Here is a 144,179-nt window from a genome sequence, read left to right as displayed (position 1 = left end):
TCCTTCAATGGAGATGAAACCGCCCAACGCTATCTCAAACGTTGAATCCGAAGAAGAAGAGGAAGAAGAGAATACCACTGAAGGGCAGACTGATGACGAAGAAGTTGTGGAACTACAAGGAATGTGGGATTTCATCCTCCCACAAGAAGAAGATTAAGAAGTATTTCCGGTTAGCACACGAAGCAAAATTCAACTTGATCCTCCCCAAACTACCCCTAAGCAGAAGGGCGCAAGCCCTGCAGCAAAAGATAAAGTCGCAACAAAGAAAACAACCGCTAAAGCGACTCAATCTAGCCCAGTCCAATCAGATCAAACACCTCCATCAAGAACACTGATTGTGTCGGATGAAATGGAGTACAACATTATCGATGACATGAAAAAGACTAGGGCTCATATCACTCTTTATGAGTTGAGCAAATTAAAACATCAACAGAAAATAATGATGAAAGAATTACATGCCGTGCCTACTACATCTTTGCCTACAGCTGTAGCTTCGCACAACACAGGAAGACCTCCAACCAACACGATCAATAAGGTTGACCCAAATGACATCGCCTTGATTGGAGGAAGATCAAGGTCTCACACTCCCCCTTTTCTTCTCACTTATGAAATTTTCAACAAAAACGTGCACAATTGTTTGGTAGATTCTGGTGCTTCAACGAATATTTTACCTAGATCAATATGTGCCAAGTTGAATGTTCAACCGCAAAAATCCGCAGTGTGCATAGTTCAGCTTGATCGATCCCAGGTCGAAGTGATTGGTGAACTTAATCAAGTGACCATAAGATTGTCGTCTAACCCGAAGGTATGTCAGGTTATTGACATTCTAGTAGCTGATATCCCTGAATTCTATGGTTTAATTCTTAGCAGGGATTGGTCCGAAAAACTCCATGGATACTTCTCAACTGACTGGTAGCACATGTGGTTACCCTACAATGGTAAACCGAATCAAATAAAGGTTGAACGAGAGTTACACCAGAAGTACATAGTGACGTAATTGGAGGGAGAAAATGAAGCAATAGCATACAACAGCAGTATCATAGGAAATTACTCGGTAGATTCTTTCCTCGGCAATTTCAATGCTCATACCTCACCTTACTTAGAAAATTCAGTTTTGTCCCAAGTCGAAAATTTTTCCCAAACTGATAATTCGAAGTGTGTTAATTTTTTAGATAACCCTGTAAATACGTCTTTGTTTTGGAAATTATATTTTGATGGCTCTAAATCTAACGAGGGAGTAGGAGCAGGATGCGTTCTGATTAGCCCAAACGGAAATAAGACCATGCTTACGTGCAGACTTGAATTCGATTGCACAAACAATACAGCGGAATACGAGGCCTTGGTGCAAGGCCTATACAAAGCAATCGGGTTGAACGTTAAGTACCTTCAAGTCTTCGGAGACTCTAAGATTGTCGTCAAACAGGTACGTAACACCATAAATTGCCTATCAGGTCATTTGAAGCACTACCAATCTTTAGTACAAGATCTGACTGCACATTTCATAACATTCAATATTTCGTCAATCCCAAGACTCCAAAATGCGAGCGCAGACCTGTTAGCTAACGTAGCCTCTAGACTTATTCCCTCCGAAGATTTTAGTCCAGATAGATTCTCAATAGAATTAATTTTTAGACCTTCCATCCCTGACAACATTACAAACTGGAGAGTATTCAATGACGATCCAGACATTGTAAATTTCCTCACTTCTAAAGGATCCTACTCAAATCAAATAATTGACGAAGACCATCATGATCACCAAATACAACAAAATAGCACTGATAATGCTATACCTAAGTCGGTGGTTAAGTTAGAAGACTTATATGATTTGAAAAGTCGGTTTAAAAGGTCTACCAATTCTAAACTTTACAGTTCGACTCTGAACTACGATTTAGTAAACCTAGGAACCGATGAGAAACCACAAAACGTTAATCTAGGCCACGACCTAGCCCCTGAAGAAAAATTAGCATATATCCGTCTTTTGAGACAATACAGACATGTTTTTGCCTGGAACTACGATGAGCTGAAGACATACGACACTTCTATCATTCAACACACTATCCCTATGATTGACAATGAAAAACCTGTCCAACAGAAGCTCAGAAAAATCCACCCCAATTTAGAAAATCAGATAAAAACTGATCTAAATAAGTTATTGAGAGCCAGAATAATTGTCCCCGTTAGGCATTCCAAATGGGTCTCCAATATGGTACCCGTTAGAAAGAAAAATGGGGATATTAGAATTTGTATCGATTTCCGGAATCTCAACAAAGCCTGTCAAAAAGACAATTTTCCCCTCCCACCTATGGAGCAGATATTACAGGCAGTAGCAGGCTCAGAATTAATGTCTTTTTTGGATGGATTTTCAGGATACAATCAACTGCTGGTACATCCCGATGATCAGTTAAAAACCACATTCCGAGCTAAATGGGGCACATACGCATATCGGAAGATGCCATTTGGTTTGATCAATGCTGGCGCTACATTTCAGAGAGCCATGGACATCGCATTCAAAGGTTTAGTCAATAAATTTGTAGTGATTTACCTGGATGATATAACAGTGTACTCTAAGAAGCGAAGCGACCATCTCAAAGACTTGAAACAAATCTTTCAACGATGTTTAAGGTATGGGATTTCTCTTAACCCAAAGAAATCTTTTTTCGCATTAAGTGAAGGAAAACTTCTAGGATTCATAGTGTCAAGATCTGGTATTCACATTGAACCTGACAGAATCAAAGAAATTTCTGAAATATCCATGCCTCATAACAAAAAAGCCATGCAATCTTTCCTTGGTCAAATCAATTTTGTGAAGAGATTTGTCCCAGATTTCTCACACATTGTTTCTCCTTTGCAAAATATGATAAAAAAGAATTCAAATTTTAAATGGAGTCAAGATGAGCATGAAGCATTTAACTTGATCAAACAAGCCATCATTAACGCTCCATCTTTAGCGACCCCGAATTTTTCAGAATCTTTTATCTTATACACGTTTGCCTCAGAAAAGTCTTATGTCGCGATTCTAACTCAAGCAAATCAAGAGAAAGCGGAAGCTCCAATCGCATTTTTTAGCTCGAATTTACAAGGTGCTGAACTCAACTATTCAGACATGGAGAAACAGGCATATGCTGTTTTCAAAGTGATCAAATATTTCAGACCTTTCTTACTTAAAGCCCATACTAAGGTCATAGTACCGTTTCCAGCGGTAAGAAACCTTCTGATACAGAAGGATGTGGGCGAAAAAAGAGCAAATTGGATCACCGCTTTACAAGAATACGATCTTGAGATCAAACCAGCAAACATTGTAAGAGGTCAAGGATTTTGCAAAATGTTGGCTGGAGCATCGCAAATTCCTGAGAATTCATCTGAAGAGGTACATACGTATGAGGTAACCCTAAATGATGCAGAATCATTATATGCTGACACCATTTATTATCTTAAGAACGGGTATGCTCCATCACACCTGGATCACACCAAGAAAAGAGCTCTGAGATTGAAAGCTAAACAATACCAGCTCATAAATGATGTTCTGTTTAAAAGGAATTACGATTCTGTGCTTCTTAGGTGTCTTGAGAAAACTGAAGCCGAAAAGGTTTTGCAGGAACTCCACGATGGACCAGCAAGCGGACACTATGCTGGAGATGCTACTACACATAAAATCTTACGTGCAGGATATTATTGGCCCACGCTATTCAAAGACTCACACAGTTACATGAGGAAATGCCAAGTCTGCCAGACTGCTGCAGGGAAACAAAAGAAACCGTCCATGCCACTACAGTCGGTCAACATCGAGCAACCATTCAGTCAGTGGGGCTTGGACATAATAGGTGAGATCGTTCCTCACTCTTCTAAGCAGCATAGGTACATCCTCACGGCAACAGATTATTTTACTAAATGGGTAGAAGCAGTTCCTCTCAAGACAGCTAATTCTGAAAACATTATTGAATTCATAGATCAATTTATAATCACTAGGTTTGGATTGCCAACGGCCTTAATGTTTGATAATGCTTCATACTTTTCTGGAAATACAATGACTGAGTTTGCACTTAAAAGAGGGTTCAAACTAAAATATTCGGCCAATTACTATCTGCAAGGTAATGGATTGGCTGAATCAACAAACAAAAACCTGATTAGGATTATTAAAAGAACAGTCGACCAAAACCAAAAGAATTGGCACAAAGCATTGGTAAATGCTTTATGGGCAGATATAATAACGAAGAAAGCTTCAATCGGAACTTCTCCCTTTAATTTAGTTTATGGGAAAGAAGTGGTTCTTCCAACTCACCTAGTCATCCCCTCTTTATCTTTGGTACAACATATCGACGAGGTATCTACCTCCTCCATACAACTAAGACAAATGGAAATAATTAAATTAGAAGAACGACGAGAACAAGCTAAGAAAACCCATGCCCATCACCAAGCGCTGATAAAATCCTCTTTAGACTCAAGCATAATGACCAGAAAAAATTTTCAGATGGGAGATTTAGTTTTGAAATGGGATAAGGCTCATGAAGAAAAGGGCAAACATACGAAATTTCAGAAACTGTGGCTTGGTCCTTTTCAGATTGTAGAAGTCATAGGCCCATCGACGTTTATGTTGCAGGATTTAGCATGTAGAAGAGATTCTTTGCCTGTGAATGGACAAATTCTTAAAATGTATTTTCCATAGAAGATCACTCTTCTATTTTTGTAGGATAGTTTTAGTTTTTATTTGTTTTTCTCTTTCTTATAAATAAATCCGATTGTAGATGGTCACTAAAAGTGTTCATGAAAAAGACACCAATTCTCCATCAGATTTTGAGCTTTTCGCTTGTACAAGTAGAAATTTTTTTCGAAAAATCTGATTTTTATTATTGACAGGTAGAGTTAACTTTAGCCTAGACATGATACTAGTTTCAACTTCAAAAATTTGATGAAAGCAACCTTTGGTAAAAAAAAAATTTATATCAGCACAATGAAAGGTATCAATAATAAAATAAATATTCTCTGTAAAGCTGCTGTTTTCAAACTCTGTTATTGTCGTCCAGAGCTTTCTTAAGGAAAAACAATGACTTCCTCCCTGCTAAAGGAAATCGCAGCGTTCAGAGGAACAATCCGAGAAAACACTATATCTCAAAGAATAAGGGGTCTCATCACGAGCTGGCTTATCATGATCACATATATTATAACTTGCTGACTTTGCCAATACTGTCTACCAAAACAGGGCAACGACTCAAGATTGTTGCAATCAAAAGACAAGGGGTCTTATCACGAGCCAGCTTGTTCAGCAAAAGTGTAAATCAAGTGAATGACTGTGTCATAATTTGGCCACCAAACCAAGACATTGTTCTTTAGAGAATAAAAAAGGAAAAAGTGTCAAAAAGGGTTTTTCCTCTGAAAAGTTGTAAATAACCTCAAGCAGGATAAAGGATCATTGTTGGGTAACAGGTAACCCTGTCGAGGCTATGGATGCTTGCGGGCAGCAGAGGCTCTACCTACGACAAATGAGCATATTTTAAAAGCCGGCACACAGAGAAGACCTTATTTTATCTTTAAAAGACCAAGTAATGTCTGGTGTGAATACAAGAACTAAGCCTGAGGAAAAAAACGATTGGAATATGAAAAGGTTGAGACGAAGTATCAGTGCTAGGATAAGGCATAATATACTCTATCTGTCCATAACAAAATTTAGACATATGAAAATTTTTCTACTTCGAAAGTTGAAATTCAATAGAAAAGCAGAGATAACTAGTTCTTCACAGTGAATCGCCATTGTTGTGGTCACCAACACCCCCCCTCTTTGTTTGGTATTAGCAATAACACCAAGCAAATTGGGACCCTTAACAAAAAATCCAAAAAACATTTTATCAAAATTTTTGTATTTTAACTCCCTAAAGCTGTATCGCATCGCAAGAAGAGAGTGAAACGTTTTCCTATGCGCATAATAAGCTGCGAAGAAGCGACGCGAAATTCATCGCATCGCATATATTGTGAAACGCTCTTAAATGAAAATCTTAAGGAATCTTTGACGGCCGATATGCGACGTCACATATCGCAACATCGCATAAGCAGCACACAATGATTGGAGGATTAAGTGCGATCTGCGATATTGCGATCTGCGATATTGTGATCTGCGATATTGCGATCTGCGATTTGCGATCTACGATGAATGCGATCATCAATTCCTGCGATGACACATCTTAAATGACACAATCCTTGACACTGCGATGCGAGTCGCAGAAATCACTCATCGCAAAATTTCCTCGACACAACGTTCAAGGAAAGCTATCTGCAGACCAAAATTGGGCGCGCGCCTTAAAAAGAAATTAATGATTGTACGCCAAAGTATCCGAGAAGGATTGTGTTGTGTTTTTCGAAGAGTCAGTTCATTATGAGTGTCATGATTATGCATTCATTAGAGCTTAAAGCTTTCATGTCAATCTTTTCGTCATTTCTCTTTTCCTTTGCGTAAACTATAAGACAGCAACTAATATAAATCAATGTGCAGGAAACATCTAAGGAAAAGGGGAAAGCGTCAATACTCGAAGAACAGAGAAGAGATGCCTTTGCAAACGGATGTCGCATGCAGCAGGACCGCGGATTCCAGAGTATCACTCAACAGATACTGATGGAAATAGACTATCCAAGACTCAGAGTCAAAGGCGCACAAAAGCAGCATGTTTACAAAAGATCCTGAAGCTTAGACTGGGTAAAGCAAAAAGAAAAACGCTAAAGAGGGAAAATGCACCAGAAAAGCCTGGAACAAAGAACGGAAGCAGTTTTCAATACAGAAAATTGTTCAGAGAGCAAAGTCCCTAACTTGTTCAGTCATTCGCAAGGCCGGAAACCGAAATAGCAACAGCACAATCAGTTTGAGAGAAATTTGGGTTATTACCAAGTATACACACAGCGAATACACCAAGCCAGAGGAAAATATCTTCCCGTTTGTCAGAAAGCAGTGCCAGCGCTTGTTATTTCTATTTTCATAACTCAAACGAAAGGAGAAAACAAACAGCTGACTCTTCCCAGGTGAATGTTACATTTCTTACAGCACTAAGGAGCAAATACAGAAACGGTTAGAAATTAGATTCAATTTTTAGAAATAAATTTGCTTTAGTAGAAGGGTGGTCATTTGAAACCGTGTCCTAAATTTATGTAATTAAGATTAATTAGTTAGCAGTATTTAAACCCTTCTCAGGCATTTGGAGAAGGGTCCGGAAATTTGTCAAAAAACTTGTCCTCAGAACGTGCACTTTTGCACCCTCGGAGGGGGTTTTTGATGAATGGATGGATCGAGATTTATCAATGTTTGCATTTAATGTATGCTACTGATGTTGCACTTTTGTACTCTTAGTAGATGTTAGAACAAGTAGAGATAAATCGTTATTACTTGAAGCTTATGAGTGGAACCAGTCATAAATGGTACTTTTATCTCTTGACCAGTTTCTGCTTATATTCTTAAAGTGATATGCAGTTTTCAGTTGTTTATATGTTAATGCATGAATGTGTGGGTTACCGTTTGGCACTTCTGTACGGTGGAGTCATTTATTTGTGTTTAATATATGAATAACTTATTATGCGATATGCTGTTCACAACTGTTTTGCTTAAATATTTATGCATAATGGTTTATCTTAATTGATTTCTATTCTTATGATAGTTGAATGATATTTATTACCAGTTATTGTTCGAAATCTCTTTAGATCGCATAATAGAAGAAATACACCCCGGGTTAGCGTAGATTAGATGTGTTGTTTTTTATTAGATTACAATAGCATAGAGTTAGTTTAGAAGTTTGAATTAAATTAGATTAAAACACTCCTAGATCAACATCATCCAACTCTACACACACACACACACCCCTTAGATTGGGAAACTGGTCCCATTATCCCCAGTCGAACCCGCTATACGAAATGGATAAGGAGCTTCCAACCAAGGTCCGGACCGGGTGGGTATCCCCCTTGTTGTCGACCCGATTTTCGGGGCTTCAACAGGTATAAAGCCAGAAAAATAGTGAAGAAGTAGAGGAATGAGGCTTCAACGCACAATTCATGGTGGGACTAAAGAGGACTCCCGAGCCTAAGAACAAAAAATCAACATGGGTGCCAAGTGATAATAAGGTACTATCTAGGGCACCCATGGTAAGGTAGGCTCTACCACACAAGTCATGATACTTCTAAGCAATGAGAAGGTTCTTCACCATAACTTGGTGGGGTCGATCCTAAGGCCAAAATGTGAAAGGAAACTGATAAGTGCACAATGCAGGTGAAAAACATAACCTATATGCCAGTTTCAAGAACCTAAACCTGTCAGAACGAATCAACCATAAAAATGTCCCAAGGAGAAATATTCCAAGTTCTGTAGACATAAATAGGAACACTAGACAAGAAGTTAATACAGCTCACATATAAACTTCAGATAAAATCTTATGTTATAGAATACAAAACTTAAAAATGTGTACGTTATATATACAATATGGTACAAGGAACCATGCAGCCTTGCGGCTTATGCATAATAGTTCTTCTGGACAAACGCCTTGCAAGGCTCAGGCCAAGGACTCCTTTGGTAGTCAAAACTCATGGCTTCAAAGAGTTCCTCCTATGAAGGCAAATCAAATTCTGAGAAATCACGATAACTACAAGGATCAAAAGAGGGAATTAATGGGTCCCATGTCCTATAAGAAGAATCTCTCAATCAACTGTCAGGACCAAGTCCCAAGAAGGAGAATAATAGGTGAAAGGATCCTTCTCTGAAGCAATTGAACATTGAGGATTCAATGCCACATAATTCACTCGTGGCGAGATAGAGTCTACTTGAACACTTGGAATAAACCAAGGGATATTCTACAGTAAATTTGAATTAGGGTGGTGATTATCAGATGTAAGCTAATCAATAGTGACAATATTCCCTTTATGAGGAAAAAACAACACTTGAAAGAGTGAAGACACCACAACATTCATAGCATAGACATAATCACGCCCAAGTAGCATATTAAAATCTAAAGGGCAATCAACCACCATCATATTGATTAAAACAATCTTCCCACCTAAAGTAATAGGAAATTGAGGAAGAACACCCATAGATTCACCAGGTCTTCTATCATAGGCTAACAACTGATTATCAGTTGTCAACAACTTTGGAGAACCCAAAGCTTTCCAAGTCAAGGAGGATATAATACTTGCAGAGGATCCTTCATCCACCATACATCGATAGACATTTGTGGAATTAACTCTAACCTTTATTTGGAAGGTGTGGCGGAAGGAAGACGAGGCTTGACAAGACTATCCCAATCAAAGGAGACACTCCTAGAACTTGGAGGGGGAACATTCGAAGAAACCAAAATGCCCCCTATACCAGAAGACTCTGTACTAGAAATCAAATAGACTCTGTTGTTAGGCACTTTACCCCCAAAAGAGGAGTGTAATCAACTAGAGATTGCACTGGCGCAACCATGTTATCAACCAATGGTTGATGAGACTATTGAGAAACCATATTAGATTCAGGAGTAGAATAATTTTCAGACTCGAACCATATCCTTTGTACCTCTGGAATAGCAGGGCACAAATGATTAAGATGGTCTCCCTTCCATATCTTACAAGGGAACTTAGGTTTAAGACTTCTACGCTTAGGTTTCTAATCAACATCCATTCTACCAAAATGACTAGCAATGGTTGGTGGAAATTCCATAACATCACTTGCAAAGGTTAATGACTCTTTGCTAGTATGAATTGCAGTGACTAGACTTATGCCCCCAACATGATTGACAGCGGTTGAAGGCTCATCTCCAACATTACTAGCAGAGGTTTAGGATGAATTGATAGTATGACTTGCAGTGACTAGACTTATGCCCTCGGCATGACTTGCAGTGGCTAAAGGTTCATCTCCAACATGACTAGTAGAGGTTGATGATGAATTGCTAGTATGACTTTCAGTGACTAGACTTGTGCCTCTAGCATGACTTGCAGCGACTGAAAGCTCATCTTCAACATGACTAGTAGAGGTTGATGATGAATGGATAGAATTATTCTTCTCCTTCATCTTCCTCTTTCTCCTCCTTTTAGATCTCTTATTACAAGAGGGAGGAGGAAGAGGAATCCCAGATTTCTCTTCGAAAGAAGATGAACAATCCATTTGATGCCCTTGAAATAAAGCATTCATTTGAGAAGATTCAAGAACATCTGGAATATTCAGAGTGGACCACAACCAAATTGGTAGTCGAACATTCAATCCAGGAATATTCAAAGTGGCCATCAAGGGGGTACCAATGTTTCCAAAGAAAGGAAAAGCACAAGGGTCCCCTTTTGGGAGGGTACCTTGGTTGGTTTCCATAGGAATATTGCCCATATCTAACTTATTCGCAGATCCTTCCCTTACGGGAATGTACAAATTATTTTTACAAGGAAGATAGATGTAGAAACAAACCTTTTCCCTTGAGGAGGCAACTCCACAACTTTCAAAAGAAATATCAAAAGCCTTTCAAGATTGACGGAGTGGTAGGTCAGTCACTCAGAATCTAAAGTCCAAAAGTGACAAGACAAAAATACCTAAATCCAACTATATACAAATGATGAGCCCTAGAAATGGGTAATTATATGGGCTCATTCTACCTCTTATTTCAACTTAATTCACCATTCTCATTATTTTATTGCATTTTTTTGAATATATTTATGCTAATAGAGTGAACTGGGTTAGTCACTTTGCCATGTAGTCTAATGTATGTTTTATGCAGTTTTTTTGGCCAATTTTGGACAAAGTCAAGGGATTTATGAGCAAATGGCAGCAAAAACTCAAGGAAAATAGGGAAAAGGATTTGTAGGGGGTGTCTCCTACATTTATGACCCCTTTCCTTAAATCCTCCATCGGCAACTCGAAGCACAAAGGTCCACATTGATGATTCCAAGGGGTAGCTGAGCAAGTAAAGTAGGACTGTTGTTTATCCCCTGTTCTAGGAAGTTGAGTTCCTTGATTTTAGGAGGAATATTGGAGGACTCCATTTGTATAAATAAGGAGGCTTAGAGCCTAGCCAACTATTAGTATATTTTCGCACTTTTGTGCATCACATTGTTCAGCTTATTTTCGAGTTCCTTTTTTAGAACAGTTTATGTAATGTAACTGCTATTTTTGATAATGAAGATGAAATAGTTTTTGAGCCAGCACTAATCTCTTTCAGAGGGTTGAATCTCTTGGGTTAGGGCTCAACCCAAGCTGCCCAACACCTCCTTCTGTGTACTTATATGTCTTTGCTTCAATTCATGAGTTAATTTATGTTGCATAGATTCATTTTACTTTGTTAGATTAGGTTTCTTTTGATGGTTAGTATAGTTGTTTTGTTTTAGTTGCTCAAGTAGGTCACTGTAGTGACAAAATAAGATTTAGAAAGGCCAACAACAAGCCTTTATCTCCTTTCTCCCTTCCTGGGACTATGATCTGAGGTCAAGGCACTACTGCCGCCACCAAAAACACAGTTTTTGCTCTTCCATGCAACTGCTAGTGTGATAACTTGGTTTGGAAAGATTGATATTGGTTCAGATTCAGTTGCTTAGATCATTTCCTATTCTTTTACCATAGGTTTCTCTACATGCTTTTATGTTCACAGGTTACTGTTCAACATTTTCTATTTTTAGGTCAGAAATTAGGTCAAGCTAGAGAAATTTCAGTTTTTAGTCCTTTCTTTGAACAGTTTTTGTAAGTAGATGTGCAGATCTCTTGCAAGACACCTCAGCTCACCATACACCCATAAACTAGCCAGAACCAACTCACTTCTCATAGATTTCTTAAGTCATTTGCAACATTTCGCCAAACTGCCCTAATTTCTGTGTTTTTCTCCATAAAGCTGCTTTCTTTCCATTTGAACAAATCCAACCATCACGTTCCTTCCTGATCTTCCTTGAAAAGTTCTATACACCTCAACACCTTCATTTAGCCTTCAGTTCCCCTTTTCCATCATTTTTCCACCTTCAAAACTCCAAAAATAGCTCTCAGCCTCCTGTAGATCCTCCTGTAGATCCCCTGCAGCCTCCTATAGAATTTCCTGTGAGTGATTTTTTGAAGTCTGATCGCTATGGAAGTCTTCAGAAGGGTACTAGGGGCTTCTTAGGACCTCTCCACACCTCCCTCACCCTCTGCCAAAGCCAACTCCATCTTCCTTTGCCACCAAACCTCTACACAGTCACAACCAAATAAATCACAATCATAATAATTTCACATAAAAACACTCAAAAGAAAAAGGAGATGTTTTCTTCTCATTTATTTTCAGAAGTAGCTTGAATAAATGCAATTTACCTTTTCAGTAGCCAATGGCACTCATTTCATCAGTTTTCATCTCTTTTCTTGCAAAAGTAGGGTTAATAGTTAAGTTAGGGTTTGCTAGGGTTTGTGTTACATTTCAGTTTCGTTCTCTTTATGCAAATAGAATAGCCTGTGTCAAGTTAGCTTTCTTTCATCACAATTAAAAGCTTCTTCTGAGAATTCACAGAAGCTGGCTTAAGCTCCTAGCGAACTTGCGCCAGCTGACCAAGTGACAGCCTGCAGTAAGAGCTAGTACTTGTGGATATAGCACCGTCGCTTCCAAGTTTGTTACGAACTACCGGGTTGATAAAAGTAAGGAAGGAAGCCCCAGGAGTTGCAACATTATTGCTACAATACTGGAGCTTACCAACAAAGAGAAAAGTGCACTCGACTATAAAGTCCCTAAAGATACAACCAATCAAGAAACTTCCAAGTATTTCTGCTCTAGGTGATGAGGACTCGACACCAATACAAGAAAGTGAAGTAAGGGGCCTTCCGAAGATAGTCTGGGATACTGACAGGCCAGGCCTACTAGCGAAGGTATCAGAAGCAGTTACACTAACCTCCAAACAACATCCTTTGCCAGTACAAGCACCCAAGCTTCGCAAGGGTACCCTCCAGAAGTATTGTTGAATGTGATGCGACGTCAGCCTTAGGTGCCATGGGATTTCCATCCGTAGCCACCTATGTGATCCTTAGGAAAGGCCACTATGGATACCAACTCATATCAAAAGTCGGGCAAAACAGTTGTGAGGCAGGCTCCAACAACTAGGAGAGGGGGTATCTCTCTTCCTTGTCTTCACTCTCCCTCGTGCTTAACTCCCAGTCATGGAGCTTTCTCGGTCTTTCTAACGATATTGGGTTTCGCTCTTTATTGAACTTCTAAGTTTTGTAATTTGAGCGGCCTTGGAGAGTTAAATCTCGACTCACCTAATCTAAGGCCCTAATGAACCTAAACTTGTTGTTGTTTGCTAATAACAACAATAAAAGTTCTGTTCATTTTATTAATCGCTTGATTTTATATAGTTGTTCTTTCAGTTAGGGGAATTACGAGAGTGAAACTGACGATGTTTTGACGCAACAGAAACCAATAGAAAATTAGCTACATGCCAATGCAGTTATTTTCTTCAATGAAAAGGTATTTCTATAGAGTTCTGCAAATAAACTTGTATAAGCAACTTTTTCTTTTTCCATAAAACACACTCCACATACCCAAAAGCTAACAAAAAGAATAAAATGTTAGTAATGCAAACTATAATGATAGTGCATGGATGCTCATACAAGAAGCAAAAATTTGTTTCTTTATAGAGACAATAAGCCAACTTGAAAAATGAAGAGGGCCAAGAAATTAAAAACAAATCTCTCCAAAGCAAGCAAAACAAATTGAAAAAAGATCACAATTCGCTTCTCAACGATAAAAAGAAACCGTAAACCAAAAGCTTGGAAAAAGGAAAACAAAAAACAATGTTTTTGTGATTTTTTTTCTTTTAAGGAAACAAAAGAAACTTTTTGAGGTCACAAAAGTACTATTAAAACTCGAAAAATCAATAAATAAGCGCAAGGAGTCTTTCAATCTCGCAAGTTATAAACTTGAAAATGAATGAAACTTGACCAAGAAAGACTACAAACTTGCACAAACTGATCCAAATAGCAGCAAAAGATTTTGACAAACTGAAAAAAATGTCAAGAAAGAAATACTTTCAAACTTGTCAAAAAGACTCTCAAAAAAGCAAGAAAAGAAACAAGGCCACCAAACAAGGGAAATCAAAGCAAGGGAACTCGAAATCTAGGTTGAAAACGAAATTGAAAACAATTTCCTGTTTTGGAAGACCAGAACAACCAAGAACTTCAAAACAAAGCCTTGAACCCAAGATACAAACTACAAACTTGCTTAAGAAGCAATCCTAGGCCAAATATTTTCAGTGAGAAGGAGATTTTGAAAAAGAAAGCTTGCAGGAAAACTGAGTTCTCCAAACAACAGATGACCATACAACAGCATAAATCACCAGACAGAAGACCTAACTGGGCAGAAATATTTGAAAAAATAATCCAAAAAATTGCATACGCAACTGTGTAAAGACACGGGAGCATGCACATGCGTTTCTGATATAGGAAAATCCTGTATACATGAGTCTGACTTAAAGAAACCTGCATGTATACACTACTGTAGTCAAAGAAAATAGCGTATACAAAGCTTTATTAGGAAAAACAAAAATCAAGGTCTGATCAAGAAGATCAAACTTGATGCTTGGGATACTAATGGACCAAACAATACTGTAAAAGAATGCAATCAAGAAAGTGAACCCTGATTGAGAACAAACAACCCAAACCAGGAATAACAATATTGTTATCCCCAGTGGAGTCGCCAATTCTGTTACGGGTGAAACCACCCTAGGGCTTTGGGTTGAGAACACCAAAAGTGCAGAGGGCAAACCTCAACAAGAAATTCTCAAACAATCATCAAAAATCCTTATTCTACTAAATCATGTAGGTGTGTCCTTGGATGTCCTTCGTTTGGGTAGATCCCACAGGGTGCAAACCCTCATCTTCTCCCGATGTTCTTGAAACCTAAAAATTATTCAAATGGAACATACATGACAGTAGAAACATAAAGCATATACATGATGTTAACTTTAAATCATATAAATGAATGACTAATTATACATCAATATAAGATTCATAAATGAATTACAACATAATTTTGATGCATAAACACATTTCATATTGGAAACAGAAGAGCATTCCTTTTATTGAAGTAAGCTATAAATAAGGTGGAGAAATATGACCTGAGTCCTTCTCCAGCTCCAAGTGGAACCATCCTTCAGATCCGTCCTTTCCCGACCTTCAACAATCTTCCTCCATCACCAATACAACGATATCTCAAGCAAGATGGGGGATATCTATAATCAAGGAAACAAAGGTTTCCTAAAGCTTTGGGGAGTGAAGGAGGCACAGGGATTCTTCAAACTCGATCAGGAATAATCTCACTATAGTATCAATATCTCATCCTCTCTCCTTTAAGGCCATCTCATGGAGGTTTATTTATACCTCTCCAAATTAGTTTTTTTAGTTGGGAAACAGTTGGTCCACGGGCAATAGGAGGTGAGTAACAGGTAAAACCTATGAACTCCACCCAAAATTAAGGAAATTTAATTTTTTTTTTAAGTGTTTTAACATATGTACGTAGGTTGGATATATGTTGACCCACATGTACATACTTTTATCACAGGGAAAAGTAGCGTATAGGGAATAAAACATTGTTTTTTAGCTTTTGGACCAAGTCTAGAAGGAAGGGTTGCCCTAGGCCATAATCAGACCATCAGATCTACCAAGAGTGGTAAATGGTGCTATAACAGGGGCAATGCCCCCAATCCCCCGCTAGGGGGGGATCCCAAAGATCACAGCTGCCCCCTGGACCCCTTTTGCAGTGTACATTTTTACGAGCGGCGTTGCCATCACATTACAAACTAGGGTCCAATGCGGTGATACCTCTTAATAAAGAAGATAATCAGGCTCCACACCCAACAATCTCTCACTTGGAGACTGATTATAGCAACTCCACCATTTCTTCATTTGCTGGACAATGACTCCACTCTGGACTTGGTTGTTTCTCATCTTCTTCATCATACTTGAAGACCAATTGAAATTGAGAAAAATTTCAGTTTCTCCCTGGTTACAACTTTTGTTAACATATCTGTAGGATTTTCGCTAGTGTGTATCTTTTCCAGCTTCAACTGTCCATCTTCCAACACTGACCATATGAAATGGTACTTGAGTTGTATATTTTTAGTCTTTGAATGAAATGTAGAGTTCTTTGCAAGATGTATGGCACTCTGGTTGTCACTGTATAACCTGCCCAACTCCTGCTTCTTACCCAATTTATCCAGAAACCTTTGTAACCAAATCATTTCCTTACTAGCTTCTATAGTAGCAACATACTCTGCTTCCATTGTTGAGAGTGCAACAACACTTTGCAGTTTTGAAACACCACTGACAATTGTTCCACCTACAATAAACACATACCCTATTGTGCTCCTCTTGTTATCTCTATCACCCACCATATCTGCATCAACATATCCATGTAGAGCAATGTTTGAACCACCAAAGCATAATGCCTGATTTGTGGTACCTCTCAAATACCTGAGAATCCACTTCACCACCATCCAATGTTATTTTCCTGGATTGTTCATGTACATGCTTACAACTCCCACTACAAGTGCAATATCAAGCCTTGTGTAGACCATTGCATACATTAAGCTTCCAACTGCAGATGCATATGGAACTTTAGACATATAGGCCATTTCTTCCTGAGTCTTGGGACACACCTCCTCACTTAGTTTGAAATGGCTAGCCAAAGGTACACTATCTGGTCTTGCATTCTGCATATTAAATATTTTTGACACCTTTTCTATGTACTCACTCTGAGACAATGTTAATTTTTTATTCTTCCTGTCTCTAGTTATTCTCATACCAAGGATTTGTTTTGCAGCACCCAAATACTTCATTGAAAATGCATTTGCCAATTTTCCTTTGAGCACATTTATTTCATGTATGTTAGAACCTGCAACAAGCATGTCATCTACATACGATAACAATATAATATAGCTGCCATCATTTTTCCTTTTGAGATAAACACAATGATCAGAGTGGCATCTAGTATAACCTTGTTCATACATAAACCTGTCAAATTTTAGATACCACTGCCTTGGAGCTTGTTTTAAGCCATACAATCTCTTCTTCAACCTACAGACAAGTTTCTCCTTCCCTTTGACCTCATATCCTTGTGGTTGATGCATATATATCTCTTTCTCCAAATCCCTGTGGAGAAAGGCTATCTTTACATCTAACTGCTCAAAATGCAAACCTTCAGCTGCTACTAGACTTAAAATAGTTCTAATTGAAGTCATTTTAACAACAGGAGAAGATATCTCATCAAAGTCTATACCCTTTTCTGTGCAAACCCCTTCACCACAAGTCTAGCTTTATACCTTTTTCTACCTCCATATTCTTCCTTCAACCTGTAAACCCATTTATTCTGCAATGTTGTTTTACCTGCAAGAAACCTGACTAAGTCCCAAGTCTAGTTATGTGCTAAAGAGTCCATCTCTTCTTTCATTGCTTGCTCCCACTTCTTCCTAGTGTCTACCTGCACTGATTCTTCATAAAATTCTGGTTCACCATAATCAGTCAACAATACATAATATAATGAACGAGAGTATCGTTCAGGGGGTCTACTTATCCTGGTAGATCTTCTAACACCACTTTCACTCATTTGAGGTGCTTGTTGTTGTTGTGATTGTTGTTGTTGTTCTAGCTATTGATCATTATGATTTTCAAGAACCTTCACTTTTTCTATGATCTCATCAAGCACTGTGTATTCTTTGTTTTCTTTTTCCCATTTATTTTCTTGCATCTGATCCTTATACAAAACCTTTTCATTGAATATGACATCTTTGCTCCTAATGATTTTGTGTTTTTCATAATCATAAAAGTGATAACCAAAATCATTAACACCATATCCAATAAAGGTACATTTCTTTTATTTTTCCTCAAGCTTTGTTCTATTTTCTTTATTAATGTGGACAAAGGCTTCACAACCAAAAGTCTTTTAAAATGAGTAGTTTACCTTTTTACCTATCCATGCCTCCTCTGGAATACCACCATCCAAGGTACTTGAAAGCCCTTTGTTTATTAGATAAACAATAGTATCTACAGCATCTGCCCAAAATTGTAAAGGAAATCCTGCATGCAATCTCATGCACCTTGCACGCAACATGATTGTCCTGTTCATCCTTTCTAACACACCATTTTCTTATGGTGTTCCTAGAACTATCTTCTCTCTGCGAATTCCATTTTCTGAATAATACCTATCAAACTCTTTGCTGCAATATTCACCTCCATTGTCTGATCTGAGACACTTCAACCTTTTTCCTGTCTCATTTTCAACCAAAGCTTTCCATCTCTTGAAAGTATCAAATACATCAGATTTATTTCGAATACAATAAATCCAAGTTTTTATGGTTGCATCATCAATAAAAGTAACATAGTAACGAGAGCCATCGAGAGATGATACTTGAGCAGGTCCCCATACATCTGTATGCACAATCTCTAATTTTTCGCTCTTCTTTTCTTTCCCAACTCTAAGGAATCTGACTCTCTTCTGTTTTCCACAAACACAATTCTCACAAAATTTTAAATCAATATGCTTCAAACCTGGCAACAAATTTCTTGAGGGAAGAATCTACATCCCCTTCTCACTCATGTGCCCGAGCCTATGATGCCACAATGTCGTATCTTCTCCTATAGAGGTTAAAGCATTAACAGAATTAGAAATACCATTGCATAAATACAATGTACCAACCTTTTCTCCTTTTGCTATTACCAGGGCTCCTTTAGTGACCTTCTAGGTTTTATTTGTAAAAGTAGTTACACATCCTTCACCTCCCAACTGCCTTGTGGAAATCAAATTTTTCTTCAGATCTAGAACATGCCTTACCGCCTTCAAAACCCATTGATTTCCATTCTATCGTTTTATGAAAATTGTAACCATTCCAATGATTTGACAGGGTTTATCATCACCCAATCGAACCTGTCCAAAATCTCCTTGAAAATAATCATGAAAATGTTTCCTATTAGGTGTGGCATGGAATGAGGCCCCTGAATCTACCACCCAAGCATCAATAATATTTTCTAATGAAAGAATCAAAGCATCTTGCAACACATCACCTGTCACATTCGCTTCATGATTGTTTTCTTGTTGTGCATCTCCTTCTTTTCCCTTCCAAGACTTGTAGTCTTTCTTCAGGTGTCCTTTCTTCCCGCATTTCCAGCACACTATCCCCGATCTAGACTTGGATCTGCCTTTCCTTGACTTACTATGATATCCTGGGCTCTTTCCTCTTTCCATTTTTCTTCCCCTAGTCTCTGTAGTCAAAGCATTACCTGATGTCTCACCGAAGCTTTTCTGTCGCATTTCCTCGCTAAGGATTGCACCGACAACATCATAAAAATTTAAAGTCCTAGATCCAGAGACAAAGTTACTAATGGCCATAACTAAACCATTCCAACTTTCTGGCAATGAGCATAGAAATAACAAAGCCTTAACTTCATCATTAAAAGTAACTCCTACATAACTTAATTGACTGTTAACTGTATTAAATTCATTTAAATGATCAACAATAGATCCACCATCTAACATCTTCATATTAAATAAACTCTTCATAAGAAATACCTTATTTGAGGATGAGGGTTTTTCATATAGTTTGGCCAATGCCGACATTAAACCCTTTGTTGTCATTTCCTTTGAAATATTAAAGGCTACCGACGCCGCTAGGCATAGCCGTATTGTTCCAAGTGCCTTTCAGTTGAGAATATCCCTTTCTTTGTCTATCATACTCGTCAGCTTCCTTTTCTTTCCGCTCAATGGTAGGTACAGATATTTCTGATACAGATAATCTTCCATCTGCATCTTCCATAGTTGGTAGTTTTAGTCAGTAAATTTTTTGACCCTGAACCTACCATCTTCCGCCATTTCTCCCACTTGAACCAGGAACCCTTCTCTCCTGCGATTTTATCAGCCAAATACACCTTCGGCTCTGATACCAGTTGTTAGAAAATTATATATTACAGAGAAATGGAACACATAAAATATATTGCAGAAATATAAACACATAAAACAAGAGAGACACAAATATATGTGGTTCACCCAATTTGGGCTATGTCCACAGAGAAATAGCCAGTCCTTCCTTTTATATTATCCAACAAAATGAAGACATACAACCTACAACAGATCCACTGTAATTCCCTCTTCTCTCTCACACAATCTCCTCTCTCTTTCTTGCTTAGAATACAGATATACATAGACGTAATACAATTCCGTCATATACAGTGAGGGGTTTCCTTCTAGGGAAAAAAACCTAAATTAAACATAATTTCTACCATCAGATCTCCACCTAATGAAAGGCCCATATTAACTACAAAATTACAACATTTTACATGGCAATTTTACATCTATTTTTAGCTTCGGGGGCACTGCCCTCGATCCCCCACCGGGGGGGTACCAAAGATTGCAGCTGCCCCCCCTGGACCCCCCTTGTAGTGTACATTTTTACGGGTGGCGTTTCTGCCACATTACGAACTAGGGTCCAATGCAGTGATACCTCTAAATAAAGAAGATAATCAGGCTCCACACCCACCAATATCCCACTTGGAGACTGATTACAACAACTCCATCGTTGCTTCATTTGCTAGACAATGACTCTGTTACGGGGAAAAGTGTCTACTCAGAACTGCTTATCCCACTAAGGTGTGATAGCTGCCTTAGAAACAAACAAAGTAAAGCTACTTTCATTTTTCCTTTCTGAAGTATAGATAGAGAAGAACAAAGAAGACCAACCTCTGTCTTGCGCTAATCTCCTGGTTCGATTCCACTCTTTCTTGATAGTCTTTCGCTACTTGTTCCCTTGCACGCCTAGCTTCACAAAGTACCTGTAAGATCACAGTAGCATAGCACTATACAAGAACATGGATCTGTAATCATAAACAATCTAGGATCAGATGTAAATTGACCATACAAATGCAACAAACATAAATTACACAAGAGAATGGAGGAAAACTTGAATAGCTTTTATTGATAAACAAGAAAGAGCCAAGGGGAGTTACAACCGGTTGTTCTGACCTAGCATCATCCTCTCAGCAAGGAAGCCCCTCTTCACCTCATACAAAGCTTATATCACCCAACAATCTGATGTTTTTCTCAAGAAACCAACAACAATTCCTTACAATATGCAAAATTCCAGCCTCTGGGTCTCTGGGATGAGGGATCCATATATAGATATCTGTAAGGGAGATGAGTCAGCTTGTGATTTGATTAGTGTCTTCCCTCTGATAGTTCTTGCTTCCACTTGGAGATTGATGATCTCTTACTCATCCTTGGTCGAATTCAAAGAGGCAAGTGTCACAGGAGAAGTTTCTGGAAGCTTCCATTGCCTCTCCACCTCGCGGAATGACACTGTCATTTGTCATTTCTCGCCCATCGCACCCCATAGAAGGGATTTTTGAAATGAAACACACCCACACAGTTTGTTTAGGTGAGATGCAATGCACTTTGCCTATGGAGCAGCTGAAATGATCCTGTTTTGACTAATTCTGAGCAGTTTTTCATGGAGAACTTCTGGGAGAAGCTGTAATCAGTTGACCTTGTTCCTTTAGCGGTTAGAACACCACTTTTAGGGACTTAGGAGCCCTTGGTTTATGGACATTTCATGCTTGGGGTTGTAGTGCCCAAAAATGTCTATAACATTTGCCCCCTAAAGCATGAGGTCGTTAATCTTTTTGATGTTGGGTGAAATGCTTTATCATGAGGATCCGAAGTTCTTTCAAGCTGGGAGGAGACCTGTAATAAGATACAATACAATACATTATCTTTATAATATTTTCATGATCTAGCTGAGGCGGGCATTCCCATGCTCAGCTTTATAAATTCATTTTCATGTACATAGGACAGACAATCGTCTGAGTGTAGACTGATGATTCTGGTAGAGCCATCATCCCTTTGATTGGATGATTATCTGTGCAGCAATGATGTACATTTAATGTCTTTATTTCCCTGAATATATATCGCAGCCCGGATGGATGAAACTAGATCTGGGGTCTTCAATCTCGTTCGATCTTCACTCGAAGTACAATTCTATCCATGTGAGAGATGTTCTGGAGTCGAACATGGAAAGACATCGCCTGATTACCAGCCAATGATGTAAGCTGTTAATAGGCGCGAGAGGAATCACCGATAATGATAATGACCCTCAAGGTATTGCAGTACAATTCACGTGGTGTGAATAAAGGACTTGGCGTCGAACACCACGTAAAATCTTTCGGTCGAAGGCCATTGATGTAAACCTGTCGCCGAAAGTGAGAAACTTGCCATTGAGGCATGCAAGCTTCAAAGTACTGAACGGGGTGTTCCTAAATCGACTTCTTGGATAATGAGCTGATGTCGACAAGAAGTGATCTGTCACAGGAGGGCCTTAATGAATCCCACATCAATGACACGGAACGGAGCAAATGATTTTAATGGAGGTGAAAACGATCTGGTGATATAAGGTTCAGGGTGGCGGTCATGAAAGAATGGAGTATAAATGTATTGTAGCGGGTGAGACACAGGTGAATTCTTTGAATGACTTCTCTTGAACATACAGGCGACACTGACGTGATGGATTGGTAGCATTAACCCCAAATGTGGATGGTGTGATGGGACCATGGTGGTGTGACCGGTGAATGAAACAACCCAACCCGACTTGGATGCGGAGTGAAAGTGTCATGTTCAAGAGCGACTTGCTACGAACAAAGTTTCTTCAAGTTTTCTTCCCAATTTTTCCCCAGTCATTGCTAACCAGTACCTCTTTATTTTTGTCAAGCTTGAGGAGGATAACATATGCTTGTTCTATAATTTTCCCTTCGGGCAAACCCATCGCTATGTTTTAGCAAGCCTAGCAATAGTGAAACTCGTTCTCGTCTATAGACAAGTTTGTCGCTATTAAAATTTTAACGAGTTTAACGACAAGTATAACTCGGTCCTTTTCAATTTTAGAGAGTCTGAAAAGGAATGTAAAGGAAACTCCAAAATTCCTTTTTCGTCATCTAATCCCTTAAGTCCGAAAAAGTATAAAACAATACAGAAGGGATGAATTTTCGATCCTTTTAACGAGCCGAACAAAACAAGCACTCGATCTTTTTGTGTAATAATCCCTCAGGTCCAAAAAGATTAAAATTTAGAGGAGGGATAGCACTTATGGTCCCTTTAACGAGCTGGAGAGGCCAATGGCTCGGCAATCTTTTCATATTTTACGAGTCAATTGAAAAGAGCTTAAAGGAGACTCGTCTTTTGAGGAACGAGTGATAAAATTGGGTAGCAACTGATTCCAGGTAAGGTTTGGAATTTTCCAATCACGGCAGTGTTACAAGGATGGCTAACATGATCACTCTTCGTAGCTGTTCCTCAAAATGGGTAAACAATCAAATGGAGGTGAATGATCGGCCAATGTAAAAGTGGAGGTGACGGTGCAAACACGACCAAGGCTTTAAAGGCTGAAGTGTTACATTCACGATGGTTATTTATCGGAAATTGCTTCATTTTTTAATGAGCTTAAACTCTGGAGGAACATGTGCTCATTGTTTATGTTTATTTTTTAACGAGCATGAATTCCGCGCTAAAACTGCTCGATTAATCTAGTCATATATTAAGAATGTCTCATATATAAAAACGACAATTTTTAGAGTTTTTCCCCACATCCTTCCTTTATGCAAGTTAGGAAACGACCAATCCTACGAGTTTAAAGGGTTAGAGGACCTACAAATTTAAAAAATAAATAGTTTCTCTTCGCTTGCACGCCAAAAGGTTTGCATGCCCCCAAGTATAAAACAGAGTTTCAATGTCACCCTTCAAATCACCAACAAAACATTTGTTTTATCAGGAAAGGTATACCTCTTACAGGTTACCAAAGATTGTTCTATTTACGGTGTAAACAAAACACTTCTTTGGCGATGTTTATCGAAATAAACAAAGGTGAGTGGTGATGCTTGCCAACCCACATAACTTTGACAAGAGAATCTTATTCCAGAATAACCCCCTCTTCCAATCACAGATGGGAGTACAGACTAGTCACATTCTCTCGCGGAAACCTACCCTATACCCGAAGTTTTCCTGCCGAAGCAGACCAGGGTGCATGCCCCCTGGGTTTTAGTCATGTCCCTCGAATCGCTCGCGCTCATCAGGCGGACGGACTGGAGATTGATGAGACATTCCTTCTGTGAAAAGACCATTCAGGGATGGTATATGACTATTTGCTCTGTGTGATCCAGGAAATGAAAGCTGGTCCACGAGCTTGACCACTCTTCCTTCGTGCGGAAAACACATTACTCTAAAGAGTGAGGAGACAATCACTCCCATGCAATAAATATAGTCTCGTCCAAGGAGTAGATTATAATCCAAGGGTCCTTGAACTACCATTACATATATTTGAATGGTTTTCCCTCTCAATGTTATGGGTACATTGGGAAGGATCCCTAACAGTCGACTGGTTCATTTGTCAAAGCCTGTTAGATTTCTTATCTCAGGAAAAAGCGATGGCGAACCAAGCGCTTTCCAAGCAGTCGAGGAAAGGATACTCACAGAAGCCCCTTCATCTATGATGGTACTGGCCATAACCATTCTATATATTTGAACAATGATTCGGAATGGTACACTAGCTGGTAAACGGGGTCTGCCTAGTTGATTCCAATCAAAGGAGACAACTAGGTTGCTTGGAGGTGGGACCGAATAGACAGCCGGGTATGACTCTGACGAACTTCCTTCCTGCGGTAAAGGAACAGGTAAATTTCCCCCATGTTCATCAGAGTCTGTGCTTACAAAAATAATTTGGACGGTGTCATCCTTGTTCTCTTCGGTGACTGTATCATCTGAAGATGGAACCTCTGAAGGCAAGACCGGGTCAACTGTCGCCTCGACCTTTTGACTTTCGTCTGGTATGGGTTTAGATGGTTTTTCTTCCATGATAGACGCTTCGGCCGACCATCTGAGCGGGTCAGACGGCTTTTCAACTAGTGACAGTCTCGGCAAGAGTTTTTTATATCCAGGAGGAAGTCGTAACAATGAAACCGGACGATCGTCCAAAACTCTTTTAGCCTCGTCTAAGAAGGGACAACGGTGGACGGCATGATCGCCTTCGCACAGTTTACAAGGAAATCTATATTTTCCTTTTTGTCCTGGGGCTTCACTTTCACTAGTCGACGGTGTGTTTTCAACATGATCATCAGAGGTTGACGACACCGGGTTGTGCAAACGAGGAGACCAGTCCTTTAAGATCCGAGGGATGCAAGGACAATATCTATGATAGTGGTCTCCTTTGAAAATGACACATGGCGATTTAGGCCTGGTCAGTGCAGTGTGTGGATTTTCACTAGACGACGCTTGGTTGCCCCCTTTCGTTTTTGGCTCCTTCTTCTTCTTCTATTTCTTCTTCTTTTCCTTCTTCTTCTCAGGTACTTGACTTTTGGCTTTACCAGCCCCATCAAGCGAAGAGGAAGAAGGAGAGGAAGAATTGGAGGAAGTAGAAGGTCGGTGGGTAACTCTGGACTCGTCTAGTTGCTGACTCAATTGTTCAGGAATTACGGTGTTCTGAACGACAGAGGTTGAGAAGAGCCATACAGGTAAGCCAATTGTCAGTCCTGGAAGCGACAATGTGGCCATATGGGGTGAATCAACATCTCCCCAAGATGAGAAGGGACTAGGATTTCCTCCAAGGGGAATTCCTTGGTTGGTGGATTCCATTTTCTCAACCCAAGAACAACGTAGGAAAGGGTGATGAATATTCTGTTTAAAATAAATTTTAGACACTTTGACACAACTTGTTTTTTCAATTTTTAAGAGTCAAGAAAAAACAAAATATGACTCTAGTCGCCTTCGATTTTTAATGAGCCTGAAGTGACAAGTGCTCAGATGGACCTTTTCCGTTAAAGAGTCTAAAAAGGAACGAAAGGGACTGCTTTGGAAATCTAGGTAGAGGGATTACCAAACCAATCGCAAAACTGCAGAATACTTTTTACGGTACGGTAGTCAATCTTCCCGAATGCTGTGTTCAGTGCATTGCGATTGATAGGGCGGCAGACACGGCTTCCTATGGATAAAGGATTAAGCCTATTGTGGTCTCCCAAAATATACTCGACGGTACATGGGAGCACAATTCCGTACTGGCACTTATCGTCTCAAAGTGAAGGAATCACCCAACCATCAGTGAGAACAACAATTACCAGGCTTTACGACGCTGGAATACGTCTCTAGCCTAGACTTCTAAATGTTGTGTGTTAGGTTCCAAAGCGTTGTTAGATTCATTAAATTTATTTTATAGTTGATCTTGTTTATGAAGTTTGCCTTTCAGGTTCACCACGAGATGTAGTATAATTCCTAAAATGCAATCTAAGATGATAAACAATCTTTTTATCTTCTTTGTGCAATGAAAATCCTAGCTACTAAGGAAAGAAAGACAGAATCCTTTCACAAAGAGCAAAGAGCACACTCTAAATGCACTTTCCTAAATCAAACCAATCAGACTGTCTAAATGCAAATGAACATGAATGTATTTGTTTTCAACTTTCTTAGTATGTAAATGATAAAAATAAAGTTGATGCACAAATCTGAATTACTTTTAAAGCGATAGTTATCAAGAAGTTTCTTTTCGAAATCGAAAATGGAGACAATCAAAACACCTTACGATTCGGAAATGAATACTTGTTTTCGACACTAGGAAAATTACAAATTCAAACCAAAAACAATAGTAACAGGATAATCGACTATCTACAGTAATCAAACTCTTTCCTATGATTGAAAACGACGCTTGCGACACTTTCAAATCAAAGGACGACAGTGCGATTATGTTACTTTTTGCAAAGGAGAATTGAAAATGACTCAACAAACACACAAAAACATTTACAGTTCTTTTGTACAAAGGAGGCGGAATAACAGCAAGGAAAAGGGGTTTCAAACAGAGATATACTGATCACAGGTAGCAAAATTCATGAATAGAACTCAAAATAATGAATCACAGAAACCAAAACTACACAATGCCTAGTCTGATCAGCGCACCTGTAACACAGGTAATTTGAAATGCAGCGCACCTACTACACTCGGGAAGTGCACTGAATTTCAGATTCTCAGAACAGTACCTGCCTGGGCCAAAGACGAGACTTTGCTTGGGTTTTGGGTTACAGTTTTCAGTTCAGTTCATGGGTTTTGGCCGAGCAAATGGTAATCAGTAATGCAACAATCAGGGGTAGATCTAAGGAGGATCTAAGAGCTACCACAAGGGGCAATCAGAGAGTTTTTGAATCAGTTGTTTAAATCATAAACAGATCTCAGAGATTGACTGAAGCGACATTTATCTACTTTGCATTTGCATAGAAAACGCAGTTCGAAAGCTACCTGGCACGACTTCAGACTCCGTCTGTAAGTTTATGAAATAGACAACAAGGAAGATAAACAAACAAACTAATTCGTCCCCAGCAGAGTCGCCATTTTGTTACAGGGAAAAGTGTCTACTCAGAACTGCTTATCCCACTAAGGTGTGATAGCTACCTTAGAAACAAACAAAGTAAAGCTACTTTCATTTTTCCTTTGTGAAGTATAGATAGAGAAGAACAAAGAAGACCAACCTCTGTCTTGCGCTAATATCCTGGTTCGAATCCTCTCTTTCTTGATAGTCTTTCGCTACTTGTTCCCTTGCACGCCCAGCTTCACAAAGTATCTGTAAGATCACAGTAGAATAGCACTATACAAGAACACAGATCTATAATCATAAACAATCTAGGATCAGATGTAAATTGACCATACAAATGCAACAAACATAAATTACACAAGAGTATGGAGGAAAACTTGAATAGCTTTTATTGATAACAAGAAAGAGCCAAGGGGAGTTACAACCGGTTGTTCTGACCCAGCATCATCCTCTTAGCAAGGAAGCCCCTCTTCACCTCATACAAAGCTTATATCACCCAAGAATCTGATGTTTGTCTCAAGAAACCAATAGCAATTCCTTACAATATGCAAAATTCCAGCCTCTGGATCTCTGGGATGAGGGATCCATATATAGATATCTGTAAGGGAGATGAGTCAGCTTGTGATTTGATTAGTGTCTTCCCTCTGATAGTTCTTGCTTCCACTTGGAGATTGATGATCTCTTACTCATCCTTGGTCGAATTCAGAGAGGCAAGTGTCACAGGAGAAGTTTCTGGAAGCTTCCATTGCCTCTCCACCTCGTGGAATGACACTGCCATTTGTCATTTCTCACCCATCGCACCCCATAGAAGGGCTTTTTGAAATGCAACGCACCCACACAGTGTGTTTAGGTGAGATGCAATGCACTTTGCCTATGGAGCAGCTGAAATGATCCTGTTTTGACTAATTCTGAGCAGTTTTTCATGGAGAACTTCTGGGAGAAGCTGTAATCAGTTGACCTTGTTCCTTTAGGGGTTAGAACACCACTTTTAGGGACTTAGGAGCCCTTGGTTTATGGACATTTCATGCTTGGGGTTGCAGTGCCCAAAAATGTCTATAACAGACTCCACTTTGGACCTGGCTATTTCTCATCTTCTTCATCGTACTCGAAGACCAATTGAAACTGAGCAGAATTTCAGTTTCTCCCTGGTTACAACTTTTCTTAACATATCTACAAGATTCTGGCTAGTGTGTAACTTTTCCAGCTTCAACTGTCCATCTTCCAACACTGACCGTATGAAATGGTACTTGAGTTGTATATGTTTAGTCGAATGAAATGCATAGCTCTTTGCAAGATGTATGGCACTCTCAAGTGCTTGAACCCCCTTAGACCTAGTAAATCACTTCAGGAGCAGGGCCATTGTGGGACACTAGTACCCAATAGTGTCCATTGATTTCCATGAGCATGTTATGACCGGTATGATGGTTTTGAGATGATATGCCTTATTTTTTGTATCTTTCGATGTGAGGAAGCCTTAGCAAGGGATGGACTACTGGGGATGGAGGTGATAGTGGAACTTGGAAGGCAAGTGATTACATGGAAGAGGTGACCAGATTCCCGAGGGACTTTGTAGCAGAGAATGGAAGGTTGTGGATATATTTATTTTGGTCATTAGCATTTCCAAATGGAATCAGATGCACATTGGGAGTGCACCCTGGAACAATGAGCCAATAAATGTTCACTGAAAGGACAAGTGGTACAGGGTTGTAGAGTTTGACATTGGATGCAGATTTGACTTTGCAGTAGATTCTGGACTTCCTGGGAAGGAGGTGAATCATGGTATTACATTGAGGGTGGAGGTGTGAGCCTTTGGATTCCCTTGTTGATTGATACGGGCATCGTATTCTCTTATTTGATGGTATAGCATATGTGCATATGTGTATATGTGGTTATTGTAAATACAGTAATGAGGTGTGTTATAAAGCTCCAGTAAACGATATGTTTGTCATGTTTTAGCAGATGATCATTGTAAATACTACGACGAGATGTGTTATAAATCTCCATGGGCAGTAAGTTTTGTTTTCAACAATCTTGTTGGTTATAGGTGTCATTGAACACCGATGACGGTGTTCCCCCAATGGAGAGGGTTCTGTAACAACCCTGGTTAAAAGACTCATGTAAAAATATATAAGACCATTGTTGATGGGACACGCATTCCAAGATAAATGTTGGGCAAGAAATCCTAGGGGGTGTTCATCTGGTTGTTTATGGCTAAAGAAATTGGCAAAGGCAATGGCTAAGGCTTTGGAAAGGAAAAATGGCATTTTTGGCACATTTATTTATGAAAATAAATGAAATTAGGAGAAAAGGAGGGTTAAAGGTCACAGGTTGCATGTGAGGAGGAAAATGAAGGGAAATAATGGAAATTGAAGAAAATAGAGGCCTCATTTATAAAAAGGCTTATGAGGATCAGTGGGAAAGCTTGGTCAGTGTAACATTTTGTCAGTTGCATTTTGGAGCTCTCTCATTATTCTCTCTCTCTCTCTCACTCTTAGACACTTAGAGTTTCTTGGAGCAATTTGGCTTTAGAGAAAGAAAGGAAAAGAAGGCAAGAGAAAGCAAAGATCAAGCAGGGAAAGGTAGGATCAAGTAGCTACAACAGGCTTCATTGCAAGTATCGACTTGCATGTGTATTTTCCTTGCTAGATTTTGCATGCATGGTATTGCATGTGGTTCCTTTCTATCATGGCATGGGTTTTGCCAGATGTGACAGTGTTCCTCATCTTAGACTTAACATTTCTTGATAGCTTTGATGAGATGGGTTCTCATATTCGGTTGACCTGGGACGGCCAAATGGACTCGAAGCTGGGTGGGGTCTATCTCTGAAATGACAAACACATGACCTAGTGGTCCCTAAACCGGACTGTGGATCAAGGTAAAGCCACTAGCCTAGTGGCCCCTAGGCCAGACTGTGGTTTGCGGTAAAGCCAAGATTGTGTGCCTCAGTGGGCCTATGAATCATTATCAGTGAATGGCAGGATATGCGATAAAGCCAAGAGGTGAATTTCTCTATGTTGGGACTAGTAGTCCTGGGATGGACTGTACGATAAAGCTTGGAGAGTGTGTCTTGGTGTAGGGACTAGTGATCCTTGGATTAGACTATGGATTAAGGTAAAGCCTGAGAGACTAGGAGGCACTCAAATTCCTCACAGTGTAGGTGGAGGACTCCTGTGGCATCCACGCTTGTTTGGTGTTTTGGTGTGTTATATGAGTCCCACATTCATGCTTGGAATATGGCACGGGGGTGATTGGCTGAAGAGAGACTTGGCTCAGGAAATGTATGGTCGTGTGGAATGTGGTAGTCCCATCTCTAGTTGGTTTATTGCATTCATTAATGATACATTCATTCCCTTGGTTTTCATGTGTAAATGTACTGATGTAAATGTGGATTTTATGGTTGAAATATTCATGGTATTTCTAGTTTTATTATGTTGGTTATATGTATTTTTTATGATAGCAACTACATATGGATCTCAACATATTTTTACTTGTAAATGAATGGATAATGGATCTATGACCTAATAGATGATAATGCAATAAATGACATAAGGGAACAATAGTTCGTTGCAATTCTCATATAAGTACGAGATCCCTACACTTAATTTTGTTGTTTACACCTATAGGTTACATGTTGATGATATGTTTGAAAAAATTCATGTCATGGCTAGTAGGGGTCTGGTTAAGGTCTTGTTTAACTTATTTCTTTTGCATCATTTTTTCCCTATTCTTTTACTAATCTTAAGTTGGCATTCCATTATGGGCAGTGACCTGGGCTCTAGGCCTGAAAAAGTGGCTCAAATCTTAGGGATGTTGGCACAGAACTAGAGAAATGAGTCTCTAAACACTGGCAGGAAAGCCTGTGAGAGAAACTCTGGGTTTTTGGATGTTGTCATGCTGATAGCATGAGAGCGACTAAGGCCTAAGTTGTCAAAAATCTTAGTGGGACCCAAGGGCAAGTTGTTTGAAGTGTTGGATTGGTTCCTAAGGGTCCTAAAGTTGATGTTAAACGTCTTTGTATTATGTTTCCATCGATTCCACTTCCTTAAGGTCACATAGGAGGTCGAATCCAATCATAGGAGCCTCTCGTCACATGTTTACCCCAATTGGTTGGTTACTTGGGTAGATGTGGGAGGAGGGTCTTACAAAATTTCCTTCAAGAGTACATAATGAAAATAGTGATGTGAATAAGGATCTTGAGAAGATATTATCCCTCTGACTGGGAATATACTTTATTTATCTCCATTCATGTCATCAACCAACTTCTACTAGAGTTATGTAACAACAGATCTGTTGGATCATGGTCATCAACATCATGTCATTAATCTTTTGTCAAGAGTTATGCTTGAAATATTAGGGTAGCAGACATATGTGACATCATATCATAAACATAATAACACTTTTCTATCAATTCACTCCATCAGGTTAGGGAATTCAATTTAACCATATGCCATCAAGACATTACCATAGGTAATAAGAGATCTAGAATATCAATCTCATAGTTATACCTCTAACATCAAGGTTACCATGCTTATCATGATCAATATGATAAATTTAGGTCATTCAATAAAATTTTACCAAAACAATGAGAGTGATAATCTCTATTTCCATTAGCTTTCATCATGCTTATCATAAGCATTATCAACACTATCATGTATAAGAATTAATGAGCTAACCTTTTATGTGAAATCCATCATGTCTTATGCATGACAAGTATCAAGAGTATCATCTAATAGAGTCAAGGTGCTAGCCTTCTTTATAGGGTCAAGACATCCAACAAATAGATGTTAGCCAAACATTAAGTATATCAATGTATCAACATTACATAGCCTCATAGACTTCAACAAATCAAAATGTTCAACACCAGGTGCATCATTTCATCATAGGAGACATAGATCCAAGTCACTTTCATATGCATGTATGAGACATTAAAGAGACATTCTCATCATACCCTAAGACTTACCTAGCCATCAATGTTAGTGTTGAAATAAAACATATCGTTCATACCTTGTTGTATTCAAATACCTATGCACATTTTCATTGGACACAGGCAGCTTGAAGTACTTTGTCATCTTTTCATATAGTGCCTCTTTACATTTTCCAGCTCTAGTCATCCTTCTGGTTTCAAATGATCGTCAAGAAGGATTCACCCATCACATCTCATCAAGGAGGTTAGAAGCATCCATACACTCAAATACATATGCAAGAAGTACAAACAATAAACATAATGGTTGGAAATTAGGCAGGAGTTGGATTCCTACCCTCTCCTCTTGATTGTTCCTTTTTTTTCATATTTTTTTTTTCTATGTTCATTTATCTCTCTTCTATTCTATTTTTTTTATTCGATCCTTTCTTTCATTTCTTGAATCTCTATTTTCTTTTCTAACTTCCTTATGTTTTTTTTTTTTTTTACCTTGAGAGTTTAATAATTATTTATTATATTAGAACTATGTTTGAGTCTTCTTATAATTTTTATATTATCATTAATAATTACTTTATTAATGTAATTCTCTTTTCTTTCCTATTTTGTTTTCTTTATTCAATGGTTTACTAATTTATAGATAGTAACAAACACTTCTATTATTTAGATTTAACATTGATATTAAAAACAAATGATTAATAAATAAATTTTTATCCCATTAATTCAATAATATAATATATTAGATCATTATAAACACTTATTTTGTACGTATGAACCTTGAAATTGTAATTAAACAATTAATAAATAATTTAATATTATATTTACTAATTCTTAACAACCTTTTCCTAAAGGCTAGTTCCTAACAGCTAATTCTAGGCAAAATGCTTCTCTACTATTTAAACCTTTGTGAAGATTGATTTTTTCACCATTTGTCCTGAGGATGAACCACATTAGTTGGTTTGAAACATCGACAAAATCTCTACAATGTGATTAATCTAAAAGACAAACATATTATCAATAAACATAATAATCATATCCATAAGTCTAAATAAAAGTAAGAGGCATCATAAGTCAAGAAATACTTATCTTCAATGAGAAGTGATCCTCTCCCTCTAGAACCTGCCATCACCATCCATTTTCCGCATAAAATTGTTAACTTTAATCAACCAATCATGCCTTCTAGGGATTATCCCATCTAGGGCTTCATCAAATCTCTCTCAAGTGCTTGAGCCTCTTTTGACCATCCTATATCTCATGTCTTTTCCATAAACCAGGGTTTCTCTCAAACCCTAATCCTAATAAGTTTCCTAGGGTTTTCTTCAAACCCTAGAATTCTTTTAGGTCTCCACCATCCTCTTCTTGCTTCCATCAAAGGTTTCATCATCGAGGTGATCTCCATGGCTTTTCTTCAGCCGAGCTCTGAAACCATGCTAATTTTTCATAGGGAAACATTGTTCTTTTATTAGATAATTACATTTCTCCATTAACATATTAAGTTCACCCCATAACATTATAACATTATTTATATTTACATTATTATTCATCAACATATACAACTATGTAGAAATAAAAATATCATCATCATCTATGTAGCAGAACATAAAGGAACAATAGAAGAAAAGAATGCACACATAGAGACACCAGGATTGTTTCGAGACTAGGGCAAAACTGACTATGGGGAAAACCCTTGCAAATTCTTCTTCTTCTTATATCGTCATCAAATGATTCAACAAAAGAGAGTACAATGATCCATAACTTTATTTATGCAACAAAACGACTATGATCTCCATGAAATGAATCTAATCATGCTTATAATAAAAACCATAATTCTGAGGATTGTAATGTGTTGTCACTGACTGTAGTCAACTGCTGGATATTGTTGTCACTATACTGAACATTTTTGCATACTGATAAATCATCTTTAGTTCTAGGGCGCATGTAGAGATATTGGGTGTAAGCATCTAATACAGATATGGACGCTCTCTAAAGAACTGGATGACTGCGTCTGGGAGAGATCTGGATGCTCCCAGGTGAACTATGTGCAAACATCTGGGGACCAACATACTCAGATATGCCTCAAACCCTGGACTCTCTCTTCAGGATTTTGTGTGATTATCTATGGCAAATCAGAAACTCCCTTAAAGCTAATGTTCCAATGTCTAAGGTATCCTAGATGCTCCCTAGACCAGTTTTTGTGTGCATCCGGGATCCAAACTGAACTGCAGAAAAGGCTAATATTTAAGACTCTCCCATAGGCAATTTGTGCCAACATTTGAGATTTCTTAGATGCTCTCTAGACCAAACTATTCCAGCATCCAGAGACAAAAAATATTAGTCATGAGCCAACGTTTGAGACCCAAAAACCCTAGAGGTGTGTGAGCTTCGAACTTTTAGTTTTTTACTTTTTTCTCGAGCTTTCCTCCGTCCGAACTGTGCGAACCAAGACAATAAGAAAAGAGAAGATTGCTTGGTCAATGTGTCCAAATGAGCTTGAGGTCTCTTCTATTTATAGGTTTCCATGAGGGTCCACCTGGGGTGAGACTGACCTGTCCAATTGTACATGTGCTTAGGGCCGACCTAATCCAATATACATGAGTAAATAAATAAATTGAAAAACCGACTTCTTCTTGTCCAAATAAGATGATCTTTAGGTCGATTTTGGTCCTCCCAAAAATAGGAATCTATTAAAATAATTATATTCATCATATGAGCTGTCCAAAGTGGAATTTGACCACAGTTGCATAATTTTAACATGAGCTCTCTCATTATTCTCTCTCTCGCACACTCTTGGAGACTTAGAGTTTTCGTGGAGCATTCTAGCTTTGGAGCAAGGAAGGGAAAAGCAAGCAAAGGAAGGACAAAGAAAAGGAAGGAAAGCAAAGATTAAGCAAGGAAGAATAGGATCAAGTAGCTTCAACATGAATACTTGCAGGTAACAAATTGCATGTGGGATTTCCTATTTGGTTTTGACATGCATGGCTTTGCATGTTGGCTTATGGTTCTCTTGTTTTTAGTGGCATGGTTTTTCCAGGTTATGAAAGTGGTTTTCAGCGTTGCCTTGCATTCTTCTAGATATCCATGGTGTGATGAGATTGTTTTCTCAATTTTAAGCTTTAGAATTTCTGGATGGTTTCAGAATTTGGGGCGGAGGTGGTCTCAGGAAAATTCCCAAGGGCTTAGGAATCCCTTGACCTGTTTTGGTGGGATACATGATAAAGCCTGAGGTTGGAGTCTCGGTTAGGGCCTAGTGATCCATTATGGATTGTGGTAAATCCCAGAGACTGGTGTCCCAGTTTAGGGCCTAGTGATCAGGTGTTAATTGCGGTAAAGCCTAAGAGACAAGGAGATGGAAAATTCCTCAAGGATAGTGATGGAGTCCAGAGGCATTCCAAGCTTGGTTTGGTTTTTTGATCTCGGTGTCAGTTTTGGTGAGATCACAGTTTGGTGAGGGTGGAGGTTGTTTAACCTATGGATTCCCTTGGTTGTTTTTGGACTAGTTTATCCATGAGATCCCACATCCATGCTTGGAATATGGCATGGGGGTGACTGCCTGAAAGAGATATTTTTTCAGCCATGTCTATGGTTGAGTGGTACATGGAAGTACCGAACTTTGTCATATCTTGCCTATGTTTAATAAAAGCTAAGTTCTCTTTCTTTTGTACTTGTTATTATTTGGATTAATGGTTGTTATCTCATTGTTATTTACATGGTTTAATGTTGGTTATAAGCATGGTTATATGACTAGTGTTAGTCATGGTTATGTCATGTATTTACTTGTAACTGAAAGGATAATGGATGCAAGTTCTAATTGATGTCAAAACAGTTAAGGGAAATGGGTGGTGATCCTTCTTTTCAAGTCTCATATGAGTTATCAGTCATTTATGCTTTGTCCTGTATTTATTTCCTGTAGATTGCATTGATATTAAGTGTTTGATAGAATGTCAATCTCAGTTGGGGATGGTCAAGCCTAGTCCTAGAGTCAGCGTTTGAATTATAATTCTTATCATTATGTAAATTATGGATTCTGAAAGCTACAGGGGTTTCTGGGTAGTGACCTGGAATATGGGCTTGAAAAGTGGAAAAAAATATTAAAGTCACAAGCACAGTTCTAAGGAGAAAAGTCCCCATACACATGTATACACATGTTTTGCATGTGTCTAGAGGTTTTCAGACACACCCTTGTCTATATCAAGGGAGCGTCAAGGGTTTTAATGGTCTAAAATTCAGTTGGACCTAGGGTCTGGTCAAGGGAATGAATGGGATGCATTATGGGAGTCCTGTAGTAGGTACAGAAGGTCTCTATTGTGGGTTTCCGCTTCCTTAACTGACACGTAGGTAGTCGAATCATATCATAGTAACTTCTCGTCACATGTTTACCCCGATTGTCCTATTACTTGTGTAGATGTGGGAGGATGGTGTTATACAGTGGTCCGAGAGTGAGTTTTGCTCTCTTTGGGTCATATTTGATACCACAGAGTGGTATCAGAGCTAACTTCCATTATTTTCTGGGAGATATTTGATACCACAGAGTGGTATCAAAGCATGGTTCACCCCTCAAACTGGATGGGTGGTGTGTTGGTCATGCATTCATGTCGGTTGCATATGTGTTCCTTATGCTTTTATTCCATGTGCTTGTTGCATTTGCATGGTGTTGATCATGGTTGTAGTGATGTCACCATGTAAAGGTTGATGGTGTTGTTGAGGGATGTGTCATCATTAGTGTATGGTTGTATATGCATTTGTTATGCATGTTGGTGTTTATATGTTGTTACACATGCATTTTCATGGTGAAGGTTGTTGTGCATAAGGTCATTGTATGAAATTAGGTCATCATGATGATATTGGTATGTTATGATGCTAATGTGTTGGTTGAGATAGAGCAGGAGATGCAGATCATTAAAGTGAAGTTGCAACAATGGACTTCGGGGTAAGAGCATATCATCATACAGGTTTGTATGGTGGGCATGCAAGTATGTTGGTTAATTTTTGTTATAAGCATTAGGGTTGTTGATATTCTTGTCATTATATTATTATTATGGTCACTTCTTGTTGGCTTGATGGGCCCTGACCCAGGTTCAACGTTAATTAGCCAAGCAAATCCCTACACTATTGGCCCTTTCGGCATCAATCCACGAAGCGCGGACTGAAGTCTCACCCGAAGAAGTATGGGGGCATGCAGGAACCAAGTTTCCACACCCTGAGATAGTTGTGATGTCATTTTATACCCTAACCCTTCCTTCTCACAAACTGATAAGACCTTTAGGGCTTATCGATATACTTCTCTTATTCGGCTTCAAGACCTTCATGAAGTTATACGATCGTCCTTTGCGTAACCTAATTAGGAAATTCAGACACTTACGCACCTCTGTAATTACCCTTACTTCTGTGTCTACCCAGATTAGCTTAAGTATTAAATAAATTTAACATGCATTATGATTATCTTCGCGTAAACAGATATTCTTACTTGTGTTCATATGGCAAATTAAAACACATATATTCGCGCATCAATACAACATTAAATCATAAACCCAGTATTCAACATAACATATCCACATACATTCATAACAAAAGTAAAATAGCTCATACACAGGTATATCCAGAATAATTCTCTTTATTGATGTTTCAGATCTTTAGTACAGACTCTAACTTCCCTGTGCACACAACTGTAGGGATCTGCACACTCAGTTGCGGACTTCTACCCTAGGCCTTTATGCACACAACTGCAGAGCCCCTTTATTATGCTAAGAATCTTCGCTCTTAGCTCTCACAGACCCATTACGTCAATCAATTTCTCCAAAATGTCTAAGAACTGCTTAAACTCTTCTAAGACTCTTCCTTTTTATACATTCCCATGGTCTACGGACTAAGGGTGGATCTCATAAAACAGACACAAGTTACCTAAACTAAGGGTGAAACCTTTTTTAACTCTTTACATCTTCGCGCTCCATGACCAAAAAATGCAGAGACTTTACATTCTTTATAAAAACTTGGGCCTTTAGCCCCAAAACTTGGGCTTTTAACCCCAAAATTGACCCTAGGGGACCGATTCCCAACACATGTATGATAAATGATAAATGCTAGTTGATTAGTGTAGTCATATGCACATGTGTCAGATATAGTAACCTGTGGTTGTATGCATTGTTATTGTTGTTTTATGACATTTAACTTGATGATTGGGGTTATATAATTAATATCTGGATGTTATATGTATCATTCTAAGTTGGATTGGCCTATGCAGATGGTTAGGGTTATGACATTCAAGTATGAGTCAACTTATTTGTGACATTGTGTTGTACTAATCTATATTGATCATACATATGTGATTGTTATGCATGAACGACAAATGTTTATAAGATTATGATGTAACATGTTAGTTAGTTATTGTTATGGATATCATAATCTTATTTGTGTTTGAGCTAATGTGTTGTTAAGTTATATCATGCTAACTAGATCGATTGTGCAGACAAGATAGCCTCCCCTGATATACATTAAGTAATGAGCTTTCTTATGTTGTCTAGATCATTCATTTAACATGGTACGTCTATAGTTTGTTTGAATGTTTGACTATGTCATCTATTTGGTGTTTGAGTGTTGGTGTCTATTATGTCGTCTATATATTGTTGAATGTTTGATTAATCGCATGATATGAGTATGTGTCTATAAGATTGCATCAAGAAATGATATTTTTATAAGATGGTTTTACTCACACATATGTGTTGAGATAGTTGTGTTGGGCGCAGCCCAACTTGGCTTAGATTTTGGCAAAGACTCTGCATTTTTTGGGGTGGAGCACATAGTGGAGCAACAGAATGCGAAGTGGACCATGCATTGGAGCACTTGGAATATATCACATGGGGTAAGGGCTTCGAGGTGGGTCGAAACCCCTCCTTTTTGTAAAAATGTATTATTTTGTAAGAGATCAATGGTTTTGGGACCATAGTTTCTTATTTTAAGGAGCCCATGGTATTTGGACCATGATATTTTGATGGTGTAACCCTTCGATGTAATAGTATATATAGGTTAAAATAACAATAAGAGAATCATCAATATCATTGAATTCATCCTGAGTCTGCAACTGAGTGCGCAGACAACCTACAACTTAGTGTGTGTTAGGTTCCTATACCAATAGGAGTCATAATTTTGAATGACTAAGGTTAAGCCTTGTAATATTGTACATACCTTTCCTTTCTTGAAATTTTTTCCATATTATTTAAAAATTAAAAAATGTAAAGAGGGTATGTCCTAAAAGAAAATCAAAGGACAAAAATAAAAAGAGAAGATCAAAAAATGAAAATATATGAACCCCAAAAAACAAAAAGAGACCATGAAAGTGTGCAAGTCTAAATGCCACTACTATTTACTTTATGCATAGTAATGATTGTGTGCAGCTTGTTATTCATGCCACAATCCATGATAGTTAAACTGTTTAATCTTGGTTATTTCATGCTTTGAATTTTATGTTTATAGTTAGAGAATAAAATCTGACCAAACAATTTAATCTTGGCAGATCATTAGATAGGTAGAGAAAATAAAAGGAGCTCATCAATTTAATCTAAGCCCTTGGATGATATAAGGTTAGAATTAGATAGATTACTTTTCAAAAGAAAAATGGATGTTAAGGGTTTTCTAGTCTAAATGCACCCACATAAAATGAAGAAAAAATGGTAGGGTAAGTAATGGGTAAGTAGAAGAAAGGTTGCTGAAGTATAAAATTGGTTGGATCAAAACACATGCATCATGCTTAGACACATATATCAATATGTATGATCAACTATGGAAGCAAAAACAAAGGTTTGCAAGTCAATATGATAACTCCCCCTCATTCATTTTTCCCTTACTTACTAATTTCCTATCCACAAGTATGTTCTAGTACTTTTAATCCTTCAAGTCAAAGAGGCTTAGAGCATTTCTTTAACTTTTGGTAGGACCAAACCCTTGGCTTAATGACTTATGGACCTCAAGTGTTAAAATCCCCTTCATAAAATTCATATCCCTTCATTTCCCCTCATTAGCCTAACAAAACCCCTTTTCCTAAGGTTAAACTTCATTTACCTAGGAAAAAGTAAATAACCCCATGTTAAACTCCCTTTCACCCAAAAAACCCACAAAAAACATTTTATCCTAAGTGTAAAGTGTATGCACAAATATTACATTTTACACTATGCTTAGGGCGATATCCACACCGTCCATAACATTTCACATTAATTTGTAAACTTTATTATATAATTCCCTGATAAAAACTTTTCCCGTATATTAATTAAATCCCATAAGTAAATATCCCCAACCCTTAGTTTTAATAAAAACTATACACTTAGCCCTTATCCCGACAAAACAAACAAATCCCCTCATTAACCTTAAATAATCCCAATCCACCGTGATTAAAGTCCTGCGCGCCCCCCCCCCCCCCCCCCCCCCCCAAAACCTCAGTTCATTTCATCCGTGCTATTTCACCACCCTACTACCATCTGATCATTTGCGCCCAAATCTGATGATGCACAACTATATCAGGCTCACCCGACGCTCGAGCTTTACCCAAAGTTAAGTTAAACCTTCATTAAACCCCGCCCGATCATTTAAACCTGTGATTATGTCCTAAATAATCACAATCCGCCGTAATTAAAACCCCTGGGCCCCCTGTAGCCAATATTTTATCACCCGCACACCTCCCTCACCCAATTGTCATTCGATCACCATCCCCCTCATCCAACAGTCCACAGCCCTATTGGCCACGTCCAATGGCCGATCGTTACCCGTCGATAAAGGAGTTTTCCCCCGAACACCAAAGGCTACATGTCAATCGCTAGAGTAGATCGGGTGACCCCTCCCAAATATTGCCTTCACCTCATAAGCGGTGCGACGACCTCCAATACCGCCTCCCCACTCAACCCGATAAACCACCTATTATCCATAATATGAATTTCCGCACCAAATTTAGAAAGTTTCCTGTTAAACCTTGAAAACCTTCATTTTCATTCCTTTTTCTCGTTTTACAGTAAAACCTATCAAACCCTTCGGCGCACCTCTGCAACACAATTCAACCTCTGCTTGCTTTCGAAACATTACCACAACTCCTTCCCCGGACATCCTTGTGCAATAAAGCCATCAATTGCCTTTCCTGCCAACCGGTGTTTTATTAACAAATTGTTGAATTTTACATGTAATTAGCAAAAGACCAGAGCTTGGATAAACAATTTTGATACTAGTCACAAAACAATTTTACTCCAAGACTAGACAAGAAACCTATTCAAAACCATTCATTCAGAAGAAGAAAACAAATATACGTAGAACAGAGAAGAAAACATTCACACAGAAGCATTGACTGTCGAAACAGAGGAACCAGACAGAGTATACAGTTAGAAGACAAACAGATAAAACATACAGAAAGTTGACCAATATCCATTACCATATGTTGATACACAAAAAAAACTAAATAATTTACTGTTGAAATACACAGTAAACAGTTAAAATGTACAGTAAAATGAAAAACACAGTAAAGGATATTAACAAGTCATCAAAGTCAAAGAGTATCAGATGAAATCCTGAAGTAGATGAAGCCTCCAGCGTGAAAGTTCAAACAACAAAGAGCATAAAGGGCTAAAACCAAACCATAAAGGCCAACAACACCAAAATAAATGGGACAGCATGAAAGCAGTTCAATAGTTGTCTCTATCTTCTTGCAAGAAGATATTTTGATTTCCTAGATTAAATCTCAAGTTAGTTTGAGATATTTTGTAATAATTTTTGTATAAATACTTCACAATTCGAAGTATGTAGGGTGGATTCTTAGACATTTCTATAGACTTCTTGATCAAAAGACTGTAAAGTTATTGTATCATTAACTGAGCCAGCAAGCTGGATTGATGAATAAAGACAAGATATTTCACAGGATTCATGTGTTGAGCGAAGTGCAGACAAGTATTCTCTTTTGTTATTGTTATCTTTCTTAAAGTTTTTCCACAATCTTTAATGTATTTCTGAATCTGAATGCTATAACTGGAACAATATCTCAGAATTTGTTTAATTACACTCTGTTTTAACAGTTAGGCATATAAATGTTTTCTATTGATATCTAAGTTAAGGAATTCTTAATTTCTCCTTAGTTTAGGTTGTTTCTTGCTAATCCAGATCAAAGGATTCTTAAGTGCCCTTTGTTTTCGATTACCGTCCATTCCTTGTTTACATCACAGTTTGAGATTTCTTAATTTCTCTCTCACCCTGATTAAAACCATTTCACCCCCCTGTTCCAAACACCTGCACTTTACTCTGCTAGCTTTCCCTTTGAACATTCCCTTTAGTGAGTTGATCCAGTTCTGTTGCCCTTCTGGTGACTCGATAGCCCAATGGTCTAAGGACATCATTCTATCCATCTTTTTTAAGGATCCCACTATCCAATTTTGAATACAAATTAAAAACCCCCCTAAACATTCATAACTAGACTGAAATCCCAGCAAACAAAGCTAAATCATATAGAGAGAGCCCTCTCTAAGCCTAGGTTGGCTAGAGCCTATGCTCAAAAGTTGGTTTGTGGTTACCTCGGTCACTTTATTTCTTCTAATAAATTCTAGAGAAATTTCTAAGTGATAACATAATGGAGACCATACTGGGGACCATCAAATCCTTAGTCCTAATAAAGCTTTAAGAAAATTCTAAATTTATATTCTTAAAGTCATTTGTTAGAAGTTATTTTGAAAAAATATCACAAAAACAATCAAAAGTTTGAAATTATGGCTTCTAGGAAGACTCATTTTACTAGGGCTAATCCAGATCCAAACCCTGCCCCAGTGGTTGATAATCCCAACCTAATTTCAAGAAAATCTAAAAAAGAAGAAAGTTCGGCTAGCCAATTACCATTAGTTAAAGCTAATTCATGTCCTGATGAGTGGTTATTTTTATAAGAAATTCCCTTTGATGTGCCATTTAATCTTTCATTATTTAAAACAAAATCTGAAAATGCAATCGATGAAACAATTCTAGATCCTAATTTTATTACAGACCTTGAAATTCAACAGACCAACAAATCAATTTTTGAATACATTCTGAAATCTCCACAATCATACATTAATACTACCATGACACGTGAGCTTTCTAAAAAATTGTCCACTAATTTGAGTTCACCATTGTTCCCTTCAACTTCAACAATAAAACCTTTTGAAGTCCATTCTTCACCACCATTTATACCTTCACTCCCTCACCAACCTATCATTACTCATTCATCATCTATTAGCCCTAGTTCTTCATCCACTACAGTATCATCTCCAAGTACCTCAACCCCACATCTCAGCCCCTCCCAACTTACAGAATTGGCAAATAGATATGATCCTCTTGTTTTACCTGCCCAAATTTATGCTATGCCTGCAGATTATCAGAGTAAGATTTTCCTGTTTGATGCTACTGGTCATTACACTGCTAGTATCATGTAAACAAGACGTCTGACTTTTTTGAACTACATGAAATAGATGAAGTTGTTGTCCAAATGAGACTTTTTTTCCCAAACTTTGACTAGTAACGTCAAGAAGTGGTTTAAAGCCTTTCCTACCAACCACATTGTAGACCTAGAAAATTTCCAAAGGTTTTTTATTGATAGGTGAGGAAAGAAAAAGAATCCCTTACAAATCCTTTCAGAATATGAGAATATTAGAAGAGGACCTAATGAAACTGTTCAAGATTACTGCACTAGATTCAATAATATATATAACGCAATCCTAGTTAACCTTATACCCCCACCTGACTTAGCATTAATAAATTTCCCTGATGGTTTTGACATAGATATGGCATACAAACTTAGGGAAAGAAACCCCCCAACATTAGAACAAATCCAAAGTGTAGTAGTTAGTGTAGAAGCTAATTTGTTAGCTAAAAGGGCTAGAGTTAGAAATGAAAGGAAAGGAACTACAAAGGATGAAACTTCACCATCTGACATTAAAATAGATAGTTTAGCCAAAAGTATGGAAAGACTAATGGATAGAATAGATAATTTGGAGAGGAAACCTCAATGGGATAACCAACAAGCACCACTAGTTAGAAAGCCAAATTTTTGAAAAATCCAAAACATTGGGAAAAATGGACTGTTGGAAATAATACTGAGAGGGGGGGTGAATCAGTATTATCAGAAAAACTTTTTCATTTTATGCTCAGAAACATATACGCTACTTCAGTTAAGTGAAACAGCGTGTACACGCTACTGTGCCTAAAGAAACCAGCGTATAACAAGAAAACTTATGATTCAGTAGCTTATCTTCAGTAAATGCATCAGGACATTATTAACCATGATAGTAAAACAGGTGCAGTATAACAGAACAGATCATTACACATAAAACACACACATGAACACCATGATATAAGGTGGAAACCCAATGTGGGTGAAAACCACCTGCTGCAAGTCGTCTCTATCTTTCTTTAATATGAAACTTCAGTTTACAATCTTTTGTACTGGTGCAGCCTTATACCAGTACGCAGGCTACAACCTGCTGAAGGCTTCAACCTTCTCTCGTTCTCCAAACTTCCTTGGAAGGGAGCTCCAACCCCCTTTGCTCTTGTACTAGCTAAGATACTAGTACGTAGGTGCTGGCCTACAATCTTCTTTCCTTCAGGTACCACTTTTCATACATTTTCAGACTGGATATTCCTGAAGCACAACATTACAATCTGAAGACCACAATTCATTCAACTTTCATAACAGATCATTGAAGCAAAAAACAACCAATACTAGCATCATCAATCTTTGAATCACTGAACCACTGAAACCCTGTCAACACCAGTCACTAGAACACAGAGCAAACTACAGAACTCTGCAATAGCAGTCAGACCCAACTGCAACCCCAAAAATCAAACTTCAAAAGATATACGCTACTTCAATGAGAGGAACCCGCGTATACACGCGATTTTACCAAAGACAACCTGCGTACAGATCTAAAAATAAATTCTCTTAACTTGCAGCTGTACCAGACATCAGTTAGACCCAGAACATAACATTGCGTCAGTATGCAGATCTAGAAATACGCATAATCAACCATATCATATTAGTGCATTTCAAACCATTAGATCCCGATCTGTCCTTAGATCTAGTCTTCCATCAATCGGTGTGATCTCTCCTTAGCTTAAATCAAGCAACCCAGAACCTGCATACCAGATCTCTTTCTTTTTCAGATATTCAAGACTTTTCAATTGTCCTATGCCTAATGATCTTCTTCTCCTTATATAGCCTTAGGCCTTGCTCAATACCAAGGGCCAAAACCATAGAAATCCAATACCATCAACTTCAAAACTAGGGATCAACACGTCCATCGAGACACCATGGTCCAAAACCATAGGCACAACTTCCAAGGAATAACCGCCACGGACCAAAGATAAGTTTTCCACATACACGCTCTTTTACTGAAGCCAACCTGCGTGTACACGCGACTTGGTATATAGCGAACCTGCGTATACGCGACTTGGTATATAGTGAACCTGCTTGTATACGCGACTTGGTATATAGTGAACCAGCGTGCATATATTTTCTCTTCATACTTGTAGTCTGATCATCAATTCCTTGCTGCTATCCTTCTGCACTATGATTTGTCATCAGTGTGATTTGCCATCAAGGCCAACACTTGTCTCATAATGCCAACAATCTCCCCCTTTGGACTTGATGGCAACCCCAAGATCCTTAGAACCATTCTCCCCCTTTGTCATCAAGGGCAAAGGGCTGTGCTCCCCCTGAGTACATGCTGATATCGCTGCTTGGCTGTGCTGAAACATGCTCCCCCGGACTGTAGGCAATATCTGCAAAAGATTTTCTTCAAAAGAACCAAGACCTTCCTATCACCAAAAGACTCAATACATACATCCATACTCCAAGAGGGGATACATCAGAAAGTTACATATAACAACCAATTATATTACATCATTCATCCCAGGCATAGTGGGGAAACCAACGTAGGCCGTTACATGACCTTGACACCATAAAAGAGATAAAAGAGATACATGACATAGAGACAACAAATCTAGACCAAGACTTATGAAAGTCACAATCAGCATCTGATAAACATCTTTTAGATCAGCGACCAAGATTTCCTTCTGAGCTCCTTCTCCTAAAATCAACAACAGTTGTGTACTAGAACCAAAAGCATCTAAATGCCAACAATGCTTTATGAGACTTTAAGTTGTTCCCCCTGAACCTGTGCCTGCTGCACCCCCTGAAACTGTGCCTGAAGAATTCTGGCATACCCATCTCAGACCTTCTCCAACCAGAGTCTGCCCTTGCTGTTCAGAACTCCATATACGCGACTTCTCCTCCATAAAACAGCGTATGTACGTGGATATGCTTTCTACAACACGCGCACGTCATACACGCGACTTTCCCAGCATAAATCTGCGTATATACGCGGATATCCCTTACGTAACTTGCGTATACCAACTTTTCTATAGAACAGACAAGCTTCAACAGCAGGATGAAGCATCAACTACTCCCAGCTTTTGTCTGAGATATTCAAAAGTTTCCCTGGGCAGTGGTTTTGTGAGAATATCAACAACTTGTTCCTTAGAAGGAACATACTCCAACTTGACCTTCTGCTCAAGCACCTGTTCCCGAAGAAAATGGTACTTGATTGGTATGTGCTTGGTCTTTGAGTGCATGACTGGATTCTTTGAAATGTTGATTGCACTTGTATTATCACATAAGATAGACTGGTGAAGTGCAAGTGATTTGAAAATCCTGCAAGGTCTGCATCATCCAAAGAAGTTGTGTGCAACAAGATGCCGCAGCCACATATTCTACTTCAGCTGTAGATAAGGCAATCGAACTCTGTTTCTTGCTGAACCAAGATACTAATCTGGAGCCCATAAAGAATGCACCACCACTTGTGCTCTTCCTGTCATCCACGCTTCCGGCCCAATCTGCATCTGTATAAGCATGAAGTGTGAGATCTGTATCTCTAGGATACCATAATCCATAATTTTGTGTCCCTTGAAGATATTTGAAAATTCTCTTCACTGCCTGAAGATGAGTCTCCTTTGGATTTGCCTGAAATCTCCCAACTATTCCGACTGCATGCATGATGTCTGGTCGGGTACCTGTCAAATAAAGCAAACTCCTAATCATGGATCTATAAGTTGGTTGATGAACTGCTGCTGATTCATCATTTGCACTGAGGCTGCATCCTGTAACCATGGGTGTACATACTGGCTTTGAATCTTCCATGCCATACTTCTTCAAGATCTGCTTGAGGTACTTGGTTTGAGACAAGAAGATGCCTCCTTCATTTTGTTGGATTTGCAATCCAAGAAAGTATGTCAATTCTCCAAGTAGTGACATTTCGAATTCTTTCTGCATAACCAAGGCAAAGTTTTGACTCATAGTCTCTTCATTGCTGCCAAAGATAATATCATCTACATAAACAACAAGTATTAGCAATTTGTTATTTTCAACTTTTATATAGAGATTGCTATCTGCTGATCCTTTTGAAAAGCCTTGTTGGTGAAGATATTTGTCCAATCGATAGTACCAAGCCCTTGTAGCTTGTTTGAGACCATAGAGAGCCTTTTTCAATTTGCATACAAGGTTTGGATCATTCCCAAGAATGAAACCATCTAGCTGCTCAATATATACTTCTTCTTCTAAGTCTCCATTCAGAAAGGCTGATTTCACGTCCATTTGAAATACCTTGAAGTTTTGAAAGCTTGAGAGAGCAAGGAACATTCGGATGGCCTCAAGTCTTGCAACAGGAGCAAAGGTCTCTTCAAAATCTATTCCTTCTTGCTGCACATACCCTTTACAAACAAGTTTGGCCTTGTTTCTAATTACTTCTCCATTTTCATTCAATTTATTTTTGAAGACCCATTTTGTCCCTATGACATTTTTATCTTTTGGTCTAGGAACCAATTCCCAAGTGTTGTTCTTTTCGATCTGCTCAAGTTCTTCATCCATTGCTTTGACCCAGCATTCATCTTTGCATGCCTCTTTCACACTTTGTGGTTCAGTGGAAGAGAGTAATGCCAAATAGCTTGAAGCTTCTGCAATTCTTCTTCTTGTTTGTACTCCTGCTTCTTTCTGCCCCACAATCTGAGATTCTAGATGATTCTTTTGAACATATCTGGATGGAGTCTTCTCTTCTATTCTTGTCTGCTCCTCTGGTTCTTCTTGAGGTTCTTCTTCTTCTTGAGGTTCTTCTTCTTCATCATTCTGCCTTTGAGGGTAGCCTTCATCTTCTTCAATGTCTTCATGATGAACTTGCCTAGGAATATATCCCTTCTCATCAACCACTACATCAATGTTGTCAACAATTCTGCCAAGTCTTTTATTGTAGCACTTGTATGCTTTGCTATGTGGAGAATAACCAAGAAGAATGCCTTCATCTGCTCTTGGTTCAAGTTTGCAAGTTGCTCATCAGTATTCTTAATATAACATTTGCTCCCAAAGATTTTGAAGTGCTTCACCAAAGGAGTCTCACCACTCCAGAGCTCATGAGGTGTTTGAGTGTTGTTTACTCGGACATTTGTTTTGTTAAGAATAATAACCGCAGCATGTGCAGCTTCACCCCAGAAAGTTGCGGGAGTACCTGATTCATCAAGCATAGCACGAGCCATTTGTTGGATTGTTCTATTCATTCTTTCCACCACCCCATTTTGCTGAGGAGTTCTAGCTGTAGAGAATTCTCTTCTTATCCCATGTTCTTCACAGAAATCGAAAAATTCGTTTGAGGTAAACTCCCCACCTCTGTCAGATCTGAGGCACTTAATTTTGTGTCCTGATTCATTTTCAACCAAGGCTTTGAAGGATTTGAATTTTTCGAATGCTTCATCTTTGTGCTTCATAAGCCCTAACCAGACAAACCTGGAGAAATCGTCAATGAATAATATCAAATATTCTTCTCCTCGAGGTGTCCTTTTCCTAAATGGACCGCATACATCTGTATGGACTAGCTCAAGAGGTATGCTGGCTAATCCTTCCTTCTCTGGAAAGTTAGTTCTGGTTTGCTTCCCAAACTGACAAGATTTGCATATAGTGTTGTCTGGAATTTTGATATCTGGAAGACCACGAACTGCCTGATATTTGCATGCTTTCCTTATTTGTGAAAATCTTAGATGCCCCAACCTCCGATGCCATAGCCAGTGTTCATCATCCTTGCTCAAATAGCATTGTTGTGGTCCTTCTTCAAATATGTATAGATTATTTGGAGTCCTTCTTCCTTTGATCACTGTTTTACCTGTATCAAGATCACGAACACAACATCCATTTGATCTAAATATTACCTCTGTTCCTTGATCGCACATCTGACTGACACTCAGAAGATTATGCTTCAATCCATCAACATACAAAACATTTCCAGCTTTGACCTTCTCTTTCAATTGAGCAACACCTTTTCCTTTTATGGCTGCAGAGATATCGTTTCCAAAAGAAACTTTCTTCCCCTTTTCTAATGCGGTATATGACTCAAGCTTTTCTTTGTCCCCTGTCATATGCTTCGAACATCTGCTGTCAATGTACCATAGACTTTCTTGACCTTCTGCATAAAAGGCTATCCCACATCTTTCTGGTTGCGGTTCCTTTATTCTCCATGTTCTGACATTTGAGGTTTGTTCCTTCTGAGTTGTCTTCCAGAACCTGCTCCTGCATTCAGAGTCTTCATGACCAAGGTTATTACAAATAGAGCATTCAATTTCATTTTCAAGAACCGAAAAGTTGTTATAAGTCCTTTTCATGGTTCCAGTCATTCTCCCTTGCTTTTGAGCTTCTCTAGTCATGATTGTCTTGTAGGCAACACATTGACCTGCTTTGTGACCGAAGTTATGGCAAGAAAAGCATTGGCCATTAAAGAAACTTCTGCGATAATCAGATCTATCATCCAACCGATTGTAGCTTCTATTCACATTCATTCTTGGAGCAAATTGGGAAGATTTTACCTGTGGCTGATTGTAGCTTCTGTTTGTCCTTAAGGCAGTTTGTCCCCGAATTTCTTGATGGTCTTTATTTGTTCTTGAGGTAAACTATCCTTGATTCACCTGATGACTTTTATTAGGCCTTTGCTCGCTTCTCCTTGCTGCATCAAGGTAACTTTTAGAGGTAGAGGCTTGAGATGTTTCTCCATTATATCCAAGACCTGTCTTGATCAGAGGAGATCGCTGCACATTGATAATCTCATCCAAGGTTTCAGATCCTTTAACAAATTTAAGATTAATCGCTTTTGTTTTCTCAATCTCCTTTCTAAGACAAACAATCTCACATTCCAATTTTTCAAGATGTTTTTCCTTTTCAGCTAGTTGATATTGTAGAGAATCAATAATAGCACTCTTCTCTTCTAAGCAAACTTTGAGATCTTTCATTTCTTCACAAAAGCCTTCTACATCTATAGCATCCACGTAGTCATCATCTTCAAAAGCCATTAAAAGTTTATATCTATTACCTTGTTCATCTTCATCACTATTTGAAAGACCATCACTATCTTCATGAGTGTAATAGCTTTTCTTCTTTTCATTTTGTTTCTTGTTCCATTTAACAGGTTCCTTTCCCTTGTCATTCTTATCTTTGTGAGGACATCTGGCAGCATAATGACCTACTCTTCCACAAGCAAAGCATTTAAAAGGTAACTTACCTCTGAACCTTCCAGAACCCCTTTGAAGATTTCTGACAAAATTTGATTCTTATTCTTCATCTTCTGGCATGTGACTTGCTTCATAATAATCTCCTTTGCCTGAAGCCTTGAAAGCAGCTTCTCTTCTATCTGATGGACCTCCCTTTCTCATTTCATAAGCAGTTAGAATTCCATGAAGCTGAGACATAGTAAGAATTCGTAGATTTTCCTTTTCTTCTATTGCAGACACTTTAGATTCAAATTTGGGGGACAATGATCTTAGAACCTTTTCAACCACAATAGCCTCTTTTATTTCTTCACCCAAGTTTTTCATGCAATTAAAAATCTCATCAACTCTAAGGAAATAGTTAGCCACACTTTCATCATTATACATTCTGAGAGTCTCATACTTAATCCTGAGAGTTTGAAGTTTAGCACGCTTTACCTGTTCGTCTCCTTCATAGCTCGTGACAATCTTGTCCCATATTTCTTTTGCAGATTTATAGTGCATTACCTTCATGAATTCTGATTGGGATATGCATCCCAATAGAGTACTGACTGCTTTCGCATTTGTTTCATATTTCTTTTTCTCGTCTGCATCTGTAGGAGTAGCTGAAGGAAAAGTGTAGCCTGTCTCTACGATGTCCCAAACTTCTGTACCAAGAGATTGAAGATAGGCAGTAACTCTTACCTTCCAATAATTGAAGTTTGTCCCATCAAAAAACAGTGGCCTGATTGATGCTTCTCTCTCATAGTTGCTCATGATGAACGATCTACCTTCAAGCGATCAAGCTTCTCTGAAGGACCCGCTCTGATACCAATTGTTGGAAATAATACTGAGGGGGGGGGTGAATCAGTATTATCAGAAAAACTTTTTCATTTTATGCTCAGAAACATATACGCTACTTCAGTTAAGTGAAACAGCGTGTACACGCTACTCTGCCTAAAGAAACCAGCGTATAACAAGAAAACTTATGATTCGGTAGCTTATCTTCAGTAAATGCATCAGGACATTATTAACCATGATAGTAAAACAGGTGCAGTATAACAGAACAGATCATTACACATAAAACACACACATGAACACCATGATATAAGGTGGAAACCCAATGTGGGTGAAAACCACCTGCTGCAAGTCGTCTCTATCTTTCTTTAATATGAAACTTCAGTTTACAATCTTTTGTACTGGTGCAGCCTTATACCAGTACGCAGGCTACAACCTGCTGAAGGCTTCAACCTTCTCTCGTTCTCCAAACTTCCTTGGAAGGGAGCTCCAACCCCCTTTGCTCTTGTACTAGCTAAGATATTAGTACGTAGGTGCTGGCCTACAATCTTCTTTCCTTCAGGTACCACTTTTCATACATTTTCAGACTGGATATTCCTGAAGCACAACATTACAATCTGAAGACCACAATTCATTCAACTTTCATAACAGATCATTGAAGTAAAAAACAACCAATACTAGCATCATCAATCTTTGAATCATTGAACCACTGAAACCCTGTCAACACCAGTCACTAGAACACAGAGCAGACTACAGAACTCTGCAATAGCAGTCAGACCCAACTGCAACCCCAAAAATCAAACTTCAAAAGATATACGCTACTTCAATGAGAGGAACCCGCGTATACACGCGCTTTTACCAAAGACAACCTGCGTATAGATCTAAAAATAAATTCTCTTAACTTGCAGCTGTACCAGACATCAGTTAGACCCAGAACATAACATTGCGTCAGTATGCAGATCTAGAAATACGCATAATCAACCATATCATATTAGTGCATTTCAAACCATTAGATCCCGATCTGTCCTTAGATCTAGTCTTCCATCAATCGGTGTGATCTCTCCTTAGCTTAGATCAAGCAACCCAGAACCTGCATACCAGATCTCTTTCTTTTTCAGATATTCAAGACTTTTCAATTGTCCTATGCCTAATGATCTTCTTCTCCTTATATAGCCTTAGGCCTTGCTCAATACCAAGGGCCAAAACCATAGAAATCCAATACCATCAACTTCAAAACTAGGGATCAACACGTCCGTCGAGACACCATGGTCCAAAACCATAGGCACAACTTCCAAGGAATAACCGCCATGGACCAAAGATAAGTTTTCCACATACACGCTCTTTTACTGAAGCCAACCTGCGTGTACACGCGACTTGGTATATAGCGAACCTGCGTATACGCGACTTGGTATATAGTGAACCTGCTTGTATACACGACTTGGTATATAGTGAACCAGCGTGTATATATTTTCTCTTCATACTTGTAGTCTGATCATCAATTCCTTGCTGCTATCCTTCTGCACTATGATTTGTCATCAGTGTGATTTGCCATCAAGGCCAACACTTGTCTCATAATGCCAACATGGACCAGGTCAGAACATTAGGCCTCCCTTTCAAGAAAATCATGTAGAGACATCCCATCCAGAAGATCCATAACAAGATTCACAAATTAACCTAATCGGAATAAATGATGAGGACACTGTTCTTCTAACCCAACATGAGCAGGAATTGTATATGCTGCAGCAATTACAAATACAGTCTGGGGAATCATTTGATTACAAACAGGGATATGATTCTGCCATCTTTGAAGTTCATAAACAATATAATCTAAGAAGAAAAAAGAATGTTGATGTCCCTGACCAAACCAAGAAAACAATACAAAATCAACCCAAGAAAATAAAGGAAGCCCCTATTTCAAAAATCCTCCAAATTCTCCCTAGGGAAAACCCAAAACCTTCTATCCCCACAATTGTAGACATAACCTCTAATCAACCTTCTGCTGATCAACCATCCACTTCAATCCCCCCTAAGGAACCAGTGGACAAAGCTCAAAACATCAAATTTGAAAATCCACATAAGGAGATCCCTAATAAAGGAAAAGAAGATAAGCCTACTCAAATCCTTGCTGCAAAAATTCAAAACCTTCAAACAGAAAAGGTCTCTTTGCCATTCAATTTGGGAATAGAGATAGCAAAGCTAAAGATTTCATTTCCTTTAACAGAACTCATCAAGAATGAAACTTATAAATCACAGATAAATCAGACCTTAAACATTGCTGAAAATCAGGATTCTGTCAACTTGTTTGATGACCAACTAGAACTCATATTTGGTCCAGATGTTAATGGAAAACCATTAGAAGGAGGAGTTCCACCTTTTTACATTAGCCTTAGTATCCATGACAAAATTCTACATAATGCAATGTTGGATTCTGGGGCCTCTCACAACTTAATGCCCAAATCAGTGATGGAGAAATTAAACCTAGACATTACAAGGCCTTACAAAGACTTATTCTCATTTGACTCCAGTTAGGTAAAGTGTCTAGGATTGATCAAAGACCTGTGTGTCACTTTAGTTCAATATCCTGCCAAAAACATCCTTATGGATATTGTAGTTGTTGACATCCCACCAAAGTATGGCCTGCTGTTATCCAAATCATGGGGAGCCAAACCTCAATGGGATAACCAACAAGCACCACTAGTTAGAAAGCCAAATTTTAGAAAAATCCAAAACATTGGGAAAAATGGACTGTTGGAAATAATACTGAGAGGGGGGGTGAATCAGTATTATCAGAAAAACTTTTTCATTTTATGCTCAGAAACATATACGCTACTTCAGTTACGTGAAACAGCGTGTACACGGTACTGTGCCGAAAGAAACCAGCGTATAACAAGAAAACTTATGATTGAGTAGCTTATCTTCAGTAAATGCATCAGGACATTATTAACCATGATAGTAAAACAGGTGCAGTATAACAGAACAGATCATTACACATAAAACACACACATGAACACCATGATATAAGGTGGAAACCCAATGTGGGTGAAAACCACCTGTTGCAAGTCGTCTCTATCTTTCTTTAATATGAAACTTCAGTTTACAATCTTTTGTACTGGTGCAGCCTTATACCAGTACGCAGGCTACAACCTGCTGAAGGCTTCAACCTTCTCTCGTTCTCCAAACTTCCTTGGAAGGGAGCTCCAACCCCCTTTGTTCTTGTACTAGCTAAGATACTAGTACGTAGGTGCTGGCCTACAATCTTCTTTCCTTCAGGTACCACTTTTCATACATTTTCAGACTGGATATTCCTGAAGCACAACATTACAATCTGAAGACCACAATTCATTCAACTTTCATAACAGATCATTGAAGCACAAAACAACCAATACTAGCATCGTCAATCTTTGAATCACTGAACCACTGAAACCCTGTCAACACCAGTCACTAGAACACAGAGCAGACTACAGAACTCTGCAATAGCAGTCAGACCCAACTGCAACCCCAAAAATCAAACTTCAAAAGATATACGCTACTTCAATGAGAGGAACCCGCGTATACACGCGCTTTTACCAAAGACAACCTGCGTACAGATCTAAAAATAAATTCTCTTAACTTGCAACTGTACCAGACATCAGTTAGACCCAGAACATAACATTGCGTCAGTATGCAGATCTAGAAATACGCATAATCAACCATATCATATTAGTGCATTTCAAACCATTAGATCCCGATCTGTCCTTAGATCTAGTCTTCCATCAATCGGTGTGATCTCTCCTTAGCTTAGATCAAGCAACCCAGAACCTGCATACCAGATCTCTTTCTTTTTCAGATATTCAAGACTTTTCAATTGTCCTATGCCTAATGATCTTCTTCTCCTTATATAGCCTTAGGCCTTGCTCAATACCAAGGGCCAAAACCATAGAAATCCAATACCATCAACTTCAAAACTAGGGATAAACACGTCCGTCGAGACACCATGGTCCAAAACCATAGGCACAACTTCCAAGGAATAACCGCCACGGACCAAAGATAAGTTTTCCACATACACGCTCTTTTACTGAAGCCAACCTGCGTGTACACGCGACTTGGTATATAGCGAACCTGCGTATACGCGACTTGGTATATAGTGAACCTGCTTGTATACGCGACTTGGTATATAGTGAACCAGCGTGTATATATTTTCTCTTCATACTTGTAGTCTGATCATCAATTCCTTGCTGCTATCCTTCTGCACTATGATTTGTCATCAGTGTGATTTGCCATCAAGGCCAACACTTGTCTCATAATGCCAACATGGACCAGGTCAGAACATTAGGCCTCCCTTTCAAGAAAATCATGTAGAGACATCCCATCCAGAAGATCCAGAACAAGATTCACAAATTAACCTAATCGGAATAAATGATGAGGACACTGTTCTTCTAACCCAACATGAGCAGGAATTGTATATGCTGCAGCAATTACAAATACAGTCTGGGGAATCATTTGATTACAAACAGGGATATGATTTTGCCATCTTTGAAGTTCATAAACAATATAATCTAAGAAGAAAAAAGAATGTTGATGTCCCTGACCAAACCAAGAAAACAATACAAAATCAACCCAACAAAATAAAGGAAGCCCCTATTTCAAAAATCCTCCAAATTCTCCCTAGGGAAAACCCAAAACCTTCTAGCCCCACAATTGCAGACATAACTGTTATAGACATTTTTGTGCCTTACAGCATGAAGCATGAAATGTCGATAATCTGAGGGATCCAAAGTCCCTAAACATGTTGTTCCTACCCCTAGAGGAACAAGGTCAACAAACCACAGCACTGAAAATCAGTTCTCCACCTGAAAACACTCAAAAACAAGCTATTTCTGGATCATGTCAGCTGCTCCACTGAGCATCTGCGCTGAATGTCAACTGCTCCACTCTGTACCTGCGCTGAATGTCAAAAGCAATGAAGGCTACCTGCGCTGGGCGAGATTGGCCAAGTGGCACAGTCATTCTGCAAGGTGTCAAATGCCCAGGAAGCTTCCAAAATGACACTCTGATCAGGGAATTCGCCTTGTGATGAGTAAGAGGATCTAGATCTCCAAGTGGAAGCAAGAAACTCCAAGTGGACTCAAGAATTGAAGTATAACTGAAGTGGGAGAGGACACTAGTCAGCTTCATGCCAGCCTCAAGCTGACTCATCCTTTCTCCAAATCTCCTATATATAGAGCTCTCTCATGAGGTCTAGGGAGGCTGGAATTTTGTACAAGTAAGGAAGTGCTGTTGGTTTGAGTATAGAACTATTGGGTGATTGCTTTGAAGGGGGTGAAGAGGAGATTTCTTTCTGCTGGGAGGTGTTGCTGGATTGGGCCTATTATGGTTGTAACACTCTCAGAACTTTACTTCTTCTATTAATAAAGTATTTGAGGTTCTTCTATATGCATGTATCTCTATGGTGAATTGATGCTTGTATATTTGATTTATTCTAATCCTTGAATCAGTTATGGATGTATGCTTCTTGTAGTTTCCTTTCCTTGTGCTTTTACAGGATCTTTGTGTAGCTGGGCCGGTGAAAGAGCAAGGAGCTAGGAGCAAGCAGCGAAGAGGGAAGATTGGATCAACCATTAGCGGAAGATAACGGTTAGTGGATCCCTTTTCTCTTCTCTCTCTCATCTCATAAAGAAGTAATCTTGAATAGCTTTGCATTCAGTTGTTGCTGAGGTACTATCACCCTTAGAGTGGGATAGGGTCATTCCGTATTGGATACTTTTCCCAACAACAAATTGGCGACTCCGCTGGGGAACCGTATCTTGTTGGTTGTTTGTGTTTTTGCTATTCATTTCATAAACAAAGGGAGTACCGAATCGAACTGTGTTTGAATCATTCAAATACAAAGTAGAGGGCAGCTACTCTAGCTCAGTTTCTGGGCAAGTTTATGATTTGAAGAGCTGATCCACAAGGACTCTAATAAGCTTTTAGTGATAGCTTTTCATCCTCCTTGTCATCCCTTAGTGTGTCCTTGACTGATAGCTTCTGATTTGAGCAAAAACTGTGAATTTTTGAGCAATCTGTGACCCGGAAACCACCAGAAACGAAAGTTTCGTTCTTCAGTGCAGGCTGTACAAAGGTTGTTTGCATTTCAGCGCAGTTCCCGAAGGGGCTACCTGCGCTGAAGGTCAAACAGGCAGTGTTCCACCTGCGCTGGACCAGTCCTGCCTTGTGCTGCTGGGGTTTCCTGCTGTTTCTTGCCCTGTTTTCACTCTTGTTTTGCTGTTTGTTACCAGTCAGTGGGCCTATTTGAAACCAACTTTCCTTGTCACTATTCCGCCTTAGTTGTATAAAGAAACTGTGTTTGTTCTTTGTGTATTTCTTGTACATTTACAGTTTCCCATAACGAAAGTGAACTAGTCTTGCTGTGACCTCTTGGATCTAGACCTGTAATAAAGTGTCATTTTGATCTTAAGAGTTAGTTTGTTTGTTGTTCATAGCTGATTGGGCTTTTGCTTTCGTCATTTGGTTTGAGTTTATATATTTCTAGTGTCGAAACAAGTAAATCTTAAGGTGTCTTTTGATTTTGGACAAGCTTGTTTGCTTTCACTTGAAATTGAATTCAAAATTATACAACAGCTTTCTTTTTGCATTACGCCAACATTAAGAAAGAGAAAAGAAATACTTGCATTTTTTTCATTTTGCATATAAGTTTGTATGTTGATTTAAGGAAAAAGTGCATTAGCGAGTGCTCTTTGATCTGTGTGAAAAGATTTTGTCTCTCTTTTCCCTCAGTAGTTAAGATTTTCATAAGTCGAAAAGATTGGAAAAAGCTTGCTTCTCATCTTAGACTGCATTTAGGAATTTGTATCAATACATCTCGTGGTGAACCTTGAAAGGCAAACTTTAAAAAGATCAACTTAAAATATATTGAATGAACCTAACAACGCTTTGAAACATAACGCAAACATCTAGAGGTCTAAGCTAGAGACGTGTTCCGGCGTCGTTAAACGTAGTGACTGTCGATCTCGACGAAGGTGGGTGATTCCTCCTGAGAGTCGGTGGCACTAATACGGACTTGTGCTCCCATGTACCGTCGCGTATATATTGGGAGACCCCTATAGGAATAAAGACTTTATCCAATAGGAAACCGTGTCGGCCGCCCTACTGATCGCAATGCAGTGAACACAGCATTCACGAAGATCGACCACTCGTACCGTAAAACGTATTCTGTGGTTTTGCGAAAGGTTTGGCACACCCTCTGCCTAGATCTCCAAAGCAGTTTCTTTTGGCCTTTTTCAAACTCTATAAATGAAAAAGTCCAACCGAGCATTTGTCACTTCGGGCTCGTTAATACATCGAAGGAGACTAGAGTCATCTTTAGCTTTTTCTCGACTCTTAAAAAGTGAAAAAGCAAGTTGTGTCTAAAAGCGTCTAATAAAATTCATTCAATTCGGAAACACAAATTTCCCCTTTTAATATTTTAGTTGATCGAGTAATCCGCAATCGTGGAAGAAAGTCAATTGAAACCCCGTCGTTCGCGGAGGCTTACGAGTCAACCGTCTTTGTCCCCGGAATCGAAAACAGTACGGGCAAAGCGAACTCGTTTAACCGGTTCAAAATATCCTTTGAAAGTTAGAACAAGTGTTCCTACTGCATCCGAGGTTCCGGTTACTCCTAACATTTCTGGAAACCCTGCCTCTATAGAAGAAGTTCCACAGCCACAGAAGGACAGTAATACTGATCCTAGTCTGGGGGCAAATACTTGTGTAACTGAACCAGTTCCATCTGTAACCGGTCCAGAAAGTTTTGTTCCCCAAGCAACTGTCGCTGTCGAAACAACCACTTCTTCGGCACCAGAAATATTTTACGGACCTGACGGTCTTCCTCTTCCACCGGGTTTGATTGCGATAGAGGAAATTGCAGAGGATCCGCAAGCAAGTACTCCAACTCATTTTGGAGTAGGGGTCACTCTCTTTCCTTCATCAGAGGTTAATCCACCACAAGTGGAAGTTCCTGTAGAATCGCTAGGCAATCTATTGGATAGACTTAAAATGTCTGAACAACCGTCATCATCTAGGACTGTGTCAAATGACACAGCGACAGCAGAAGCCCCTGCCGTCACTTCAACGATGTTTGCCGGCATACCAGCTGTCCCAACTAGCTCTCAACAGCTAGAAGGAGTCCACCAAGGGACTATTTCGACAGTATGGTCTGTTCCAGTTTGTTCATCCGGAGTAATACCCGGTAATTCTTATGTTGAAACTCGACAGATTGATCCTCATGGAGGTCAATTTGGGCCATCTAGTCCTCAAGGACTAACAATCCCTCTGAGTTCCGGATTGCTACCATATGGGGGGCAGTATGCCCTTTCATTACCTCCTCCGGGAGGATATCCATATGGCAGTTCTCAACAGTATTCTGGTTATACTGGAATTGCATCAAGTAGTTGGGTACCTATGCTACCTCAACAACCAAGGATTGTATATTCTATGCAACAGTGTGTACCTGTGACGAACATCCCAACCACCCCGGCTATTGTAACCGTGTCGCAAGTTCAAGCGATACTTGTTACATGTCAACCTCAGATTTCTCAGGTTGTAATGCAACAGTCGCTTGACCATGGGTCACAACCACAATCGCCAACTGGTGAAACGACACAAGTACAAACGGGTACAATTACCCCACACCTTGGTCCAATGGTTAGCATGGCGCAACAGAACATGGCGTCACAACCATGGCTTGTACAATACCAACAGCCGCAGTTCCAGCAAGTGTACCAAGGTTCTGAGCAGCAGATCTTTGCGAACAGTGGACAACCGTATATCCAAAACGGTCAAAACCCACCACTTTACAGTGGTCAAGTCCACCAGCCGTATCAGTCATACCAACATCAATTACATTATGCTGGTATGCAAAGACCCATTGCTCAAGCGATTCCATCATACCCTGGTTACGCTTCGCCTAACCTGAATCAACAGTTACCATTCGTGGCAACTTTAGAGTTACCCGATTTACACCGTTTAACCAACGATCTGATTGCTTATGCCCCTTGGTGGCCAGCGATTCCTCATAAACTTCCATCTGACATTCCTAAATTCAATGGAAATCCAGGTGAAGACCCGTCGAATCACGTGATGACTTTTCATCTGTGGTGTTCGTCGAACACCCTTAACGACGATTCGATAAGACTTCACCTTTTTCAGAGGACATTGACAGGTCCAGTGGCTAAATGGTATATTGAATTGCCAAGAGCCTCTTTCGACAATTTTAGTTCCCTAGCCACGACTTTCTTAACCCACTTTCAATTACCGATAAGGTATGAAACAGGAACAGAAATATTAACCAACTTCAAACAGACAACTGCTACCCATATATCTGATCATATACATGAGTGGCGTCGTCGTCGTAGGATGGTGAAAACATATGTTCCCGATCAGCTATTAGCTGAATGGTTTATAAAGTCGTTACTTCCGGCTATTACGGAAGATGTGGCCAAGGGGGGAGTCGTAACAGAGGAGCAAGTTATTGCTCGTGCACAATATTTGGACTTAGTTTATACTCAGTCCGGCACACTCTATGACAAAATACCTGACGCCCCTAGACCAGAGTTTTCAATTCCTCCCCCTCCTAAATCAAACAGTGACTCTCATGCCGGTGACGGCGTGATTGGCACGGCAAACGCGAAATCGATAAAGGCTTCGTCAAAGAAAGCCCGTAAGAATTCGGATCAAAATGCAAAAGAAGAAATTCTTGCTTCGGAAGTAAATGCCGTATCGGAAGATAAGGGCAAAGAAACCAATCAACCAGGAAGCAAGAAGAAACAAAACAAAGGGAAGAAGAAGAAACAGGGTGAGTCATCCCCTGGAAAAGATTCTTCAAACCCTCCTGGCAAAGGGAAACAAAATTATCCATGTCTAATATGCGATGATAAGGATCATACCACAAAGAATTGCCCATTCAAAGCTGAGTTAAAGAGGTTCTTTAAAAGTTCCCAAACCTCAGCTGTGTTAACTGATCCATTTCCCAACCTAGGTCAAAATCTGGTTGATAGTGGAAATGCTTCCCCGTCGCAAGTCCTAATGTTGTCGGTTTCGAAACAACAGAATGATGCTTTGATTTCGACAAGGAACAAAGATTATGGGAATCCTCAGGTGTCGAACGAAAAAGGTAAAGATCAACCAAGTAGTTCGACAACAACTTTGACAGAAGTTGTAACACCCACCATCCCTGAATTAACAATAAAACCGCCGAAGGGTGTAGTACACAAGTCGACATTTAATCCTCGCGCCAGAGCGGCGCAGCATTATAATATAGTGGAAGATTTGGCCCAATCGCCATCCGCTATGTCGACTCTTGAAGTGCTACAAAATTGTCCAACCCAAAGGCAGGCATTGTTATCGGCAATTGGTGGGGTTGATCCTAAGGATTCCAATCTAGTATCCTTTGATCACAAGGGATATGATCCTCAGTTACCAACTCAGCTAGCTTTCCTTATTCAAGTGAAAGCACTCAACAAAACTGTTCACAGAACGATAATTGATGAGGGAGCCTCGACATGTATTATGTCAATGAGTTGCTGGAAAACTTTAGGATCTCCAACCTTGTCGCGATCTTCGACGACATTAAAAGCCTTCAACGGAAGGACTTATACCCCTTACGGTATCCTTAATAACTTGAAAGTCGAACTAGGAGGAAAGACAGTAGAAATTGATGTAGAAGTCATTGATGGAAATCTTGACTATAACATCCTACTGGGTAGACCATGGATTTATGCCATGGCAGCTGTCGTGTCGACTTATTTTAGGAAGATCGCATTCCCGTTTGAAGGAGGGATTACGATCGTCGACCAACAGAATTTCCTCCCTAATGGTTCACAAGTTACAGGAAGCATGCCCATGATCCATGAGAGTAACCATTCAATTCAAGATATCGGAGTAGGATTATTGAAAGACCCCACATTAATGGGAACTTTCGCGCTACCACCTCCTATTTATATAGGAAATGTACCGTTTGTAGCAACCTGCAACATGATATCTCCCACGAAGGTCAACATGGATCATTCAATGGTTTTGCCCCCAAGCCCTTTAGAAATATTGTAGCAATCAATGTTTCAAGCATGGGAGGCGAGCCCAAATCAACGCTCGTCAAGCGTTTGGGTAGATAGATCTAGAGAATATGGAACCCCATTAGATCCTTGGTCGAAAGTACATGGGACTGACGAAGGAATCTTACAATCAATGATGATTGAGGGGGCACCATGGAATGATCACCACCATCGTTCCCTTCTTCCGGAATATGAAGAAGATACTCAAAGTGACCTTTATCACCCTTCAGTATTTGAGTTCCTAACGAATACTGTAAATACGGTGGATTCCGAGCGAAACCTATCCAATATTGAAGAGACTATAGCCATAAATATCTCGACCAAAACAGATGTTGTAGAGAATATTTATGTCGGCAAAGGTTGTTCCCCTTCAGAACTAGAAATATATAACGCTCTTTTTCGCGAATTTAGAGATGTCTTTGCGTGGTCATATGATGAAATGCCAGGCATTGACTTGAGTATCGTTGAACATGAAATTAAAATGTATCCTGATGTCAAACCAGTAAGGCAACGGCTTCGGCAGGTGCACCCGAAGAAAGCCGCTGCCATTAAGGCGGAAGTTGAAAAAATCCTCCATGCTGGATTCATCTACCCGGTTCCTCTAACCGATTGGGTATCGAATATTGTCCCTGTTATGAAAAAACAAGGGACGATTAGAGTGTGTGTTGATTATAGGGATGTAAACCAAGCTTGTCCGAAGGACAACTACCCTACACCCTTCATCGACCAGATAATTGATGAATGCGCCGGATGTGAAATCTTTTCATTTATGGATGGATTTTCCGGGTATAATCAAATAAATATCCGCCCACAGGACCAGTCAAAGACTGCATTTATTTGTCCATGGGGCACATTCGCTTATCGAAAATTACCCTTTGGTTTAAAGAACGCAGGGGTGACGTTTCAGAGGGCGATGAATTATGCCTTCCATGACATCAAGAACATTGTTCAACCTTATCTCGACGATCTTCCGGCTCATTCGCGAAAGCGGACTGATCATCCGCAGCATTTAAGAGCGATATTTCTACGTTGCCGACACTACAAGATAAGACTCAATCCGCACAAATGTGTGTTTTGCGTCGGTTCTGGTCGTTTACTTGGCTTTGTAGTCTCTAAGGATGGGATTCGTCTCGACCCCTGCAAGGTTCAGGCAATCATTAATTTGCCTCCACCTTCAAATTTGCTTCAGATTCAGAAACTCCAAGGGAAAGCAAACTTTCTGAGGAGGTTCATTCCAAATTACGCAGAACTTGCTAAGGGTTATACTCGTCTATTGAAAAAGGATGTACCTTTTGTCTGGGACCAGGTGGCGCAAGCTTCTTTTGATGCTCTGAAAGATTGTCTAGTAAAAGCATCATTAATGTACGCCCCGGACTATCAAAGAGATTTTAACCTGTATCTAGCTGCAGCGGATACGACCATTGCGATGGTTTTAGTTCAAGAAGTCGATGGAATAGAACATCCTATCTATTATTTAAGTAAAAACTTAAACGATACAGAAAGTAAATATTCTTATGTTGAAAAACTAGCGCTTGCAGCTGTTCAAGCGATTCAAAGGTTTCGACATTATGTCCTCTTTCGGAAAACTACCATCCTGTCAGATTGCAACCCCATGACTTATATACTGTCGCGACAGTTGCTGGGGGGCAAATATTCAAAATGGATAGCGATCCTTCAAGAGTTTGATCTGGAATTTGTAAAATCCAAATCAAAGAAGGCCCTAGTTTTCGCAGAATTATTGTGCGATCTCCCATCATCGTCCAACGATGAAACATCGGAAGAGTCAATCGTGGACGAAAGTTTGTTTCTGATATCTGTAAGCGATGAGTGGTATGGGGATATCATAGTTTATCTCCAAACCCAAAAGTTTAGGCCTAACACCTCTCACTCTGAACAAAAACGTATACGATACCAAGCAAAAGACTACATGATCGTCGGTGATACACTTTACCGTCGTGGTGTCGATACAGTTCTGAGGAGGTGCCTTACCCATGAGGAGGCCGAAAAAGCCCTGAATGATTGTCATTCAGGCGCGTGTGGGGGGCATCAGTCTGGATATGCAACAGCACAAAGAATCTTACGAGCAGGATACTTCTGGCCAACCATGTTCAAAGATTGCATAACCGCAGTCAGAAGTTGCCATGCTTGTCAAATCTTTGATAGCAAAACCAGACGACCACCCGCACCTTTACAGCCGATAGTTGCTGTTGGGCCCTTCGCCAAGTGGGGCATCGATTTCATGCAATGTAACCCCACCTCGACCGAGGGGCATGGGTATATTATAGTCGCTGTTGACTATTTTACCAAATGGGCCGAGGTGATGCCTACATTGGATAACACTGGTGAAACAGTCGCCCTTTTCTTTTTTAATCATGTAGTCGCCAGGTTCGGCGTACCACAGGCTATAGTTACAGATCATGGGTCGCATTTTCGCAATCACATGATGGTCGAATTAGCTGCCAAGCTAGGGCTATCTCACGACAGCTCTACCCCATATTATCCGCAAGCCAACGGACAAGTTGAGGCAATCAACAAGGTCCTGAAGCGTATGTTGCAAAGGATGATCGGGGTTCACAAAAGAAGGTGGCACCTAATCCTGTACTCAGCCTTGTGGGCCTACCGAACGTCGGTAAAGAACGCAACCGGGTTCACACCTTTTCAATTGGTGTATGGCCTGGAAGCAGTCTTACCGATCCAGTGCGAAATTTCGTCGCTTAAACTCGCAATTGATCTTCTCCCCGGAACCTCAGAAGAAGAGGCTCGTTTCTTGGAATTAATCCAGTTGGATGAAACCCGTCGTGACGCCGCTTTGGCTAACGAAGCTCATAAGAAACGAGTCAAGGCTCAGTTTGACAAAAATGTCAAACCCCGTGTCTTCTTAGAAGGTGATTTGGTCTTGCTTTATGACCAAGAATCCGATAAATTGGGAGCAGGTAAATTCAAGTCCTTATGGATGGGCCCCTATATTGTTAAAAGGGTGTTAGCAAAAGGAGCCTACGAGTTAATGGATTACGATGGAATTCCACTGGCGCAGCCCCGCAACGGGTTGTACCTCAAGCGTTACTATGCTTAAATAGTAACCTGCATGCTTTTGTTGTATTTTTTTTTCGCTAAAGTGTTTGTTCTGGTCGAGTGATCCACCTTTTTTCCGTTGCAGATGTCGAACCTTCTGGAGACATGTGTTGGATATGCCGACGGAGCGAGTCGTAGTTCGCGGAACCTGTCCTCCGCAGCCTGGGCCATTTTTGATCCAAGCGGCGAGTTAGTAAGTTTCAGAGGTGTATGTATTGGGCAATCAACGAATAACATCGCTGAGTATAGCGCGTTGATAGAACTACTCTCTGATGCCATCACACGTGGCATACGCCGACTAATTGTCAGGCTAGACTCACAGCTCGTAATACTGCAACTCAATGGTATATATTCTGTTCGCAATCCAACTATTTATCGCATGTTCCTAAGGGTTAAGATCTTGGAAAGATGATTTGATGCAATTCAATATCAACATATTTCAAGAAACTTAAACGCATTAACTGACTCATTAGCGAACTATGTGTTAGATAGACATTTGCAACATTTATAAAAAAAGGGGACACATCACCAAAATTGTACATATGGATCACGTAAATCAACCAGAATAAAACCCGAAAATCAAAATATATAAGCTCTTTATATAAGTTCATACATAATGTTCTGTAACCAAGACAAAATTGGTCATATGACCTAAGAACTCAAAAAGATGCTAGGGGGCACCCTAGCCTAGTGGTGCTCATGATAGTACGTCACGGCCTGAGCAATCATGCGCAAGAGACGAGTCCATCGTCTAGGCACACCAATGGTATGCCGCTGCATCTATAAAGGTAACTCGTCAATCTGTACATCCGGAAGGCCACGAGTAAGGCTCTCAACCTGCTCCTGCACAGCTGTAAGGGTCTCGGTGTCGTCAAGATCGCGAATAACAACTCTCCTAGCAGGCTCCCCTGCCGGGGCAGCAGCTGGCGATCTCGGACGAACTGCTGGACGAACAGGACCAATATCTGCATGGACCCAAGAGTACAATTAAAAGTCTTGATAGAATAAAGCACAACAACATTATGAGTAAGAACAATAAACAGTAATATGGTCAAAGAGTTTACCAATGGCACCCCACTGCTCGCCATCCGGTAGCACCAAATCCGAATCACCTCGAAAATCCATACCCACATATGGATACTCAGAAAACGCCATCTCCTGACGCTCGAACCACCTAAAGAAGGCCTCAGTAAAAGTAATCTGAGGTTGACCTGCATGCCTAGACATGTGGTCAACCCACCTCTGCATGCGTGGCTCGGTCGGAGAAGGCAAGTCAAGTATGATGTACTGAGGCTGCATCAGTGGGATTTTCTCCAAGGCGAAGGCAGTCAGAATAGAACCAAATCCAAAGTTCTTCAGCTTCCCGTCCTTTACCTTGGTCAATTGACTTTTCATCTGAACAAGTACCGCATCACACCAGTTGAATACTTTCGGTTGGAGACACTCCAAGGCGTGCTGCATATAAGACCTATTGGCAACATGTAAAGCTGCGCTGCCGGCCATCCTACCAATAGTGAACAGAATGGACCTGAGAGCCTGATCGGTAATCTCACGGATAACAATCTTGCCGTCTCTGCTCGGCTGAGAACCTTCCCTGCAATACTAGCGGACATAATCTCTGGTGGAATCAGTCCCCCGGGCCGTACCTGATAAGAAAATGAGGGCACCTCGTCTTGACAACCCAGTCAAGAAGTACATGTCCTCTATAGTCAAGGGGATGGTCTTCCCCCTAATCTGGAACACTTGGTTAACAGGATCCCAAGCATCAAGCATATACTGCAGTAAAGAAATCTGTGCTCTCATGCTAGAGATACGGAAGAACTTCAGCAGGCCACAGTTCCGCAGCGCGTTCACCGTGACCGGGTCATGGAGGGAAATCATGTCCTCCTCTTCATGTTCTCGTTCTCGCCATGTAAGGGACATTTTGTTCAAGGTTCCCTGCAAAGCAAACAAGAGAAAGAGTGAATTCCTGATTTGATGAAAAACTGGCGAAAAATTCATCAAAAATAACCTTAAAGCTCAGTCTTTTTGAGCCCAGCGCAGGCAGGAAGTCTCCCACTTGCGCTGAGGGTCAGGCTGCCTTAAGGCAGCTTGACCTTCAGCGCAGGTTTCGAAAGGGAAACCTGCGCTAATCCTTGGGCGCCCTTGCAAAACCCCAGGGGCTCAGAAAGACCGGAAAACAGGCAAAAAACAGGAAAAGAAAACCATGAAAAGAAAGAGCTAGGGTTTAGCTCCTACCTGGTCCAGACGGCACCGAAAATCGTCCGCAGAATCTCCCAGAATCAGCTGGTGAAAATCAAGGGGGAAGAGGCACCTCCAGAGCTCCAACAAACCAAATGCAAATGAAATTGTAAATGAGAGGTAAAAACACCTTTTAATGGCTTTTTACACAGTTTAAAGTGAAATATTAGGGTTATAATCTCATTTTCATGCAAATATTATTCATTTCTAACAAAGTTTGTTGCAGCAATTGAAAAAGCAGTACTATATTTGAAGAGAGAAAAGCTAGTGATGGTAAAAAATCAAAATTTTGACCATATAATTCGAGCAGTTTTACCGCGGAATTTATGCTCGTTAAAAAATAGAAAAGCGAGATCCGAGCAGTTTTAGCGTCATAGTTCATGCTCGTTAAAAAATAAACATAAGCTTTTGAGCAGTGTTTTGGCGCATTCAAGCTCTTTAAAAATGAACCCAGTATCGGTAAATAACCATTGTGATCGTAAATTTATTAGCCATAAAAGCCTTGGTCGTGTTTGCACCCGCCACCTCCATTTCATTTGGCCGATCGTTCACCTCCATATGATTGTTTACCCATTTTGAGGAACAGCTGCGAAGAGTGATTTCACTTAGCCATCCTTGTGACACTGCCGTGATTGGAAAATTCCAACCTGTACCTGGAATCCGCTGCTATCCCTGTTTATCACTCGTTCCTCAAAAGACGAGTCTTCTTTGAGCTCTTTTCTCCTGACTCGTAAAATATGAAAAGTTTGCCGAGTTTTGGCCTTCCAGCTCATTAAAGTGACCGGAAGAGCTATCCCTCCTCTAGATTTTAATCTTTTTAGACCTGAGGGATTATTGCACAAAAAGATCGAGCACTTGTTTTATTCGGCTCGTTAAAGTTATCGAAAACTCATCCCTTCTGTATTGTTTTATACTTTTTCGGACTTAAGGGATTAGATGATGAAAAAGGAATTTTCGAGTTAACTTTCTGTACCTTTTCAGACTCTCTAAAAATGAAAAGGACCGAGTTTTCCTTGTCGTTAGACTCGTTAAAATGATTAAATAGCGACAAACTTGTCTTTAGACGAGAACGAGTTTCCCTATCGCTAGGCTCGTTAAAACATAGCGATGGGCTTGCCGGAAGGGCAGGTTATAGAACGAGCATATGCTATCCTCCTCAAGCTTGACAAAAATAAAGAGGTACTGGTCAGAAATGACTGGGGAAAAATTGGGAGAACCTCAAAGCTTTAATGGTAGCAAGTCGCTCTTGAACATGACACTTTGTCCTCCGTATCACATCGGGTTGGGTTGTTTCATTCACCGGTCTCATCACCATGGTCCTCGCCAAACCATCCACATTTGGGGTAATGCTACCGATCCATCACATCAGTGTCGTTATATGTTCAAGAGATGTTGTTCAGAAAGAGTCAACCGTGTCCCATCCACTGCCATACATTATCCTTCATCCACCCATGATCGCCACCCTGAATCATATTTCACAGATTGTTTTCGCCTCCACTAAAATCATTAGCTCTGTTCCGTGTCATTGATGTGGGATTCATTAAGGCCCTCCTTTGACGGATCGCTTCTTGTCGACTTCAGCTCATTATCCAAGAAGTTGATCTAGGAATAAACCCCCCCTAGTACTTTGAAGCTTGCATGCCTCAATGGCAAGTTTCTCACTTCCGGCGACAGGTATACATCAATGACCTTCGACCAGAAGATTTTGCGTGGTGTTCGACGCCAAGTCCTTTATTCACACCACGTGAATTGTACTGCAGTACCTTGAGGGTCATTATCATTATCGGTGATTCCTCTCGCGCTTGTTAACGGTTTACATTATTGACCGGTAATCAAGCGATGTCTTTCCATGTTCGACTTCAGCGCAATTCTCACATGGATCGACTTGTACTTAGAGTGAAGATCGAACGAGTTTGAAGACCCCGGATCTAGTTTCATCCATCCGGGCTGCGATATATATATTCAGGATATAAAGACATTTGTTATGTACATCATTGCAACAGATGATCATCCTACTCAAAGGATGATAATTTCAGCGGAGAATTATCAGTCTACCATCAGACGATCGTCTGTTCTATGTACCAAAATGAATTTATAAAGCTGAGCATGGGAATGCCCGCCTCAGCTAGATCATGAAAGCAGAATGAAAAATAATGTATTGTATTGTATTTTATTACAGGGCACCTCTCAGGGATTGAATGAACTTCGGATCCTCCTGATAAAGCATTTCACCCGATAAACGACCTCATACTTTAGGGGGCAACTGTTATAGACATTTTTGTGCCTTACAGCATGAAGCATGAAATGTCGATAATCTGAGGGATCCAAAGTCCCTAAACATGTTGTTCCTACCCCTAGAGGAACAAGGTCAGCAAACCACAGCACTGAAAATCAGTTCTCCACCTGAAAACACTCAAAAACAAGCTATTTCTGGATCATGTCAGCTGCTCCACTGAGCATCTGCGCTGAATGTCAACTGCTCCACTCTGTACCTGTGCTGAATGTCAAAAGCAATGAAGGCTACCTGCGCTGGGCGAGATTGGCCAAGTGGCACAGTCATTCTGCAAGGTGTCAAATGCCCAGGAAGCTTCCAAAATGACACTTGGATCAGGGAATTCGCCTTGTGATGAGTAAGAGGATCTAGATCTCCAAGTGGAAGCAAGAAACTCCAAGTGGACTCAAGAACTGAAGTATAACTGAAGTGGGAGAGGACACTAGTCAGCTTCATGCCAGCCTCAAGCTGACTCATCCTTTCTCCAAATCTCCTATATATAGAGCTCTCTCATGAGGTCTAGGGAGGCTGGAATTTTGTACAAGTAAGGAAGTGCTGTTGGTTTGAGTATAGAACTATTGGGTGATTGCTTTGAAGGGGGTGAAGAGGAGATTTCTTTCTACTGGGAGGTGTTGCTGGATTGGGCCTATTATGGTTGTAACACTCTCAGAACTTTACTTCTTCTATTAATAAAGTATTTGAGGTTCTTCTATATGCATGTATCTCTATGGTGAATTGATGCTTGTATATTTGATTTATTCTAATCCTTGAATCAGTTATGGATGTATGCTTCTTGTAGTTTCCTTTCCTTGTGCTTTTACAGGATCTTTGTGTAGCTGGGCCGGTGAAAGAGCAAGGAGCTAGGAGCAAGCAGCGAAGAGGGAAGATTGGATCAACCATTAGCGGAAGATAACGGTTAGTGGATCCCTTTTCTCTTCTCTCTCTCATCCCATAAAGAAGTAATCTTGAATAGCTTTGCATTCAGTTGTTGCTGAGGTACTATCACCCTTAGAGTGGGATAGGGTCATTCCGTATTGGATGCTTTTCCCAACAACAATAACCTCTAATCAACCTTCTGCTGATCAACCATCCACTTCAATCCCCCCTAAGGAACCAGTGGACAAAGCTCAAAACATCAAATTTGAAAATCCACATAAGGAGATCCCTAATAAAGGAAAAGAAGATAAGCCTACTCAAATCCTTGCTGCAAAAATTCAAAACCTTCAAACAGAAAAGGTCTCTTTGCCATTCAATTTGGGAATAGAGATAGCAAAGCTAAAGATTTCATTTCCTTTAACAGAACTCATCAAGAATGAAACTTATAAATCACAGATAAACCAGACCTTAAACATTGCTGAAAATGAGGATTCTGTCAACTTGTTTGATGACCAACCAGAACTCATATTTGGTCCAGATGTTAATGGAAAACCATTAGAAGGAGGAGTTCCACCTTTTTACATTAGCCTTAGTATCCATGACAAAATTCTACATAATGCAATGTTGGATTCTGGGGCCTCTCACAACTTAATGCCCAAATCAGTGATGGAGAAATTAAACCTAGACATTACAAGGCCTTACAAAGACTTATTCTCATTTGACTCCAGTTAGGTAAAGTGTCTAGGATTGATCAAAGACCTGTGTGTCACTTTAGTTCAATATCCTGCCAAAAACATCCTTATGGATATTGTAGTTGTTGACATCCCACCAAAGTATGGCATGCTGTTATCCAAATCATGGGGAGCCAAACTCTAGGGATCCTTACAACTAGATATGTCATATGCAACAATCTTTGTTTTTGGACAACCTAAGAAACTATACCGAGAAACCTTAATGAAATATATGGTAAGTGGCTAGGATCGGCCTCAAAACATTCCCATCTACTCCATACACTCAGATATCGATTCTTTTATCCTGTATAATGCTGATCAAACACAAGAACAAATTTTAGACAATACTAATACAAAGCTAAAAGAAATTGCAGTTTCTACACAAAATTAAACTAATCAGACTACAGAACTGTTCAATGAACAAGATGGTCAAATGGCTATAAATGATGAAAAGTTTGTTGCACCAAATAGTGTAAATATAGATCATGAGACATTATGGCATCTATAATTTGATGGCTCAGTCAATAGGTTAGGAGTAGGAGCAGGAGTGTGGATATATAATTTGGAAAATAATTACTTATAAGGCCATGCATATAGATTGAATTTTAAATGTACCAACAATATGGCTGAATATGAAGCATTAATTTTAGGTCTTAAGTTAGTTAGGAATCTAGAAGCTAAAAGAGTTTCTGTCATGGGAGACTCTGAACTAATTATAAAACAGATTGATGTTGTATATATGACAAAGGACCCTAGATTAAGTTGTTATAGGGGAACTATCGTAGAAATACTTAACACTTTCCTAGAAACAAAGCTTGCAGTAATTCTTAGAAAGCACAACATGCAAGCCCATAGTTTAACAATGTTTGCCAACACCTGCAAATTACCCTTCCAGCCCAAGCATCAGTTAACTGCTGAAGTTAGGCATAGACCTGCAATTCCAGATAATTTGAAGAACTGGCAAATATTTTCTAATGATAAACAGATAAATAACATATTAATTATAGAAGAGGAATTTACCAATAACAATATAGATATTGATAAATCAATAGATCCTGTCACTAAGGATGAAATAGAAATAAATGAGATAGAAGGTGATGAAATAGATAGACTCAACCCAACTAAATTTACCAAATTAGATGTAGACAACTTGGAGCAAATTGAGATTGATGAAATAACCAGTGAAGAAACCAACGTAATTAATCTCAAGGATAATTTCTTACCAAAGGGATTAACCCCTCTGGAAGAATTATTTGATTCAAATGATGTTCCGAGGAAACCTAAAATGGAACCTTTAAGGTCTGATATAGACGAATGTAATATAGGCACTGATGAAAATCCTAAACTGATCAAAATTTCAAAATCATTACCCCCAACTGAAAAAGTGAAATACATTGAGTTGTTGAAAGAATTTTAGGATGTCTTTGCTTGGATTTATGAAGACCTCAAATCCTATGACACCAACATCATCCAGCATACAATTCCTATTAAAGAAAATAAAAAACCTTTCAAACAAAAGCTTAGAAGGATTAATCCTGTCTTGTTACCTGCAAATGAAAAATAAATTTAGAGGATGTATGATGCCAAAATAATTGCACCAATTAGATTTTTTGATTGGGTCTCAAACTTGGTGCCAACTAGAAAGAAATCTAGTGAGATCAAAGTCTGTGTGGATCTCAAAAACCTCAACAAAGTATCACTAAAAGACAATTACCCTCTCCCCAAAATAGACCACATTTTACAAAGAGTAGTTGGATCAACCAGAATATCATTGTTGGATGGGTTTTCTGGTTACAATCAAATATTGGTTCATCCGGATGACCAACCCAAAACTGCCTTTACTACTCCTTGGGGCACATTTATGTATGTAAAAATGCCTTTTGGGCTAATGAATGCAGGAGCCACTTTCCAGAGGGCTATGGATATAGCCTTTGCAAAAGAAATTCATGATTTCCTTGTGATGTATTTAGATGATATTACTGTATTTTCAAAATTTGACAATCAACATTTGGATCATCTAAGGAAAGTTTTTATTAAATGCAAGAAATTTGGAATCTCCTTAAACCCCAAAAAGTCCTTGTTTGGGTTAGAAGAAGGAAAGTTGTTAAGTCACATAATTTCAAAATATGGTATAAGAATAGACCCTGCAAGAATAGAAGCCATTCTACAAATAAAACACCCTAAGAACATTAAAGAGTTACAAACTTTCTTAGGAAAAGTTAATTTTTTTAGAAGATTTATATCTAATCTAGCAGAATTAATTAGATCACTAAACAACATGTTGAAAAAGGACTCTACCATAAAATGGATTGTTGAGGCTAAAAAATCTTTTGAAGACATTAAACTATCCTTGACTAAAACACCTGCGTTAATCAGTCCTAAATTTGACAGAGATTTCATCTTGTTTTCCTTTGCTTCTAAGCACGCAATTGTTGCAGTTCTACTGCAGAAAAATGACCAGGGATATGAACAACCCATTGCTTTCTTTAGCAAAGCCCTGAGAGATGCCCCCTTGAAATATAATATAATGGAAAAACAGGCTTTGGCTTTAGTCAAAGTCATTAAGGCTTTTAGGGTATACATCTTATATTCTCAGATAGTAGCATACGTTCCTAATTCAGTAGTTAAATACATCCTAACTCAAGATGCTCCTGATGGAAAGAGGGGAAAGTGGATTTCTACTATTTTAGAGTATGATATAGAAATCAAACCTACTAAGTTAATCAGGGGCTATGGTTTAGCCAAACTCATGGTTGAATCAAACTGTCAAGCCCTTGATATAAAATTTATTGCAACAATAGATAATGAAGAGCAGATGGTGACTCCACTGATCAGCCAAGCCTTTCTTGAATCACCTTGGTATGCTGATATTATTTACATTTTACTGAATTTACAAGCTCCTCCTGAATTAACTTGGACTAGAAGCAAATTTTTGAAGATGAAATCCTTAAAATTTTGTATATTAGACAATTTTTGTTTTGGAGAGATCATGAACGTATTCTTCTTAATTGCTTATTGAAAGATGAGGCTGATAAGATTTTGCAAGAGTTTCATGCAGGTGATTTTGGAGGACACCTTTACTGGAATACCACTACAGATAAAATCCTTAGAGTTGGTTTCTACTGGCTTACCTTGTTTGCTGATGTTAGAAAATATGTGACCTGCTGTCACAAATTCCAAATATTTGAGGGGAAGAAAAAGCTCTTACCTTTAACCCTCAAGCCAATCTCTGTAGAAATATCTTTCAACAATCGGGTTTAGACTTCATTGGTGAAATTTACCCACAGTCCTCTGCCCAGCATAAATGGATCCTCACAACCACAGACTATTTCACAAAATAGATAGGGGCCACACCTTCAAGGCAAGCCATAGATACTGTTATCATAACCTTCCTTGAAACCAATATTCTATCAAGATTTGGATGTCCAACTAAGCTCATTACTGATAATGCAACATCCTTTAAATCCAAAAGAACGATAGATTTCTGCAATAAATACCATATAACCCTTAGCCATTCCACAGCCTATTACCCTTAAGGTAATGGACTGGCAGAATCCTCAAACAAAATCCTAGTAAACATCATCAAGAAGTTACTAGAGGACAATAAGAAAACTTGGAATAAAAAGCTAGTCAATGCCTTATGGGCAGACAGATTGACTACTAAGAAATCAATTGGTACTTCTCCCCATCAACTAATTTATGGGATGGAAGCTGTCTTTCCATCCTCTTTGGGAGTACCAGTAATGGTACTCCCAAAGAGGAAAAAGATCAAAAAGATTAAAAAGATTTTTGATAAGAGAACCAAAACTGAAGATTTCTACATTGGTGAGAAAGTGATCAAGTGGGATTCTAGGAAGGAAGACAAAGACAAACATCAGAAATTTGATTTCCTATGGAAAGGTCCCTATGTCATTTATGCTTACAGAAGAAATAACGCCTTCTTCTTAAGGGAAATTAATGGTATAGATACAAAAGGTAGGCCGATGAATGGTCGAATGCTAAAACATTACTTTGAACCAAGTTACTAATTTTCATTTCTCATTTGTACATACTTTATTTACAAAGTCTAGTTTGGATTGGGTGGTGATCTTTGAAGTTGAAGCCCGAAGAGAAGGCCCTAAGCTTTAAAAGATTTACTGTCATAAGTATCAATAATGCAGATTCACAAAAGGACACTTTGCAAGGTAACATCAACAACAATTCAAAGGCTATTGATCTTTAGAGTTCTTGACATTTCACTAGAAAATGCCATCCCCAAGTGGAGCCACTGTTAGGTTCCTATACCAATAGGAGTCATAATTTTGAATGACTAAGGTTAAGCCTTGTAATATTGTACATACCTTTTCTTTCTACAAATGTTTTCCATATTATTTAAAAATTAAAAAATGTAAAGAGGGTATGTCCTAAAAGAAAATCAAAGGACAAAAAGAAAAAGAGAAGGTCAAAAAATGAAAATATATGAACCCCAAAAAACAAAAAGAGACCATGAAAGTGTGCAAGTCTAAATGCCACTACTATTTACTTTATGCATAATAATGATTGTGTGCAGCTTGTTATTCATGCCACAATCCATGATAATCAAACTGTTTAATCTTGGTTATTTCATGCTTTGAATTTTATGTTTATAGTTAGAGAATAAAATCTGACCAAACAATTTAATCTTGGCAGATCATTAGATAGGTAGAGAAAATAAAAGGAGCTCATTAGTTTAATCTGAGCCCTTAGATGATATAAGGTTAGAATTAGATAGATTACTTTTCAAAAGAAAAATGGATGTTAAGGGTTTGCTAGTCTAAATGCACCCACATAAAATGAAGAAAAAATGGTAGGGTAAGTAATGGGTAAGTAGAAGAAAGGTTGTTGAAGTATAAAATTTTTGGATCAAAACACATGCATCATGCTTAGACACATATATTAATATGTATGATCAACTATGGAAGAAAAAACAAAGGTTTGCAAGTTAATATGATTAACTCCCCCTCATTCATTTTTCCCCTTACTTACTAATTTCCTATCCACAAGTATGTTCTAGTACTTTTAATCATTGAAGTCAAAGAGGCTCAGAGCATTTCTATGACTTTTGGTCGGACCGGACCCTCGGCTTAATGACTTATGGACCTCAAGTGTTAGAATCCCCTTCATAAAATCCATATCCCTTCATTTCCCCTCATTAGCCTAACAAAACCCCTTTTCCTAAGGTTAAACTTCATTTACGTAGGAAAAAGTAAATAACCCCATGTTAAATTCCCTTTCACCCAAAAAACCCACAAAAATCATTTTATCCTAAGTATAAAGCATATGCACAAATATTACACTTTACACTATGCTTAGGGCGATATCCACTCCGCCCATCACATTTCACACTAATTTTTAAACTTTATTATATAATTCCCCAATAAAACCTTTTCACGAATTAAATCCCATAAGTAAATACCCCCAACCCTTAGTTTTAATAAAAACTATACATTTACCCCTTATCCCGACAAAACAAACAAATCCCCTCATTAACCTTAAATAATCCCAATCCACCGTAATTAAAGTCTTGGGCCCCCCCTAAACCTCAGTTTATTTCATCCGTGCTATTTCACCACCCGACTGTCGTCCAATCATCTGCACCCAAATCTGACGATGCACATCTATATCAGGCTCACCCGATGCCCGACCTTTACCCGAAGTTAAGTTAAACCTTCATTAAGCACTGCCTGATCCTTTAAACCCATGATTAAGTCTTAAATAATCACAATCTGTCGTAATTAAAACCCTTGGGCCCCCCCGTAGCCTAAGCTTTTATCACACGCGCACCTCCCTCACCCGATTATCGTTCGATCACCGTCCCCCTCATCCAACGGTCCACAACCATATTGGTCACACCCGATAAAGAGGTTTTCCCTCGAACCCCAAAGGCTAAATGTCAATCGCTAGAGTAGATTGGGTGACCCCTCCCAAATACCACCTTCGCCTCATAAGTGTTGCGACAACCTCCAATACCGCCTCCCCGCTCAACCCGATAAACCACCTATTATCCATAATATGAATTTTCGTGCCAAATTTAAAAAGTTGCCTGTTAAACCTTGAAAACCTTCATTTTCATTCCTTTTGCTCGTTCATAGTAAAACCTATGAAACCCTTCAGCGCCACCCTGAACCTCTGCAACACAACTCAAGCTCTGATTTCTTTCAAAACATTGCCACAACTCCTTCCCCAAACATCCCTGTGCAATAAAGCCATCAATTGTCTTTCCTGCCAACCGATGTTTTATTAATAGATTGTTGAATTTTGCAGGTAATTAGCAGAAGACCAGATCTTGGATAAACAGTTTTGATACTAGTCACAAAACATGTTTACTCCAAGACTCGACAGGAAACCTATTCAAAAGCCTTCATTCAGAAGAAGAAAACAATTACACATAGAACAAAGAAGAAAACATTCACATAGAAGCATTGACTGTCAAAACAAAGGAACCAGATAGAGTATACAGTTAGAAGACAAACAGATAAAACATACAGAAAGTTGACCAATATCCATTACCATATGCTGATACACACAAAAAACTAAATAATTTACTGTTGAAATACACAGTAAACAGTTAAAATGTATAGTAAAAGGAAAAACACAGTAAAGCATATTGACAGGTCATCAAAGTCAAAGAGTATCAGTGTAAAAGAGTATCAGATGAAAGCCTGAAGTAGATGAAGCCTCCAGTGTGAGAGTTCAAACAGCAAAGAGCATAAAGGGCTAAAACCAAAGCATAAAGGTCAGCGGCACCAAAATAAATGGGACAGCATGAAAGAAATTCAATAGCTGTCTATATCTTCTTGCAAGAAGATATTTTGATTTCCTAGATTAAATCTCAAGCTAGATTGATGAATAAAGACAAGATATTTCATAGGATTCATGTGTTGAGCAAAGTGCAAACAAGTATTCTCTTTTGTTATTGTTATATTTCTTAAATTTTTTCCACAATCTTTAATGTATTTCTGAATCTGAATGCTATAACTGGAACAATATCTCAGAATTTTTTAATTACACTCTGTTTTAATAGTTAGGCATATAAATGTTTTCCACTGATATCTAAGTTAAGGAATTCTTAATTTCTCCTTATTTTAGGTTGTTTCTTGCTAATCTAGATCAAAGGATTCTTAAGTGCCCTTTTCTTTTGATTACCCTCCATTCCTCATTTACATCTCGGTCTGAGAATTCTTAATTTCTCTCTCACCCTGATTAAAACCATCTCAACCCCTATTCCAAACACCTGCACTTTACTCTGCTAGCTTGCCCTTTGAACATTCCCTTTAGTGAGTTGATCCAGTTCTGTTGCCCTTTTGTTGACTCCATAGCCCAATGGTCTAAAGACATCATTCTATCCATCTGTTTTAAGGATCCCACCATCCAATTTTGAATACAAATCAAAAACCCCCTGGATGTTCATAACTAGCCTAAAATCCCAGCAAACAAAGCTAAATCATATAGAGAGATCCCTCTCTAAGCCTAGGTTGGCTAGAGCCTATGCTCAAAATTTGGTTTGTGGTTACCTCAGTCATTTTCTTTCTTCTAATAACTTCTAGAGAAATTTCTGAGTGATAATAGTGTGCAAGTCAAGAACTATTTGTTATTCAAAGATTCATATTATTAAGCAATAGTTCTTGTGGATGTAGCCTTACACTGGGGTGAACCATGATACTTTGGTGTTTCATGTGTATATTTGCTTATTATCTGTTGTAGAGTAGCAGTTATTATAGTTGCAGTTTATTTCAGCACAGTGATGGTTTATGGTTTTATATGGCATGTTTAAATTATTAATCTAATGCTGCGAAGTGAATTATAATTTTTAAGAATAAGATAACATAAAAATACACATCCCCTAATCCTTCAAGGTTGTAAAAACCTGGTTTTGCATCCTCCCATAGTCACTTCGGGTGACACTATGATCTACTTATGGGTCATTGCTGAAACGACTAGTGATTGAGGGTTTTGTTGGTGTGTAGTATAGATCAAACCTGGGTCAACCGAAACCAAGCCAAAAAATTGTTTCGTTGTCATGATCAAGATCTGTTTGATGGATATGTGGATGTGGCACCCGTCGAAGAAAGAGATTCAATACTGGATAGAACTGAAAGAGCGAGAATTTGCAGATAAAGAAAATAGAAACCCTCATCTGACATCCAAAGCCTTGTTACAGAAGTATATTTTTACAGATCACTACGAGATTTTCTTCACTTAATTTCCTATTGAGTTGTATGAGTGGATATCAAAGTTGACTGAAAGGAAGAACTATTTTAAAGGTAAAGAAACTAAGATGTGTACTTCTAAACTGATACAGTGACACAAGAGCACTGACAATATGATTTCAAGCATTGTCGATTTCTGGATCGATAGCATCTTGGGAGGATTCATTATTGATTTTTTCGTAGACACGAATGTGTCCTACAGCGAAGCAAAATGACTAATCTTCCAAGGAACACAATCTAAGTATTTAAAATGTCTGAAACTCTGGATTAAGATGCTTCTGTGTGAAAAGGGAGTTTTACAGATGCAATAATATTGCTAGTTTACTTATGTTTGGAAGAAGAAAGAATAAATTCGAGCAAGAGACCACAATAACGCAAAGTGGAAAGAGATATAGAATGGATACCAGAAAGAGATATCATGGTAAATATCCGAAGACCTTTATAGAGATTGATTATAGTCCTGTTTTAAGTGGATCTGAAAGTGAATGAGAACAAAGCCACCCTGATAACCCTTAGGTAACTTCGCAGTATTCACCCTTCCAACCTGATAGTTCATAGAAGCTAGAATTTAGTAATAGCCAAGGCTTTTTTGGCTCTACCCATCCTACCCTGCATCACCCACCCCTTATACCCCTCCCTCCCCCCCCTCCCACTCCCCCTCCCTCCCCCCCCTCCTACCTCCCATCCCCCTCCCCTCACTTCTCCCCCTCCCCTCCCCCTCCAAGAAGAGGTATGGCTGACGATATTAAACTACCTGTTTTCAAAGGAACTAGATTGGAGGGTTGGAATAATTTTTGTTTTTATGTGAAGCAGTATGCACATTGAAGTAGATCAATGATGAGAATATAAAGAAAGCACATCTAATTGCAACGTTATGAGATAGAGCATTGACATGGTATATGAAGTATTCAAATAATCAAAACATAACATTTGCAGATATTAAAACAACATTGATAAGAGAATTTAAGAAGCTAAAGTTTGAGTTGTTGTGCATCACCGAGTTGAAAGAGATCAAACATAAACCTACTGAGTCTGTTTGGGAGTTTGATCAGAGATTTAAGGTGTTATTGGATCAAGTAAGCTTCGACATAGCTCCGCAACAACATCAAGAATGATTTATAGTTGCGCTGCTATCACATATGAGATTTCCATTGACGCAACAAAAGATAGAAAGTCAATCCGAAGCTCTACAGATTGCGATGAAATTGGAAGCTTCACCTATAGGAGATACTAATGTAGGCATGCAACAAATTCAGAGTTAGTTGGCGAACCTAACCCTACATATACAAGACATCAAGAAAAGAAAAGAAGTTAGAGAAGAAGTATGGTGTACAAAGTGCATATTGGAGGGCCATTCTAAAGAATAGTGCCCTGTTTTCATAAATTACATGGCTAGTGGGGCACCGAATCCTTTGAATGCAGGATTCAGCCTGTGGTGCGAAATATGTAAGACTAGAGTCCAACATCATTCAGAAGGTTGTTACTTGTAATAGAAATATGTATAGACTCTGAGGAATCTATATTGCAAATTCTATAAATTAGTAGGACACGATGAGAATAATTGTCGGGCTTACGAACTAATGATGGAGTGCGGTGCTAACACCTATATAATGCAAGAAGAAGAACATGGACATGAGGACAATGGAAAATGTAGTGGTCGAGGAGGTTACCAAGGAAGAGGTCAAGTGCTGGAGCTAGTTGAGGATGTGGATAGATCATTCGCTATAACTGTAGCCAGCAAAGTCATTTTGTGAGAGATTGCTAGAATCCCACAACGACATGTAAGTACTGTAAATCCTTTGACCATGTAATTGAAAAATGTCTTCTACTTATGGAGAAGATGCAAGAAACAAGGAATTAGCAGCCGACACAGAATATCAAATGATGACTATTGAAAGGAGGACTGATGAACCTCAAATTAGTATTGTCACTAGAAGTGGAGTTGTGACTGGTAGTGTTAAAGCGGATGAAAAAAAAGAAATTGAAAGTGCATGGGTCAGAAAGACTGCTGAGAAAATTCTTGTTTTTGATATTCAAAAAGAAAAATAAGTATTTATGGAATTAAAGCGAAGTTTTATGGATGTTGGAGCTTTGACCTCTAGTGCACAGCTAAGGCCTAATTAGAAGAGTAACTGCGATGTGTCATCAGCTTTGACACAGAACCGAGCTCCGACACAAAACCGGGATTTAGCAAATCAAGTAGGTATTTAAAAGTCTTTTCTGCAAATTTGTATGAAATTTTTAAGAGATCAAAAGGTTGTAGAAGGGCTTCAAGAGTTGATAGATCCCTATGCATCCAAAGAAACACTGCGAAGTGAGATTTGTGTAGCCAATAACTTGCATAGATAGGAGAGAACCGAAAGAGAGATTAGGCTTAGTGCACAGATAAGAGAATATGAGATGGATCAAATTATTCTGGATCTAGGATTTGATGCTAATGTCTTGATGAAGCAAACATGGGAATTAATGGGTAAGTCAAAGCTACAATGGTCACCTATTCAATTAAGGATGGAAAATCAGCAAAAGATATTCCCTCTGGGAAGACTACCAGGTGTCACAGTGGATATTGAAGGACTTCACACTACTATTGATTTTGAAGTAATAAAGATCATCGATGAAATTAAACCTTATCCTGCATTTCTTGGAATTGAGTGGGAATTTGACAATATTTTCATAATTAATCTGAATAAGAGACAGATGATATTTGAAGGAAATAATATGAGAGTAATTGTTCCCTTGGATCCATCAGAAGGAGTAAGATATACAGAACTAGTCAAAGAAGAATATTGCGTAGCTGACATAGACAACATATATCAAATGACAACAAAGGAATAGGATTGTGTTAACCCTACTAAAGAAGGGAAGTTGATTTGGGAGCGTGATCATTCTTGTACCTTAGACTCAGAAGAAGAGTTGCAGAACTAGTAGAATAGGTTGCATGAAGTATCCACAAGGCGTTGTGCAAGAATTACCAAATCATTTCATTATATGATATCTGAGGTATGTAACCTGCATTTTTATGATGACTTAGGCGATGTAAATACTTTTCTTAATGAGTATGAAGAACAAGTTCCAGAAAATCAAAGGTTTCCAGCCTTAGATATATCCCTGAAAGCTACCCCTTCTAGATGGTGGAATGCACATAAGAAGAACATAGGAGGTTGGCAGGAATGTCGAAGATTGATGGGGATAAGGTTTGGAAAGATAGATATAGAGATGGAGATAAAATATGATGGTGAAACTAGTCCTAGGAAGCATATCCAGCTATGCATTACAGCATGGAAGGAAATTCCACAACAAGAGTGGGTACATGGATTCATTCATACATTAGAGACAATCCCTAAGAACTCGTACCTAGAAACAAAGCTTCGACATGGTATAGTAAAATGAGCATACATGGTTGATGGTTTAATATTAACATTCAATTTTGAGGACGATTTCCCATACATAGATTTGGCCCTTTAGATAGTCAAGAAGAGGATCTTTGAGAATGTAACCCCACTGGCATGGCAGCAACCTAATTGGACTACATAGATAGAAAATGCTATAGCCTTACTACAAATGAAGAAGAGGATCCTTGCAACATCGACATAGCAGAGTCAGAAGGATACCGTGAAGTAAATGGACTTGAGCTAGAGATACTAGACACAACAAAGCCACTAAATGCCAAGAAGGTGAACATGGGATCAAAAAAGGAACCCAATTTCGCAACAATAGGAGACTACTAGGATGAAGAGATAGTCATTAAAGTTACAGAGTTACTTCATGAATATCAAGAATTGTTCCCCACCAAGTTTTCATAGATGAAGGGTATAATAGGAGATCTAGGAGTCATGAAGATTCCCCCTAAGCCTGATGCAAAGCAAGTCAAACAAAGACCTTATAGACTGAATCCAAAGTATAAGGAGAAAGTGAAAGTAGAACTTGATAATATGATAGCAGTAGGAATTATTGAACCTGTAGAAGAATCAAAATGGGTGAGTCCTATGGTGGTGCAAGAGAAGAAGACTCAAGGAGAAATTAGGATTTGTGTTGATCTAAGAAAGTTGAATGATGCATGTTTACATGATCCATTCCCTACCCCTTTCACAGATGAAGTGCTAGATAATGTAGGAGGTCAGGAAGCTTACTCATTTATTGATGGATCCTCAAGTTATCATCAGATTAGGATTGCACCTGAAGATTGACATAAGACAACATTTGCTATATAATGGGGCTCATATCAATACACAGTAATTCCTTTTGGATTAAAAAATGCCCTTGCTATATTTTCTAGAGTGGTGGTTGCAGCTTTTAAGGAATACATCCACAAGTTTTTAGAGGTATATTTTGATGACTAGACAATATTTGGATTGTTTTGCAAACATGTTGGAAGTTTAAGACTTATGCTCGACACATGTAGAAAATATCATATCTCTTTGAACCTAAATAAGTGAATATTTTGTGTACCTTTTAGCATATTGTTGGGACATATTGTTTGTAAGCAAGGACTAATGGTGGACCCTGCTAAAATTGCTATTATTGTGAACTTGCCTCCACCTAAGATAGTAAGACATCTTCGCACTATGTTGGGACATACTAGGTATTACAGGAAGCCCATCAAGGGGTATGCTCAAATCATTGTTCCTATAGAGAAATTCTTGAAGAATGATGTAACTTTTTAATGGAATGAAGAATGTCAGAAGAGCCTCGACGTATTGAAGGAAAAAATGGTAGTTGCACCTATACTAGTGTTTCCTTATTGGAATAAGGAATTCCATTTCCATGTGGATGCCTATTGTATAGCTTTGGGAGTGGTACGGGCACAACCTGGTGCAGGAGAGATTGATCATCCTATAGATTTTGCAAGAAGGAAGTTATCTAAAGCAGAAAAGAATTACACCACTACAGAGAAGGAAGGACTGGCCATGGTGTATTTTTTGCAGAGTTTTAGACACTATTTGTTGGGGTCACACTTTAAAATGTTTACAGATCATTTTCCTTAAATTATTTGGTTAATAAGCTTGTCTTAGGAGGAAATATTTTCAGATGGTTATTGTTATTCCAGGAATATGACTTTGATATCATTGTTAAACTAGGGAGACTAAATGTAGGCCCTGATCATCTATCAAGACTAGAAGCAAGGGAAGAACCAACCAACATAGAGGATAATCTCCCTGATTCGTAGTTATTTGCATTCAGAGTTGTAGATGACCATTTCACTGATATCATTCATTTTTTGACCGTATGAATGGCTCCTTCAGAGTATACGAAACAACAAAAGAAAGAATTAGTGGCTAAGGTAGCTAACTTTTCATTAATAACATGATAGTCATATAAGATGGGACCATATGATATATTGCGTAGATATGTTCATGAACATGAAAAACATATGATTCTAGCATATGCTCATGGAGGAACAGTTGGTGGAAACTATGCAGGAAAAGCTACTGCACAAAAGATTTCGAGAGTAGGATTATGGTGGCCTACACTACATAAATATGTGAAGGAGTACTGCCAAGCATGTGATGTGTGTCAAATAACAAGGAAGCCTTCCAAAAGAGATGAGATGCCATTGGTACCACAAGTTACATTGCATTCCTTTGATAAGTGGGTCATTGATTTTGTTGGACCTATCAACCCACCTAGAAAGAGGACTGGTGCAAGGTACATAATTACAACGACTGATTACTTGACAAGATGGGTCGAGGCACAACTAGTAAGGGACTACAATGTAGATACTATTGCGAATTTTATTTTTGAGTACATATTGTCTAGATTTGGATGTCCAAAGATTTTGATGAGTGACCAAGGTTCACACTTCGTAAATAAGACTATTGAAGCATTGACTGAGGAGTTCAAAGTTTACAATCAAAAGAGTACCCCTTATCATCCTCAAGCCAATGGAACAGTAAAATCATTTAATAAGATTTTGGAGAATGCACTTACTAAGGTATGCAATGTGAATAGAGATGATTGGAATCTTATAATTCTAGTAGTATTATGGACTTATCGGACCACATGTAAAATGTTGACATGTCAGACACCCTTCAAGTTAGTTTATGGGCAAGAAGTTGTGATTCCCACAGAGTACATCATGCCTAGCTTAAGGATTGCACCTTTTACAGATATGGCAAACCCTGATACAATGGAGGAAAGAATGTCATAGTTGCTTGTTTTGGAGGATGATACATTTATAGTAGGATTTCATGAGCAGGTACAAAAAGCAAGAGAAAAGGCCTCGCATGACAGACATATTAATCAAAAGAAGTTCCAGGTAGGAGACCTTGTTCTCCTTTATGATAGTAAGTTTGTAAAATTTCCAAAAAAATTCAAGATGCATTGATTGGGCCCATACATTATCAAACATATTACTAATGGAGGTGCAGTTTAATTAGAAAAGTTAAATGGAGATTTGGTTCAAGGAAGAGTAAATGGAAATAGGTTGAATTTGTACAGGGACAAACCTACCCCTACAACTTCGCTTTGAATAAACAAGAAGAGTATTAGTGCCCCCTGCAGTTGAAAGTGGGCACTGGACTATAAACTATGCTACAGAAAGAGCTTCGATGTAGGAAGCTACTTCGCTATTCCCTGGATTATGTCAAATTTTGAAGGAGCCTGAGCATAATAAGGGTTGTTCTCTACAATATGGGATGTGTTGAAGTTCATTGGAAAAATATGACCATTAAAAGGGAAAGATAACGTTACAATATGCAGAAAGATGCATTTATGGGGGCAAATTGACCAGATCTAGGGATAGATACGCAATTAATGAACACAATATGAGCTAATGAACGAGTTAGAAATTCCGATTTGTTATAAAAAGTAATGTCCCGCCCAGATTTGGAATTTTTCTCAATTGAGAATTTGAATATTGCTATTCCGAAGAAATTGCAGAAAATTTTGCATGACTATCCCGTCGACTAAAGAATTTATTCGTTTATTTAATGAGAAGGGCCTACCCAGAGTCATGGAAGCAGCATCTAAAGCATTAGTTGATATGTTCACACTAGAATCACCTGTAGCAGTGTCATCACACACACAGCGTAGGTCCCCACAAAAGAAACTGACCAAAGAACAAAGAACGAAGAAAAAACAAGACAAGAGACTTGTTGAGCAACCTGAAGAAGTGAGAGATAGTGAAGAAGAAGTAGAGCAAGTGCAAATGGAAATGGGTGAAAAAGAATTTCCATCACCTCTCCCACCATTTATTCCACCAAGAAAATTGAATGCAAAACTAGTAAAAGAATTGAAGGACGCGAAGTATGGCACCTTCACACCTTTATTGGCGGAGTCAGTGTGATTCACTGAAGAAACCCTTAGGAAGATTTTTACATATGAAGTTCATGGACTATGATTTCAATGATAGAAACAAATATCTGTAGTTCACACCAGATAGATACTTAAAACAAGTTCACTACCTTGAGAGTGGTGTGACAAGGTTAGAACCACAGCAGTGGGTGGCTGGATTGGTCCAGTCGAGTTTGATGAACATGTTGAATGTGCACTTCAGTAGAAGTCCAGGGAGCACAGCCTGTGTGAGACAACTGCTCGTTTTGGTGCATGATGGATGCCTATGGATGGGGAAGAGGATCCCTATCGACCCAATGATGATATGGAGAATCACAAGACTATCGTATCAAAGGTGGAACCTCACAGAAGAATTTGTTGGGAAATATCAAGATATAGCAATAGCCGAAAACATGAAGAAGAAGTTCGCACTGCAAAAAAGGGAAGCGAGGTTATGATATCAACTCGATCAGTGACCAGTGAGTTCACTTCAAAGCACACATATTGGTGGGAAAAATCATGAGGAAGTGTTGGGCTAATGAAGTCCCTACATTGGTGGTTTCATTAGCTACACAATGCACTAATGGGATTCAGTACAACGGAGCTGCATATCTATGCCAAGAGTTTATGGATGGTTGTTGTGAGGCTAAGGAGAAAGGTAATGCATTTCATTATGCATGGTTTATTTTGATAAGTGTTATACTTGCATGGAGAGAGCCGGAAGATTTGTAGTTCCCTCTAGTACCCTTGAATGTTTTCGAAGTCGAGCGGTATGCCTCACTATTGTATATCATTAAACCGGCGTGAGCATAGGAGAACATAATGTTTTTTGTATTATACCATATGGAATTACACATGTTTGTGAACCAGCATCCTCGCCTTTCACCAAGCCTATACCAGCAGTATAGCAATGTCACAAAGTTTAAGGCTAAATTCCATAGAATTTACATATAGGCTCGCAGGGACACAGAAGAAATGGCATACGTTGCCATATTTAGTGGCAGAAGACGATATCCTAGCAGAGATATAAAAGTGGCCCACAGGGTGGATGACTACACTAGGGACATAGGCAAAGGATAGTCCAATAGAGTAGGACACAGCGCAACATGGGGAAGATAGTGTGAAGGATAGGGATGAGCATGAGTTAGAACAAGAGGAGAAATACGACGAGGGTCACCAAGACCCTCCTGAAGGTGATGAGCAGAACAAAGAGTTTGAAAGACAAAGACAGATAAAGATTTCATGGAGAAGAGGAAGGTCAGCATTGAAGCTTCCACAAGAGGCAAAAAGAAGCAGAAGGCAGACAAGACAAAGGACATAACACCAATGGTCCTTACTGATGGTGACTTGGATCAGATTAGAGATAAAATTCAGGAAGCAATAGTGGAATCATGGAACAAGTTAGAGTATATTCATGGTGCACTTCTAACAAGTCTGGAAGAGAGCATTATAGAATTGAATATTTTTGCACAGACAGTCAGACAGCGAGTGCAGGTAGAGGAAAATCTTGCAGAGGAAAGTTCAATAGAGCCTACACTTTCAGCGTGTATAAAAATGATACCTACCGGAGCCCTCCAATTTGACTCCATCGAGGTAAAACAGTAGGCCAAAGAGTGGAGGTATGTGAATATGAACATTATAGCAGTTCCACTTCAAATATTAAACAAGATGCATCAAGAGATCATAGATGAGTTGAAGCAGTGTGAAAATCTCATGTCGAAGTTAAATATTCAAGTAGAGAGAGAGCGAGCTTCGCTATAGCAGAAGCTCAACCAGGTGATCCATGAGAAGGACCAGGTATTACAGTAGCAACCGAAGCTAAAGGAGGTCATCGAACCAACGTGTCATGAGGTTTCGGACCTTGATGTCCAAGAATAGGAACCAGTGGAGGACAAGGTCATGAAGCTTGGCCTTATAGTAAAAAGACACAAGGATAAGATTGTAGAAGTACAGTTTTCATATGAGATGAAGGTCGGCAAACTCCAATTGAATCTATAGCCAACCACACCATAGGAAGTGTGAGAGAAGACCAACCTAAAGGCTACAATGGTCAACACCTCTGTATTAGTGGCAAATTATGGGAAGCTTTTGGATGAAAGTTTACAAATTTGGACTTCGCTACAGGAAGATCCAAATGTGTAGAAACTACAAGAATACATTTAACAGAAGAAATAGCAACTAGAAGAGATTCAAGCAACTGCTATGACCTTACCAATCTCGTAGAAGCTCGCCAAGATCAATAAGGGAAATTCCCTCCAGAAGAAGATAGAGGAGCTGAGGAAGGAAGAGGAGGTTTTGACTGATAGAACTCAGCCATGGTAGGAAGAGGCTCTCCAACTGTCATAAGCAATGAATGAGAAGCTTCAAGAGCTTTGATAGAGTGAGACAACAATGATGCAGAAGGATATAGAACTTGTGATAGAGGCACTGCTGGAGGAAGTGTGGAGTGAAGAGAAGTAGGTCACAAACATTCTGCAGTAGTTCAAAAAAACCTACAATAGCATTGCAGCAAATATCAGAGGCAAATTGGTTGAGTGACTCGAGACGAATCACATGCAAATGTGGGGGGCTTGTTGGGTGCATCCCAACTTGGACTAGATTTTGGAAAAGACTCCGCATTTTGTGGGGCAGAGCATGTAGAAGAGGACTAGAACACGAAGTGGATTACGTATTGGAGCACTTGGAATATACCACACGGTGTAAGCAATTTGAGGTGAGTCGAAGCCCCTCCTTTTTGTAAAAATGTACTATTTTGTAAGAGAACAATGGTTTTGGGACCATAGTTCCTGTTTTAGGAAGCCCATGGTATTTGGACCATGGTATTTTGATGGTATAACCCTTCAATGTAGTAGTATATATAGGGTTAAATAATAAGAAGAGAATCATCAATATCATTGAATTGATCCAAATCAGTGTTATGGTTGTATTATTGTGATCTATAATTTGGTAGAGAAGGCGAGGCTCTACAACTGAGTGTGCAGAGGTCTAAGTCTACAGCTAAGTGTGCATTCAGCCTGCAGCTTAGTGTGCAGGTCAAGAAATGTTTGTTGTTCAAAGATTCATTATATTAAGCAATAGTTCTTGTGGATGTAGCCCTACACTAGGGTGAACCACAATACATTGGTGTTTCATGTGTATATTTTCTTATTATCTATTGTAGAGTAGCAGTTATTACAATTGCAGTTTATTTCAGCACAGTGATGGTTTATGGTTTTATATGGAATGTTTAAGTGATTAATCTAATGTAGCGAAGTGAATTATAATTGTTAAGAATAAGATAACATAATAAGACCACATCCCCTAATCCTTCAAGGCTACAGAAACTTGGTTCTGCATCCTCCCACAGTCACTTTGAGTGATACTATGATCTACTTTCAGGTCGTTGCCGAAAGGGCCAATGTTTGAGGGTTTTGTTGGTGCGCAATATAGATTGAACCTAGGTCGTCCCAAACCAAGCCAACAAGCTAACATGTACTTGATTGTAATAGGTGATAGTTGTATCATTATGTATAATGACTATGAGTTGACTATGAATTATGGCATGATTGTTAGTCTTGGTAAAGGTTGATTTCAATTTGATAGATACGATTGAAATGATATTTGGAACATGTTTTTGACATGTGTGAGCAATTGCAAGGTAACGTGCTTGGCATTAGTATGACAAGGTAAGGTAACTAGTATCTTGTTATGTTTACTTATTCGATGACAGTTATGTGTTTATGGCAGTATGATGTAGGGAATTGCATGGAAAAAGTGATTTCCATAAAATATTAAAGAAGGCTCAAGTTGAGCTTTCACTTGGAGGCATTGGGAACCTTGGGGATGGAGTCATGGTTTTTGTTGCTAGTATTGTGCTTCCGGTCTTTTGTGATTTGTTGATCTTGATTTGTGGCTTTTTTATGTCTGGTGCAAGGCCTTTCCACTTTGCTTATGGTGTCATATTTCTATTGCTTTCATGGTTTTCATCTAGTTTGTTTCTTGTCTTGCCTTTTATGTTTTAAGTCTTGGGTATTGGTTTGGGAGAGAGGAAAGTTAATGGAGTTTGGGGAGAGTTGTATGGTACCCAATAGGTGATGTAAGGCCTGAATGAAGCTCGGTGCATGTATAAGGGCAGTTGAAGGCAAGTGTATGACAACTAGTTGGATTGTTTGGTCCATTGGAATAATGGACGGTGGCAGGACAATCATGAGAAAGGTAACAGGAAGGGTAAAGTAAATGGATTTGAGGTTTCAAATGCCTTGTCTATGTTGGAAATTGTTGTCCTGAATATTGTGCATGTTGTGCATGAATAAATGAAGTTATCTTAACCTTGGCCTTATGATATCTATTCATTATGTTGTGATCACGATTGCTTTATTGTAATGTTTATATTCATATATGTATGTATGTACGTTGTTATCTAATAGGGTCATCAAGGATCATGATTGTTTTATGTTGATGTTTATATGTATACATGTATGTATGTATGTTGTTATATGATAGGGTCACAAGGGATCATTCTTGTGGAGGAATGATTGCTTATGCAAGTAAATGGCATGAAGAGGTTCCTGGTTTATGAGGAATCAAGTGGGAAGAGTAGTCGTGACAAATATATGATGTTAGTATCATGTGGATATGAATTGATATTGTATGCTTGCATTATGCCTATGTTTATGTTATGACAGGTAATGTTGAAGGATGCACCAATGAAATGAAAACAATGTGCTTTTCTGCATGCTAAGATAAGCATGGATGGCTGAGAGACACTGGAAACAAGGTTGCTTGGTAGAAGCAGTATGGTTTTGGATGTGTTGTGCTATTTTGTGTATATGTTGTGCATGTTGTATATTCAGTGATTGTACCTAAGGTGGTGTGTAATATTGTATATGTAATATTGTGTACATATGATGTTGTATGCTTGTTGTATATATGGTGTTGAGTGTATATTACATATGCAGTGTTGGGTATAGATGGGGTTGGGTACATGTTGGATATCTGATGTTTTGTACATATGATGCTATGTACATGTTGGATATGCAATGTTTTGTATATATAATGCTATGTACATGTTGTATATGTAGTGTTATGTACATATGGTGTTGTGTGCATGACTATACATGTGGTGTTGTGTGAACGTGGTGTTGTGTAAACGTGGTGTTGTGTGCATGTTGTGTGTGTGGCGTTGTGTACATGTGGTGTCATGTACATGTTGTGCATGTGGTATTGTGTACACATTGTACAGGTGGTGTGATGTACATGTGGTGATGTGTACATGTTGTGCAGGTGGTGTCGTGTATATGTGGTGTTGTGGACATGTGGTTTTGTGTACACATTGTACAGGTGGTGTGATGTACATGTGTTGATGTGTAGACATTGTGTAGGTGGTGTCATGTACATGTGATGTTGTGTGGGTGGAGTTGTGTATAGGTGGTACTGAGTACATGTTGTACATGTGGTATTGATGCGCATGTGGTATTATGTGCATGTCGTACATGTTGTGTTGTGTACATGCCTACGTATGTGCATTGTGTAGTCGTGGTGTCATGACGTGTATTCGTTGTGTTGTACTCTATGTATGTATATGTATTGTGTTGTACATCAGATGTAGGTGTATGTATTATGTTGTGGTGTACACCGCATGTAGGAATATGCAATGTGTTGTGTTGTAAACTGGGTGTAGGTGTATGTGTTGTCTATCCAGTGTAGGTGCATGTATTGCATGGTGTTGTATGTCATGTGTGGTTGTATGTGTGTGATGCACACTATGTATATGTGCACATGGTTGATGAGAAGGAACTGGGTGTTTATCAAGCATGGAAACTGATCTAGTGTGTGTATAGAAAGAACAAAGGTAGAAGTAAGGACCGATGAAGGATAATATTTTAGTTTAGTTTTATTATACATATGACCTATGATTCTAATTTATGATGATTACATGTGATCTATGATTTTGGTTTATGATGGTTACATGTGATTTATGATTTTGATCTATGATGGTTTTGTTTTGAGCTAACTTGATGTGATATGTTTATACATGATGATTTGGTCAAAGATGCTAGTTTGACTTGTTGTGACAGGAAGCAAATAGAATTGCAAGTGTACCTTATTGATGGGCCACCAATGAGGTATGATTTGAAGTTATTCAATTTATTTTGAATCTAATGGAAATTATGTGCTTGGTACAGGAAAGCATGAAATTCCCAGTTGGGTGGTTGAAACTGATGGCAAGCATTAACAACAACAACAAAAGGAATTGGAACATGCAATAGTATGTTGGTAAAGCATTCAGGAGCAAGGCCATTGTGGGACACTGGTACCCAATAGTGTCCATTGATTTCCATGAGCATGCTATGACTGGTATGATGGTTTTGAGGTAGGTATATGCCTTGGTTATTTGACCTTCTGATGTGAGGAAGCCTTGCCAAGGGATGGATCACCCAGGATAGGGGATGTCGGGGAACTTGGAAGGTGAGTGACTGCATGGAAGGGGTGACTGGATTTCCCAAGGGACTATGTAGTAGAGAAGGGAAGGTCGGGGATGGATTTTTTTTTTGTCATCAACATTGTGAGATCGAATCATATGCACATTGGGAGTGTTCCCTGGAACAATGAGATGGTAACTATTCGCTGAGAAGACAAGTGGCGTAGGATTGTATCACTGGACATTGGATGCAGCTTTGAATTTAAAAGTGGATTTTGGACTTCCTGGGAAGGAGATGAATCTTGGTACTACTTTTGAGGGTGGAGGTGCGAGCCTCTGGATTCCCTTTTTTATTGATGTGGGCCATGTATCCTTCTTTGTTTGTCGGTGGAGGCAAATCAGTTTTGGTATGATGTTTGATATATGTTTGGCATATGTTTTGATGACGTTTTGGTATATGTACATATGATTATGGATGTAAATACCACCATGAGCTGTGTTATAAATCTCCAATAAGTGGTATGGTTGTTATCCTGTCATATTGTCATGATGCTTTTCTTTTGAGTAGGTCATTCATTATAAATCTCCATGGGAAATATGTTTGTTTTTTAGTAGTTTTGTTGATGTCTTGGTGTGGTTTAACACCAGGGATGATGTTCCCCAAGGGGGAGGGGTCTGTAACATCCCCTCGTTAAAAGTTCATGTAATAAAGGTTAATAAAGGAAAAATAAGACCAAAGTTAAGGGACAGTTATTCCAAGATGAATTTTGGGCAAAGATATCCTAGTGGGCATCACTAGATGTGTTTATGGCTAAGGGAAATTGGAAAAGGTGATGGCTAAGGCATTAAAAAGGCAAAAAGGTATTTTGGCACATTTATTTATGAAAATAAAGGAAAATAGGAGAAAACAAAGGTGAAAGGTCATAACTTGAATTTGAGGAGGAAATTGAAGGAAGATAATGGAAAATGAAGAAAATAGAGGCCTCATTGATAAAAAGGATTTTTAGGATCAGTTCATTTTTGGAGTTTTCCCATTATTCTCTCTCTCTCTCACTCTTGGAAACTTACGAGTTTTGTTGGAGCATTCTAGCTTAGGAGCAAGGAAGGGAAAAGAAAGGAAAGGAAGGACAAGGAAAAGGAATGAAAGTAAACATCAAGCAAGGAAGAGTAGGATCAAGCAGCTTCAGCAGGAATACTTGCAGGTAACATATTGCATGTGTGATTTCCTAGCTGGTTTTGACATGCATGGCTTTGCATGTTGGTATATGGTTCTCTTGTTGTCGGTGGCATGGTTTTGTCAGGTTATGACAGTGGTTTTTAGCCTTTCCTTTCCTTTTTCTGGATAACCATGGTGTGATGGGATTCTTTTCTCTGTTTTGAGATTTGGAATTTCCAAATGGTTTCGGAATCTCAGGAAAATTCCCAAAGGCATAGGAATCCCTTAATTGGTTTTGGTGGGATACATGGTAAAGCCTGAGGGTGCAGTCTCAGTTATGGCCTAGTGATCCGGTGTGGATTGCGGTAAATCCCAGAGACTGGTGTCTCGGTTTAGGGCCTAGTGATCCAGTGTGGATTGGGGTAAAGCCTAAGAGACAAGGAGATGAAAAATTCCTCAAGGATAGTGATGGAGTATGGAGTAATTCCAAGCTCGGTTTGGTTTTGTGATATCAGTGCCGGTTTTGGTGAGATTGCGATTTGGTGAGGGTGGAGGTGGTTTAACCTCTGGATTCCCTTGGTTGTTTTTGTATTGGTTTATCCATGAGATCCCACATTCATGCTTGGAATATGGCACGAGGGTGACTTCCTGAAATAAATATTCGATTCAGCCATGTCTATGGTTAGGTGGTATGTGCAAGTCCCGAACCTGGTCGAATCTTGCCTATGTTTTATAAAATCTAAGTTCTCTTGTGTTTTTACTTGTTATTATGTGGCTTTAATGGATGTTATTTCATTGTTATTTACATGGTTTAATGTTGGATATAAGCATGGTTATATGACTAGTTTTAGTCATGGTTATTTCATGTATTTACTTGTAGCTGAAAGGATAATAGATGCAAGACCTAATTGATGTCAAAACAGTTAAGGGAAGCGGGTGGTGATCCTTCTTATCAAGTCTCCCATGAGTTATCATTCATTTATGCTATATCTTGTATTCATTTCCTGTAGATTGCATTGATGCCCAGTGTTTGAAAAAATGTCAGTCCTGGTTGGGGATGGTCAGGCGTAGTCCTGTAGTTAGATTTTGATTTGTAATACATGTCATTATGTGCATTATGGATTCTAAAAGCTATAAGGTTTATGGGAATTGACCTAGATTCTAGGCTTGAAAAGTGGAACAAATTCCAGAGTTGCAGGCATAGGTCTGAGGAGAAAAGTCCCCAGACACATGCATACCCATATTGTTCATGCATCTAGAGGTTTTTAGACGCACCCTTGTCCATATCAATGGAGTGTCCAGGGATTTAATGGTATAAAACTCAGTGGAAACCATGGTCTGATTAGGGGAATGACTGGGATGCATTTTTGGAGTCCTATAGAAGGTACATAAGGTCTCTGTTATGGGTTTTCATCAATTCCACTTCCTTAATTGGCACATAGGGAGTCAAATCATATCATAGTAACTTATCGTCACATGTTTACTCTGGTTGGTCGATTACATGGGTAAATGTGGGAGGAGGGCGTTACACAAAGAGACCAGAAACTAGACACCACCCAGGTAGAACAAAACCATGCTCTGATACCACTCTTTAACACCCTCATCCCACATATACCCAAGTAACTGGGTAACTGGTGTAAATATGCTACGAGAGGCCACTAAAATGGGATTAAAACTTTTAAGTCACCTTAAGGAATTGGAATCGACGGAAACACACCACACGAACCTTCCACATTAGTAACAGAACTCCCAGGATCCATCCCAACCACTCAGGTAACCAGCCCCTGGGACTAACTAAAGTTTAGTGCATCAAACCCCTAGACGCTCCCTTAATATGGACAAGGGTACATCTAGGAGGCTCCAGTCACTCCCACAGCAAGGTATGTTTGTGTCTAGGAACTTTTCTCGTCAGTCCTATGCCTATGACTCTAGGATTTGTGCCACTTTTTTAGGCCCAGAGCTCACATCACTTCCCAGAACTAAATCACAGGTTCATAAATGAAATTTCGAAGTGGAACAAAGATACGTTTGCAAAAACATCAACAAGGAATAAAATAGACCCCTACTAGCCATGACAGTCATTTCGTCAAACATAGCACAAACATGAAATCTACAGGTCTTAATAGTAGAGTTGAACATAAGGGTCTCATACTTATCTGAGATTCGCTATGAGGCATTGTTTCCTTATCACAATATTTTCATTATCATCTATTAGGTCACATATTCATTATTCATTCAATTGCAAGTCAAAACATGATGAGAGCCATACATCATCACTATCAAAATACATGCTCGTAACCAGCATAATAGCAATAGAAATACCAAGGATACAAACTAGTATATTACTCATGAGAGAACAAGGGAATAGAACCTCTTATTAATGAATGCAAAATCCAACCCGGTATGGGACTACCACATTCCACCAGACCATAGATTAGCTAAGCCAAACATCTCTTTATCCAATCACCCCCATGCCATATTCCAAGCATGAATGTGGGACTCAAACTAAAAGAACCAACTAGGGCTTCCCGAAGCTAAACCACCTCACCCTCATCAATAGAACCATGCTTTACCGCAATCCCCACTGAATCACTAGGCCAAAATAATAAACATGTAATACCAGGCTTTACCATGATCTCCACCAGATCACTAGGCCAAAACAAGCATGGATGCCACCGGATTTCTACACCTACACCATGAGGAATTTACCTATCTCTTAGTCTCCAGGACTTGTTGCAATCCACACTGGATCACTAGGCCCTAACCAAGACTCTAGTCTTTAAACTTTACCGCAATCAACACCAGATCATTAATCCCTAACCGAGACTCCGTCGTCCAGGCTTTACCATATATCCCATCTCAGGATTCCTGTGCCTAATCAAGAGAAACCACCTATAGGATTTATCGTATATCCTGCCATTCACTAATCAAGTATTCCTAGGCCCTCTGAGGCACACAATACCTAGATTTACCGCAGCCCACATTTTGGTTCAAGGGTCACTAGGCCAATGTCTTTACCGCAATCCAAAGTCTGATTCATGGATCACTAGGCCATGTGTTCTTTCTTTAGGAGATCCGCCTCACTTAGCTTCGAATCCATCTAGAAATCTAGCTCAACCAAAAGATGAGAACCCCATCACACCATGGCTATGTGGAAATGGAAAGGTTAGGTTGAAAACATTGTCACACCTAGCAAAACCCTGCCACGACAGCAAAGAACCACATGCAATACCATGCATGCCAAATCTAGCAAGTTAATCACACATTCCCATCGATACCTGAAAAGAATCCTGATGTAGTTGCTTGATCCTATTCTTCCTTGCTTGCTCCTTCCTTCCTCTTTCCTTCTTTTCCTTTCGTGATCCAATGCCAAAGTGCTCCAAGAAAAATCTAAGTGTCCAAGTGTGTGTGTGTGTGCCTATGTGTGTGTGTGAGAGAGAGAGAGAATAAAGAGAGAGCTCCAAAGCTAAACGGACTAAAAGTTACACTGACCAAACCTTCCCACTCATCCTCGAAAGCCTTTTTATCAATGTGGCCTCTATTTTCTTCAATTTCCATTATTTTCCTTCATTTTCCTCCTCACATGCAACCCATGACCTTTCACCTTCCTTTTCTCCTAATTTCCATTATTTTCATAAATAAATGTGCTAAAAATTCCATTTTTCCTTTCCAAAGCCTTTGCCATTGCCTTTGCCAATTTTGTTATCCATAATAAACCAAATGAACACCAACACTAGGATTTCTTGCCCACCATTCAACTTGGAATACATGTTCCATAACCTTGGTCTTATATTTTTTACATGGATTTTTAACCATGGTTGTTACAAGCCCATTATATGGTCGGGTGGTAATATGAGTTGTTTTCCTATTATGATCTATGAGCAGTTGTACTAGTTATCATGTTGACATTATGGCTTATTTGTTATAGTCTTTATTCTAATTATATGCTCATTATATACTTGGTTATATGATGTGCTCTAACTATGGATCTTGTTCATGATTTGTTAAGTTACTAGATGGTTGATGAATGCCTGGACTAACAATTTTTGTTGTAGCTAGTTATAGAGGGCTTGGAGCATTCTTGGTGATTCTTAGATGAAATTCAGAAGTTTATGATCAGATATGCATTCATGACTTGTAGATTTCATGTTTATCATAAGTTTGACGAAATGTCTTTTGTGTACTAGTAAATTCCTAGTAAAGATCTTGTTCAAGTTTGAATGTTTTGCATTATTTTCATCTTAATCATGATTTTGGAAAGTTACAGGAATTTCTAGGCAGTGTTATAGACACTTTCCTGAAAAAGTGGCATAGATTTCATGACTACATGCTCTTAAACTGGGATTTTTTGTCATAATTGTTGGTAGTCAAGATTGTGTGTGCGGTTATAACCTTCCAATCAAATGCACAAAGTGTCTAGGCTTGGGTTGGGGCATAAACTCTATGAAAAAATGTACCAACTGAGGGATTTATCACCTGGGATGGATTGCAAGCTCCTAAGTGGTTTGTAGTCCCTGTGGGTTGTTAGTTTGTTGTCAGTTGTCAGCCCCACTTCTATAACTGGGGATTGGAGGTTGGGTCATGTCATAGTGACACTCATCTAATGTATACCCCAGTGAGCCTGTAAAAGTGGGTAAATGTGGGAGGAGGCATTACAAACTCTTAAACATATATTTTTTCACAAATATAATATTCATAACGAACATGTGATAGTGAATATCCTAAATGTTACAAATTTTTAGAAGAAAAACATTTAGTCAAAACCCTAAACAATAAATCACAATAAACATATAAAATATTGTATATTTCTATGATTATTGATTAAAAAGATTGTCTAGTACAACCAAAAGATAAATCATGAGATCAAATTCTACAAAATATATATTAATGGTTGAAAACCAAATTTCACAAGAATTTCCACTTTTAAGTTGGAAATAGAACAAATTTTGAATTACATAAGAAGCAGGTCGATCACATATTAAAAAAATTGAATCTACAATGAGGGAGGTGAACCCATTGGTTCGTCAATAGTAAAACTCCAACCCCTTCTTCCTCTTTTTCTCTCCTTTTTACCCTCCTCAAAATTAGTTTCTAAGTTTCTCATTATGTAACCATTTTGTAAAAATAGACCTAGGATTACTTTATGAAATATAAAATGAATAAGAAAAATAAATGGGAGGATTTAATCTCGATGTAATAATTTTATTTTTAGTTAAGGGGAGTTTGTATAACCTGTTGTAGCGGCTACAACCACCCGCCAAAATTTTGGCCTACACCTAATTTCAGAGCCTCCCTTGGGAATTTCGCTTGATGACTGCACACCCTCAGGTTCACTCTATGAGCCCGTGGGAGTCTTCACGTCCACATTACTTGTTCATTTCTCCCAAGTTTCTGCATGTTGGTGTCTAAGTCATGCTTGCGACCATGTTCTGGTTATGATCAAGGTATTCACTTCATGTGTACTTGTTGTGTTCGCTATGAAAGCATATGTTGCACTCACACATGGAGTCACATTCACTATTGCACAAGTGTCATTATGGTTGATCAATGATCAATCACGAGTTTCAAGCTTATCTCTTGCACCATCGGTCAGTCATGTTGAATATGTGTGTCTAGATGTTTTGAGTCGTTTTGTCGTCGAGTCATGTGAGTGTGTGTTTTCATGATCACCTATGCATCTTTCGATCATACACACACTTAGTCATTTTGATGAAGTTTCGATGACTAGACTCCCCTCTGACAACCGCACCATCACCCCACCATCGACTCGATTAACTATCACCCAGAACAGTGCAGAAGCACCAAGCAAGTCTTTCCAAGCTACGCTGATCGCAAGTAATCCAATCAGCCTTCATGCTGACCACCTGGATAGTCGGACCTGGCAGCCACCCCAGGACTGACTCCCCTCAAAAATTGTGTAGAGGTTACTAACCTTGCCCACCCTACTAACTAAGGAAATTGTGCAGTAGGTCAGAAAGACACCAAGTACTCGTCCCTGTCTCCCTCAAAAAATTGCATAGTTTTCCCAGTCAATCCTCCCGACATTCGACCGACTGCTCATCTAGGAAATTTCGTAGTTTTCATGAGAAGGCCTTCTACTGGATAGCAGTCCGCTCAGCTTAGAAACTATGCAGAGATTATCAGCAGGTCAGCCTGTCAGCCTCAGAGCAGTTTTCCACACCAGCATCTCCTAGTAGCAGACTGCCAGTTCCCTCTAGGAATTGCGCAATTTCTACTGCCAAGCTCCCAACAGCTGACTGCATGTTCCCCTTGGAATTGTGTAGTTTCTGCTGCTAGTGACCTAGCATCCAACTGCTAGTTCCATCTAGGAATTGCACAGTTTTAACTGCCAGGCTCCCGGTCATTTCCTCCCAAAAACTACACAATTTTTGCCTGTTGATCCTCCTTGCAGCCTGCCTGTTCCTCCAGACAATTGTGAAAATTTTCCTTCCATTCCCTGCTGCTCGCTCATTTTGGAAACTATGCAGATTTTACGTAACTTGCCTTCCTCCAGCCCAGACTGTCCCTCCCAAAATTTTCACAAGTTTTCCTTCTAGCTGAGCTGGACCTCGCGAATAGTCACTATCGACTTGGATTGCCCATCTTCATCACTCAGTGACTCTTGTGCAATTTTCATCAGCAGTGCCCGGAGCCATCATCCTGCTTCACAACCTTGATGCCTCTCCCAGTCACCTGCATCCAAAATGATCATGTGTCATGGTAGACTAGGATGCTTTTGGATTTGACGTCGTCTCGTCATGAGCGATTACAGGCACAGGTACACTAACAAACATGGTGTGACAACAAAAGGGATGAACGAAAGGAGCACATGTAGAAGGACAGGTTCACCAATGGACGAACAAATGATGCATGCAAATATATGTGCTTGCGAATAGATAATCATGTAAATATGTGTTCATGGACAGACGGATTAGAAAACATGCAAGATGTGCTCACAAATGGACGAAAAATGAACATGCACTTTCCGTGAACAGATGAGCCTATCAAGCCTTCCAACATGCAAGCAAGGAACAACGTGCCAAAGCATCATCAAGTGAACCACAGACCATCGAAGACTCCACGCACTTTTCCATGTGGAGGTGAAACTTTGCTACACCATGAAGACATCCATCACCTAGCAGCACCGTATCTCGACATGCATTCCAGCAGCAGCACGAATGTACCAACATTGTCATGTCGAGTCATATCATGAGTCATGTCGCCCACATCTCTACTATGGGTTGTTAGGTCCCTATACTACTAGTGTAACCCCTTATTGCTATTAGTACAAACCCCTTATTATATTGTTGTACCCATGTAGTCCCCATATTGTTATTATTGTGCCCCATAGAAGCCCACTATTGTTATTATTGTGCCCTTACATTATTATTGTTATGTCGGCTCTGATTATATTATGACCCCTTAGACTCCTATATATAGAAAGGAGGTCCTGTCATTTGTATCATTGAAGGATTGTTCATTTGTGTAATGTAAAGGAGGTTGCCCCCTTGAAGAGGCTTATTTCTAAGACGTTGATCTATCTTTCCTATCTTTTTGTGAGCTGGTTTCATAACATTTGGTATCAGAGCTTTGGATTCTAAGGTTTCGTTGCTCCTAAATAGGTCATCATGGATTTTCGCTATAACTATTTCACTACGAAGTTTTAGAAGCTAAAAAAAGAACCCATTTGAGAAGAAATCAGTTTGAACCTCTGCTCCGAATTTTAGATCCTATCTCGCTATAGTTTCAGAGATATAGTCTGAGTAAGTTAGGGTTTTTGCAAACCCCTAAATTACATTCCAAACAGGTGACCAAGGGAAAATCGTCATAACTTTTGTTCTGATCATCAGATTGAAATTTCATAAGAATTTTCAGAAAGAGGAGTTCCTATAGTTTCTGTATATCTATTTCAAGTACTAAGGTCGAAACAGTGAGACGTGGCACGTCATACAAATTCGCTCTACTGAACTAGTATATAATCAGGTCACCATGGAAGATTTGACATAACTCTTTCTTAGATAATCAAATTGTGACTAGACTTGCAGGGTTAGAAAGAGAACTCATAGAGCTACCATAGGAAGAAGTTTCAAAACTTGGAGATCTGAAATTACATAGTTACAATCGTTTCAAGATCGAACTCCTAAAATCAAGAAAAATCGAGATGAGGAAGTTTGATGGCAAGGATCCGGTAAATTGGATACTACAGATGGAAACATATTTTGATCTACATGGTGTACCACTATAACAAAACGTATGTATTGCTTCTTCATATTTAGAACAAGACCAATTTTTATGCTATAAAGGGCTTTGTTCTCGTAAACCACTTGTTACGTGGTCAATTTTCATGGAGGAAATTATAGCACATTATGAGGATACAAAGAGAAATACCTTCTTTAGCCAATTGATAAATCTCAAACAAAAGTGTTCAATGGAAGAGCACATTGAGGACTTTCAAAAATTGAATATAAGGGTAAATGATATTCTAGAGAAGCAAAGGATTGATGTATTCATAGGTACTTTAAAGGATAACAGTCAACATGAGGTTCGTCTTTGGGAACCTGATTCATTAGAGAAGGCATTCAGGTGGGCAAGAAAAATTGAAAGCAAAATTATGGAAACAAGGAATCCTACCACTCATGACTATAAAGATGGAAGTGTTGTTTCTCCTAGCCTTCCACAACCTACAAGGGTTACACCACAACAATTGGAAGAAAAAAAAGAGAAAAAGGGCTTTGTTACAATTGTGATAAAAAATACATTAAAGGTCATAAGTGTGCTGAGAATAAATTATTTTACATTAATTGTGGAGTGGAGGAAGAAAACGATCAAGAAACATCAAAATAAGAGTATATACACTAGGAACCAACCCCAGAGAAACAAGAAATGAATCCGACCACATCTTGTAAAGCATTGGAAATAATTACTACTCCTCAAACTCTTAAGATAGAAGGACATATCAAGAAGAAAAAGGCTCAAGAAGTAAAATACCACATCAAGAAAGAAGAAATGAATCTGACAATATCTTGTAATGCAATGGCCAGAATTACCACTCCTCAAACTATCAAGATAGAAGGACATATCAAGAATAAAAATGTTCAAGAAGTGAAAGATCACATAGAGCATCAAGAAATGAATTCGACCATATCTTGTAATGCACTGGAAGAAATTACCACTCCTCAAACTATAAATATAGAAGGACATATCAAGAAGAAAAAGATACAAGTAGTGAAAGATCACGTCAAGCATCAACAACAAGTTATCCAACTTTTAAAGGATAACTCCACTTTGGTGCAAAATCGAATGAAACAACAAGCATATCAACATCGCAATGAAAGAAGTTTTGATGTAGGCGATTGGGTATTTTTATGGTTACATACATACAAACAAATGTACCTCAAGAAAGCTATTTATGAGAAGGAAATGTTGGCAATACTACACGCACTTGAGAAATGGCGACCTTACCTAATGGGAAGACACTTCAAGGTAAAAACGGACCATGATAGTATTAAAAACTTTTTAGAACAAAGATTATCCTCTGAAGAGCAACAAAAATGGGTCACAAATATGTTGGGTTATGACTTTGAAAATGTCTACAAAAAATGGAAGAAAAATGTTGTGGCAGATGCACTCTCAAGAAAGGATGAGGATGTGGAAGAATTGTTGTGTGCCATTTCTATTATCCAATCAGATTGGATAAATGAAACAAGGTATGAATGGAAGAAGGATAAAGAAGTGTGGCCACTCATTCAAAAGTTGCAGAAGATCCCAGTACAAACAATATTGCCAGAACTTGACGAGGAAGGAAAAATCATATTGCAGCCTGGAGCAGTCACAGAAACAAGAACCCGATAGCTACAAAATTGATCAATTTCAGAGTATCTCGTCAAGTGGAAGAACCTACCAGCTGAAGATTCCACACGGGAGGACAACAATTTTATACAAGAGCATCAAGAACTACTCAAGCGTTGAGGACAACACTTTTTGAAGGAGAGGGGCATGTTACATCTCTATACTACTAGTGTAACCCCTTATTGTTATTAGTACAACCCCCTTGTTGTACCCATGTAGTCCCCATATTGTTATTATTGTGCCCCACAGAAGCCCACTATTGTTATTATTTTTCCCTTATGTTATTATTGTTATGTCGGCTCTGATTATATTATGACCCCTTAGACTCCTATATATAGAAAGGAGGTCTTGTCATTTGTATCATCGAAGAATTGTTCATTTTTGTAATGTAAAGGAGGTTGCCCCCTTGAAGAGGCTTATTTCTAAGGCATTGATCTATATTTTCTATCTTTTTGTGAGCTAGTTTCATAACATGGGCTATGTTGTCAATCAATGTAATGTAACGTGGAAGTCCAAGAGACCCACTTGTTGTACAAAGATTCATGCAAAGTCAAAAAGTCATGGAAGTCAAACAGTCATGAGGGTAGTTGAATAGCCACAAGGGTCAGTTTCACCCTTGGCTATAAATACCCCCTCATTTGTACATTAAAGGACTTTTTCACCTCAACTCCTCCCACATAGCCAAGAGAATCTGTAATATTTTCTTTGAGGAGTAAGTGGTGGCTCCAACACCCCACTCACAGGGTTAGTGATGTATGGTGTAATGATGTGTCTTGGAACTTTTGCTTAATTCAAAATGTTGCTAACAGGCCATTACGTTTTCACACATGTATTGTAATTGTTGTAAGACTAATCTTGAACACTTGTAATGCATGTTGCTTTAACCTGTGTTGAACACTTGAACTATTTCACTTGTTGTAATACATAATTTGTTAATGGAAATGTGTTGTATGTATTGTTAACGCTGTCTCTCCCATGGTGGCTATCTCCCCAGACATCAGACAAAACTTTCACATAAAGCTTGCAGTAACAATTGTTTCACTCATTCGGACTCATTTGTTGAGTGTTGTACGTGTTATCTTACCTTGTGTGTTGTGACTGCCACATCCGTGTGGACTGCTCCTCCGAAAGTTATGCACATCCTATTGTGTTGTGTGTTCCTAGCTGAGTTGGGACTTCATCCCAACCAAATTGGGACTCACTCTCATCCTCTCCCTTTACAGTGAAATAATCATCGACACAAGTACACTAGAGTTCACTAGGCATGCAAACCTCACTTCTCGAAGGCAAAGCAAACCACTCTCCTGTGCTGACAACCAAGAGTTGAGGCAAATCCTTAAGACAATGGCAACCGAGCCATCATACCAGATGGGACTCCCACACCAAACGATGTGAGGTATAGTTTGGACTTCGCACTGGGGTTATCCCATGAATGTTGGCAGGTCCAGCACCATCAACATTTCTGTCTCTAGAAGGAGGGCAGCCAATTGCATATGGTTGAACATCCCCTCACACTCATTCATCAACCATCTGGTCAAGGCAGTAACTCGCACTCCCTCTCAACTACATGCAACTCTGCAGTTGGTTACTCCTCACCTCCCAGGATTGAACATGAGATTCTGTATCATCAACTTCGCTCCCTCCATCCCATCACTCACCAATTCGCAAAAGCAGTCAGACTGATCCCAGGCATACATCATCTTCCATACGCATCAAGGAAGCCAAAATCCACTCCCACGAGATTTTTTGTATCATCGGTGGAAGAAGTAATCCTTGCCACACTTGAAGGTCTAACTAAAGCTATTGAAGATGGTGAGGAGCCTTCGGTTTTTGGGCAAGGAAAACAAGACACTCTTCTGATCTTGGGATCAAACTCCAGTATAGGAGGCGAAGGGGAAGGTAGCAGAGGAAGCGGAGGCTGAGATGAACCAACAAAATTAGAGCCAGAACCATCAAACTCTAAAAGAGAGGAAGAGGATGAAGAAGAAGAAGAAGAGGTGGATGACCCAAATCTTGAATGGATGACTCAGGGACCATTGGCTCTCCTGGCTTTTCTGTACAAGATGATGAAGTGAGTGAAGAGAATGAACATCAAGTTCAACCCTGACAGTACGGTGAAGGCAGAAGACCACCTAGACAACTTCTACCTACAGCTGCAGACCCTTGAGGTACAGTTTGATGACGTAGCATGTAGATTGTTCCCATGTACCTTGGATGGTCACGCAGCTACATGGTATCACAGCCTTCCACCAAACTCTATACAGAAATGGGGTGCATTCAAACGCATGTTCCTTGAAACGTTTGCTGACGAAAAAACCCCATCCATGCTACTCAAAGAGTTGGGAAGCCTCAAGATGGAGGGAAAAGAAAAAGTAAAAGACTTCAATCAGAGGTTTACATGTATTTTGAACAAGTTTGCAGTGGACACTAAACCTCATGACTCCATCACTGTTGATTACTACACGTCCGCACTGCCAACCAGCATTGCGCAGTTCGTCAAGCGAGATGCAAAACCAACACTCTTGGAAAGTTGCAAAGAGGCTATTGCTATTGAGAAAGACCTACGCGCGATCGGAGTCATCAAGGATGATGAATCAATGAAGGACTCCAAGAATGCGAGAAAGAAGCCCCAAGCAATGGCGAGCAAGGGCGGAGACAAGGAAGCAACCAATATTGAGACCCTCACTCACCTTGTTAAGAACTTGACCACAGAAGTGTCCGAGCTCAAGAAATAGAAAATAGACACATTTGCAGGCAGCCATCTGCCCAGACAGAGATAGGCAAATAGCTCATCAAGTGGCTCATCAAGTAGCAACCGATTTGCTTCAAAAACTACGTAGAAGCCTTTGTTCCAACTTGAACAATGTCCAAATCCTAAGTTCTCTTCCTTCCACGAAGAACATCACCCCGAGAAATCTTGTTTGGATCGGAAGCAAGTCATTAGCTCTATCTGCAGTCATACCCTTGATGCGGAAGCAATGTGCAGGAGAAACTGGAAGACACTAACGATGACGGAGAGGTTTCACCTTATGAAACATCAAGTTCTGGGCATGTGGTGAACGCATATCAGTGCTCGCAAGTAATGTTGAAGACGAACACCGAGAAGCAGCCCCAAAGGAAAAATGATTGTTACAACCTTAGGAGTAAAGGGGCTCACCCTACACTTGGGGAAATGCAAGAAAAGGTGAGACTACTGATGAAGAAGGCTAATCTACCAGCCGCCCAAATTAAAAAACACAAAGAAAGTCTGGGAATAATGCGGCGGATAAGAGTACATCCATGAGTAGCAAGTTGCAAAACACTCCACTAGACAACACAAACATTTGTTCCATCTCGGACCCCTTAGTGAGTCTACAACCTCTAGACTATAACATTGTTGATGACATGAAGAAAACTCGAGCGAACATTAGCTTGTTCGAGTTAGCCAAGGTCCAGAGTTAGCAAGATATCCTACTGCATGCATTGGGACAAACAACAGCGTACAATGCAACCTCTACTGGCAAGGGAGAAAGAACACCTCCCAGATCACTTTCCACTATGCTCTACACACTCTGGATAGAAAAAGAAAACTCAGGTTGCCCCCCATTCCTACTTTCATTTGAAGTTTTTAACTATAATATTCACAACTTCTTGGTTGATTCTGGCCTGACATCCAACCTCATGCCGCTCTCCATCGCTAGGAAGATCAATGCTCAATGGAGCAAGACATCCACACAAATCATCCAACTTGATCAGACATTAGTACTAGCCATTGGTGAACTGCGAGACATGATCATTTGACTATCTTATGACAGTCGAGTCCACCAATGCATCAACATAGTTGTTGTGGACATACCGGAAGCATATGGTCTATTACTCAATAGAGACTAGTTTAGCAAGCTAGATGGATATTTTGCTACAGACTGGTCTCACATGTGGCTTCCATACAAGGGAAAATGCAACCAAATCCAGATTTTATTCAAGAGGTATATGAAACACAACATCACTCCCCTTAATGGTGAGAATGAACCTTTGGCCTTCACAGAATTCATGTTTGGAAACTGCATTCTAGAAACAACATTGGAGTGTTATCATGCACAACCAGCTCCAACCTCATCAGACACACAGTTCAGACTCCTTCCTTGCCCAACTGATGGTAATGAAACCTGTACAATTCATTGTACCGATAGTAGCAGTAGTAGCAGCAACAATACTAGCAGCAGTACAAGCATGTCAAATGGTTCGTGTATAAACAAGTTGTGGGTCATGGATTTTGACAAATCAAAGACATATGATGGCTCAAGGACCGGGTATAGATCAGTCACCCAAAACAACAGAAAATGCATGATTTCAAGCTGCTTGGGGTTCGACTGCACAAACAACATTGCTGAGAACGAAGCACTCATTTTGGGATTACTAAGAACCCTCAGCCTCAACATGGTCACACTCAAAGTAGTACTACACTCTGCGAAAAGTGTTGATACTTTCAAGAACATAACAATTGATGAAGGTAAGCACGAGAAATCTCTGAAAACTATAGCTGAGGGCAAGAAAGGAAACCCCATCCCCAAGGGGTTGGGTTCTATCAACAAGCTCTATGATTTGTAGAACTTTGGTCAAGGACCAAGAAACAACAAAACCCACAAGCCCACCATTATGAACGAACAAAGAAACCTGGGGACCAATCACAATCCGAAGATGGTTAGTCTTGGTACAAACTGCGCGCCACAACAGTGGTCAGCTTTTGACTGCCTGATCAAATAGTACCAAGATGTGTCCACGAGGGTAGATGATGACCTGAGTACATATGACATGCAAATAACCCAACACGGGATTCCAGGTAAAGGAGGAGCTAAACCATTGCAGCAAAGGTCAAGTAAAACACATATGCTGTTTGGACTCCTTATACAAAAAGAATTGACTAAATTGTTGGATTTTTGGGTTAGTTACAAATTTTGTTATCATACTAGGGTTTCCAATTTAAATTCTGCACATAAGAAGTCTGGGAAAATCTGATTATGCATTGATTTCAGGAACTTGAACTATTCCTGGAATAAAAACAACTACCCCGTGCCATCATCCGAGCCTATGTTTCATGCAGTACTTGAAGCAATGATGTTGTCTTCACTTAAAGGTTTTTTCAAATGCCACCAAGTTCCGGTAGTGGATCCCGGTGGACTTGCACTGGTCCACGAGAAGCTTGGCCCACAAACTTATCATCTGCAATTACTTTATGGGAGGATTGACAACCTTCCTGTCAATGACCAAGATCTCAAGCATTACTTTCAATAGGCCAGGTCGTGCCCATGCCATGTACATAGTCTTCTTGTTGCTTGTTTTTTTCATCTTGTTTACTTTGCTTATTATCTTTGCTTTTACTTTGTTTGATTTTGGTTATTATTTTTGTTTACATTTGTTTTGTTTGCTTAATATATTACTATTTTTGTTTCCGTAAATAAGTCCTGCCAACTACTACGTTCTGGCTTTTGAATAGAGTATGTGGCTAAAATTTGAAGAGACTTGTGACACTGCAGCACTTGGCCAGTCTTGTGTCCATCTTCTCTGTGCTTGTTTATAAAATTTGGTCGACGAATTCTTGACAAAAATTCGAGCAGTATGCAAGGGAATTTTTGGTCCAACCATGAACTTATGTCCACACTGGGAAGCCCCATGCCTGTACTCGGCCTTCTGCTTTGTGTGTTCAAGCTCATCCAACTAGTGTAAATGGAGAAGGGGAAAATCCAAACGAGCAAACCTATGTCAGAGGTATTACATTCTTTCTTTGAAGGAACAACCTCTTCTACTCTCAATAATTTAGGATCCCTCTTCTGCCCCAAAAATAAATAAGTGCCTATGCACAGTCCTCTTGAAAAGTACAAAGGCGAAAGAAGAGAAAGGCTTCTTGTGCAAAGAGGTGAAGCATGCAACTCCACTGAGGTGACCAAGCTCACTTGCAATGGAGAAATGTATGTGTTCCTGTGTGACTCTGTTGGGGTACTGTCCACGCCTACTAGCAGTGGAGCAACACCAGAGATGAAAACTTATACTCTGAAAATATTCAACTCCCAAGCTAAACTACCCTTCCCAGATTTGAAACACTGAGATCTAAGCTGAAATTTTTATTGTGTTTGACTGAGTTGGCAAAAGGTGAGCCATGTATGTCCATGGGGTGAGTGTGGAAGCTGAAGTAACTCGCACAAAGATTCAATACTCCTCGAAAGACCAAGGCCCTGTGCTAGAAATGAACCAAAATAAAGAAGTTGGAGTTCTACCAATGTGTCACCAAGTGTTGTAGCAGCTACAACCACCCTCCAAAATTTTGTCTTGCATCTAATTTTGGAGCCTCCCTTGGGAATTTCGCTTGATGACTACACACCCTCAGGTTCACTCCGTGAGCCCGTGGCGGTCTTCACATCAGATTGCTTGTTCATTTCACCCAAGTTTCTGCATGTTGGTGTCTAAGTCATGCTTACGACCATGTTCTGGTTATGCTCAAAGTCTTCGCTTCGTGTGTACTTGTTGTGTTCACTATGAAAGCATATGTCGCATTCACACACGGAGTCACATTCACTATCGCACAAGCGTCATTATGGTTGATCAACGATCAATCATGAGTGTCGCGCTTGTCACTTACACCATCGGTCAATCATGTTGAATATGTGTGTCTGGATGTTCTAAGTCATTTCATCATCGAGTCATGTGAGTGTGTGTTTGCATGATCACCTATGCATATTTCGATCGTTCACACACTTAGTAATTTTGTTGAAGTTCTAACGACCAGACTCCCCTCTCACAGCAGGACCATCACCCCGCCATCAACTTTATCGAATGTCATGAATTGCGCAGAAGCACTAAGAAAGTCTTTCCAAGCTGCGCTGATCGCAAGCAATCCAATCAGGCTTCATGTTGACCGCTCGGACAGTCAAACCCAATAGCCACCCCAGGACTAACTCCCTTCAAAACTTGCACAGAGGCTACTGACCTTTCCCGCTCTGCTAACTGAGGAAATTGCACAGTTAGGTCGGACAGACACCAAGTGCCTGTCACTATCTCCCTCAGAAAATTGTGTAGTTTTCCAAGTCATTCCTCCCGACAGTCGACTAGCTACTCATCCAGGAAATTACGCAGTTTTCATGAGCAGGACTTCTACTAGACAAAAGTCTACTCATCTTAGAAACTACGCAAAAATGATTAGGAGGCCAGCCTGTCAACCTCAGTGCAGTTTTCCTCACCAGCAACTCCTAGCAGTAGACTGCGAGTCCCCTCTAGGAATTACGTAGTTTTTGCTACCAAGCTCCCAGCAGCTGACTGCCTGTTCCCCTTGGGAATTGTGAATTTTCTGCTACCAGTGACCCAGCAGCGAAATGTCAGTTCCCTCTGGGAATTGCGTAGTTTTGACTGCTGGGCTCCCAGCCAGTTCCTCCTAAAAACTATGCAATTTCTATCTACTAATCCTCCTTGTAGCCCGGCCTATTCCTCCAAAAAATTGCACAAATTTTGGCTTCTAGCCTCTGCTGCCCTCTCATTCCAAAAACTGTGTAGATAATGCCTACCTTTCCTTCCTACATCCCAGACTATCCCTCCCAAAATTTGCACAATTTTGTCTTCTAGCCGAGCCAGACCTCGCGGACAGTCACTATCGACCTTGATTTCCCATCTTCATCACTCAGTGACTCTTGTGCAGTTTTCATCAGCAATTCCCGGAGCCATCATCCCGCTTCACAACCTTGCTGCCTCTCCTAGTCACCTGCATCCGAAATGATCATGTGTCATGGTAGACTAGGAGGTTTTTGGATTTGATGTCATCTCGTCATGAGTGACTGCAAGCACAGGTACACTAACAAACATGGCATGACAATGAAATGGATGAACGAAAGGAGCACATGTAGAAGGACAGGTTCACCAATGGACGAATGAACGATGCATGCGAAGAGATGTGCTCGCGAATGGATAATCATGCAAAGATGTGTTCATGGATGGATGGATGAGAAAACATGCAAGATGTGCTCACGGACGGATGAACGGACGAACATGCACCTTTCACAAACAGATGATCCTATCAAGCCTTCCAACATGCAAGTAAGGAACAACGTGCCAAAGCATCATCAAGCGAACCAAAGACCATCGAAGACTCCGTGCACTTTGCCATGCGGAGGTGAAGTTGTGCTACACCATGAAGACATCCATCACCTAGCAGCATTGTAGCTCGACATGCACTCCAACAATAGCACGAATGTACCATCATTGTCATATCGAGTCATATCATGAGTGTCGCCCACATCTCTACTATGGGTTATGTTGTCAATCAATGTAATGTAGCGTGGAAGTCCAAGAGACGCACTTGTTGTATACAGAGTCATGCAAGGTCGAAAAGTCATGGAAGTCAAACAGTCATGAGGGTAGTCGAATATCCATGAGGGTCAGTTTTCCCCTTGGCTATAAATACCCCCTCATTTGTACATGAAAGGACTTTTTCACCTCAGCTCCTCCCACATAACCAAGAGAGTAAGTAATCTTTTCTTTGAGAAGTAAGTAGTGGCTCCAACACCCCGCTCACAGGATTAGTGATGTATGGTGTAACGATGTATCTTGGAACTTTTGCTTAATTTAGAAGTCTACTAATAGGCCAACACGTTTTCACACATGTATTGTAACTTTGTAAGACTAATCTTGAACACTTGTAATGCATGTTGCTTTAACTTGTGTTGAACACTTGAACTATTTCACTTGTTGTAATAGATAATATGTTAATGGAAATGTGTTGTATATGTTGTTAACGTTGTCTTGCCCATGGTGGCTATCTCCCCTGACATCAAACAAACCTTTCACATAAAGTTTGTTGTAACAACCGTTGCACTCGTTTGGACTCATCCGTTGAGTGTTGTACATGTTGTCTTACCTTGTGTGTTGTCACTGTTGCATCTGTGTGGACTACTCCTCTGAAAGTTGTGCATGCCTTGTTTTGTTGTGTGTTCCTAGATGAGTTGGGACTTCATCCCAACCAACTTGGGACTCACTCTCACCCTCTCCCTTTACAGTGAAAGAACCATTGACACAAGTAAACTAGCATTCACCAGGCACACGAACCTCACTTCTCAAAGGTAAAGTAAACCACTCTCATGTGCTGACAAGCAAGAGTTGAGGCAAATCCTTAAGACAATGGCAACTAGGCCATCATACCGGATGGGACTCCCACACCAAATGGTGTGATGTCTAGTTGGGACTTCATACCGGGGTGATCCCCTGAATGTTGGTGGGTCCAGCACCGTCAACATAGCCTTAATGCTATATTCAAGTAGGATGGATGTGGTGGCTTAATATAACATAGAATTAGATCATTTAAATATTTAATTAATATTGTAATGGCCTATTAAATTAATATGAATGTATGACATAGTAGAGGAAGAAGGAGAGATCTAATATTAGTATTAGGAAAAGTAATAATGCAAATAGTAAGATAAGGGGTTGTTTTATGATTTGGTAACGAATAGAAAAAGGTGATAAGATTATGGAAAGAAGGTCAAATACTTGAAACATTATCAAAATTGAAAATATTTTAAAAGGTCATTTTGAGTTACAAAACCTTCCTATTAGACTATGATATGATGCAAAATTTTTCATCATTATCAAACACAGTTTCAATTTTATGTTATGGACATTTTATGATTAAGTATAGTACACACATTTCTTGCAAGATTAACTACCTCCACTCTAGACATTGTACTTATATGCATTGTTTCATAATTATTTTATTAATATAAATTGGTTTTTATTGTATCATTTTATTTCTTTTATTTATTAATTTCATTTAATCCTTAACATAATTGGCATCAAAAACAAATTCATAGTAAAAAATATATTTTATATTAGAAGAAGTTGTAGAGGAACTCGACAATAGTGCAATAAAAAATATTTAGAGCTACTAATAAAAATATATACCATATCATTAAAAATTTCCTTACTCTAAACTTTCCATTTCTAGCATTTATAAGACTAGTAGTTGTACTACCTTACATATTGAAATAAGAAAAAACTACTTAGCAAAATATAATATGTGTATAAAAAAATAACTAGAAATTATGTCCTTAAAGGACTTCAACTTTTAGGGCCACTTAAGTCTCCATTTTTGCATCCTCAGAGCACATTTCTATTTCAATTGGATGATAAATATGAATGTAATGGGCTCCCAAGTGGAAAGTTGCTAGAAATTTATGACTAGCTAGAGAACTTAGATCAAAGTAATCATGAAAGTTAAAGCTCTATCTAATAACAAAAACAATAATATTAATAACAAGATTAATAGCTGCAATGCACCATAGTCCCTACCTCTACTACTAATTAATTGATTAAGGTTGTGCGGATTGCGGAAAAAGCATAATCAAAGCTTCCTTTGCACTCTGCAAATTGCTTACTCCACACTCGAACAAATTGTATCCTGCATCCCGCACTCCGCATATTCACAATTCCTATTAATGGGCCAACAAACCTTCAAGTTGTGCTTGTTATTACAGAGGTAAGAGCATACTATACAACAATTTATGTGTTATAACAATTGTGCAAAGGAGAGCCAACTATTTAATTATTTCATCTAGGCATGTATACAATCACACCACATATTCTATATGTACACTTTTAAATAATGCCATCATTCTGGCACTAGAGTCCCACTTTAGCGTTCAAAATCTTGCTAATGTGAATCTAAGGTGTCGCTTGTGTGTTTCCCTACAACATCATCCTGACGCACCCCAATGACACAAACACAAACTATAATGAATTAAATTGTTTAATCACAAAGAGAAACTATGATGGATTGAATTATTTGATCAATTGATGAAAAGTTATGTGTCATTCATTTCTTTCTACAGTGTATTATTTGCTTTAAAATGACAACTTTGTGAAAAGTGATATTCTGAAATAAAATATTGGGCCTAATGTTTAGAATGTAGAAGGAAAAAAAAAAAGTATACTTCACAATCGAGCAATGCGGAGCTCTATACTCCACACAGAGGTGGTTTCGATCATGTAGAGCTCCGCACTTTGTACAAATGAAATGATTTTAACTACCTTAATACACTTGTATATTCTCTCAATCATAAAGATATGATGTGAAACTTCGTAAATATAGTGGTTTTCATTGTGTGGGGTTCTGCACTCCGCACAAAACTAGTTTCCATTGTGCCAAGGTTCACACTCCACACATAAGTGGTTGCCATCATGCGAAGCTTGATACATTGTGTGAAGTGTGGAGATGATTTCTTCCTCCACACCTCCACATAATATTTGTGTGTTTGATCCTACCTCTAAGCTAATGGGATTTGATTATTGGCAAGGCGAACTTGGCAACGAATTTAATGGGCGTGCACATACTTGTTCAATTAATTAGATGATACATTACAAGAGTCTTATTTTTTCAAGGTTCATACACAAATGAGCCATGTATTCATATTCATGCGAACACTATGGTACGCGTCTTTTGATGTAATGGAAAGAAGGCATTGAATCCTTTGATGTGGTTAAGCATTTCTTATAATTGATCTTCCCTAATGTTTCTGTGACTAGATTTTTGCTTTGATTTTTTTCCATGTGTGCGTGTTTTTTACAACTTCTCGCCTTCAGTAATTTGAACAGTCTACACCAAAGTAGGAAACGAACTCAGTGTTAGGGTTGTAGAAGTACGAATGATCATGACCTGATTCCACCCAAATGCATTCCACTATAGACATATGGTTCATGTCATTTGAATAGCTAACAATTATATGGTATTTAAAGTGGGCATGGGATGGTGTAGCATTTTTTTTTTGTCTCATGGTTTTGTTTTAGTTTTTTCCACTGACTACACGTAAAGTTTTAGACGTGACATTTACATATTTCCAGAGAAAATTTAAAGACCATGGAGTGTTGCTACTTCTAACATATAAAATGGAAGCTCTAAATTCATATTCATCCTTGGATACAAATGTGCCTTTAGCCTAGAGTTAGGAAGTTGATCCTAGGCCTATTGAAAGACTTAATGTCACAATAGTGAACATCCTTTTACACATGAATTGGTGATACATGAGTGATTAACAATGACCATGTTGTAACAAACACAAAGCATGTCCAATAAGCATAGAGACATGAGTTATAAGAAATACATACAGCTCCAAAAATGCGAAGCTATATCGGGCCAGTGATCAAAGTCCACGCATGTCACCAACATGTCGTCATGGAGATCATGGTGGAAAATATCTTGCACCCACCTCTATTCATAACGGATTTGATGTTAATATCAAAGGGCACATAATAATAGTTCACAAAATCTGGATCCATAAAAACCACAAAGCCAAACACAAAAAACGACAAATTAGAGAACTTTTGAAGTCCAAAATGGGCTTCCTAAGAAAATGTACAACCAAAATAAACTTTATAAGAACCGATAGGATTCAAGATTATGATGTCAACCATGGGAGATGATTCACCATTTTTTGGGGTTAAAAAGTAAAATGATTAAAATATAATAAAATAATAAAACTACTTTTTCAAGTTCTATTTTCAACTTATCTCCCAAAGGTTTAACTCAAATTATGAGTGGGAGTACTCGTTATATGCAAAATTTAATTCCTCATCCAAACAATACCCATGTTACATACTTTCAATGGACCATGCTACGTGAAAAATGAAAAAACGTGATTGTAGTCACATTTTTCATGTATTTCTAATTTTTCGTGTAATAGGTTCCATCAAAAATATGCAACATCGGTACTCCTTAGATGAGGAATCAAATTATGCATCTAATGAGTGTTCCCACTCGAAATTTGAGTAAACCCATTGGAAGATAAGCTGAAAATACAAATTGAAAAATTAGTTTTTTCTTTTTTCCCTCTAAAATTTAATGATGTAAACTAATATTATTTTATTATTTCCAATATTATTTTATAATTTCCTTAGGAGGCCCATTTTAGACATCAAAATCCCTCAAATGACAAAAATCAAAAAACCTTATCTTGTAAGATGACAAATCCACCATTTATTTATCTTTGAATTCAACATCCACAACCGATTTTCAGTTGCGATCTCGTAGTATAGTGTCCCATCTGATACCTTGTATCTATTGATGAATGGAGGAATGGAGCACGAAATCTCGCAGACGGCTAAAAGAAAGACGGTCAAATATTTATTGGCAATGTAGTAGTTGCCTCCATCAATGAAAGTGGGGGATAGAAATTGGAACACAAGCATTGTGGTGGTGGGAAGAAATTTGATGAGATTAGAAAAGAAATTGAATTGTTTAATCAATCGATGAAAAGTTATGTTTTGTACATCTCTTTCGACAGTGTATTGTTTGCTTTAAAATGACAAATTTGTGAAAAGTGGTACGTTGAAATAAAATATTAGGCCTGGCATTTAGAATGTGCAAGGAAGAAAATTCACAATTGAGAAATGCATAGCTCCACACTTCGCACAGCGGTGGTTTCCATCGTGTGGAGCTCAGCACTCCGCATAGAGGTCATTTCCATCGTGCGGAGCTCAGCACACTGCACAAATGAAATGCTTTTAACTATGTTAATACACATTTATTTTCTCTCAATCATAAAGATATGATGTGGTGCATCATAAAGATAGTGATTTTCATTGTGCAAGGCTTCGCACTTTGCACTGAAGTGGTTTCCATTGTGTGGAGCTCCGCACTCCGCGTAGAAGTGGTTGTGGTGTTTGTTTTGGATGATGGTGTTTGGATTGTACTGACATATGTTTTGATGGCGAAGGAAATATTATTTGCAAATTTGTTGTAGATTTCATTGCACGGAGCATTTATAGTCATAGAATTATATTAGTGAAAAAATCGTTAGATGGGACACATTCTGGTTGCATATGATAGGAGAAACAATTAGAGTCAGTGTCAAAGACTTGGGAATTTTCTTCGATTAATTATCATGCACAGACTTATTGACATCTTATCGAGAATATTTGGCCTTTAAAAGTAAAGTGAGGATCCTTTTGGACAGTTGACTCCCGAGCTAGCGTAATAGAAACTATTGTAAATGTGTCGAGGGTTTATGCTCTACAATTTGGATGCAATAGTAAGACACTAATCTTACATGGAAAATATTAATGTACATTTTATATTGAATATTATAAGTAAATGATTTTCATCCCATGGATAAGATAGAAAAATAGAAAGCTAATTATTGGTTTATTGTATGGTATGGTGCTTACTATTTCCCATCTTATATGCTATGACATCCAGTGGCCTCTACCTTCAATCTATTGCATGGATTTATGTGGATTCAATATTTACATTAACTCATGGTTGCAATGTACTTAAGAGGAGGAGGAGCAACCAATCATTTCGTCATGGAACAATTTATTCCTGAGCAGGATGTCAACCTTCATTCGTCCAAATCTTCGGTGAAAACATAAGTTTGCAGCGGTAATGGAGGGAAATTTGAGCTGATCCGTAGGAAAGAAGAGGGGAGATGCCCCCACGCCTATGCTGAGCCTTCATTTGTTTCACTCCTCTGGTCATTTCATTACCTCCACAGCAGCAAGATAGTCGAATGGTAACATCCCTAGCATTGGATATGGATAGCTCATGTTCTTGTAAAACAAATGAAGCAGATTCCATGAGAAAAAAAATTATAGTTCATGTACAATATCCTCGCTTAGTCACGTCTTATATAGATTTCCAGAATGTAAAGTATATCTATGAGGGATAATATCTTTAATAATTTATGTAGACGAAACATTAGCGAGCAATTTTTTCAAGATTTAGATATCCACTTTTGTTATCGTTAGCTGAATGTGTTTAAATAAAAGCTGGACGAGTCTTTGCCTTATGGACCACTCATTACTACATTGCTAGCCTTGAACAAAACCCGTATTAGAATTTTACGACACCGCCTCTCATTTGCAATATATTTTTTCATAATTTTCTCTATGTTTCCAATGAAATTACATGGTTTCGTAGCAAAAAGCAGGTATTTAATAATTTATTTTGTTTGTTTTCAGGTAGGCACCCCCCCTGGTAGGTAGTTTCAGAGTTGGATGATCTAAGCCAGAAATTCCAAACTCAACACTATGTACCTACAATAAGCGTCAGAGTGGACACAAAATTGGATCAATTCAAGGTAATTTTCTAAATTTGGATTGTCTTCTCGAATCTAGTTTAAGCTTTTCCCGAGTCGTAAAAGATCCATTGAGCCAAACACCAAAACCGACAACACCGAGTGCACGAAATCAAGAAACTTGAGCTTGTAAGGCAACATATCCATTGTTTTATTGATCTATGAATTCAGTGTCACAACGCATTTCTGGTTGTGATCTCGTAGTATAATGTCCTTTCCGATGCCTTGTAGCTATCTGTGAACGGAGCAATAGAGCACAAAATCCTGCAGACATCTAAAAGAAAAGTGGTCAAATATTTATTGGCAGTGTAGCATCTACCTCCGTCGGTGGAAGTGGACGATAGAACATGCAACACAAGAACCGTGGAGATGGGAAGAAGTTTGATGAGATTAGTAGAGCTTGAAAATACCTTTTCAAGTATAGTCTCTAATGCCCTCCACACTACGCACAAGTCCTCCCCAAGAAACTTACATTGATACCATTCCTTCCACCGTGGAGATCAATGGTTCTCACAATATAGTTGTGCGGAATGCAAAGTTTTTATTCTACATAATGAACTTCCTCCACACTCCAAATAGAGTATTACTTCATGGAGATTTGTAAAAGACATGCAAATACATCAATTCTGGTGTCATTGGATATAGTGGTAGCATAAGAGTGTAAATGTAAGAGAATTCACCAATGGAATGGCCACTCACAAAATTACTTTTTTTTTTAATTATTTGCCAATCAATGACAAATACCAAAAATTAAATGCGCTCTACCACGGGAATTATGTCACATCAAGGTTCGCTCATCCAATGGAAAATTAGAAGTAAGATTTCTAGAAATTAGAAAAATATTTTTGAATTTACAAAAAAATAGGAATATTCAACATTTTCCTAAAACTTTGATTGAAATTACAAAAAATCAGAAAAAATAATGGACTGATAATGTGTGCATCTTCACCTTCCACACAAATGGTGGGGGCTAGTGAAGTTGTGGACTTGTGTACAAATTTACATATTTATCCCCTAATATGTGCACAATGTTTGCACTTTCATCTCGTACCATGTATAAATTCACACCTTCACTTTAGTGAAAATAGATATTGGTTACCCACGAGACATAGAATACTTAACAATAAGGTGCTTTGTTAAGAGACTCCTTATGTGCAGTTCATCAATACGAAACCTGTGGTTACAAAAGTTCCAACCATGTTAAGGGTTGGTGTGGGTTAGGTTGACTGTCTCGGATAATTTTGATGTTTTAGATACCTTTGGGTTGTAGTTTTTTAGCCAAATGTTAGTCCCACAAGTCACCAACAAACTAGAAATATAAAAATAAAAAGAAAAAGAAAAAAAAATATTGATTCAACAATATTAAATCATTAATTTAATAGTCCACATCTCAACCACCAAAATACAACTCAAAAAATATGAGAATTTCATCCTTCACCCTCTACAAAAGTTTAAACGTTATCATCCTCACTATGTATAAGTCCACATCTTCACTCCCACACACTAGTTAAAATTTGATATTAAAAAATTAACCTAATGACATCCATCTCAACAATAAAATTGAAATGCAACAAACCATTTACATATGATATTGATTTTGATTGTAAACCCCTTTGCTATTTATCTTTTATCAAAAGGGAGATGATGGGTAAAAGTGTATAATTGTGTACAAATTTACACCTTCATCCTCCCCAATGTGCACAAGCCTACATTTTCATCTCCCACCACACATAAATCAACATGTTCACTTCCATAAAAGTAGACATTGGTTTAAATTATTTAGCTAATAAAACACATTTTAACTATTAAGCCACAAACAAAACAACAAACTTTACACTCATACCCCACCATGCGCATAAACCTGCACCTTCATCTTTGCTATTTATATATCCACAACTTCACTCTTGCAATGATTTAGAAGGGATTATTATATAATTTTTCATATATTTTTGTATTTTCTAGGTCAAAAAATTGGAGGAATTGTGATGGAGGAGCATTATGCTTCAAAAAATCATTATACATTTGGTTGACTTAGGGAGTGTGGTGTTTTAATTTATTTGTATATTTTTAATAAATTGAGTGAAAATATTTATGTGGAGTTTTCATTGTAAATATTCTCAATTAAAAATATGAGTGATAATATACTTGTAAAAATTTTATAGAAATCTTAAAAATCAGGGAATCCTAGAATCCTTTCTATATATTAGAAAGTCTCAATCGCAGTAGAAGGGCGTGAGAATGAGGAATGAGAATAATTCTCATGTAAATATTTTATTAATGAATTATTTCTGGTGTAAACTTCATTGTTATGTGTTGATTTTAAATTTTGAGGCCCTTGAGATTTGCTGCGTAATGGATGATTTCGTCCATGAGTTGGACCAATAAACCACATGTCGGAGGATCGTGAAGAGTTGCAGCTTCGCTGCATCAACGTGGTATCAGAGCCGGAAAGATCTGAGTTTTCCTATATGTGGTTGATTATGCAATAGATCATTGGTGCGCACTTGAGACTTAGGACAAGTCTCCCTCAGCGTTGTCGGATCTGCGAATCGTCTCTATGCAGAGAATCCTCTGGCAATGGTAGCAATGCTGGTGCAAGTTGTAGAGATCCCAAGGAAGCCAAAGATCCGGGAATTGATGCTCGAATGTGTGGCGAAGGACGTGAATCTGATTTGGTAAGCCTTGGTGGATCCGATTTGAAGTGAAGCTGTGTTTATTTTTCGAATTCAAGTGGAAGGATTCCGAGCGGTGGATATATTCTGCAGCAAGGCTAGATGCCTCTCAGCCACGTTGAGGCGGTCACACAGTGCAAATTTTTGTACCTATCACTGTGCGTTTAAGAGTTTATCGTTTGCTGGAGCTAATCAGTGTCACCGAATCGGTCAAAAGCTGAAGGTAGGTGAAGCTTTTGGTGAGAAACCAAAATCCAGCGAAGATTTGGCAGCAAAAAATCTAAAATTGTTGTTGAACCAGTCGATAGATCAGAGATTGTCGAAGACGTTGTGGATAAATCAAAGGTTGCTGAAGAAATTGTGGAAAATACAAATCGGTACTAGAATATCGATACCATAATATTGTGTTGTATAGGTGTTCCAGAAGCGTGAAGAGATAGCGCTGAAGTCGTATGCCAAAGACTGCGTTTGGAGGCCCCATGGCTGTGTAAAGTTGCAGAAGTCGGAGCGTGGAAGTCTGCGTGATTCAATACTAAAATGAATTTCCTTTGCGTGCTAACCATATTTCGTTGATGACATGCTTTCTCCACTCATAACTTTTAAATAAGGTTCACGTGGATAAAGTTCTTCCACTCATTATTTTTAAAATCAATTTCATGAGAAAAGTTTTAAAAAGGAAAATGTGGAGCGTGGATTCAAGGTTTCCATGTTTACCTTTGTGGTATTTAAAATATGTGTCACTCTTATTTACCATAAGGCTTTGAACATTAATGTAATGAAGTTTACTTACAAAGTGATGATAAGGGTGAAACAATTATGAAAGATATGAAAGTAAGATTGGGAAGTCAGTAAAGTTGTTTAAGTTGAATATTGAAAAGTTATTGAATCAATTCAAGAAAGTCATGACAAGTTTTTAAATAGACAAAATTTCTTGCACAAGTTGAGTTGAAGTGAGAGAGTTTCAATGTAAAAATTCAAATCAAAGGTTTATTAATGAAGAGTTGATGTAAAAGTCTGGGGTCAAAAGGAAATTTAGAGTCAAGTCAAAAGTGTCAGTGACAGTGAACAGGATAAATTTCACCACAAAATATGAAGAAAGAGATCGAGGAATTGAAAGCGCGACTTGACATACTAACAGAATGGCTACAAGGAAAAGAGAATGAAGACCGAAGACATGTATGGAGAATGCGGAAACGGGTTAGATGGAACCTATTGCAAAAGAAATGGAATGCCAACCTGATAAAAAAGTTCAGAGAACTTGAACAAATACATATTGCTTTGTTGGAAAAGGAGAGACTCAAAGGAATTGAGTCACAACAAAGAGGATTTGCTAAAACCCAAAAAGTCCATAGTGAAATATTGGTGCTTGAAGCATCAAATGAGGCTGAAAGGTCTTGTATTTTAAAAATTGATAGCTTGTTTATGGATGTAGGACATGTTAAATATGTTGAACGTGAACAAATAATTGAAGTTGTTGATAATCATCAAATAATTCCATATGTCAACATGAGTAATATTACAACACAATTAAAATTTCTAGAAGAATGGTTGGATAATCCAAAGTTAGAATGTGACAATATGCCTTCTAATCAACAAATTTGGTGCAATGGAAGCATAGAGAATGACAACAAAGTTGAAATTGAAGAAATAAAAATGTTGTTGGAACATGAACATATTGCACATATGGAAGAAAAATGTTCAAATGTGGAACCTGAATGTAATCGTGATGAATTGTTATTCCAATCTTGTAACAATAAACTTCAATCAAAAACTAGATTGGATATTGAAATTGAATATTTAAGGAAACAACATCAAGAAGAAAGACTGAAGGACCAGTAGCAAAAAAGAGTTTGGAATCCTGGAGGTAGCAAGTCATTGAGATTTGTAGCTGTCACATTACTATAGAAAAGTGACAGGCCTCTTAGACAAGAGTCTATGAATTTTTCTTTTCTACATCGGGATTCTGATGCAGAACCATCCTTCTTCAGAAAATCATTGTATATTTGGTTGACTTAAGGGGTGTGATGTTTTTAATTTATTTTTATATTTTTAATAAATTGAGTGAAAAATATGTGTGTGAGGTTATAATTGTAAATATTATCAATTATGAGAGAATATGAGTGATGATATAATTGTAAAGATCTCATAGAGATCTTAGGGATTAGGGGATCCTAGAACAAAGGATTAGTTGAGTTAAAAGTGGAATTAGAGGATTTTTAGGATATGGTTGAGTAGATTGTGGGATTTGAACCAGAAATGGTTGCAATATCCTTTTGTATATATTGGTAAGCCTCAAAGGCAGTAGAGGGGTGTGAGAGTGAGGAATGAAAATAATTCTCATGTAAATATTTTACTGATGAATTATTTCTGAGTTTTAATGTAGACAAATATTGTGTAAACTTCATTTTTATGTGTTGATTTTTAATTTTGAGGCCCCTTAGATTTATTTCGTAATGGATGATTTCGTCCATGAGTTGGACCAATAAAGCATAGGTCTGAGGATCGTGAAAATTTACAGCTTTGCTGCATCAAATTGGCTTGTATGGCCCATTTTAAGGGAAGGTCCTAATTTGGTAATATGGGATATGGAACCTAATAGAGCCCATTTGAGAAATCAAATGGCACTTCTTTGGGTCAAAACTTCTTGAGAATAGCCCCTACTCCCTTAGCAATATCCACTCATTGAAACAGTTCCAATAATTTGAACATCACCTCAATTTAAGTTCATATGTGGAAGTTACGCATCTGACATGTTGACCTACCATATTAACCACCATGGTGCCGAGTGGATTCCATCCCATTCCCCATAACGTACACATGTGGGGCCAATCACATGTGGACTTTGAAGAATATTCTAGAGGGTTCAAAGCCCTAACCCTAATTGATGGTTGAGGCATGAAAAAACCATAACCCTAACCCTCGACAACTAAAAGGATATGTTAAATATTTGGCCTTTAGAAAGAGAAGGTATTCCATTCTTTTAGTATTGTTATTGTTTTATAGGTGAGTAGAGTATCTAGGAGTGGGTTATGTTTAATAATGTTGTCAGTGATGTCAAAGATAGAGGGAGACCCAAAGGCAGGAGCACAACCTAAAGGGGAAGCTAGGGAGAGATCCAAAGACGGGAGCACTGACCAAGGCATTAAAAGAAGAAAAGGGTAAAACCATAAAGGATCCTCAAAATTGGTCTAGGGTGGGAGCTCATTTGGGTGAGGAAAGAATAAAAAGGGGAAATATCAAAATTGATCGAAGGCAGCACGTGAAAGAAACCTCAAATTTTATTATAACATGGAAATCCCCACAAATCCAATGTTTTTGGACCTTCGCCTTAGTTAATGGATAGACATTTTGTTGTCAATTATCGATCCATCTACTAGATCCTTGGCATACCAAATATTTTACAATGCACAAGTTCATGATATTTTCCAATTCTTGTGTATTGGAGCCCCTAGTCAAGCCCATGGTCACAAAGGTGCTAAGGTGTAGCACCTAAGCACTAAGCCCCTCCTTGGAATATCAACATATTGACATTTTACAAAGGCAGAGTTCACGAGATTAACCAATATCCTAGTATGGAGTATCTCCCAGTCACACTCGTTGTCATGTGGTGCTAATGTATAACACATGAGGTCTCAAGCCCTCGACATATCAACATATCAAAAAAAAACTTTAGTTCTTATGATTTTCCCCATATTTGACATATACAACCCCTAGTCACAACTTTAGTCACAAGGGTGCTAAGGTGTGGCACTCGAAGGATAAGAGCCCTTGGCATATTGGCATATCATCATTATAGCAAAACGTGAAGGTTTTGGAAATTTTCCAATATCTCAATATAAACTACTCTGAATCATGCTCCCAGTTGTGAAGATCCTAATTATATCATTAAGGACTTAGTTCTTTCGGCATATAAAAAAATAGAGGTTTCTAAGGAGCACTTGTGTTGAAAACAACCAATATTTCAATATGATTTAGCAAAGCCTTCGATTATAGCCCATGGTCCTAAGGTGCTTAAACTTTAGCGCCTAGAGCTAAAGGCCCTCGAAAGTTTCATTTTTTAATGTTAAATGATTTCAGGTTTTTCTCGATCTCTTGATAAAAAGTGAAATTTGGATTTTTGGGACCTCAAATGCCCCCTGTTGAGTTAAAGTGAGTACTGACAAGGAAATTTTAGGTTTAACTCTCATTTGCTCGATATTGTTAATTCTTTGATATACTAATATAAAGGCTCTTAGGCTCCTTTATCGAATATATGATGTGGAAATTATATGCATAAGCATTAAAGTGAAAGGGTTAGATTGAAGGGAGCTCTAATATATTAAATTATAATAAAGATACTAAGCTAGCATAATAAGCACTTGGTCACAAAATATATTTATATGAGAGAAATAGCTTATAAAGGAACTATTGTGGTAGTTGTGCTTAGGATGTGGCATAAGTTTCTCAGCAGGATAATTGTCAAGTTTGAAAGGTTGAGCTAAAGGAAGCACCAAAATAAAATATGAGTTACATTTTTATAGTGTATATCTAATCAGTGGGTTGGAGGAAGCACCATATATGAAAGTATTACATTGGTGAAAGGAATGTTGATGAGATGAGTGATAAAAGAGTGTTAAAGAACAAAGTCTCCAAAGTTTGCAACTTCAGGAGTTAGTATTTTAAGGAAACACCAAGTTCTAAGCAAACGTTTAATGAGGTAACTGGAAAAATTCATAAAAGAAGAGTCTACCCAAGAAGAAAACATTACATAGAAAAGATATGATGATGTGATCACGAAAATTCAAAAAATAACAACGGACCAAAGAAGAAATAATTACAGATCAGAGGTCACAAGGGATTGGTGTCACATGTAGGTTGGTCACTACAAAGAAGTAGATGGGATTGGTGTCTCCCTAAAAATTTTATATAAATATATCCTATGTTTTATGTAGGATATACAAAATACTACTCATCTTATATGTTTGAGGTTATTTTATGGGACTCCCCTGCTACAGCCCATATTTGAGATGAATTCCTCATCATTTTCTGGTGAATTCCCCATTAGATGAATTAATATCTGCTTCGATTTTATGTCTTTCTTAATGCTTTTAATTTATACCCGTTAAGTCCACAAATTCAATAAATTTGAAATTTGAAATTATGTCGATATTAGAATAACAAAGTCGCTCCATATGTGGAGCTTTTTCGTTCACATCCATACCTCTAAACATGACACCATCAGAAGGCACATATCTGTCAAAACCAAGGGAATTCGTTTCTTCATGTCCTTGGAAGAAATTTTATCTTCGAAAACAACCACTTTTCTTTAAGCATGAGCTTGCACTAAGGTTGAGATCATCGATACATCTGAAGGGCTTGAACCAAAATCGAAAGTTTCATAGTTGAGGTTATGGAAAAACTGAGGAGGAGCCAATTGCATCAACCAAATGAAGGATTTTGACCCTAGAACAGTGTCTGGAAAGTGTAACAAAAGCTTCATCCCAAATACAAGTTTATCTTTGAGCATGATCTTGCACTAAGGTTGAGATCATCGGTACATCTGAAGGGCTTGAACCAAAAACGAAATTTTCATAGTTGAGGTTAGGGAAAAACTGAGGAGGAGCCAATTGCATCGACCAAACAAACGATTTTGACCCTAGAACAGTTTCTCGAAAGTGTAACAAAAGCTTCATCCCAAATACAAGTTTATCTTGGGTCAAAAACCCCAACCCCACTACAGACTCGGGATCTGTGGCATGCCATCTCACCAATTTCACATGCTCTAGATGAGGCCACAACTTCTCTATATTCCTCACACTTCTCACATAGATCACTATGGGGAATGCTTGTTTCAGCCGATGCCCTATGAAATTAAATTTATATCTTTATATATTTGTTAAATTTATGTTAATTTATTAACATAATAATATTAATTTTAATTATTAAATTACATTATAATAAATTTTACACTTTCATCTATTATCATGTGTAAAAAATTAAAATTTCATATATATATATATATATATACACCTTCACTCCATATACACTTATTAAAATTTAATTCTAAATTATTAACATAATAACATCTCTCAACAATCAACCTATTACAAACTAAATAATGTTGATTTTAACTTTAAATCCCTTCACTTTATTCAATATTTTTTCTTCTTTTTCTTGTAAATTGGCTCAATAGATTTCTATTAATATCTATATCAAAAGGTTTTACATTGCAATGTAGTTAGAAACACCTCCAAAATGACATCCTTCAGAGTGACCTGGTAAGTCTTGAATGTCACCAAGGATAAGCATAGGTAATGCCTTGACTATCAAAAACAAAGTTTGAGAATATCATGAAAAGTTTATATTGTGACACATCACTTTTCATTTTCCTAGTCCTGCTGGTGTAACTGAGCAAGTAAAAACTAAAAGAGCTACAATAATACATATACTTTTCAAAAAACCATAACTGACAAAAACATCCATATACAAAAAAACACAAATTGTCACCCACATTAGACTAACAAAGAGAGTACTTGGTTGACTTTCTAGTCCAAGATTATTACTCACGATGTGGCAGAATAATTGGCATGAGGAGAGGCCTGACCTGGAGAATTTATTACTACTGGCACTTCTTGATGGTCATTTGATTCCATGTCTGATTTTGAGACAACTTAGCATTCTATGCAAGACAGTCTGACCACTATATCATCCAAGTTGTATATGATATCCCTCAAAATTCTCTTTATGTCCTCCTGACCTACACACAACTTGTAGTTGTCTACTTGCTTTTCTCTAATAACCATGTTGAGAAGAGTTTCTAGTTGTCGATGAAGGTTGATGAAATGAAGGAAATGAATCCTTCTCTTGTGAAACTTAACTAGGTCTGGTACCCACTTAAGTTGCTACCTCCTAACTCTAAATCTAAGAAATAGAATCGATCCCCAAACTCTTTTTCCTCCAGATAGATAATTTCCTTAGGGGCCTCCAAATGAGTTTCCTCAGAAAAATTGGGTATGGTTTCCCAACCAAAAAAACATCTTCGTCGGGTCGAAGGTGACCCAGGAGCGCCACCCCTACGGCTAGGAAAGTGTTGCCAAGGAGCCATGGCAACAAATAACTTGCAATACAATGAACTAGAAAATGTGGTATACTGACTGACTCCAATGAACTAAACAACTTAATAATAGGGTTCGCCAACAAAAGGGGTTGTGAAAAGTAAGGTTAGATCATTGGTTGTTCTATGTGAATGAAAAACAAGAAATGAAAACTCATGACTCTTTCACACCGAAAGCTACCCAGAATCCCAACCTTCATGAACATTGTGTATTAACAGAATTGGAGGGACTTGCAAAATGACATAATTGGAAAAACCCTAAACCCTATTAAAACCAGATGGAGAAGGTACCTAGGTACCATACTACACATATCAATACTAGATAGCTAAAGGAAATCCTGGCAGGGTCTGAGTTCTTAGGATTCGTTGAGTGTAACACTACAACCAGTTCAAATGACATACTATACCTAGAATTGTGAAGGAAAATAACAAATAATGTTGAACCTTACGTATAATAATCCAAAAACCAGGAAAACTATAAGTAGTTCAATTACCAATCAAACTACGAAGAGATAACTCGACCTCTATAAGGCTATGATAGAACCATACTTTAACAATATAAGTGAAATGTGGGAACAAAATACCTCCACATCAGCCTGAATAGAATAATGGTTGTAGATACACATAGGCCATGACCTTGACCCAATAATTCTACCACCCTGAGTCCATGACCATGAAAATATACCAAGTTAAGGACGTGAGAGATCGAGCATATAGAATGAGGTAAGGCACAGGGACTCTCTTCATGGCAAGCCAGGTGTAGAGAATAAACCAGTACTCTATTCTTCCAAGATGTTTGAGCATGATTTTCTCATAACTGATCTTACCTCAATTGTCAGAGGTGACTTTGCTCACAAACAATCCTCCATGAGAGGGGGTACCCATCTAAGAGTAGGAAAAACATGATTTGAAGCCGGGAAACTTAACGTACACAGAGACAATACCTCCCACCTGCTCACATTTAAGTCACTCTGACTTGATCAGATGTGAATTGGCTTGTGATCCAGAAACTTGCAATGTGAAGTACATGTGACGACAGGTTTTGAGCCTAGCTCTACCACCGAGGGTCGCCACCCTATTCACCAAACATATTTTGCGCACGTCAATAATTATGATGCCACCATGAATATGACACCAAAGAGCCATTATGCTGGAAAACCAAATTCCAAGCAAACTTTACTTATATCCCCCATCGATAAACAGTTATCGGGAAACTTCAATAATTTCTCTTTACAATATTCAATAAAATCAGGTTCGTTTTCTCTACAAACTTCCTACTATTTTATATATAATTTATTTTTCTTTTTTTACCTAGAATTAATAGGAGTCATCCATATAACAAATTAAATTAGAATTATGAATTAGCAAATGGGGACTTGAAAGGGTCCAAGTATTTATGGTTCTAACTTTGCATTTGTGATTCTAAGTAAGAATACTTATAGTGAATAATTTTTGTATCCTCTTTCTCTATGATGAGAGGAAGAAAATAGATTGTATGTATTTATATATTTTGAATATGATAAAAGCATATTAAAGTTTGGGTGGAGAAAGATAAGGGAAAAAGAGATATGGAAATTTGAAACATTGAATTTGGTTGAGATTTCATTGAAAAATGATCTTTTTAAATGTTTGAAGTGGAGAAAGTCAAAGCTTTACACTGTAGAAAAGACTGACATTAAGTACATTTTAAAATTTGAAAAGATGCATGTATGTCCCTGTCTACATGAATAATGGGGTAATAAGACAATAGTTCATAAATAAAGTTGGACCTAGGGGTAAACTATCTAATAAAAAAGAAACACATATTTGGTTTTTATGGTGAATTTAAAATCTCAAAGTACAAGGATTTCTAAATAAGCAATAATATTTACCACACATTTCCTAATATGTTGAACAAAAGGAAATGATGTATTTTTTCTATTCAAACTCCCTAATATATGAATTGCCTATACATTAATTAGTAGGTATGTGATAGTCAATATTCATTCAATGCTTATGAGAACAAAACACTGGATGGTTCGAAACGCGTCGACAAAACTCTAATGACGTGATTTTTATTGAACGTTTTCTTACTTTTCATAATATGGATCACAAAATGCTAAATTCAATTATAACAAACTTTGTTATGCACAATTTTAAAACAAAGGCTATGATCCAAGTAGTTATAAGAGGACAATATCATAAATGGTCTTGAAATTTATGATTTTTAGGTCATGAGCTCATAAAGCAATTTTTGAAGTGATCATGTATTTTTAATGGTTCTAACACTAGATACTGAAGTATCTAGCTCATTTTACAAATTCACTTTCCAATGAGATAAAGAAAAAATAAAATGAAGAAACAACCAAAAAGTTATGGTCTTTGACAAGGCTACCCTTTTTCATAGACAACTCAATGTTGTCCATCTCAACGTGCACATTTGGTGCCAACATCAATTTTAATGTTAATGGTTTTACATCTTAATGTTATTGACTCTTGACAAGATATAGCCTTTAGTAGAAGTTAATGCCTTTTGTTGTCCCTCAAGTTTATCCTAGTTAGGAATCAATTCCAATACATCCTATGGAGGTTTAGAAACATCTTGGCTTTATGTATTAAACTGTTGACCCCTAGAACAAAAGGGGTAACACTTGAACTATCACAAATGATAATTGCTCTAAGTTACCTTAAAGAAATTCTGGTAATCCCCTAGATTGTCAGATTCAAGATTGATGATTAAAAAAAAGATGGAGAATTAAAACAAGTTGAAGACAATAGTATACTCTAACTTTTATATTCAAACTATGGTCCCTCCAACATGCACCTTTACCCCACAATACATATACTTCAAAATTATAGGATGAAAGATTCAAAATAAAGAAATGTCAATGTGAATAGCATGAGTATTCATTGGCACAGAGAAACACAAATATATCAAAATGCTAATAACAATAGCATAAGTGGTCCTCGGCAATTTGATAAGAAGAAAGTGTATTAGGTAAAAATAAATAAATTTATTGCATGCATGAAAACAACATCTTCATATTAACCTAATAACTCACAATCAAACATAAACTCTTAAACATATGATGTTTCACAAATATAATCTTCATAACGAACACATGATAGTGAATATCCTACATGTTACAAAGTTTTAGAAGAAAAACATTTAGTCAAAACCCTAAACAATCAATCATATTAAACATATAAAATATTGTATATTTCTATAATTATTGATTAAAAAGATTGCCTAGTACAACCAAAAGATAAATTATGAGATCAAAGTCTACAAAATATTTATTAATGGTTGAAAACCAAATTGCACAAGAATTTCCACTTTTAAGTTAGAAAAAGAACAGGTTTTGAATTATATAAGAAGGATGTTGACCACATAAGAAAAACATTGGATGTGTAACGCATGAGGTGAATCCACTAGGTCGCCAATAGTAAAACTCCAACCCCATCTTCCTCTTTTTCTCTCCTTTTTACCCTCCTTGAAATTTTTTTCTAAGTTTCTGATTATGTAACCATTTTTTTTAAATAGGCCTAGGATCAATTTATGAAATATAAAATGTATAAGACAAATAAATGGAAGGATTTAATCCCGATGTAATAATTTTACTTTTAGTTAAGGGAAGTTTGTATAACCTTAATGTTATATTCAAGTAAGATGGATGTGGTGGCTTAATATAACATAGAATTAGATAATTTAAAGATTTCATTAATATTGTAATGACCTTTTAAATGAATATGAATGTATAACATAGTAGAGTAAGGAGAGCTCTAATATTAGTCTTAGGAAAAGTAATAATGCAAATAGTAAGATAAAAGGATGTTTTATAATTTGGTACTTATTATAGATGGCATCTCATGTTATAGTAAGATGACCTAGATATAATTTCAAATAAAAATATTTTATGGTAATGGTAACTAGATGTCACATGTAATGCATTAAGAAGGGTAGAGGTGGATTTAATAAGTATGATATGAAAAATCATCATATGATTAGAGATAAAGAAGGGTGAATAGTGAGGCTTCCGAATAGAAAAAGGTGATAAGATTATGGAAAGAAGGTCAAAGACTTGATACATTATGGAAAGTGAAAAGATTTTAAAAGGTCATTTTGAGTTACAACACCTTCAATATTGGACTATGATATGATGCAAAAGTTTGCATCATTATAAAATACAGTTTCATTTTTTTGTTATGGACTTTTTATGATTAAGTATAGTACACACATCTTTTGTAAGATTAACTACCTCCACTATAGACATTGTACTTATATGCATTGTTTCATAATTATTTTATTAATAGAAATTGGTTCTTATTATATCATTTTATTTCTTTTATTTATTAATTTCATTTAATCCTTAACATAATTGGGATCATTTCTTTTTTCACAGTAAAAACTAAATTTTATATTAGAAGAAGTTGTAGAGGAACTCGACAATAGTGCAACAAAAATATTTAGAGCTTCTAATAAAAATATGTACCATATCATCAAAAATTTCTTACTCTAAACTTTCCATTTCTAGCATTAATAAGACTATTAGTTGTACTACCTTACATATTGAAGTAATTAAAAAAACTACTTAGCAAAACATAATAGGTATAGAAAAAATAACTATAAATTATGTCCTTGAAGGACTTCAACTTTTAGGGCCACTTAAGTCTCTAGTATTACATCCTCAAAGCACATTTTCATTTCAATTGGATGACAAATATGAATATAATGGGCTCCCAAGTGGCAAATTGCTAGAAATTTATGACAAGCTAGAGAAATTAGATCAAAGTAATTATGAAGGTTAAATCTCTATCTAATAAAAAAAAATTATTAATAACAATATTAATAGTTGCAATGCAGCATAGTCCCTACCTCCAATGCTAATTAATTGATTAAGGTTGTGTGGATTGTGTAAGAATCATAATCAAATCTTCCTTCGCACACTACAGATTTCTGCCCCCATACTCTAGCAAATTGCATCATCCATCATGCATCTGCACTCTGCAAATTTGAAATTATTGTTATTGGGCCAACAAACCTTCCAATTGTGCTTATTATTACAGAGGTAAGAGCATAATGTACAACAATTTATGACTAGCTATTTAATTATTTTGTTTGGGCATGTATACAATCACATCACATTTCTATATGTATGCTTTTAAATAATGCCATCGTTCTAGCACCGAAGTCCCACTTTAGTGTTCAAAAGCTTGTTATTGTGGCTCTTGGGTATTGTTTGTGTTGTACTACAACACCAACCTAGCGCACCGAATGACACAAACAAAAACTATGATGAATTGAATTATTTAATCACAAACATAAACTATGATGAATTGAATTGTTTAATCAATCGATGAAAAGTTATGTGTTGTGCATTTCTTTCGACGGTGTATTGTTTGTTTTAAAATCACAACTTTGTGAAAAGTGGTATTCTGAAATAAAATATTGGGCCCATCGTTTCTGCACAAGTGGTATTCTGAAATAAAATATTGGGCCCATCGTTTAGAATGCAGAAGGGAAAAAAATGGGCCCATCGTTTAGAATGCAGAAGGGAAAAAATTTATGCTTCACAACCGAGTAATGTGGAGCTCTACACTCCGCACAGAAATATTTTCCATCGTGCAGAGCTCCGCACTTTGCATAAATGAAATTATTTTAACTACGTTAATACACATTTATATTCTCTCAATCATCATGATACAGTGTGACACATCATAAATATAGAAAGCTTCATTGTGCGAGGCTCCACACTCCACACAAAACTGGTTTCCATTGTGCCAATATTTCCACTCCGCACAAAAGTGGTTTCCATCATGTGGAGCTTGATACATTGTGCAAAGTGCGGAGGTGTTTTCTTCCTCTTCACCTCCACACAATATTTGTGTGTTCTATCCCACTGATAAGCTAACGGGATTTGAGTATTGGTAGGTAAAATATAAATTGGTCAGGGGGAATTTGGCAATGACTTTAATGGGTGCTCACATATTTTTTCAATTAATTAACTGATAATGGGCACTCACACTATGGTACACGTCTTTTGATGTAATGGCAAGAAATATTTGAAGTTGTTGATGCGGATAAGAATTTCCTGTAATTGCTCTTCCCTGATGTTTCTACAACTAGCTTGTTTCTTTTAGCTTTTTCCACGTGCACATGTGCCTTAGAACTTCTCACCTTCAATCAGCTTGGCAGTCTACACCAAAGTAGGAAACAACCTCAGTGCTAGGCTTGCAAAAGTACGAATGATCATGATAGTGGAAATTGCATGTGGATTTCTAATGACCTGATTCCACCCAAATGTATTCCATTACAAACATATGGTTCATTTCATTGGAACAGTTAACAATTATATGGTATTTAAAGTGAGCTTGGGATGGTGAAAATTTATTTTTTTGTCTCATGGTTCCATTTTAGTTACTTCCACTGACTATACCTAAAGGTTTAGACGTGACATTTACATGTTTCTAGAACAAATTCAAAGACCATGGAGTGTTGCTACTTATGTCATACAAATGGAATCTCTAAATTCATATTCATCCTTGGCTATGAATGTTCCTTTAGCCTAGAGTTAGGAAGTTGATCCTAGGGCTATTGAGAAACTTAATGCCATAATAGTGAACATCCTTTGACACGTGAAGTTGTAATACGTGAGGGATTAACAATGAAAATGATGTAACAAACACAAATCATGTCTAATAAACATAGAGACACGAGTTATAAGAAACACACGCAGCTCTGCAAATGCATAGTTATGGTGGGGCGGTCATCAAAGTCCACGTATGTCGCCAACATGTCATCATGGAGATCATGGTGGAAAGATCTTGCACCCACCCTTGATCATAACGGTTGTGATGTTCACATCAGATGGCACATAATAATAGTTCACAACATCTGAATCCATGAAAGCCAAAGATCCAAACAACAAAACCGACAACATCGAGTTCATGAAATCAAGAAACTTGAGCTTGTAAGATGACAGATCCATCATTTTATTGATTTCTGAATTCATTGTCCACAATGAATTCATTGTCCACAACCACTTTTTGGTTGCGATACTGTAATATAGCATCTCATCTCATTCCTTGAAACTATTGATGAACAGAGAAACGGAGCATAAAATCCCATAGACGGATAAAAAAAAATACGATCAAATGTTTATTGGCAATATAGCAGTTGCCTCCATCGATGAAAGTAAAAGCATAACTTGGAATGCAAGCATCGTGGTGGTGGGAAGTAATTTGATGAGATTAGCAGAGTAATTAAATTGTTTAATCAATTGATGAAAAGTTATGTGTTGTGCATTTCTTTCGACGGTGTATTGTTTGCTTTAAAATGACAACTTTGTGAAATTTGGTATTCTGAAATAAAATGTTGGGCCCAATTTTTAGAATGCGGTTGGAGAAAAATGTATATTTCATAATTGAGCAATGCATAGCTCCGCACTCTGCACAGAGGTGGTTTCCTTCATGCAGAGCTCTACACTACGCAAAAATGAAATGTTTTTAACTAAGTTAATACACATTTATATTCTCTCAATCATAAAGATACGATGTGACACATCATAAATATAGTGAGTTTCATTGTGTTGGTCTTCGCACTCCGCACTCCGCACATAAGTGGTTTCCATTGTGCGAAGCTCCGCACTCAGCACAAAAGTGGTTGTAGTGTTTGGTTTGGATGATGGTGTTTGGATTGTATTGGCATATTTTTTTATAGAGACATAAATCTTATTTGCAAATTTGTTGCAGTTTTCAGTGCATGGAGCATTTATAGTCATAGAATTATTTTAGTGAAAAATCATTAGATATGCCACAATGTGGCTGCATATGATAGGAGAAATAGTTAGAGTCAGTGTCAAAGACTTGGGAAACTTGTTCGATTAATTATCATGCATAAACTTATTGACATCTTGTCGCATGAAGATTTGGCCTTTTAAAATAAAGCGAATATCCTTTTGGATTACCGACTCTCGAGCTAAAGTAATAAAAATATTGTAAATGTGTCGATGGTTTATGCTCTACAAGTTGGCTACAATAGTAAGCCACTTGTAACATTGTCCTCCCACATCTACCCAAGAGACCGTCCAGCCAAGGTAAACATGTGACGAGAGGCTACCATGATATGATTCAACCTCCTAGGTAACCTTAAGGAAATGGAATCGACAGAAACACAACATATGGACCTCCCTCAGGTGCTTCAGGACGCCAATAAGCTAATCCACCACTCCAGGTGCACAACCCGTGAGTTAACCTATCATTTAGATGAATTAAACACAAAGTCGCTCCCATGACAAGGCATGCATGCGACCAACAACCCAAAGTCTCATACTTATCTGATGTTCGCTATGAAGCATTGTCTCCTTATCACATTAGTTGTCATTTCATCCATTAGGTCATAGATACATTGATCATTCAATAACAAGTAAGAACATGATGAGAACCACTCATGGACGCTATCATAAAACATGTAAATAACCAGCATAATAGGGACATAAATACCAATAAAATCACAGCCATATACACCACATATAATCCATCATAATACTCATATAAATACCAGGAGATATCACTTTTAATTAATGATGAAAAATCCAAACCTGAGATGGGACTTTCATGTTTCACCCGACCGTAGAATGGTTGATCCAAATCTCTCTTTAGCCATTCACTCTCATTCCATATTCCAAGCATGAATGTGGGATCTCATAAAAAACATAAATCAAAACTCATCCAAGGCTTCAAGAGGTCATCCACCTCAACCCATCAAATAGTGATTCCATCTCATGGTCAAACATCACCAAACCATCATCAAATCGGTCTCTATCCCAACCATCCAGGGCTCCAGAGCATTTGTCCAAACAAAGCTCCAGGACTAGTATCTCAACCCACAATTTTTACCAGGCTCCAGAGCATTTGTCCAACCAAGGCTCCAGGACTAGTAACTCAACCCACCAAGGGCTCCAGAGCGTTTGTCCAACCAAGGCTCCAGGACTAGTAACTCAACCCATGTTGATACAAGGCTCTAGAGCGTTTTTCCAACCAAGGCTCTAGGACTAGTAACTCAACCCAAGCTAAGGAACATGAGGACCAACCAAAAACAAACAGTGAAAGTGACCCACAATCACCATGGATATCTAGGAAATGGCAGGGCTAGGCAATCTGATGTCAATCCACGCAATACTCCATGCCAGTGATAGACCACAACCAAAAATCCACATGCATATGTCATGCATGCGAAAACTAGTGAAGAAATCATACATGCAACTCGGTACCTGCAAGAAAATTTGATGTAGTTGCTGATGTCAATGCCTTCTTGTGCTCTCCTGCTCTTCCTTTGACTTATTGCTCCAAAAATCCAAGTATGCCACACCATGCAAGAGTGCTCCAAGAAAACTCTAAGTATCCAAGAGTATGAGAGAGAGACAGAGAGAGAATAATGAGAGAGCTCTAACACTGAACTGACCAAGTCTCTTCACTAATCCTCAGAAGCAATTTTATTAATGAGGCCTCTATTTTCTTCATTTTCCATTATTTTCCTTCAATTTCCTCCTCACATTCAACCTGTGACCTTTCACCTTCATTTTCTCCTAATTTCCATTATTTTCATAAATAAAATGCCAGTTAATGCCTCATGCCTTTCCAAATCCTTAGCCATTACCTTTGCCAATTTCCTTTAGCCATAATAAATTGAATCAACACCCATTAGGATGTTTCCCCCACCACTCAACTTGGAATACGTGTCCCATCACTATGGCCTTATATATATTTTTACATGGAATTTTCACCAGGGTTATTATAGAACCCTCCCCCTTGGGGTAACACCATCCTTGGTGTTCAACAACAGTTATAACCAACAAGACTACTGAAAACAAAACATACCACCCATGGAGCTTTATAACACAACTCGCTGCAATATTTACAATGACCATCTGCTAAAACATGACAAACATGCCATTTACTGGAGCTTTATAACACAACTCATTACGATATTTACAATCCACGTATACACATACACATTTTCTTCAACCAGCAAATAACCATACTCTCTATGGAGCTTTAGAAATCCAGTTCGATACAATATTTACAATAATACACACATATACATATATATACATTTGCTCAACTAGCAAATAAAAATATACAATTCCTGCATCTGCAACAAGGGAATCCAAAGGCTAACACCTCCACCCTCAAGTAATACCAAGATTCACCTCCTTCCCAGGAAGTCCAAAATCCACTGCCACAGTCAAATTGCATCTAATGTCTAGTGCTATAATCTTACGCCACTTGTCCTCTCAGTGAATAGTTACCGTCTCATTGTTCCAAGGCACACTCCCAATCTGCATCTGATTCCATCTGGAAATGCTAATGACCAAAACAAATCCATCCCTGACCTTCCCTTGTCTAATACATAGTTCCTCGGGAACTTTGGTCACCCCTTCTGTGCAGTCACTCACCTTCCAAGTTCTGTTGGAACCTCCATCTTGGGCAGTCCATCCCTTGGAAAGGCTTCCTCGCATCGGAAGATACAAAAACCAAGTCATATACCTACTTCAAACCATCATACTAGTCATAGCATGCTCATGGAAATCAATGAACACTATTGGGTACCAGTGTCCCGTAATGGCACTACTCCTAAAATAGCTCTACCATCATACTGCTACATGTTCCAATTCCTTTTGTTGTTGAAAATTCTTGCAGTCGATTTCAATCACCCAACCGATAATTTGATGCATTCTTGTACCAAGCACATAACTTCCATTAGATTTAAAATAAATTGAAATAAATTCACATCATACATCATTGGCATCTCATCAATAAGGTACATTTGCAATCTTGTTCACTTCCTATCACAGCAAGTCAAACTAGCATATTTGACCAAAATATGTATAAAAATATCACATCATGTTAGCTCAAAACATAACCATCAAAATCATAAATCACATGTAACCATCATAAACCAGAATCATAGAGCATATGTAATCATCATAGACCATAATCATAAATCATATGCATAGTAAAACTGAAATAACATATCAATACTTATCCTTTAATCAATCCTTACTTCTGCCTTTGTTCTTATTTCATACGCACACCGGATCGATTGCCACACTCGACAAACACCCAGTGCATTCTCCTCAAGAAGGTGCACATATACATAGTGTGCATCACATATACGACCACACACGACATACAACTCCATGGAATACATGTAGCTACAACTAACATACAACACATACACCTAAACCTGGTGCACCACACAACACAATACATAAGCCTACATCTAGTGTACAACACAACACAATACATACGCCTACATCTGGTGTACAACACAATACATGCACCTATACCTGATGTACAACATAACACTAATACGTGTCTAGAGTGCAACACAATGAATGCATATGTCATGATACCATGACTACACAATGCACATACATAGTACTGCATGCCCATAACACAACAGGTATGACATGCACTCAATCCCACAAGTACACCAGTACCACATGTACCAAGCGCCACCTGCACAACCGATCCAAGTGGATATTGGTGGCCACTCACCTATCCCACCTAGAACCCCAGTCAGTTTCATTTGTTTCCTTATTATTTCATCATTTACTATTTTTAACGGCATTTCAGGTCTTAAACTTTCGAAGCAGTTTTGACCCCCTCAATGACGTTTTTTTGAGGTCCACTACAGGCCCATAAATGAGCATAAGGTCTTGTGGCAAATCTTGTGGTACTCAGAGACCTTTCTAACATGGTATCGTACACGCCAAATGGAGATAAAATGACCAAGTTATGACCCTGGGAAGTTGGCTGCCCAACGAGGCCCGCAAACTCTTGGCATTACATCTCCTGGGGTTAAGGTTTTGGTTGTTTAGGGATTTCTCATGTTTTTCAATAATAAATAGGCCCTTGAGCCTCATTTTAACACAGTTCAAAGGCATGTAGCCACCACATCTCTTCTCAAAGATAAGCTACCATCGCCCAAGCTAGTCTTATTTTCATTCTATTTGTAAGCATATTTCAGTATTTGATATTAATGAAATGAAGTGCTATGTATGCTGGATCTTTATATTTATGGTTTTATATGCAATTTTTTGCATTCATGTTTAAATTTGAATTAGTGGTTTCATAGCGGTTTGCTCTTTCTTTGTTTTTCTTTGCATGTCCACAACAAGGTTGGGATATAAGGAGTTAGGGCTTGAACTAGTCGAACCTTTGCAAGAGTAGCCTCACAAATCCCTATGGCCTCCCATGGGGGAAGAAAAGAAAGATGAGGGAGTAGGAGATCCTTTCAAAATCTTGCTTGAAGAATCCCTTGAGCGACAGAGGAACGCAATGATGGAAAACTTTGCCTAGATCCTTCAACGGCTAACCAAGGGTGACACATCTACATCTAGTAGTTACTATGGAAGCACCACACCCTTTAAGGTACAAGTTAACTTTGACATTCCCCTATTTGAGGGTCAGATAGATGCAAATGCCATAGATAAATGGTTAAATCTGCTAAAAGGATATGTTTATGTTCATGATTTTTCCAGTTGATAAAAGATTACTTTTGCTCTTCTCAAAGTTTCCCCCCACGTCAAGGATTGGTGGGAAACCTACTGTGAGTAGAAGGATGAAATTAAACCCTCACTATTTTTGTTCACACCCACTTGGGATTCATTCCAAGACACCATCAAGGAGAATTACTACTATTTCGAGAGCTACGAGGATAAATACATAAAGTGGACCACACCGCAACGAGGAATGGACCAAGACATGTTGAAGTTTACTAATGTTTTTCATACCCTTCGCACGAAGTTGGATATCAAGTATTTTGAGAAACATTTGGTAATCAAGTACCACAACTACCTACAATAATACATCCAGGATGAGATGGAGTTCCTAGACATCTCCTCGATCGGCATGACGTAACGATACACTATCAAGATTGAGCAGAAGCTTAAACAAAAAAGTGAGACTTTGGATCTACGAATCTGAAGCAAGGGAAAGGTGCCCCCAAACTGTAGATCAAAGGGAAAATCCAAGGCTGGGCGACCCAAGATAACTTGCCAAAGCTGAAAGCAAAGAGCCACACCATGAAGGCAAAGAAGGACACGGGAAAGTGGTGTGAGTTCCATGAGAGCTCCACTCACAACACAAGTGAGTGTCAGGCCAAGTAGTCACTGGTAGCCGAGTTGAAGGCTTCTGAGTCTAACGCATGTTCCGACTCTGAGTCAGAACTCGACAACGGGAGTGACAAAGGGAAGCAGATCCTTAACATGGAACCCAGTGCCATTGTGGCCACCACCAAGATCCAAAAGGTTGAGCCTAAAGATCCAGAAGAGGGGGAGCGCCTATTCCACTCATAGATGTGGGTGAAGGGTTCTCCGTTGTAGTTCATTGACGACAATGAAAGCCAAAATAACCTCATTTCAGCAGAGGTTGTGAAGCAACTGGGCCTACCGACTATAACACATCCAAAACCATACACCATCGGGTGGCTTCACCAAGGTCAAGATCTTCGTGCCAACCAGTAGTGTCACCTTCCCTACAACATCAAGCCCTTGATAGATGAGGTACTGTGTGATGTTTCTCCTCTTGAAGTTTGTGATGTATTATTAGGACAACCATACTTATGAAAGAGGCATGTTGTATATGTGTCTAGACCTCACTCTATTATTATTTCTTTGGGTACTAAGTTATACAGGATACCAAAGATAGCCCCACCTACCACTATCTCTTTGATCTCTGCCAAGAAATGTAGTAAGGTCATCTCCTAGACTGGGAAATTTGTTTTATTTCTGATTCACTCTCAAAGTAAGGGGAAGGTCATAGCCACATACATGACCCCTGGGAAGGGTTCCTCCAAGAAGCAGAAGCATGTGGATACGGTCGTGGAAGAATACAGGGACATCTTCTCCTCACCCACAGGGGTATCCTTTCATTGTCAGGTCAAGCATTTAATCGACTTGACTCCCAGAGCACCTCTACCCAATGGGCCGATATATCACTTCTCCATTCTGGAAAATGAACAGATCAAACTGGAAATCTAGGAGTTGCTACAAAAAGGGCACATCTGACCAAGTTCCTCGAATTGTGGGAGCCCGATTGTACTTGTGCAGAAGAAGGATGGGACCTAGAGTCTCTGCATTGATTATCGGGCACTAAAAAAAATCACTGTCAGGAACAGGTATCCAATCCCACAGATTGATGATCTGTTTGAAAAACTCAAGTTGGCCAAGTATTTTAGCAAGATCAATCTGATGTCTGGTTATCACTAGGTTCCAATAGAGCCCATGGATGTATGGAAGACCGCCTTTAATTCCAAGGAAGGCCTTTTTGAATGGTTGGTTATGCCCTTCAGGTTGAAAAACTCCCCTGCTATTTTTATGAGGCTAATGGATGACATATTTTGGCCCTTCACCAACTCATTCGTGGTGTTTTATCTGGATGACATCCTCATCTTCAGTAAGAGTTGGGAATAACACTTGCAACACATTCGAAAGGTCCTTCAAACCCTCCGACAGCACAAACTTTGTGCCAACTTGGAGAAGTGCGCCTTTGGCATGATTTGGGTCCAATACTTGGGTTACATCATCGATGAGCAAGGCGTGCATGTGGACCCGACCAAGA

This window comes from Pinus tabuliformis, chromosome X, assembly GCF_031772625.1.
Source record: "Pinus tabuliformis cultivar Carrire ecotype Pingquan chromosome X, CPIR1, whole genome shotgun sequence".
Lineage (NCBI taxonomy): Eukaryota > Viridiplantae > Streptophyta > Pinopsida > Pinales > Pinaceae > Pinus > Pinus tabuliformis.
Note: the sequence above shows the minus strand (reverse complement) of the source record.